The 144,179-nt window shown below is 28.7% G+C and overlaps 4 protein-coding genes across 6 annotated transcripts; 2 read left to right on the forward strand and 2 right to left on the reverse strand.

Moving 5' to 3' along the window:
* Positions 1 to 1,632: 1,632 nt before the first annotated feature.
* On the reverse strand, positions 1,633 to 10,481 carry LOC107451804 (calcium release-activated calcium channel protein 1). The gene is made up of 2 exons (XM_016068027.4): positions 10,002 to 10,481; positions 1,633 to 3,918 (listed from the first exon to the last, which is right to left on the reverse strand). The coding sequence occupies exons 1-2, from the start codon at positions 10,206 to 10,208 to the stop codon at positions 3,412 to 3,414; spliced, it is 714 nt and encodes a 237-aa protein (XP_015923513.1). The 5' UTR covers positions 10,209 to 10,481; the 3' UTR covers positions 1,633 to 3,411.
* A 299-nt stretch (positions 10,482 to 10,780) lies between these two features.
* LOC107451805 (lysine-specific demethylase 2B) lies at positions 10,781 to 54,087 on the forward strand. Of its 3 annotated transcripts, none has more exons than XM_087161016.1 (17): positions 10,781 to 10,881; positions 23,961 to 24,099; positions 25,397 to 25,475; positions 25,733 to 25,779; positions 25,865 to 26,037; positions 27,839 to 27,945; positions 29,919 to 30,012; positions 31,796 to 31,949; positions 32,805 to 32,920; positions 34,297 to 34,725; positions 34,803 to 34,895; positions 35,393 to 35,473; positions 37,627 to 37,863; positions 40,135 to 40,380; positions 44,812 to 45,048; positions 48,689 to 48,835; positions 52,198 to 54,087. In XM_087161016.1, the coding sequence occupies exons 2-17, from the start codon at positions 24,027 to 24,029 to the stop codon at positions 53,635 to 53,637; spliced, it is 3,753 nt and encodes a 1,250-aa protein (XP_087017142.1). In that variant the 5' UTR covers positions 10,781 to 10,881; positions 23,961 to 24,026; the 3' UTR covers positions 53,638 to 54,087. The 3 variants fall into 3 exon arrangements, with proteins under 3 accessions (XP_087017142.1, XP_087017141.1, XP_021003614.3); XM_087161015.1 differs by having other exon boundaries at positions 10,809 to 10,994; XM_021147955.3 differs by lacking the exon at positions 10,781 to 10,881 and adding an exon at positions 21,011 to 21,171.
* A 2,314-nt stretch (positions 54,088 to 56,401) lies between these two features.
* On the forward strand, positions 56,402 to 70,245 carry LOC147810932 (uncharacterized). Its single transcript, XM_087161017.1, has 4 exons — positions 56,402 to 56,675; positions 60,969 to 61,205; positions 64,847 to 64,993; positions 68,356 to 70,245. Exons 1-4 carry the CDS (start codon positions 56,514 to 56,516, stop codon positions 69,793 to 69,795), a joined length of 1,986 nt encoding a protein of 661 aa, XP_087017143.1. The 5' UTR covers positions 56,402 to 56,513; the 3' UTR covers positions 69,796 to 70,245.
* A 58,266-nt stretch (positions 70,246 to 128,511) lies between these two features.
* sad (Cytochrome P450 family protein sad) lies at positions 128,512 to 141,910 on the reverse strand. Its single transcript, XM_016054492.3, has 8 exons — positions 141,284 to 141,910; positions 139,557 to 139,753; positions 135,101 to 135,307; positions 134,478 to 134,638; positions 133,408 to 133,574; positions 132,732 to 132,810; positions 132,202 to 132,405; positions 128,512 to 131,099 (listed from the first exon to the last, which is right to left on the reverse strand). The coding sequence occupies exons 1-8, from the start codon at positions 141,712 to 141,714 to the stop codon at positions 130,989 to 130,991; spliced, it is 1,557 nt and encodes a 518-aa protein (XP_015909978.1). The 5' UTR covers positions 141,715 to 141,910; the 3' UTR covers positions 128,512 to 130,988.
* Positions 141,911 to 144,179: the final 2,269 nt, after the last annotated feature.

Genomic DNA, 144,179 nt, shown 5'->3' on the forward strand with positions numbered 1-144,179 from the left:
AAACTGATGATGCAAGAACAAAAAAAGAAACATTAGAGTGTTTTGGATTTTTTTTTTTTAAATACTTGAAAATAGTGAAAATTCTTTCAATTCAGCTTCAATAGAATTTTCTGAATATTTAAAACGGTAGTAGCATATGCAATTCTGGAAAAGCTACTTCAGAATTAGAAAAGTTTTATATTTAATGTACAATTTATAACAGTACAAATGAGTAAAGGAATAAATTATTTCAATGTTTTTAAACTGAATGAATTTTGATGCTCTATTGAACACACTAATAACACATAAAGTTCTATGATTTATATATAGTGTTTTACAGAAAACTTAGCATTTTTAAATGTTTGTTTTCTACCCATTAAAATAATACAAGAGGTTATGCAACAGGTTCAAAATCACAAATTTGGAGAGCAAAAGCATTTGTTATCCATAACACTTTTCTGAAAACCCATCAATATCTTTAAGTATGCTGTCAAATTAACATTATTATGCTATTTTTTTAAAAATACCTGAAAAACACAGAGCTTAATGAGTTTGAACAATAGTTTCATTAAAAGTGACTAGCAACTTAGACAAGTTGTAAAAGTTATTAATATTTAGAGCATTGTAACTTTAATTGATCCATATATTTTAAGTTTAATGAAAAATGTACACATGCAAGCTTATTTTTGATATGTTATGTACTGATGAATACAAACTAAAATAAATAAAACTGATGTTTAGAATACAAATAAAAAAGAGTTATCACAAGTCAAGGTGAAAATTGCTTTTAAGCTATTAATAATATAAATAAATCTAAAACACAACAAAAACACAGATAAAAAAAAATTAAAGGCAGCAGTTTGTTTTGGTTCTATAAATCGATAACCATATCAGTTCCAAGACATGAAATATTGAGAAATGCAGACAAATTAAAGTACTTTTCCTTCTGTATTGTGGCACAAATGATGACACTTGTTTATAGCACATACTAAAACATTATGATCTTCTTATGATCCTCAGCAAAAAGATTTCTTTAAAAAAAAGAAGAGATTTCTTTAAAAATTTAAAAAAAAAAATTCCCTTTATCATTTGAACACGCAGATTTTAGCAGTGTTGTTAAAACTAAAATCCTGTATGTGACTAAAACTATCTTTTTTCCTTTAAAAAAACCCAGATATTCTAAACATTAAATAAAAGAAGAAAAAGAAACATGCTGATTAAATCGAGATAACAAATTTTCTAATTAACATATACATTATTAATGATTGAACATAAAGTATCTTTGGACATACATTGTCAACTGTTCTATGAGAAGTAATTAGTCTTTTATCATAAAAACTTATAAATCGGCTGCAAATACTAATACACAATATAAATATATTTAAACAAGTTTTTTAATAGAATAACACAACACCATTTGTAGATACTATTTTAAGAATCACTTGATGCCCAACAAATATTAACTTAATGCTCACATAATATTTCTTTTACATTAAAAATCTTCTGATTATAAAACTGAAATTGACTTTATTTGGAAGTGAAGATATATTTTGAGTTGAAAGTTCCCATAGTTAATAAAGTATGAAACAACATTAGCCATTGCATCAAGTAGTGTAAGCTAACAGTACATATTGCTTAACTGTTGTTTCCTGATTTTTTTTTTCAGTTGTGATTGAAAATAATTACAGCAAATTGAAACTATAGATAAGATTTTAATAGAGTTTTTCTTATAAGTTTGAAATTTTTATTGAGTTTAAATTATTATTATATTACAATTCAAATATTAAACGAATTTAATTTTCCTTAAAACAAGTCGAGGAATAACATTAAAATTTAAAAAAAAAAAATTTAAAAAAAGAACATATATTGACATAAAAATACTTTGATTTCAACTAAGTAGCTGATATATTATCAAACTTATTGAAATATTATTTTAACATTACCCCTATTATTTATGAAATATTAATATCATAACCCCATTCAACATCAAAGGGTTTTTCCTTGTTAAGAGTGTAAAATTAAGAAGGAGATTTTTAATAAAATAAAGAAAAAGCATAAGATCTCTGAAAAAAAATGTAAGAAAAAACTTTACAATAAAAGTAATGATTAAGTATAGGATATAAATGCACCACATTTTAAGTAAATATAGCACAATTAATATAAAAGTAGAATTTAAATTTATGCTTCTTGGATTTTTTAGAAATTTTCCGTTAGAAGACTAGCATAAGTCAAAGAAAATAGATTTAATAATACTTTACCCCCATTTACACGAAGCCTGACATTAGGCATGTGACAACGAAATGAATGAAAACCTGATTTTTCACTTCCAATTTTTTTAACCAGCTTTCAGGCATGTGTTGCCGGGATAAGACTATTCCAATTCAAGCCAGAAATCTAATACATAATCAGGGGTCTGTTTAGAAGAAATTTGGGTCCGTTAACGGACCCTTCACAAAATATATTTTCATAAAAACGGACCCTTCACAAAATATTTTAATTTAAAAACAGACCATTCACAAAATAATTTATCTTTTAATCGGACTCTTCACAAATTTTTTTATCTTCATTGTTGTTTTGTTAATCGAATAAACCCTTCCCAGGAAGGGGGGGGGGAGAGAAAGACAGATGTAAACGAATTTTGTCTTCGACAGACGCTTCTTCCTTTATTCATCCGAAATTAATATTCTGCGTTCAGCAGTATAGGCTAAATACCAAATATTTATACGTTGCATCGCTAATTTAGTAGCTGCAATTGCTGTTTATTTTTTAAAATTAAATTTTTTTAATTATAATTTTACAGTGTTGAGCATAATCTTGTATGTCGTTCAATTTAAAAACTCCTCGAAAAAGTTTTTTTGCAATAGCCGACCCTATTTGTACAAATTCACAAAAGCGGACCCTGGTTGAAAGAATGTGACCTAAGGTTTATTTTATATTCACAAATTACGAGTAAATTTTTCAAAATTTTACAAAAACAGACCTTTCACAAAATTTCTGGACAGACCCCTGATAATGATTGGCTTCTCATCCCACCTCCTAATTCTTTGCTTATTCTTGCAAGATGGAGTTCTTAACTTCAAGAAAATAGTGTAAATCTGACAAGCCTTTTTTCAGGCATGTAACTTCAGAAGAATTCTTTTAGATGCCCGTTTTAAGTCTTCCTATAAGTAGGATGACACACACTAACTCGTCATAACAAAAATGTCGCATTAAAAGCTTCCCATAGTTAAAAAAGGAATTTGCCCAAAGCAACCACACATTTAGACAAAAAACCACGCGCAACCTAACATCTAAACAATAAAGGTTTCAATACACTGACATACAACATAAGGAAGTACTATGTTTAACAGCCATTATTTCTTCCTTATGTTGTTTTCACAGATATGGCCACAATAGAATAAATAAGAATATTTAATAATGACGTATAAAGAATCATACAGTCATAACATAAGGTCCATTGACAGCTAACTCTGTTCCATTGTTCTGTAGTTGGGTGACCATTGTCTCCAACTCTCTCAATCCTTGAGTGGACCTTTCATATTTATGGGCAACTAATTTACGATAAAAATGAACAGCAAAGAAAAGAAAGATAATAACTACTGGAATCAATATTATAGTTGCTGCAGCAGCTGCTGGCACACTGTAATCATAAAACTTTACCCAACAAAGTATAGCAATTTCTGCAAGAAACAGTAAAATCCCAAAGACGGTCGAACAAGCCCAAGCTGCTTCTATGTACCGATGCATTTTCTCGTGTGGAGATTCTGACACTGCAGCCAGACCATGAATACTAGCCACTGCTTCAACATTGGGTAAAATACATGTAGATATCATCAAAGCCAGAAGGTGAACAGCAACTAGAAGCGTTGTGCAGATACTGAATGCTATCAGTAAGCCAGTAGGTACTTTATTAGATAATTGCACCTCAACCATTGCAACCTAAAATAAAATAAAATTGGACTTAATATAAAATCACATGTTTAAAATTATTCTTTATGTTTACAAAACTGCTGAAATACTTAAATAAAAAATTTAAATCTCAAACAGATTTGACCATATATCAGAATCTCAGGTGCGGATAACTACAGCTTCATCTCCATCTATCGAATAAAGCAACCTCGTTTCTATTAGAATGTACCCATATTAGGCAGATAAAACAAATGGCTGAGAAAAAAAACTCCTTAACTCTCTTTTTTTGGGTTCATTTAAAATAAAAAGATTAAATAACATTTTAATCATCAAATTAAAAATAACTACAGTAGAGCGCAGATTATCCGAACGTCCAATTATCCGAACTATGTCCGAATTCGTTTTATTATTTTTTAAAGGTTTAGAATACTTCTTAACTTATATGCAGTTTTTCTAAATTTAGAAGAATAAATAATATCGACTGCACCTGAAAACCATATTTAATTTACAACCTTTTTTAGCAGTCTTCTTATAGTAGCCATACATACATGAATTGTTATGCAGTTAAGCCTGCATACCCCTTTAGACCTCTTCAACTGAAAATTATCGTCCAAGAATGCGAGCTTCATTTTGACTCTCTACAATTCTTGGAATGTGGAAAGATTTTATGAATAGATAAGTGCTAATGTTCTATAATTGGAGGATGGGTAGTTGTCACTTATGGTTAATGATTTGTGATTATAGTGCTTGGAATCTTAAATCTTGGAATAAAATTTTTAACAGAAAAGCAAATGAAACTGAAGTTTTTGAACCAGTATATTTTCCAGATGAAAAGATGCCAGGTTATACAGCAGAAAAAATAGAAGACTGGTGTCGAGACACTGAAAACGACCCAGGATTTCAAATTTTAAATGATGATGAAATTGTTGCTGAAATTTTGAATGAAATTCGGAACTCCACAGACGAAGAGGAAGAAGTAGGTGATCAAGTTCAAGATAGTGGAACTTCTCATACAGAAGCATGCAACTCATTAGATATTGTAATGAATTGGCTAGAACGTCAAAATGATGTTGATCCAGTATAGTTGTATTATTTAGAAAGAATAGGGCAGAGTTGGCCGTTGATTACAGTAATCGATTACAACTGTAATTGATTACAGATAATTACAGCTATGTAATCAATTACTTGTAATCACGATTACAAGTAATCAATTACTTGTAATCGTGATTACAACTTTCAAAAAATTTTGATTACAGCTGTAATCATGATTACAATTTTGATTACTGTAATCAATTACTTGTAATCACGATTACAAGTAATCAATTACTTGTAATCGTGATTACAACTTTCAAAACATTTTGATTACAGCTGTAATCATGATTACAATTTTGATTACAGTAATCAATTACTTGTAATCATGATTACAAGTAATTGCGATTACAAGTAATCACAACAAAAACGATTACAAGTAATTATGATTACAAGTAATCAAAATATATGATTACATGTAATCATGATTACATGTAATTTGATTACATGTAATTGTGATTACTTGTAATCAAACTATACGATTACAAGTTATTACGATTGTATACTATAGTCAAATTTTTTATGTAAGTATTCATGTGTTTACATATTTTTATGTACATAGAATGTACGCATGCATGAACGTACAATTTGCGATTCCTATACATACAATGTATGCACAAACGTTGTTTGTACGTGCAATATTCATAATTATATTGTAATATACTTAATGCAATGCGCATATGCTTAGTACATATAATTATGCATTTATGATACATGTACGCATGTATGTTAGTTTGTACAAAAAGGCAATGTTTTGTATCTTTGTATACATAGACAATGTATGTATGGACGTATATGAAAATAATGTTTATGCGTTTGCATGCTTTTATGTACTTAAGTGCATATATTGTATAAATTTACGATAATAGCACGTATATACAATGTACGTTTGTATGTAAAATTGTACGTATTTGCGTACAATATGTAAAAATGTTATTTAAAGGTACAATATATGCACATAGTTGCGTAAATAAAATGCGTACATGTATACATGCATATTTATATGTACATCGATATATGTGCACGCAAAGTATGTACTTATGTACAACTTACGTATGTACTTGTATAACTACATACTTTGTTAATACTTATGCGCATGTAATGCATGGATGTACAAAAAAATAGTTATATGCACAATGTATGCACGTACATACAACGTATACATGTACATAATTACAAGTAATGTACAAATACGTGCGTACATTTAAATATATGTAATTACAATATACATATACATTGTGCATACATTAAAAAAATTTATATGAGTAAAGTTATTAAAATTTGTTTTAAAATTATTCTAAGGTATATGAAACTCGACCTCATATTTTTTAGAAAGCAAACGATAATTTTATTTGGAATTTCTAAATATTAATTCCACACATAAAATTTACCGTTTTTCTTACCATTTAAAAAATTTCTATGAATCATGCATTATGTTATAAAAAAAAAACAAATCTGTATTGTCAAACATTTCATGAAAATACTTAAAAATAATTTTTTATTCAGAGAATTTCAAAATGATATAGAACAATTAAAGCTGAAAACTAAATTTAAATATCGTTTGATTTTGTCATTTAACTTGCTTGAGTCATTAAAAGTTAACTTACATGCATTTTATTTATTGCATTGTACACATATTTAGACATAAATGTACTGTACATATGTATACGTGTAATGTATGTACGCATGTACAATGTATGTACATACATTCATGTATTGTACGTGCATATATAGTACATATGGATTGGCATACATGGAACATACGTGTATTGTACATGTGTGGATACATTCATTGTACATATATACATTGCACCATATGCATAGATAGGGATAGCATGCATGTACACATGTAAAATTTGTACGAAAGAATTATGCCCAATATATTTATGCACATACGTACTGTATATGTACACACATATGTACATTATATGAACATTTCATCATATGTACATTATATGAATATACATCTGTACGCTATATGTATATACATCTGTACGCTATATGTATATACATCTGTACAATATATGCATCTCAAATGTGTGTACGTACGTTATGCATGTCGAATGCATGTATGAATATATGTGAAATATAAATACGCCCAATGTACGTACAATAGTTCACAAATGTATTATGCATATTTGGATACTTACATTGAGCATGAACATATTATGTACATGTACATAAATACACTGGACATGCATATCATGTACATGTATACATACATATATTGTACATCCTACAGATATACCTATATTGTACATGCATACATATATTGTACTGTTCATAAATAAATTGCACATACATGCATGGGACATACATTGTACAGACAATGTATGTATGTTCGCACAAACACAAGTACTTGTATATACATGCGTACATGAACATAGATATACATTTTACATACACAAATATTTGCATAAAATGCATATATTCATTGTGTATAAATGTACATGCCTACATTGTTTGCACATACATACGTAATTATTATCTATATACATACGTACATATATTTTATACCTACAATATAAGGGTATGTACATGTGTGTGATACTAAAATGTCTGAACATATGCACTAGATAAAATCATATGTACATACATTTCAGTTACATTCATTTGTACGTATACAAATACGTACAAAATGCAGTACATGTTAATACGTGCAAAATGTATCATTATAAAATACATTCTACTATCTACTGTAAAATATAATCATTTATAAGAATACGATAGTCTTGTAATCGTGTAATTAGATTACATGTAATCATGATTACATGTAATCAAATTACATGTAATCAAATTACATGTAATCATATATTTTGATTACTTGTAATCATAATTACTTGTAATCGTTTTTGTTGTGATTACTTGTAATCGCAATTACTTGGAATCATGATTACAAGTAATTGATTACTGTAATCAAAATTGTAATCATGATTACAGCTGTAATCAAAATTTTTTGAAAATTGTAATCATGATTACAAGTAATTGATTACTGTAATCGACTATGTAATCATGATTACAGCTGTAATCAAACTTTGTAATCACGATTACAAGTAATTGATTACTGTAATCAATATTGTAATCATGATTACAGCTGTAATCAAAATTTTTGAAAATTGTAATCATGATTACAAGTAATTGATTACTGTAATCAAAAAATGTAATCGATTACATTTTTGGCCAACTCTGGAATAGGGGACATGGCTGCTCAAAAAAGACCACTTTCTTTGAAACAAAAGTCTTTGCTGGATTTCTTTTGCAATGGAAAATAAAGAAAAATGTGGTAAAATCAGTAATTGACAGAAACATTATAAAAAGCTGAAATATGATAAAAATAATTCAAAATGAAAAAAAGTAACATAAATAAATAAAAAATATTTAAAAATTGTAAAAAAAAACTTTTTAACATGCCAGAGCTATTTCAGATAGTACTGCCAGTACTGAGCTTGGAAAAAGTGTGAGGGAAAATGAGTGCACAAATAATAATCATTTAAACTAGATTTTAAAGAACTTTCCAATTATCCGAACCACGTTCGGTCCCGAGCAGTTCGGATAATCGGCGCTCTACTGTACATCATCAAAAAGTATTTCATATTTTTTTCTTCTTAATTATGAAGAAAAAATTCAACTAATAATTAAAAAAATATCTTGTTGTGTTCTATAAATATGCTTGTACCTACATTTCTTTTGAACTCAACATAGAAATAAACTTTTAATTTATAACTATAATTTAAGTAATGCATGTAAATGAAGGATTTTTACTGAAGGACATTTTCAGTAGGAAAATAACTTATATTTAAGTTTGTTGAATAAAATGACCATCATTGCACCATAAAAAAAGCCCAAAAAATGTGCCTTGCACCATTCTAGAGAATCGCGTATGTTCATGTTGGAACACCATAATAGATATCACCAAGGAGAAGATTTACTGTGATCTAAGCCAAAAAGTCTATCCCAGTGGCCCCTAAGAAAGTAAAGAAAAAATTACAGAAGGGGATCAACTACAAAATTTTGTAACCAAACCTCAACATGTTCTTGTTTAAAAAAAATTTAAAGTTTAAAATCCATTTGGCCTCTTGAAAATTATAATCGGCGAAACAGATTACAATGTAGAAACCTCTAACAACCATCATACACATATTTGAATCAATATTTAACAAACAAAAGAAATCAGAAATTTGGAAAATTCTAAATAACTTTGTAAAACTTTTGGTTTTTAACTTTGCAAAAAATATTTCATGTTATCCAGTAACGAAACACAACTTAAATTCTGTCAGACTGCCCAACAAATTATTTAATTTAAAATTTTTATTAAAGTAAAAAAATTATGATAGGAATGGGAAATTTCCAGGTGCAATCTAAAAACTAGGGCGCAGGCATGATGATGAATTTTAAACTGGTCTTAGTTCATTTAAGCATATTTTCAATAAAAATATTAATGTATAGTTATTACATATATATGTACAGAGAAAGTGAAAGTTCTTAATTTTTTTTACTAATAAAATAAATGCAAGTTTGAATCTTATGATATATAGATAATAGAGAAACTATTGTTTTAATTATTGTTTTTGTACCCAAATTTTGTCTTTTCTTGAAAACTAATACCTGACACAGTTAATTCAATTTTCTTTACTAAACAAAAAGTAGTAGTAGCATAGAATTGGGTCCCCCTTTATATTAGAGACAAATTTTTTTTTAAGTAAATCATTGTAAAGATTCATTTTTTTGGATGTAAATATGGCGCTTTAAGAAACATTTTTAAAGAAACTATTTATTGCCGTTTGGCGCAGATCTTGGAGTACAAAAAAAAATTGTTAAAAATAAAAGCACCCAATCGTAAATTTTTATCAAACAAAATTTCACGATTCAATACTGTAAGCACAAAATTTTCAATGTGTGAATTAAGACCATTTCCCCTATTAAATATCCAAGCTATCGGCGTCTCTAAACTCGTTGAGTACCTACTAGTTCACACGGACTTTCAATTTAAAGAGATACTGCTTGCAAACAATTTAGAAACTCACCATTGCAAATCCAGATAATAGAGCGGAAGTTCGACTAGAGGCTTTTAATTTGGCTCTAGCTAAATGAAGACGTCGCCAAGACAAAGCATTTACATTATTTTCTGGCTTTGACATCTCTCTCATTAAAGATTGCAGCATCCAGTCGGAGACAACATTAGTGCGAGTAGCGTCCGGTCCAAAAAAATCAACATTGGAATAAAAATGCATGAATATGACAGTTTCACAGGACCATAAACTCTTTACTCATTACAAAATGTTTTCTTTTGTCCAAACGTAATATCTGACATTCACGAAAACCATTTGAAATCACATCATTTACGATCAAATGAATAGATAAATACTGAAATTTAATAAGACAACAAGGCAATAAAATCAGATTTCTTTAGTGATATTTAAATTCGTAATGAATCACGATGATCACATCTGAAAAAGAAAAACAAAGCCTGTATCTGTTATTTTTATTTTTGTTTTATATCGATTGGTGATTTGAAAAATATCGATTCAGAAATCAAATTCTCGGATTATGAATGGTGACGAATATGCGTTACCGCAGAAATGATTAAAAAGTCAATAAAATCAAATTTCTTTAGTGATATTTAAATTCCTAATGAATCACGATGATCACATCTGAAAAGGAAAAACAAAGCCTTTATCTTTTATTTTTGTTTCATATTGATTGGTGATTTGAAATATATCGATTCAGAAATCAAATTCTACGATTATGAATGGTGACGTGTATGCGTTGCCTCAGAAGTGATTTTGCACACGTAATATTAGACAACAAAAATACAACTTTATTTGTTCTTTGTGTTCTCTAAACTTGTTTGAGATTTCCTACTTTCATTGATCGAGCTCAGCTCTATGTTTATGAAAGAACAAGGTTATGAATTTTATTAATTTTAAATGTATTAATTTTGATTAATTCTTAATAAAATACAAGCTTTTTCGTTAAAAATGGGGTTAGAAAGTGACGAAGAAAACTCTCGCAATTTGGTTAGTCTCTTTTAATAATTTGCACTTCCTCACGTACACCTGTTTTGTTGTTTCTAATCGTTCACAAAAGGTTTTGACAGAACAACATTGTTATTGATACGCTTATTAACTAAATAAACTGCTTACCATCTTTGTTATTTGCTATTAAGTTATTAATTATGTGTTTAAAATTTTGTTTTAATTATTCTAGTTTCAAGCAATTGAGAAATCTAATACGTTAAATTATTTATTGAGCTTCATGATAAATATTAAGTAACAATTGAAAGACTCAATTTCTATAAACATTTTCAATTGTAGGTGATATAGTTGAAAAAAAAAATCAAGCTACAATTCAAAATTATTCTATGTCTCCTGACTCAAATACATAATAATTTTTTTTTAATTTTGTTCTTTGTATTACTTATATTTTCTGCTTTTTGGAAATAGATGTTTTGAAGTTGCTGTTCAATAAAATTTGAATGGTTATCCTCGCTACTTTATGAATATGATTGTGTGAAATTTGTATATCGCAAAGCAATATGAAATTTTATTTGCTTGTTTTTTTTAAAAATTATTTTTAGAATGGATGCAAATTTACTATCAGGTGCCCATTAATACATGGCCAATTTTTTGATATTATTACAAAAAGCTGGGGAAATGACTTTAAAATGTTATTTTATAATAATGTAAAATTATAATAATATTTTATAATAAAGTAGGAAAATGTAAGATTTTATTTACACCATAAAATTCAAAATACTCTGCTCAATCCAAGGAACACTCAATTCTGCTCTTTAATCTTTAGAAAGTATAAGTAATAAAATTGGATAATTTTAAATGAAAGGTAATAAAATCCAACATGTGTAGTTTTCTTAGGCTTACTGTATTAATTTAAATGGGATAAAAAAAATTTTGTAGTTTTTGTTTTACATTTATGAGGAAACTTTATATTTCTTAATAGGAAAATTTTAAAAATAAATTTCTTATTTTTGTTTTTTATTTTACAAATAAAGTCACTACAGGATAATACTTGCACTACATAATAATACTTTTTCTTTTTACACATAGTTTTAAAATTTTGAGAACTTTTCAACTTAATAGTTAATATATCTCCAAAGGAATTGATAGGTATTTTGCTGTTGTTAAACTTCTTGATACTAAAGGAAAAATGTGTAGCATGGATGTGCAGAATAATTATAAATTGAGCATGTTATATAACATGTGCACTGCTCTCTTTGATAGGAAAAGGAAGCAGAAAGCAATTTTTGCTCTTAGGATTATTCATTGGGTAAATGTGTATTCTAAAATTTATTAAATTGTGTGGTTTTTTTAATTGACTATTAATTTTCTATGTGACTTACCATGAACTGTGCACATATCACTCATTTATTATACTTTAGTCCTAAGAATACCAATGTTAGAGAAAGGTTTTTAACTTTCTTGTATAATTATCATTGAGGCTTGTCATTAAAAGTAACATATCATCAAATTGAAAGTAATGCATTTATAATTTTTTTCTTAGATGTGAAAATTTAATTCTGTGTTTTTTTTTATTATTGTTTACCAAACTCCCATGTCGGTAACAATAAATTGTACTCATATCACTATATCATCAAAATTATGAAATATCATCAAATTTAAATTCGACAATCTCTTCTCTCTCTTATTTCATATTTTTCATAAGGACTATACAATCTGTGACCCTAGAATTATTAATGTATGGCCACTGACCTTTTGCCTTGTGTTAAATAGGCTGATAAATTATTATCCCCTTTTACTTTTGAAGAATGTATCTTTGTCGTAAGTGCCATATAAAATCTTGTACATTTATACGATTGCCTTGTTTCGGTTATTGAATGAGCAAACTAGGGGGTACCTAATTTACCAGGATATATTTTAATTTGATATGGATAGGGACACAAAAATTTTAAATTACTTAATTTTTTTAAGAATCTTTTTATAAATAGGAACATGACATTAATATGATTTAATTTTTAATCTTGATTTAATTAATGATTTTTTTTAAAGTAAAATGAAAGTAAATTTTTTAAGTTCTTTAAAATTTTACTTAGATTTTTTAATTGTAGAATTTTAGTGCATTTTTGCTCAAATTTTAAAAGAATATAACCAAGATTGATTATAATAATTTGAGTTGAAATTATAGTTTTTTTATTGTTATTTATTTGATGAAAATATAAAATATTCTCTTTTTTCTTATAATGTTTTGTGTGCGCCTGCCAGTTGTTTTACTATGATGCATGGAAATTTTTACTGGAAAAGAGGGTGTCTATGTTATCAATAAATCAGTTAAATATGCATCCCAGACGGATCAAATTAATTTGAAAAACTGAAAATGAATTCTTAAATTTAGAATATGAAGAACTCTTTTTTTTTTAAAATCTTATTCATTACTTTATTTTGGATGATGATGGCCTTCAAAATATTTAAAATTGTAGTCAGTGGTATTTCTTTCATTATTTTTTGTTTAAGTGTTTCAAACTGTCTCTCCACAACCTCTATCACAACCATAAAATTTAAAAATTTCTCATCTATGTTCAAGGCCATTTATGCGAAAGATAACTATACTATTTTTTACTCCTCAAAATTTGAATTATTATTATTTTCCTGAAATAAAACTGAATTTAGTGTGTTTATTTATTTTTTTAATACAAGATAATTACTGCACCATAGTTTTTTGACTTATGCGCTCGGTTCGCTCTCATTCAGTCGTGAATTTCCTCAGTATTTTGATCGCTTTTTTTTTTTAGCAGTTACACCCATGGATTTCAGTGTAGTAATTTTAAAATTGTGTTGCTTTTGAAGGCTTGTTATAGAGTCTCTAATCTTGCATTCAAGCAATCTCCTTTCGATTTCTAAACACATTTGCTCAATTATGCGCCAATTTTATAGTTAATCCATGTGTTTTTTCAATCGCTATTTCCCAGTTATTGCTGCAAAGGATTTCAATATTAGTTTATAATTGTGGTTACTAGTTATTTAGGTTATTTTACGGTACACACATTATAATTTTTTTTAATTGCAGTTATTTTCTATTAACATTGTGCAATGATTTTTGAGGACTCTTTCTGTAACTGATGAAAGTTTGAAGTATAATTTTAACTTATGTTTGTTTTATAGCATTAGAAAACATCTAGTTTGTTTTTGAACTCTAAATTTATATTCGAATTTGTTAAAAGTATAAATTTCTAGGTTTAATTTCATAGAATAAGAAATGTAAACCATTCCCTTAACAACCCATAGTAGGCTAAAGGAGATGGTTGAAAAGAAGGCTTCACAACTTCGTGACGAGCGACGCGATTGTGCCAATATGTGGTCAACATTGGACACATGCCGCCTTTATTTCCTAGATAAGCTGGTATTCATCGCTCTGAAGCCAGGTGGGCTTCAAGCCACCACTGGGGACAATTTGCTAGGATACTTATGTTTAATATTCTTATAATTATTAACCATTAAGTTCCATTTCGTAGTAAATATCCTTCTTCCATTACTGATTAATTTTAAAAGTAGCGCATGAATTTTCGGCATGTTCCAATAGAATCTGTACTAAACTATTTTATCTGATTATCATATAACTTTTAAAAACTTAGCACATGGTTATGAAGACTGAATTACACTAAATACATATAAATATTAAAAAGGGGCACATTATTGAACATAGAAAGCAATCCATTTCTTTTAGATTTTAAGGGAATTTTATATTAAAGAAATACACTGTTAAATAATAAATAAAATTTATTATGATGGATCTGATTTCTCATAATCTTCCAGGTAATAATTAAAAACAAATTAAATCGGTAAAAACTTTTTTACGTTTTGGGCTCTATTGGAAAAGCGATCACATCACTAGTTACAAACTTAGATTAAGTTTTTTTGTACCACTATTTTATTAAAAATATACTTTAGGACAATTAGGATTGCATTAGATTTTGTAATATTTTTTAAACCCGAACTGCATGTTTGAAAATTAAAATGAAACACAATTCCTATAAGAATAATTTCCCACAACGAGAAAAAATTTCTGGTAAAATTACTGTACTGTATGGTATACATTTTTGGAAAAAAATAAAAAAGATATTCTGGTTAATAAAACCATAATATAAGGTATTTAAACAATTCATTTGGTTACTTTTCCTTTCATGCGTAACAGTTTACTGGAAATTCTGTTTTTTAAAATTATATTATCACACATTTAGTAAAAACAAAATTAAATAGTAAATTTATCTTTAGCTGTTATGCTCTATGCTATTATAAGGTATCATGATGAAGTAACCAAATTTTATCACTCTTTCCAAATTTTATCACATATTATAAAACCCTATTTTATTGTTATTTTTACCTATAATAATAATTAAAAAAAAAAGCGGATCGGTAAAAATCTCTCAGCTTCCATCGATATAGAAACAGTAAATTTTACCATATTCTAGCAGTTTTGATCGTACTTTTTTCAGGTAATAATTACTTAAAGAAGCATATCTTGGTAAATATGTAAAAAACCTAGGAATAAAACGTTTAAAAAATCAAAATAATTTTTTAAAAATATTTATTGTTCTAAAAATACGCTTAGAAATCGAGATAAATGGAATTTTTATAATATCATTCCTTGATGTAGGATTGTGCAATGCACTAAAAGAATAGAAAAAAGAAAGAAGAAAAACGGACCACCTTGAATAACTTTTTGGTCTAATGATCGGACCTTCACGTTCTAGGACTCTATCTTAATAATTTCGTGAGATTGACCTCAAATGTATTAATTAATTAGGGCAAATGATATTTTAACACTTTGAATGCCACGCTAATTTTACATGGCTTGCCTGTCTGGCCAAAATGATTTTTGTGTGTTCCATATTGCATTAATTTCTTCAAACCATTTTAGTAACGATAATAATATAAAAAAAATTAAAAGCATTAAAAATTTATTCGAATTATATGTTTCTAATAATCTTGGCTTCGCCGGTCACCGGTAACCCCCGTGGCGCTGCGAACAAACTCAGTGCCGGTCACCGGTGATCCCCGTGGCATCCAACGTGTTAAGTTGCGAAATCAGACGCAAAAACAAATTTGAATTATTATTATTGTTTTCCTGAGATAAAATTGAATCGAGTGCGATTATTCATTTTTTTTATACGAGATAATTACTAGAAGTCTTTTTGACACATAGCTCGATTCAGTCGTGAATTTCCGTAGTATTTTGACCACTTTTTCATCAGTTAAACCTGTGGATTTCAACGTAATTTAAAAAATTTCTTTATTCTTTAAGGGGTTATCCTTTTCGTTATTCTCTTGTTATTGAACTTTTAATCTCGCATTTAACTAATCTACTTTCGATTATTAAAACAACATTGGCTCGATTATGCACCGATTTCATAGTTAATCCGTGTTTTTCTTCGATCTCTATTCCTCCGTTATTGCTACAGATTCCGGCATGATTTTTAAAATGTCTTTTCTTTCTTTTAACTGTAAATTGCGTAATTAGAATTTTGAGGATTTCTCTGCAGTGCAAAGATAGGAAAAAAATAGAACTACGTATTTCTCGGATAATTGCTAAAAACACGGGAGAGCACAATTTTTTTTCTTCTTGAACATTGTTTGAGTTCAATTCTCAGACTAATTTTTTCCCTCATTCAAATAATAAAATATGTTTAAAAAAATATCAAGTGTAATTGAGGAGCTCAAAATTTAGTCTCGAGTCAAAATTTTTTGATTGTTTTAGTTACAATCGTATTTCACGAGCCTTGTCTATGTGTATAAGTGTTAAAACGAGAGCTGTAAGTTACTTACTGTTATTGAAATCAAATGATTCACTAGTGTAGATGTTGTCTAAACTAGGGCTCTGCAGAAAGTATTAAAAAACTGAAAATGAAGAAGCTTCAAATTTCTTTTTATGAGCTGTTTTATTTCTTTTTCGGTTTCTCCTGCAATCAAACATGCTTTGATATTTTTAATCCAGCATTTCATAATAGCGCTTTGTCAGATTTTGAATTTTTTCTCCCCTCACCTAAATATTCCTGTGACCCTCATGGTGCCTATTTTTTTTTTTTTTTGCTTCGTTCATGATAAAGATTCTAAAAAATATATGTTAAGAACGCCCTGTATAGTTATGTATTTCAAAACCTCATAGATAGATACATGATATGCTAACCGCACCTGTAGACAAGCTGGACTGTCTTTTTAAATACCTAGAATAGAATTTCAAGTGTCTCGAGATTTAAAATCGTTTAGCTAGAAATCTGATTTATAACAATTAATCTATGTATTGAATTCCTAGTCCATCCAACATTTTAGAACCAACTCCTATTGACGGTGATTTTTAACTAAACTCTTGCAAGCAAACTCTTGCAATTTCAGCTATTGCATGTTGTAAATAAAAAAAAAGACATTAAAAATTTTTTTTTTTTTGAATTAGCTAAATGGTGTTTTTAAGGAATACTAAAACAAATAAGAACTTATAAAATTAAACTACACTTATTTGAAACTAACATTGCATTACCTTAAAATGACCTTTTGTAAATCAGAACCTCATTATTTGAAATTTTTTTTTAAAAAACTTTTACTTTTATTTGGTGAGACGTAGTTTAACTATTTTAAAATGTTTTAATACATACTTTATCTAGGGAACTATACGATTCTAAACAATTTGCAATATTTTTTAAAGCACTAAATTTAAAATAAATTAGCTTAATGGAGCTCTTGCAGAACGGCTAGTCAGCTAGCAACCGGTCACTTCTTCAGCATTTGAATGTGGGAATAATTCGGGAAAAGCTGACAATACTTTTAAAAATTGTGGTTTAAGCCCAATATTAAAAAAATAAAATTTTTATATGTTTACTTTAAATGTTCCAAGTGAACGATTTGACGCTGAGGGATTAAAGTAACTGCAATATTTTCTGAAATGAATAATAGCATTTGTAGGGAAAACGCCTTAGGTGAGACCCTTCAAAAAATCTAACTTTCTGCACAGATGAGAGGCGATTGATTATACTATCACCCCCTCCCTGTTAAGGCCTGTTTAGACGATCCAATTTCTTGGACAGAGATTGATTGATATTGATGGAAACTTGTTTTGCTTTAAGCTTTGATCGTGTAAACAAACATCCAAGAACTTGGTCCAACTTCTTGGACGATAGTAGAGCATGTTCTACTTTCCATCCAAGTTTTTTCTCCCTTAACCAATCAGCGTCTTAGGTTTTGTGACGTCAACAATCAGGCAGCAAATTATGTCATCTTCCTGTCTGTTTTCATATATTTTAGTCCAAATAAATTGATCTGTTGCGGTTCATTTGTGTTATTATGATTTTATTTGAATTTATTTAGTTATTTTAAACTTATGTAAGTATTATTTTATAATGTTGAATATGAACAATGCGCATGCGCGAGTTTTTCTTTTAACGAATCAGCGACATTCAAGAACTTGGATAGTGTCAACGAATCATCCAATTTCTTGGACAGAGAAATCCGTCCAATTTCTCGGATTCAAGAAATTGGACCGTGTAAACAGGCCTTAAGAATAATTGCAAACCACAGAAGATCAATGCTTTCGAAGAAGTTATTTAGGAAAATCCGTGAATTGAATCTGTGTTCGATTTATTACACGATTTTATTGTGCAATCAGTGGCGTAGTTTCGGTGACGAAACCCCCTCTGAAATTAAACATAACTTGATTAATGAAATATTAATTAAGTAAGTGGGATGTACATATGAAAAGTTTTTATTATTCATTTTTTTGTAATTTAAGCATTCCGAATGAATCTATATGTATATACTAAAACTAGATTTTTCAATATTGCATGTAAAGTTACCTTTTGAAAGTATAGTAATATTCAAAAGCCCCTATGAATATTTGCAAACCGCAGAATAAACTTAATGCTATTCTGCGAACTATGCAATAAAGAGAAGTTTATATTAAAGGGTCATAACTTTTGATCGCTCTCCTGATTAAATTATTGAGGCCATTTTTCAAAATTGCAGCTACTCCCTATGTTTCGAGGGTCAATAATCCGAATCAATCGGAAAATGGTAGGCTTATTCTGAGAAAGTATACAAGATATGTTTTGTAACTCAATAGGAATGGAGTGGTTTGCTTATTCTAGTTCTATCTTGGGGACGTTCAAATATTACAAAAGCAGCTAACGGAGGGGGAGGGGTATCCGAAGAGGAGAGGAGCTAACGGAGGGGGAGGAAAAGTCCGAAATTGCATAAAACAAGCTTACTTAATATTTGAACGGCGCCTTTCGATGCATAGAAATTGGCACTTAGTGCCTGAAAATCTGATCATAAATCAAAAATGATTTAAGGTGATGTATTTTTTTTTTTTATCTTTGCCTCGCTGTACAATAACTGAAAAACTGCAACAGTGTATATCAAGGCCGGGATAGCCTGGTTGGTAGGGCACTGGGCCCATATCCAAGAGTTCGTGAGCTCGTTCCCCGCCGACCGAAGACTCCCAGTGTAGTAAATGAAATGGTGACTGATGCACTTTAAATCTGTCGAGTTGCTAAGTCCTCCATGTTCCCATTACAAATCAATACCTCTGGGTGTACTGATCCAGGAGTTTCCTGTCTTCTGGATTGGTACAAAATTACAAGGCTACGAAGTTGAACAGCAGTAGTCGTACACCCAAAAATTGGGTCGACTATTCAACGACGGATAAAAAAATAAATAAAAAAAAAGCTGTAAATCACATTTTATTCAAAAATAAAATTTTACAAATGAAAATTATAATATTAGACCCTTATTTGTAAAAGAGGAGGAAATGTTGAATTTTCTTGCACGTTAAACTTTGGAAAATCCCGAATTTTTATGTAGATTACTGTATTGATTGTCCCATAGTTTTATTATCCTGCTAACTAACTGAAATCTTTTAGTTTTCCTTTTATCGTGAAGAATTTTTAATGCATATATCATGTATGTTCATAAGTTTTTATTTGCTAAAAAATGAAAAAAAGAAAAGAAACAAAACAAAATTATGCACTGTTTTTTTTTTTATACCTAAACGCTTCCTATAAATATTAAATCTATATCTTTATATAATGCTTTTGTTTTTTTAAATTGTTGGTTAGAAATATAATATCGCTCGCATTCATACATAAAGCCTTTTTTCTATCCTTAGAAGATTATTGTTATCGATAACCATTAAGTATACTTAAACTTTTTCGCATTTTTAATCTTTTTTTTATCTATCAAAATGTCCCAGTTTTTGTGTAGAAATTGATTGTTTTTTTGTTTTTCTTTAGTTTCTTTAGTTATTATGCAAAGTTTTTGTGAAATTTGAGTAATATGTGCTTGGCATCAAAAGATTCTAATTATTTTTTATTTATTTACTTTACTCAAGGTTAACTGCTATTAATTTTTCCATCGTATATTTGGAAGTATAAAAATAATCACATTTTGTTACAGTTTTTCCATGAAAACTTTCGGCAGCTGTAATCGTTATTTGCTCATCACGACATTTCTTTTCTCTTGGCAGACAAATATCTAAAATGTTATATCTTTTTTTCGATATAATACTGAATAATTATCAAATAAATGTGCTAGTACTAATAATGTTCCTTTCTTTTATCTATTAAAATGTGCAAGACTGCTACAACCGTCATCTGCCTACATATTATCAAAAACCGGACAATCGTCATTATTTGTCTATTGCGAAAATTGCCATTTTCGGCAACGTGTTAAATAATATATGATTTTTATCATTTTTGCATTTTAAAATGCAAATTTTCGTCAAAAATTATTGGTTTAGTGGCGTTAATTAAATTATTAAGATTGTTAATGAAAATTTTTGATGCCCACATGTATCAAAAATTTTAGAATAAAAAAAAAGCGAGAGAATATATGATATTGAAATATTATCCTGAATATTTTCTTTGGTTGCACCGCGCCTAAGAAAATTTCAAAGCAAAAAAAAAAAAAGAAATAATTTTATTAAACCCATTCTTTTAAATTTGCGTCTATGACCAATTTTTACCTACTCAAATACGCGGACCTTTTTAAATTTTGTACTTAGTACATTGGCAAAAGTGAATCTAACCTAAACGCAACATGCGCAATTTTACCATCACCCCTTATTGCGTGTTTACTCATCAGCTGAGGGACTCGCCGGCTCGTAGCGTGGGTCTGGGTAGTTTATGGGAAAGATATGGCGTCCGCTCAAGATGCTGAAATGAAACTGCCGTCATCAAAGGTAGAATTCAAACTAAGTGTTTGTTTACAATTTAAAAGCTAGATGCTGGTTCTATTAATCATTAATTTATCAATTAAATTTGATTTCAAGTGTTTTCTAAATGCTATTTTAGATTACAAGCAGTTAGAAGTTTCTTTATTGTTGTTCTCTTGCGTTTTCTGTTGTTTTGAATGAATTATGTGCTAACAAAAACCGCGTGCTTATAAATTTAATTTTTCTCTTTTTACTTTTCGTGATTAAATTTTTTTAGAGATTTTGCACAGGGAATAAATTTCTTTTTATTGAATTCTTGATAGCTATATGTTAGCGTTCTTGCATCTTATCTTATTTACATTAATTAATGCTTTGTCGAACTTATTTACTTTCGCCTTTATTTCCTGCCCTTTTAGATTTTCGATATGGTAAAATAAAAAACAAAATTTCAAAACGTGTTTTTAAAATAAAGCCTATGTATAGTTTTAATGCTGAATTTAATAATTAGCTTTTTAATATAATTTAAAAAAACTAAACATAAATGTTATAAAATAATTTGAAACAACTAGTTGAATTTATGTTTACAATTATATTTCAGTATTAAAAGGCTAATAAAACTCAACTAATATTGTTAATTATAAATTAAGTGCTTATTTTTATATTTTTTATGTAGAAAAAAGATTGGTATTCTTGATAATTAATTGACATACTTTAAAATTTTAGATTTAATCAATGCTTTTAAGTAGGTTGGAATTATTAGATAAATTCTAATATTTTGTGCTTTTATTTTTTCAATATGTTAATTATTGCATCATCTTACTATCTAGAGTCCATTTTTATTGATATATTTCTGTTTAAATAAATATTTCTTAAATGTAATATGAGTAAGTTTTAATAATGCTACATAATTATATCATAAATTTGTCATTAATTAATGTTATGAGGTGATGACAATTAAAAATTGAAAGAATTTTTTTTTCCTGTATAGAACTTTATTTAAATTTATTGGCTTTTACAGAATAAATAAAAAATTTATTTTGGGAGAAAAATAAATAATTCTTGAATCATTTCATTCATTTAAAAAAACTTGTACTTAGACTGTTTTCTAATTTTAATTAGATAACCTAAATTTAAACTGATATTGTTTATTGTGTTTATTAAATGTATCTGATTTTATATTTTCATATATCGATAATATATTGGCAAATATTTTTACTGACATTTAAAGTAACTTTATGTATAAACTCAGAATTCAAATGACCAAATTTTAAAGAAAAATTTTGATCAGTACAATTTTAATTGAATTCTAATATTTCTTTTTAAGTTAAATATTATTTCTAAATTTTTAAAAATAGTGATATACTTGCCTTTTTTATTTGTTAGATAGTTGTCATTTTTATCTTTTTTAGATTTGAGTTCAGGAATCTGTTTAGGTTTTTCTGAGAGGTACCTATTTTGTGAAAATTTAGACAAAAAAAAATCAACACAAAAATATGATAAAAATATGGATTTATCATTTCTTAAGAGATGCAAAAATAAAATTTTGAGAAAAAGTATTTTGTGAAACAACCGTTTTTCCTAGAGTTGAATTTGTGAAGGTACCGCTAAACGGTAGTAAATTCGGCCTGGACAGGCCCCTGGAGTTAAATATCTACTGATTTAGAATAGCATGTGAAAATCTGACAATAATTACTACTAATCGATAAAATATCACTCTTACCTGTAAAATTAAAATTATTGAACCATAAAAACGTTTTTTCCAAAACTGAGTTTTATATATGTGTTCAATTATTTTTCAGCTCTTTATAAACCTTGTTCACTATTTGAATCATTAAATAGGTGTTTTAATAATGCAGTAAAATCTCTCATGAGTGACCACTCTCTGTTCTACAATAAAATGGTGTTACCTCAATGGACTTCAAAATGTTATCAAAGGTCCATGATTTTTCGCAAGTGATTTTAATTTTCCTCAGTGTCATTTTTTTGGTAAGGAAGTGCTACACGTGTTGGATCATGAAAACTGGATCAATGAATAAAACTTAGTGTCAATAAAAATGGTCCCTAATTATGTGTACAAACAAATTTACCAATTAAAAATGATAGAACTATTTTAAATAAATAAAAATTTATGTTTTTTGTTTTAAGTTAGTATTTAATTTCATATCATAAAAATTAGCTGACTATAAAAAAGAACAGGTTTGTTTGCTTGAAATGCTTAGTTTATTCTAAAATAACTATTTTTCTTATTTAACTTTCAACTCTAAAAATAAATTAGGTATAGATAGCATCATCTTTAGTGCACTCTAACTGCAACATAAGGTTGTCTAGAGATCGTAAAAAAGAGTTCTCTTCATAAGGGCCACCCACGAATATTTTGAATACATTTGAATCTACTTATTTGTTTTGTTAATATCTTCGTTTTGAAATTTTTTTGTTTCCTTATTTGACCTTTTCCACATTTGATGTGGAGGTTTGAATCAGTCTCTGGGAGAGGTTTTGATGGTCTCTCCTAAAGGTTTTTGTCCACACAAAGTCTATGGGAAGAATTCTGTGCGTCCCAAAATTGGTTATAAATAAAGGAGGTCACTACACAAAGGTGGTTTCTTCTGGAGGTTTCGCTGTCTATCCTTTAGTTTAAGAAAAAAAAAACAACTAGATTTTAAGTTTAAAAAAATCACTGAAAAGATAACTAAAATAAAAGATTCTATTTTTAATTTACATTTATTTTTTTTAAGAATTCTAATTGTATTTGTAGTAAATTAATTTATGTATAAAATTTAAGTTGAATAATTCTTAAACTTTTTATTGATTTTCAGAGAGTCAAGGAACGGAAACATTATACTGAAGATTGTTTGCAAGATGAAGAAATTGAAGGACGTCGTATGTTTTCCGTTGAAGAAAAACTCACCTGTGATCGCTTTGAAAGTGGTTTTGTTGATGAAATGAAAGGAGAAGGTATATTTTTAAAAATAGTTACTTTGTGCTTTTGAGTGCTAAAGATGAAAAAGAAATAAGTTTTGAAACTTTGCTAAATCTCTGATTATTCATCTTTAGAGATTAAACAATTAATGTTTTATAAATAGTAATTCAGAGTGGAATTGACTTGAATAACCTTAGTTTTAAAACTTTAAATTTTAAGTTGCATTAATTTGCCTCTTGGCAATTACAATTTTTATGTATTATGATTTAAGACTAAAATAAAGAAAATATAAGTATTTGTTCATAAAGTGCTCTTAAAGAATTGCATGTGCTAACTCTTAATAACAGCAATTTGAGTTTGCAAGAATTTTATTAAAAAAAAAAAAGAATTAAAAATTACTTATCAGATAACTTTGCAATGTTTACAATTAAATTTCTTCAAGATGGGAGGGAGAAATAAAAAATGTAAACAGTTTTATGAAATGACAGGGGAAGTTTCAAATCTTCTCAGCATATTACAATATAAAACATGTCAAGCTTTAAAAACAATGTTTTAAAAAGTTGACCTCCAATATTATGGAGCTCAGATGATTGTAAAGTCTTTGTAAACAATTAAATATTTTAATTATTACTTATAAATATTATATTACAACTAAATATTTTAATTAAAAGTTTTTTTATTTTAATGCTAATAATGTAAAATCTTTATTTATATATTTTAATTTAATTTTAAACAAACCATCGTTTTTTTATTTAGTTATATCTTAAATATATGTTAGTTATAATAAGTATATCATAAGTTGTATTGATTTTTTTTATTTGCAGCAAATCATTAAAAGAAATTTCTTTTAACAAATTTTTGATTAATTAATATTGCATGCTGAAAGGAGACATTTTTAAGAAAAACATTAACATGTAAAGAAATGTACAGTAAAAAACAAAATAACTTTAGCTCAAATTCAAAAAATAATAGAGAATGAATGAAGAATAAGAAGAAAGAGTTTAATCTAGCTGTTGAAATTCTATTTCAACACATATAATTACTAGTTTCATATGTAATCGTCCCCTTCTCTTGTGGACCACTACTAGGAGGCCAGGAGTCTCTTGGATTTACAGACCATCGCCTCTCTTGTTCTCTATGTTTTTTCTTTCTCTATTTTTTTATTGTCTATTTTAATCTTGCCATTAGAAATAAAAAAATAACCAAGAAAACATTTTTATTCATATTACTTTAACTATGTATTTTTATAATAAATATATTGTAAAAACAATTATAAGTTTTGAGTTTTAAACTTCTGATTAAAGCATATTTAATTATTTAATTTAATTATAGATTTCAATTTGAAATATTTACAAGAACATGGATTTGTGAAACCTGTACTTTTTAAGGACAAGGCCGGATTGGGCATGAGGTAGAATAAAATGCTTTTATTTTTCATTGAAATATAAAAATGAAATTATAAGCTCACTTGCCAATGCTTTAAAAGACTAATTTTTGTATATAAGAATGAAATTTTCAATCTTGATCATGATTTGTTTCATGCTAAATTAAATAATTTCTATTTAGTGACATTTATAAATTGCTAATTATTTTCTTAGACTCATTGTTTATTATTGTATGCAAATTAATTGTGTGTTTCAATTCAGAAAGAAAATTATTATTTTTTAGAATGCCAAGTGCTAATTTCACAGTAAACGATGTTCGCCAATGTGTTGGTTAGTCTTTGATTTCTTTATTAGTTTAATTGAAATATTGTTCTAAGTTTTAAAATTGTTTTTGTAAAAAACAATTTGTTCTTAGGGAGCAGAAGAATGCTAGATGTGATGGACGTAACTACACAGAAAGACATTGAAATGACTATGAAAGATTGGTGTAAATATTTCGAGAATCCAAATAGAGACCAGTTGCTCAATGTGATCAGTTTAGAATTTAGTCATACTAGGCTTGAAAACTATGTAGAATCACCTACACTTGTAAGTAATGGTTATAAATTGTGAATGTGTTTTGGAACTTATGGTAATTAGTCAGATAGTATTATTTCTTTTACCATTAAGCATTTTTTAATTGTATATTTCTTTGGCAAAAATTATCTTTAGATATAGATTATTTCATGAATAATGAATTCTTATTTTTATATATTTTTGTTGACTCTAATCCTTTTTTTTTTCTTTTTGCTATGGTTGTTTTTACTACTTTTTTTTTCCACTTCCAGAAATAATTTTTAAACCATTATGATAACTGTAGTAAATGTATCAGTTTCTGTCAATTCGTTGCATTGAATTGAATTGTTTCAGATAGTATAAATAAACCTAATGCTATTTTACAGTTAGTGTAAAAGAGTTAAATTTATGTGTATGATAGTAACAGATACTTCCTAGTGGTTCACTGCTTGTTCTCCGCCTATGCATTGTTTGGTAAAAACTGCTTCTTTAAATGTTTACTATCACCCCTTAAATTTTTGCCCATGAGTTTTGTAACACCCTGTATGTACAGTGCACAAAAAAGGGGCTACTCTGAATAACTTTTGATTTAATGATCGGATTTTCACGTTCTATGACTCAATCTTAATGGTTAGGTGACCTATAATATGCTAATTAATTAGTGTGGATGATATTTAAGTTACAAAAGTACTTTCTCTGATTAGACAAATAGTATTATTTCTTTTACCATTAAGCATTTTTTAATTGAATGTTTCTTTGGCAAAAATTATCTCTAGATATAGATTATTTCATGAATAATGAATTTTTATTTTTATATATTTTTGTTGACTCTAAACCTTTAATCCAAATAGTTCAGGAGAGCGACCCAAAGTTTGGCCCCCCTAATATTAATATTGGTTTTTGCATATTTCACCATATCCCGAGCTAAGTGAATTGAAAATTTTTTGCACACAATTATAAAATTTGTTTTTCCAGATATTATTCCAGGCAAAAAATATTTCACTAAGTATTTACTATTTTTTATTATTTTATTTAATGACAGTCGAAAAACTTTTGAAGAGTAAGGTATGTTAATTTTTTTATAATTTTAAAGTATCTAATTTTAGATGGCGAAATACAAAATTTGAGCAAAATCGGTTGAATAGTTCTTGAAAAATCAATTTTCAAATATTTGGCTTTTTAAAACTCAATTTCTCAAAACCCATTCAATCAATTTTGCTCAAATTTTGTATTTTGCCATGTAAAATTAGACACTTTAAGATGATGTAAAAAATTGTATTCCTTACTGTTCAAATTTTTTTTAACTATAGCTAAATAAAATAATAAATATTTACTAAAATGTGTTTTTTTCTTGGATTTATTTTTGGATAAATGAATTTTATAATTGTGCTCAAAGATTTTTCAATTCGCTTAAAAAGTTCTCCAGTTACAGCGAAATATGCAAAAAATAAAATTAACATTAAGAAGTATGTATGTAGGAGGAGTATTTGTATGACTCTCCTTAACAAACGAGTAGGATCATATTTCCTAGATTGCACCTGCCCCCTTTATCTTGGCGGTCAAAAATCTGGATCTGTCAACAAAAAAAGGGTATGTTTATTTAGAGAAAGTGCGCTTTTGTGTCTGATTTCGTAATTTAAAATATTGTCTGCACTTATAAATCAGCGCATTTAGATCAAAAATTCTTCAGGGTGGTCTGTTTTTTTATTTTTTGTTTATTATTATTATTTTTTTTTTTTGGTGCACTGTAATTTAAATATTCTAACTATTCTTCTATATTAACTCTATTTAAATATTCTAATAAATATTCATAATAGGATTATTTAATTTTTAGGTACGACAAGTTGATTGGGTAGACTGGGTGTGGCCAAGACATTTAAAAGAGCAGCAGACTGAAGGAACTAATTCTTTAGATGAAATGAAGTATCCTAAAGTTCAAAAGTAATTATCCGCTTGAATAAATGCTCAAGAATGTATCAAGTTTTTTTGTAAATTTAATTATTATTTAATAATATTTACTAAAAGAAATAGAAGTTTTAGATAATAAGCCATAATCATTAATTGTTAATCATTAATTCTACCTCAATATGAATAGGGTAGTAGAGTTATTTCGATATGAAAAATTTAAATATCAATAATTGCACAATATTTTGAAAGCAAAAACAAGGAATTTTAATAACAGTCAAATTAATCCAATTTAAATAATCATTTTATGTGCATGCATAATTTTTTTCATCAATTTTTGAACGGACAAAATGTTATCTAAGATATTGATGATAGGTGAAATAAAATCAAAGTTTAAACGTACGTGTGGTGAAACATAAGCAAGTTAATGCAAAAAAAATCTTCAGACATTTATATTTTCACAGTAAATTTTGGGTGATTACAGATAAACTGATTTAATTTATGCACTGTAAAACTCTTAAAAATCATTTTCTTGATACAATTCGATTCTAACTCTACAATAAGGTACTAACAGGGTGGCCACCCACCTGGAAAACCTTGAAAACCTGGAATTATCAGGGAATTTTTTTTATACTTGAAAAATCAGGGAAATTTGGATAAAAACCTGGAAAAATCAGGGAATTTTAAAGAAAAGCTAGAAATTTTTTTAATTTCACTAATGTAAATTATTTACTAATTTTCTTAATTTAAATTATTTCATCTATTATACCCATTTTTTTAGACGGAAATGTATCTCCAAGCAGTTTAAATATCATCAACTTAGCAATATTTTGCTTGCATCAAAATTTGCTCCATTACAGCTCTGTTAAACTAGAATGCCACATAAAATTCACCCACTGTTGCTAAACGAATGTGGAAATCTTTGACCGCTATGGACTGTGCAATTTAGGAAAGATTGTGGTAGAGGTGGAAGAAGGGATATTAGCTTCTGTTTTTAAATTCTGTCCTTGGGCTGAATCCATTTATGGCTTAAGTTTGTTCCTATGATTTCGTGGTAATTTTTTTCCATTTTGACAAAATGTTTTTGTATTTTTAACTTTATAAAATTCTCCAAAAATTAGTTGGTTATAATTTAATAATAATAATAGATTTTATATTGCACTCTTTTTCTGAAAGCTTTTGTATTCCCATTAAAAGAAATCTGTGAATTATTTTTTCTCAGCAAACCAACCAATCACACATTTTTTTTTATAATCGCTACCAGCAATGTTTATCGACAAATTGTTACAATTGTTGCATTAATGCTAATTTTTTCTATTTCATTTTAACCTTTTATAACATATTTTAATTTTAAAAAAAGGTTTTTTTTAGGAACTAACTATATACTAATATTTACTTTTACTCTTTTGTTGGTCAATATATGATTTTTGATTCAAAATTTTGTACCGAAACATTAAAAAATGAATAAAAAATCTTGCCAAATTGTCAAAATAAATTATTTTTTTCAAGATATGTTAAAAAAATATCATTTTGAATAAAATATTTTATAATATAGACACTTTTCTCGCCTACACTTTATTAGAATAAAGAAACTAAAACCTGGAAATTTTAAGATTTTTATCCGGAAAACCTGGAAAAATCAGGGAAATTTGAAATCTGATTTGAGTGGCCACCCTGACTAACTATAAGGGAAAAGATTTAATGTGTTGAATTCATATAGACAAACAAAAATTTTAATACTTTAAACATATGTGATGATTAAAAATATTGAAATTCATTATAAACTTGCTAAATATGATTAATAGATGTTAATTTTTTCTTCATGATATTAAAGAAGACTATTTTAACAGGGATTTTGTTATTTGATAGAATATTTTGAGTGTAGAATTTTATTTTAAAATTTTGGCTGAATTTAGATGTTATTTGAAGAAGTTTCTCAAAAAGCATGATTTATTTGTAAATTTGCTTTGTTTTATAACAATTTCATGATTAATTGTAATATTTTTCAGGTACTGCCTTATGAGTGTTAAGGGATGTTATACAGACTTTCATATTGATTTTGGTGGAACGTCTGTTTGGTACCATATTCTTCGAGGAAAAAAGGTTTTCAGTCATTTTTATCTCTTACTATTTGATATTATGTGTGTGGACAATTGTTCTACTGAAACTTCTTATTAATGTTCACGAAGTGAATTTTTTTTTTAGTTCATATATTACATGGTGCATAGCATTTTTAAAAAGTGCTTGAAGGTGCTTATTTTCGATTTTCGTTATTTAACAATCCTTAAAGGTGCTTTTTTTCATTGGGTGTTTTTAAAAAGTTCTTAATTTTCTCTTTTCAAAAATGAGATTTTTTTTCTTTACATGAATGAGAAATGAGATTTTTTTCCTTATGTTTGTTGAAATACTTGCAAATCCGTATGTGTGTCTACTGAGTTCGGTGAGATCATTGCACTACCATGTGCAACTATGTTGCATTTTGCAAGATATTTTCGATTTTAGACTTCATTTTCCACCCTCTGATACGGAACCAAAAAATTTCCTGATCTTTTATAAGGGCTAATATAATCAAGAAAAGAGTACTTTGTCAGGAACTAGTTAGTTTATCGTGATTATGTAAAGCCTTTGAAAATTATTTTGCATTTTGTTAATGTATATAGTGCTTAAAATAATTTTTGAGTTCTTAAAAAGTACTTAAAAGGTGCTTATTTTTTGTTGAAAGATTTGGCTTGTATTAATTGACTTTCATGCAATTTGACCCCCAATTCCAATAATGAAGTTGTGAAAATTTTTATGTTGTAATTTCTAATTTACAAATGCACAATCTAGTACATTTTTACTTATTAACTGATTAAATAACCTACAGTAATTTTTAAAAGGAAATACAAGATATTATTATTATGTCTATATATATGTACTAATATTTAAAAAAATGAAGAATATATAAATTCAATAAATTTAATGTTTTTTTTCTATCAATTTTTAAACTTCTAACTCATGTAAAAAGTGCTTTTAGATCTTTTTTTTAAATTCATTTTATTACATTACGCATTTGTTATTTAAATAATACTTAGTTAAAATAACATAGTACTAGAGCTGCAGTGTGTTAGCAGACATTGTGTCCTCTGATGAAGTGCTGTTTTTGCTGACATGCATATTTTTAAAATTTTGTTTTGCTTATTTTTAGTTTCTATCTTTTTATTTAAATTATTTACATAAGACAAATTTAAATTTTAGAACTTTTCCATTTTGATTTATTATTTTAAATTTTTATCTTGAAATTTATTTAATCAATTTCATACTATAGTTGGATTACACATTTACTATTCACACAGAATATGTTATTTTGATGCCATAAGTAAGCCATTTATTTAGTAGCCTTGTTGAATTAAATCATTGAGCTTTGTTTTTGTTGTTAATTGCAAACATATCGTCAGGAAATAGCTGAATGGTTTGAGTTAAAGTAGGATCACCAGTGATTTAATTAAGGATGGAAAACAGAAAAGTCAATAAAAATGTATTCAATTGGTAAATAGAAAAGTCATTAAAAAAGGAATATTCATATATTAAGCTGCATTTAAAATAGATTTCAATCTCTTCAACAAAAAAAAAACTAGTCTTGTTCTGTTTTAAAAATAAAATTCAGACTTTTCGATTTCGGCATTGTATGTTTCATTATTTCATTGATTTTCTTGCATTTGTCAGTCATGCTAAATTTTATTTTTTAAATTCCTGACAAATATTCCTGAAATATTTTTGTTTACTTTACGTGCGAATAGCAGAAGGCTGGAATTCTACGAAGTGATGATGATGTGACCTTTAAGTTGATTGTCTACTTTATTTAATAAGTCATTGAAATTTTACTGTATTTTCATTTTCCTTTTAGGTATTTTGGTTGATACCACCTACAGAAAAAAATCTAGCTCTTTATGAAACATGGGTGTTATCTGGGAAGCAGGGTGATGTTTTCTTTGGTGATACTGTCGAGAAATGTGCTCGTGTTCATCTAGAATCTGGTGACACATTTTTCATTCCAACTGGTAATAATTGTGTTTTGATTACTTTTTAAAAGAAAAAAAAAATTATGTAAATAGTTGTTGCCTATAAATATTTTTTTCCATTGAAGACTTTATGTATTATTTTTATAATTTATATTTCATCATATATATATACAAATCTTCCAACTGTTACGATTTAAACATACGAACTACAGTTTTCTTAATTTTGCTATGCCCCATGTTTCCGGTATTGGATCCCACGCTTTTCCTACAGTCTGCCATGCTCAATTCGAGTAAGCAAGGAATGCACATTTGGGAGTATACTTTCTTATAGTGATCCCAAGGAAAGAGAATCGATTTGCAAAAAACGATCACAGTCTCCTGTCGATTTGGTAACAGTTATCAAATGTAATCATCTTGCTGAAATTAGTAATCAAGCAATTCTATTCATTATGATACATTTATGCCATTTATAGCTAGAAACATTTATAGTTGATTGAATTATTGATGTCAAATCATTTTATTTGATGGTCAGTTGTCTTAGTTAGGAAAAAGCAATTAGTTGTAGTCTTATAACATGCATTTTACACTATACAAAAATATTTAAATCTTCATACTTTTAAGTTATTTATATTTTATAAGATTTAGGGGATTGATCATATTAGAGCTATACAATTTACAAATGAAATCTTGTTGATTATTTGCGATTTTTCTTGTTGCTAAGTTGTCATCATGTTTCCTTACACTTTCTTCTTTAATTAAGTTTTTCATTATGGATTGCAATTTATTCAATAATTACTTAAGTTATTTTATTACCATTTTCTTTAAGAATTGTTATAAGCATTGAGCATTTGAAAGTTATGTCTGTTAAAACATTGATTAAAATATTTTTTTCAGGCTGGATTCATGCTGTGTACACTCCTGAAGACACTTTAGTGTTTGGTGGCAATTTTTTACACAATTTTGGAATTGAAAAGCAGCTACGTATAGCTGAAGTAGAAGATTTAACTCATGTATGTAATAATTGCTTTTTACTTTTCATTTTCTGATGAAGAATGTTTTGATTATATTGTATTGTCAGAAACCAATATGACATTTTTGATTTTTAATAAGCTGTGTGATATATGTTTGAAAACAAAAATTGAGTAGCTTTTGTATAAACAACAATTAAACCTTTCTCTTAATAAAAATTTCATGTTTGCATGCTTGTAAAAATTTATCTCTATTAATTAGTATTTTGATGTTGTTTTGTGGAAGACAGATAACAAATGCAAAGTAATTTTACAATCTAAAATTGTTAAATTTGATTCATTGTGGACCCTGAGTAATCACGATTTTGAAATAATTTTTGGGCTGTAATGATGTTCCTTGCAATAAGGAAAATTGAAGTAACAACATAAATTAGGAAAGTTAACTATCAATGTATATATCCTAATAAATAAATGCAAAAAGAAGGAAATAATAATAAAAATGCTTTGGCTATATTGATACAATATTAGAAAGCACACTTTTTTGCAGATATAATCGTGTGGGCTGATGAAAAGATTATATCTTTATTTTACGGAATTTTTTTTTTAAATTTTTTTTTTTTTTACTTTTTTTGGATAATTTCCCCCCTTTTTTTTCATTGTTCTGTTTGTTCTGATTCTTTTTTTCATTGTGTTTTTCATGTTTTGTGTGTGTGTGTGTGAAAGAGAGTGAAAAATGCCAAACTCCGTACCAAAAAAATAAACAAACTTGACTATAACCTTGGCAGATCACTAAGATTAAAGGGTAGTGTCTTCTGTCTAAAAAATTCTCATATTTCAATTTCATACAAAATTCTAAAATCTTTTTATTTCTGGGATTCTTTGGATTTTTCTTAATTCCAAGAAAATTTTAGACTAACAAAGATCTCATTTTTAATATCTTTATTATCCTTTTCATGAATTTTATAATTATGACAAAATTTGTTGATAAATTACTTGTATTATCATTTTAATCTTTGCATAGCAAAAAAATTTTTGCTTATTTTTCTTATATGTTTAAGAAATTGTCCAAAACTTGCTCAACTTAAGCCTTGTCAAACCTGATTCATTATATTTATATAACCAGATTATCAAACATATACGTGTATATGTATGTTTTAGTGCTCAGTCAAAATGTTTATTTAAAAAATTTCTGATTTATATCACTTTTAGGGGCATAACTTATTATTCACATAGGCAAAATATACTTTAGTTTTTTATTAGTTTGTTTTAATTTATTTTGTAATTTTTGCTTTATTAAACGTTTCAAATATTTAATTAAAAATATTTTATGTAAACACTATGTTTTGTAACATGCAGCATTCTTATTTTTTGTTTCATAACTCAATTAATAAAATAAAAAATTATTCTTTCCATTTCAGGTTCCTGTAAAGTTTAGATACCCATTTTACACTGAAATTCTGTGGTACGTTGTTCAACGTTTTGTTCATTGTTTACTGGGCAAAAACTATTTAATTTGCAATGAAAGTGGTGAAGTGATACACAGAACAGATCCTCATACGGATGCTTTAAATTTAACAGCTAATTCAGAAAAAGATCAAAAACCACTTTCCTTAACCCATAATACTGTGCCAATGAATGGTGAGAACTTCTCTTTCCCTTTTAAAGGAATCGGTGATACTTCTCAACAGGAATCTGTAAATGGTGTCAAGCCAGAATCTAATCACGGTGATGAGATCAATCCAGTAACTCAACCAGTGGAATCAAATCATACACCTGTTGAAAATATTCGCAAAATCAGTTTGAAAGAGCATGTACATATCACAAGATTAGAATTCAATGGTCTTAAGGTAACTTCTTAAGGAAATATATTAGTAAAATTTATTACAGTGTAGTGTGAAAATTCTAATTGTTTTGTTGCTTATAGGCAATTCTTAAATGGCTCAGAGGGTTGCCAGTTTCTAAAAAAGGAATACCACTTTATATAAGCAATCCTGATGGTTTATTGAATGATTTGGAAGTGAGTTATTTTTCTGTATAAGGCTTTTAATTAGGGTGTTTTAGTACTCATTGCCTTTAATGTATATTAGTAGATACCTTGGTAAAAAGTATTCGTATTAGAGATTATAAATCTATTATTTATGTAATGAAAAAAAAATTAAAAAATCTGGAGAATCATTATTGAGGAAGGCAAGTTAATAGCATCAAAATCTTTTTAATTGCCTGGTAACATTCTTCAATTTCTATTTTTTAATTTACTTTTTAATATGTACCCTGTCAGGGAGATTTGAAGACTATAAATCTTACTTCTTTGGTAATTTTACTTTTGATTGGGTTTAATTCCTATTAATTTTAATATTTTCTTTAAAATTTTCAGAATACTTAGATTTTTGTTTTGTAAAGACATAAATTTTTAAAATTTTTCTTTCTGTAATTTTTATGTTTTATGCTCAGATCTTTTTTATATATAATTTTGAATGTCTCTTTATTTAATCATATGTTATGTTTTAATTGCAGATTCTATTGTCTGAGCATGAAAATGATGATCAACGATTAGCTATTACTGGAAAACCATCTTTGTTTTGGTTTGATGTTAAGGTATTATGTTAATTATGTATTTTGTTAATTCACTTATGTGTTCAACAGCTACTTCATTGCGATAACTGCATAATTTTATGCAAATAAGCTGTTGACTTTCAGTTTTTCCACTGAAGGGCCAGTTTAGTGCTGCCATGCCTTAGGATCTTTATTTTATATATAGGAATGAGACATCTAACATAGATATCATTTTTTACCAAGTTCATCCTGTGATGCTTATGATTTGTGTTTGTGAATACTTTATATAGAATTTTTCATACTGACGCATTGTAGAAGATTAATATGAAGAACATGATAGAAATGTGACTTTACTCTGTTGGCCTTCCATTTTCTCAGATCTTAACTCTATTGAGTATTTGTAGAGTAATGTTTACTTTTATATCTAGGTACACAACTATCTAGTCCCACACTATTGAAAATGTTCTTCTTCAAAACAAAATGAATATTGAATGTGTACAAAAAATTTTTTGAGAGGGAGGTTGCATTAAATTAGCGATTCAGTGTATATTTGGGGGGGGGGGGAATTACTTTAAATAAATATTTTGAAAACAGTTTTTAGAATATGGTGTTAATTTAAAAAAATGTTTTTTAGTGCAGAGATGATTGTGTTCCGGAAAAAAATCCGGATTTCCAGATTTTTTGCTAACTACGATCCGGAAGTTTCTGGATATCCAAGGTCCAAAAGTTTCAAGAAATCATCTATCACATTTATGTATAAAAATTCTTGTATATTTTATTTAAAAATATTAGAACTAGAATTTATGCTGGGTATCTCTTTCATTTGTAAATATTTTTTCTGGTAGAATGATAAATGTGATTAGAGATAAAAGTAAACTTATAAATAATCATACATTTAAATTACACTGCATATAATTTATTGAAAATTTCATGTTTTGAAAATATCAATGATTTAAATTTATAAAGACATAAATTTTTTGAAATTCGTCAGGATTTTTCTCAAGAAATTTTCAGGATTTTTGAGTTGGGCTCACAATCACCCCTGTTAGTGTTATATTACTATCAGTTTAAGTTCATGGCTTAAGTAAATATTTAGTTAGTAATTGTACACTTTAGTATATAAGTATATATATAAGTTGTTAACATTCAGAAACTCTAAGCTTTAAAATTAAAATGAATATTTGTATAAGCATCAGATATTTTTAGCTTAATTCATGTTTCCCTAAATTCTTAAGGTTTCGAATCATACTGAAAATACATTAGTCTAATTGATATTAGAAAGTATTATTGTACTTACCATTGACTTTTAATGATTTAATATTGTAGAACTTATAATTTTTTGAAATTATCTTTTTTTATTGCATTTTTTATGCATCTAGATGAGTTTACATATTACATTAAATGAGAATATTCCCATTATTTTTTAAAATCACATTAGTCTTTTCAAACTATAATTTTCCAATGATTTAAGCATTAACCTTTTGCGTACAGCGCTGCCATTCTTGTACAGTTGTTGTATCAGACATAAGCAAAAGGTTAAGTGTATCTTCTCAAAATTGTATTTTACTAGTTTTGTTAGCTCAGTATAATAGCGTTATTCTTACAAAGATAAAGTTCTAGTAAAATATTTCCTTCTTGATTTAATAAATTAGATTTAAAATGCTTTTAACCTCTATTATATATAAACTTTCAAAACATATATTTTAATGGCTTGGAAATTATTTTATACTACAGTACAGAACCCATTATCCGGAAATCAGAAAACTGGAAAACCAAAAAACGGGAACGAAATTCGATAAATTTTCCCGCCAACTTTAAAAAATAATTTTTTTTTTTTTCCTCATAAGATTTTAGGATTTTTCTTTCTTTTTTGAAAGATGTTTACCTTACCATCATTTTGGAAATAATCATTAGTGTATTACTTCATCGTTTTTTTTTCTTCTTTAAGATTATTTCCAAATATTATTATTTTTTTTTTTTTAGTTGGGCTTAATAATAAAAAGCACGGTTTTTTGTAGCGATTCAGAAAACCGGAAAAATCAGTTATACTTTGTTTTGAATGATATAAAAAAAAATTTGCTCACCATCAATAATGTAACGGTTATTTTGTTACATTTAGGCGTGATCTGTTTTTAATAAATATAAAATTTGTTAGTTATTCATAATTAAATGTTTGCTTTTTTTATTTGTGCCAGAAACCAAAGCCCAAACCTCGAGCCGCTCCATCATCAGGTTCCTCATCCAAAGGCTCTAAATCTGGTGGCTCTAAAGGTAGTAATAATAGCAATGCTAGAAGGAGAAGAACAAGGTGTAAAAAGTGTGAAGCTTGCTTAAGAGCTGATTGCGGGGAATGCCATTTTTGCAAGGATATGAAGAAATTCGGTGGGCCAGGTAGAATGAAGCAATCTTGCATAAGTCGGCAGTGTATGGCAGTAAGTGATTTTTCTATTATTTGTATCAATGAATGTAATATTAGATCAAAGCAAAATTGTGAATAGTAGAGATTTTATATGATTGATTCTGTGAAAGATATGTTGATTGCTAGAGTCTGTGTTTGAAGAAGAAAAAAATATCTATACAGTCCGACCTCTATTTAACGAAGTCGCTAAATCCCGATACTAAGTTCGTTATGTGTAAAATTCGTTAAATGGAAAATCACCTTTTGAAATACTTAAACGACACAAAAATGGTTTTAAATTCATAAACACTAGACATAATTAAAATAGCAATCGATACACCTTTATCTTGTAAACTAGTATCTACTATTTATTTATTTTACCACACTGTTTGGCACAGCCTGTCCTAATTTGGATCTTGTGCCACTAAACCCTACATTCAATCAATCAGTCTATTTATTTTATAAATCTTAGCCTTAAAAAGAAATCTGCTTGGAAAGCAAGAATAGAGCAAAACATTATCCAGTGTTACACAACCATGTTATAAAATTTTCAACTAAAAAAAGCTGAATTTATGTATAAAATTATAGCTGCATTTATTTGCTGTATAAAATTATAATTGCAAAGTAATTTGAAACATACATTACCATGCATTCTTAAGTTTAATGGCTACTACTGATCAGACCCGTTAATTTTGTCTCGAGTTTTTTGCTTGAAATGCAAACAAAAAGGGGAAGGGATTTTACTGCTTTCTCTAAAAGTGAAGTGGCTTCGAAAATCAATTCGAGATCATTTCCCCCATAAAATGCGTTAAAAAGTTTGAAATGTTCTGAAACATTTTGGAAAATAGGAAAAGTGGATCTCGAAAAAAAGTTCATTGAATAGAAAATTCACTTTGCTATTTGGAAGTTATTTCACTATGAAATTTCCAAAATGTTCGTGGTTCCTTGAAAAAATTCTCAAAATAGAGAAATTTGCAAAATGGAAGTTCGTTAAATAGAGGTCCAACTGTATATATATTTAGTTCCTTGTGTGGAATTTTTATTCCTGTCCTCTTAAATTCTGAAACTGCTAGCGTAATTCTTTTCAGTGATGATATATGAAAGTTGAATGCTATGAAGTAACTTATTTCAAACAGTATTTTATTCTGTATTTACTTGGAAAATCTCCTCATTTATAAAATGGAAACTAAATGTCACCTGATGCTTTTTATGAAACCCTATTAATTAGGTTTTTCTTTATACAACAATTTGGTGGTTAGATTCTCTTTGTTTGCATATGCATAATCATGTATTCTTCAGTTAAATCTAAAATATTGAGTAAAAAAGAGCATGATTTTTCTCTATAATATAAATAAAATGAATATAGGCCTTGCTTTGAACCAAGGATAAAATTTTTTTGATAGAGTTCCAACTTTTTAAAAAAATTTAAGACTGAGTGAAATGGCATGAGATAAAATTTTAAAAAATCCATTACTTCAAATTCAACTGAGTCATTCTACGTGATATTCGGCACTAAGACAAGAAAATAGTCTCCTTTATTTATTGTTTTCTACTGAACTAAGTGTACAACTTCATAAATCACATGTTCAAAATATTAATTATTAAATTCAAAATAGTAATTATAGTATAAATAATATTTTTATTTTAAAAAAATGAATAACTGAAAAATTCTTAAATTCGAAAGAAACTCCGATTAAGTTACCTTTTAATTAGCATTACATATTTACATTACAAAGCAAACTACCATTTATTATCTAATGAATGAAAATTAGTTTCATAAATTAAGTGAGAGAATTTTATATCTTAAGTTATAACTATTAGTCTTAATTATGCAAGTTAGTATTGCTCACATGTGGCAACATTAATGACCAATTTTGGTAGAAAAATTGGTTTTTATTTTTACAATTTAGAGATCTAATTTTAATTTACTTTAAAGACTTCAAATTTACTTCTTTTCATTTAATAATTTTCAGCCCTAAGAATTTTTGAAACTTTCACTCCTCTATTAAATTTATCACTCTGCCAAAAAATTTTGACATTCACGAATAAAAAACTACAAAAATCTCACCTTTTTAAATTTTTTATTTAGTAATATTTTTAAAAGTAATTTTTAAGTAAGTAAATTTTAGGATTCACTATGGAGAATCCCCAGTGTATTTGTATACAATAAATTATCGATATACATTGAAATAAAAGGATAACAAAATGCGACTAAACTGCTAATTGTTTAAAACTGATTTAATTATTCTTTTGATTGTAATTGTGAGTAATAATATTACATCTGTGCACATTCACTTTTTTTCAGCCTGTTTTACCACATACAGCCTGCTGTATGATTTGTGGCAGAGATGGCTGGGACAAGTTGACTAATCCGCCAGAAAACGAAAATTCTAGTCTTATGGAATGTTCACAGTGTTGGGAAATATTGCATCCAAAATGTTTACAAGAGAAGAATCCTGACCTTCCCATGGAAAGTTGCATAAATGATGACCTACCCAATAGTTGGGAGTGTCCTAAATGTTGTAGAAATGGCAAACCAGATCAGATAAAGGTAATTTTTTAGTATTTACTGTGTTTTTTTTAATGTTTACTAAGATACGGGTGCTAACTTGTTAAACTATGTATCAGTAATATGTTACATGCGTGGCGTGATTGAAAAATTCTTTTGTGATGTGTTTAAGCTTGTTACCAAACTGTTGTCAATGTTAAAATGATATTTTTATGATAGTTGCCAAGAATTTGTTTTTAAAAAAAAATAGAAGATCGTTACCTATAACTATAAAATAAATGCAAAAGATTACTGAAATGTATAAGGTTGCATTTAACCTTAAAAAAACACCAGTGTAGTGTATACCTAAAAGATATATGCCAAGCAGTGGCATAAAAAGAGCGAAACTGAAAAAACTAAACTTATAGCAATTTATAGACACAAAATTATTATTTGATGATACTTTAGAGGCATATAAAAGAGATACATTTTGAAGTTACTTACCTTTAAAATTTCCTTTTCTTCAAAATACATTGATACTAAACTGAAATTTATCTATAGTCATTCTTTTATCAAATGCACAACAATAAAAAATTGAGTCCACAATCATATTAACTCTTATTGCTCACAACATATCTTTTTCTTAACAGACATTCAACTTTCTATTCAAAATAATGCCTACTATAACATTTATTCCGCAGAAACTAAAGTGTCTCGCGAAATTCAAACCTTAAACTGAAATTTAATACTTAGATTTCAGCAGAAAATGTTGCATAGAAAAACAAAAGACCAATAAAACATTCATTGCATCAATGCACTTCTCCTATCTCTGCTAACAAAAATCATCATCGCAACATCAAGTATCCACCTCCAATACAATCTTGCCTAGATCATTCAATTCGTTTGATTCTCTCATACTTCCATTTACATCTCCGTGATACGATTTTAAAAAATGTCAAGCCAAATCTACTACTACTGATTGCTAACTTTATCGCCCTCCCGAATATCGGCAATGTTGCCGATATCACCATGTGACGTATCCTAAAACACAATAACACAGAAATATATACAGTTAGCGTTTACAAAAGAATTAGAAATTCATGGTAGTGCAATTTTAAGGTGTATATACTGCTTAATTTTATATAGGTTTGTGGTATTGGTAAAATTGCTCATGAATTTACTATTAAAAAAAACAAGGAACACTAAGATAAGATATATAGATATGTAGTATTAATAAAATTGTTTATGAATTTACTATTAAAAAACACAAGGAACTCTGTGATAAACCCTAAGATAGATATATAGGTATGTAGTATTAGTAAAATTGTTCATGAATTTACCATTTAAAAACACACAGAACACTTAGATAAACCCATCTACCTCCAAAATAATGCCATTTATTTGAAGGTGGAAAACAATCTTTGCACATCTGAGAGCAGTTAACCTAACAATCAATCTTAACTCCAATCAGTGGCGTACGCAGAATTTTTTCAAGGGGGGTGTTCATAATTTTCTGAAGCTACTAAAAGAAATTCGATTATGTAATAAAGCACTATTAGTTCCCTAATTTAGACAGCTAGACAATTTTGACTTTTTATTTAGACAACATTGTTTAGTTAAATTTTGATTTAATTTTTTAAGTTTAAGAACATAATGTAATATCTTCTTGCATGTAATATCTTCTGAAAAAAGTCCAATGTCATATGGGTGGAAAGTACAGTAGAGAACCATTTATCCGGTATCCAGATAACCGGGAAACCAGAAAACCGGGAAAAATTTTGATCGGTTTTCCCGCCATTTTAAACTAGAACAATTATGAAAAAAAGCGGAAATGAACTCATCCTTGAAGTTGAGTAGAGGAAAATGTAAGGAAGGGGAGAATTTTTTCCCCCCGTTTACCCAGAGAAACGTCATTTCCTCCGTGACCTTGAAGGCAGGGAAGGGAGGAATGTTTTATTTTCTCCTTTAGGCCGTCAATCAAGCTCAAGGGTGTGGCATGCTGATTTTGTTTTTTGTTTAATTTACGAGGGGGGTGGGGAAAATGCATTGCATGCATATCAGTGAACAGAAGATGAAAGAGAAAAATATATTTATCTATTTGACATCGATTAATAAAAATAAAATCTTTTTCTTCTGAATAAATTCAAGTGCGGTATCATTTGCAAGTTTTTATTGACGTAGAATCACATCTGCTGTAATTAAATATCGTGTTTTTATCAACAACAAAAAAAATAAATAAAAGGAGAATTGTTTATTAATTTAAACATAGGATTATTTTCTGAAGCAGATTGCAGCTTTGTTTTTCTGATTCCACTAAGTTTGATTTTTTTTTCTTTTCGCGATAAATTTCGCACTCAATAAATTAATTCTTTTTATTCATAAATTTTATCATTAGGTTTATTTTAAAATTCCGTTGATCTTGCCTTGTTCCGGGTTTCAATATTTATGCTGTGCTTTTTTTAACTATCGTTTCGATAATTTTCAAGTGTTTTTATTTAGATTAATAAGCTTTCCTTTTATTTTATCGATTCCCCCGTATAATTAGGTATGAAATATATTGCGTTATTTAACCATTGGTTTTGTTTATATTAGTTAATTTAGGAATTGTAATTATTTTTAAAAAATAAATACGAGAATTTTGTATTTTTTAATCTTGTTCTTCTTGTCTAAACTTACAAATTTTTTTATTCTTTTAAATGTTATTTTTCTACCATTTTTTTCTTCTTTTTAAAGTTAGGAGTACCTTTCTTTTTTCTCTTACTTTATGCATTACACTTTTTCCTTGTAATTCGGGTTCGATAAAACATCGATTAACGACACTTTTTGGTCGATCCAGAAAACCGGGAAATTCAGACATCCGGGATAGCGATGGTCCCAGGCATCCCGGATAATTGGTTCTCTACTGTAACACTTTGAGGGCCACTCTCTCACACTTTGAGGGCCACATTCATCAGATTTTGTTATGCTAGAAACGTTTTCTTCAACAGAAGTATCACATTTCTGTACAGCAGAAAAACTTACATTGAACTCCGTTCCCCCTTTTATATAATTTTTCACCGCATTCCAAAATTCTCGAATTGTCTCAAAGACGACAGAACGTCTAAGATTCCAGAATCATCGCGTAAAGACCTCGCGAATGACAGCCAGTCTCGAAAACTATCGCGACTGGCAGAACAGAAAGAAACCAGTCCATAACAGTGAATTTGGTTTCAAAAGTACAACCCTATTATAGTAAATGTTTTTTTCAGTATTCTGAGAAATGCCGTGAGAAAAAAAGGTAGGCATAAGGCAAATAAAAATATATAGTCTTAAAAAATAATACCCGCATAATTTCTACTAAAATTTTTATTTTTGCCATTTTGTCTGATCTCAAAGGGGGTGTTCAAACCCCTAAACCCCTCCCTTGCGTACGCCACTGACTCCAATGTTATTGTCTAACGATTCCCTTAAGTTTCATAAATTTGACAATAAATGACTGATTTCACTAATCAGTGAGTTTACAAACCAGCAAGCATTGCTCTTATTTTTTGTTTACCTCTTTGTTGTGATGTTTTCCTCTTTATTTTCTTCAAATTTCAAAAGCCACTATCCTGATGTATCTGATTTATTTCCTTTTAATTAATATTTTCTTTTATACTTAAATTAAGCAATTTCTCTGTTCAATTTGAATTTGATTTTTCCCAGGATGAAGACTAATTGACTTTTAGAGTGAAAAACTGGTCAATAGGGTTTGCAAGGTCACCATTATTTTATTGTTTTATTAATATAACAAGTACTAGTTTCTATTATTATCATTTATAAAATTCTCTTTGAATTATTGATTTTGAATAGTTTTCTTGACCCTAGAAGTTGCAACCAAATATTACAATTTCAAATATCCTTTGTCTAATTATAAGGTCGACAACTTTTTCATTAAAAAAATTTTTATTAAATTTTTTATTTGTTTATTATTATTTAGAAATTTTTTTTTCCAATGCAGGTAGGTCCTCTGACATAAATATTTTTCTTCATCCCACCTATAGTAATGAATTTAAAGCTTTTCTACAACTTTTTCATTAAAAAAATTTTTATTAAATTTTTTATTTGTTTATTATTATTTAGAAATTTTTTTTTCCAATGCAGGTAGGTCCTCTGACATAAATATTTTTCTTCATCCCACCTATAGTAATGAATTTAAAGTTTAGGCCTTCATTCTTCTATGAAGCTGCATCTTCATATTCAATTTTTTAGTTTTCCATTTAAAAGACTTGTTTGAACATATTTAAAAGACTTTGAACAATTAATTGCCCTCACAGTTTTATGGTTTGATATTACTCTCTGTGAGATTTATTAAAACTTCTGATTTTAACCTAATTAAGTATAAATGTTTCTTCTAATTTTTCTTTTATCTACAATTAAAATGTATCTACTGTTAATAATTTAATTATTCACAGTGGCAGTTCCTAATGACTTATTTTGTAAAATGTACTAAAATGTAAATATTTTATTATATAGCCGAGACAAATGAAAGGAAAGAATACCAAAGGTGGTGATATATCTAGATTGTCCATCTCAAGTAATGAGAATGGTATTATGGACTGCTCTGCTATCAGTGATGCTCAAGAAGTTATGGACTTGCATCATATGAAAATTGAAGTTAATCAAAGTCATTTACATTCTGACATGACTGATGCAGTTAATAAAAGGATATTCGATGGTGAACCTTTAGATTTGGTGCCTCAAAAGAAAAAAGTATGTATTGTATCATTTTTTGGCAGTTATATTTTTATTTTCTGTGTAGAAAATTTTTATAAAATGTGACTATTTATAATTATTTTTCAATTTTTGATTTAAGCTTCATTCATTTTTTTCGTAAGCATCATTCATTTTTTTTAACCCCTTAACGATCGGTTAATTTTTAAGAAAACGGTCATAAAAGTGCCTCTTTTTTTATACAGGTGTTTGATTAGTGCTGACATCTAGTTTAAAATAAACTAACTATCTACAGTCACCTTAAAAATATCTTGGTACTGCCATCTGCTGTGTAAAATGAGAAATAAAATGTTCTATGGGCAATAGAAATGAATTAGTTTCATTCTTATTGGCGCATTACTCCAGCCCGGGAATATCACGGGAGCGAGAAATAGAGGGCGAAACCTCACTCCATTTTCATTGGAGTGAGAAGGAAAGGGTTAAAGTTAACACCCCCCATATAAATTGAAGTTTACAATAAAAGCAAGGTTTGTGGTAGTCTTTATTTGAAATTCATTTTGAATTTTTTCATGGCATATTATTTTATTAAAGTTCCACTATGATATAAATTTAAATCAAGAGTATTTTTTTGCATATTTTTTATTCTTTATGCAGCCCATTCATCATTTGTATTCCTTTTCTTCCATAAATTTTATCTACTACTAAACAATGATAATAATGTAAATGATGCTGAAGTATGCCATTCATTATCATATTACAGGCAAGCAAAGGGGGGAATCTATTTTTTAGATGAATTACTAAATAACATTTGGATGTTAAGTGTTTATTTGCATATTAAATAGAGTTGTAAAATATTTTATTAAATGTTTAAAATAGGTAGCTATTTTTTTTAATTATGTTTGCATATTTATGGAACAAAAGTGATCCGGAGTGATTGTATCCCGGAATTCCAGGATTTTTGTATCATCCTTCTGAATCTAAAAATTGCGAGCAGAGCAAATGATTTTTCTGGGAATATCGCTGAATGCTGCGTTTCTTAAGATCATTAGTTCTTGAGCTTTCGCTAATTAGAAACATAATCCATTTATATTTTCATGAAATTCCTCATTCTAAAATTTAAATTTCGAATTTTTTGCTAAATCCTGTTAACGAGATGTTTACATACATACAATATTGGCGGTTTCACAGATTTTTGATTATTTGGAACTGCTCCGGAATCCGCTATTATCACGTTTCGTATTCACTTGATTTTGAATATCAAACATTGATCTCTGTGTTTACCTAATTAAAAAGTTATTCATTGCTAATCATATTCACATGATTTAGAAAACGTTTTTTTAAAATACAGTATTGTGATTCACAAGAGTTTAAAATCCAATGTCACAATTCAAATTCACACATTTTTAAAATCCAATAATTTGATTTGTATTCCTGCATTTGTAATATCAAACATCGATTTTTGTATCTATGCAGGATTTAAAAGCTCTGCATTGTGATTCATATTCATGCAATCTAAAAATCATGCATCGCGATTCGTATTAAAAAGTTTTTAAAACCCAATATCGGGATTCATATTCATGCAATTTTAAAATCCAATATCAGATTTCAATATTCATGAGATTTTAAAATCCTGTATCGTGACTCATTTTGTCTTGATTTAAAAATCCAATGTTGAGATTCATTTTCATGCAATTTTAAAATGCAATATTGCAATCAAAGTTTTTCTTGAATTAGTGTTGGTTGGTAATTTAATTAGTAAATTTTATTTAAAATTATCTTATGCGTAGCATGTATGGTATATAAATTGATATTTTGCATAGAAAATTTTCAGGGTTTTTCACTTAGTGTATTAATTACCCTTGAGTAATTGTTTATTGAAAGCTTTAATTAATAGTTTAACGAAGGTTTGAATTGTTTAGTTACTTTTAATTTAGTATTTAAAATATTTGACATTTTGTTTTAAATAAATTAAAAGGAAGTATTTTTTTTCCTGTCCTGTTTTTTTTTTTATCTTTCAATTGCATTGCGTGAGTGTTACATAAATATGATATTAGGATAATGTGTTTCATTATGTAACATTGTATTTTAAATTTTAATTTATTTAATTGAGTGCATGTTTCATGCTATATAGGGAGCTAAGAGAATTAAGAAACATGTAAGTTATCTTAAACAATATGTCAAGACGCATCAAAAAGACAAAAAAAAAAAAAAAAAAAAAATTGGAACTTTTTGTATATTTTTGTTTAAATAAATATATTATAAGATACAGAAAAGGCACAGTTTTTGATAAATATATAAAAATAATAAATAAATAAATACCTACTACCTAATAATAAGTACCCTGAATAAATTATGATCTAATGATTGGGTTTTCACATACTAGGACTCAAAGGTTCAAGGGAGTGATCTCAAATATGATAATTAGTGAGTGTGTACTATATTTTTTTTAATTTACAAAACAAGATACAAAAATTTACTTTTTTGAATAAACATATTTTTTGCTATGGATTTTGATTTTTGATCCTAAAATATAGGTGTAGCTGCATTCTGAGAAATATAGTTTCAATAGCTTGGTCAAAAGAGAGTTCAAAATTTTGAACCCTTTAAAGTTAATTTTACTTTTTGTGTATTTCGTCATATCTCAAGAACTTTTAAAGCAAATTGGAAAAATTTCTGCACTCGATTCTGAACTTCGTTTATTCAACGATAATTTAATCTAAAAAATAAACATTTATTGTTTTTTATTATTTTATTTAATGCAAGTTAAAAAAGTCAAATTGTAAGGTATACGAATTTTGCATCTTTTTAAAGAATAGTTTTATGTGGTTAAAATTGAATCATATATTTAAAATACTATCTTCGGAAATATTCTAGCTATTTTGTTCAAATTTTGTATTTTACAACATAAAACTACATTATTAAAAATAATGTTAAAATTTGTACATTTCGCTTAAAAAGTTCTCAAAATATGAAGAAATACGCAGCTCTTCTGACGAAACTGTTGGAACCATATTTCCCAGATTGCCGATACCCCATATATTTTGAGGGTCAGAAATCCGAATCTGTTGGAAAAAAAGAGATATGTTTATTCAGAGAAAGTATGTTTTTATGTCTGGTTTCATTACCGAAAATATTGTCTGCATTATAACTATTAGCATATTTGAGATCACCAACTCGAACCATTAAGATTAAGTCCTACTACGTAAAACTGGAATATTTGTTCAAAAGTTATTCAGAGTGTTCCATTTCTCTACTTATTTGTGCACTGTACGCTAATAACAAAATAACTTGGTTTTCTGTAAACTTAAAAGCTTATGTTTAATTTTCTTTTCTACATAATTAAAATTTTTTTAAAAATCAAACTTATGATCTTAACCTTTTTAATTTTAAAGCTTTTATCGGTGTTGCCTATGTAGTTTAATGTACATAGATTTTCTCTCTTCAGCTTTTCTATACAAATGATATGTGTGTATTTGTGTGAAACCTAATCCTAAAAAATTAATAAATCTGAAGTGAGGAAAAAACTATCTTTATTTGTCTGTAATGTGATGTAAACTATTTTGTTTACAGTTGAATTAACTATGTACCTAGAACTTTATACCATCAATGTAATTATTAAAAATTTTAAGAAAGTTGTCACAATGTTCTGTGAAAGTGTTTCATGTTCTTATTTTAACAGGTAAAAGTTGAACTGTTACCTCCAATTAAGCAAGAAGTGATTGATGAATCAAATTATGATTCAGAAGATAATAAAAACAATTTTCCTTACACTCATGGGAATGTGCAACCTATCAGTAGAAAGTATTCCTTATTATCTGATAAAGAGGTATGAATCGAATCTTTTTTTATTACTAATCACAATTGTATTTTATTTGTGTTTGCTGTTATTTCGTTATCGTTCTTTAATAATTTTGACAACTAAATTCGTATTCTTGCAATCATCAGTTTTTTATTAAAATAAATGAAGATTCAAAAAATCATTCTATGTAGCGAGTTAAAATAACTTATCTTCTGCAGTACATTTTTCTTCAGAAATTGATAAACAATTCTTTATTTGTTAAGTTTTTTTCTTCAATTTGTAAAGAGACCTTTTATCCTCTCGAAATTTTTTTTAATTAGGGAATATGTTGAAAGCAATTGATGGTTTAACTAATTTTCATTATCAACATCTTAAAACAATCTTCATTTGTATAGAAAATTAGTTCTGAAAATTAAAAATGAAAAACGTTTTTAATGCTGGGATATTTTTTGAATTTCTCTAAAATTGAATACACATACCGAGATATTGTCTCTAACCCAACCAGATTGCAACACTACATTGACCTTACTTCACAATAATTGGTTTGAAGTTAGTCTTTCTTTTATGATTCAATAATGTCTCTGGCTTCATACTAAAACAATTAATAATAAAATTCTTAGCTTAAATACTAAGTTATTTATCTGTCTGCGTGTGTGTTCTAAGTAATTTTTTAAAAAAAACTTTTATTTCTTTTAGTCAATAAAAGATAGACAAGCTTAATACTACTATTATAGAGTTAATTAACTCTTATATTATCATTTACATAAAATGTTTCTAATGAAATATCAATAAAAAAATTTTATTTGCGTTTTAATATTAAAACTTCATTACAATTTAATATTAGCTCTACATATATATTTGCTGATTGTTTTTTAATTTTTTTATTTCATCATTAATTGAATAGGCTTGAAATCATTATGCCAAAAATTAAATACAATCATACTTGATATGAATAATTGGTTTAAAGTTAGTAATTTTTTATTCACGTATCTATGATATTTCTATGACTTCATGCAAAAATGACCAACGGGAAAATTTTATGTTAAAAATTAAATTAATTCTTGCGTATTAGGTCTTCATGACTATTGGTTTAATAAAAGTGATTTGCTGTCTTGTTCGTCTAATGTTTAGTTTTGGTTGTACTAAATAAATTAAGAATATTTTTAGCCCAAAATATTTATTTTGATATTTTGTCTTCTTGAATTAAATTAAAGATTCATCGTTTCTCCCAAGTCTTTGGAATAAAATAAGTAGTTTAAATCTACATTTCAGTATCCTACGTATTTATTCAAAATTTTGACTTGTTTCTTCCTATTTTATTATTATTGCTAAAAACTTAATCTTTTTGGAATTTTATTTTCATTTTGGCACTTGTCTTTTAATTTGTATGATTTGCAAAAAAAAATTCTGATTTAATATTTTGTTATTATTTTTTTTTATTTAGAATTTGAGAGAAATTAATGAGAAATTCTGAAGTTGATAGCTAAAGATTTAGTTCAGTTTTTCTTTTCAGAAAAATACAAAACGTACTAAAGACTGGTGGGATTCACTTAAAGTTATTTTCTGTTGAAATTAACTGGTATAGTATGTTTTCCGATATGAGAAGACAATTTGGCAGTTTCATATGTTAATGCTGCTGAAAATTATTGTGATACTTGGATATTTGTGATATAATATATATTATCCTAGATTTGTTCCTGTTCTTCAGAGTTTTGTAAATATTATAGTTAAACAGAGTGAGCATTTTAGTAAATCATGTTGATGCTCACTATTATTCTTTTTTTTCTCTCCCTTTTGTGTATTTATATGTTTTAATTTGTTTATCCGTTAAATTGTTGGCATAATCTTAATAAAAACATTGTTTTTATTTATTTTACTTTTCTGGTATAAGCTACTATTTGCTCTGTAATTATAATCAAAAGGCATATTTTCTGTAAATTGTTAGTTTTGCGTTCTTGTAATTTAGAATAGTTTCCTACCTCACCTTTCGTGGAAATTTCATTATGTAAATTTCAAACCATCCAATATATACATTCTAAATCTTACTACCGTTTCATCACGTCAGAGTTTTTTTTTTCTTTGTTAATGTTATACATGCTAGTATTAAGTTATTCCCTATTTTCCACTACCATGGCTGATACAAAATAGGGACAATATTCTAGCTTTATTTCCATGTTGTACTGAAATTGTATTGTTTGAAACTTTCAAACTTATTGCATTTCAGAAATATCTAGCCTCAAACTTCATTTGTATTTTATTATTAAGTATTCTATTTTCCTCCTTATCTGAAAGTTTATTCATTTATGTCATTCATCAACTTTATTATAGTTGATGTGGTTATAGCTTTATACTTCCAAGAATTCATTGAATTTTATTCATGAAAAATTTTTTGGAAAATTTCAATTATTTCTAGTTGCAATAAATAACATATCGGGTATAATAAAGCACCTTTTCAAAATTTAAAATATTGCATTTCAGAAATATCTGACCTTAAACTTTATTTTAGATTTTATTATTAAATATTCTATTTTCGTAATCTAAAAATTTATTCATTTTTGTCATTAAATGTGTAATTAAAATTTTGCTTTCAGATGAAAACCTTTTAAATAAAGGGACAAACATTTATGCTTTATATTATACAAGTATTTCTAGTCTCCCCCCCCCCCCCACCATATGCATTAAGTGTAGTAAAATTTGATAAACTGATGAGTTCTTTGCACGAGTTTAAGAGTGTTGAATTTCCATGTTCTAAACGCTGTTATAATTTGTTCTAAATGTGTAAAATTTCAGTCTCATTAATCTCTTGTAAATAAATGCCTTACCATTTTTATCTTCAATCATTACAAATGTATAAAATAGCATATTTTAAAACTTTTATGATTTCTTTTTGGCAACATTTGTATTTTCCATTCATAATCTTGTCTTTTCTTTTTATTATTATTATTTTAATATGTTGATGTTTATTTTGCATTTATTTTGTCGAAATATTGTTACTAATTGTGATTTACTTTTCAATGAATCATGATCATTGAATCTTCCTTTTTTTTTCTTTTTGTTTAACTCACTCATTGTTCATTTTGCACTTGTTTTCTTTTGTTGCTGCTTATTGGAATTTTTAATTGAATAATAAAAGCATAATAAATTTGGTTGTTTTCATTTAGCATTTGTCTTATGTTTTCTGCTTTGATAGTGCATGTTGGGAAATAGTATCCTCCTTGGTTGCATGGCCATCGTTTAAAAATTTAAAAGCTTGCTAAATCTTTTTTACTTTCTGCATCAATCCTTTCAAAATGACTTGTTTGTGCTTGCTTGGTGTCACACTCTTAACTATTATCAATGCAACATGAACAGCATTTTCATTTTTTAACAAAAAACTTTTAAATTTTTAGGAAGAAATCAATAATGGTTGCGTATCTACCCAAATCAAAGAAGGCTTTGATCGTATTAAGAAACAAACTGTTTCTCCATCTCATGTTCGATCTTGTGCACGATACCCTTTACATTTGAAAAAATCCATAAAGAATGAACAAGGCAAGGTACTGCGTGTCAAAAATATAAATGAAAAACTTGAAATAAGAGCAAAGTCTAAGCTACCCATCGGGATGCCGATCAGACGCCATGGCGAAACGGCCCGTGAAAGACTCTTCCGGAATTTGAAAGGGCTGAAGAAAAATTTACTAATAAAGAAGAATTTTGGAAAATCAGAAGAGGCTAATAATAGCAAACCATTACTTAAAGAAATGAAATTTGTTCAATCTCTGGGTGATATCAAAATAAAGCATGAAGTTGCTCACAGCTTCGCTGATGATGAAAAAACAGAAATTGCAAGAATTTCTGCAGAGAAACTTATAAAGTCAGACAAGAATCCAGATAAATTACCAAACACCCAAAGTAATAAGATCTGCTCTATGCTGCAGGATAGCCCTCACCTGAAGAAACCGAAGTATGTCGTTCGTCCAGCTCCCATAGTAGAAGATAACAACGAAGAAAAAATGAGGAATTCTTATCCTGGTTCTGAGAACTTAGCAGTTGAAAAGGAAGTCATGCTACCAGTTTTTCAGTTCCTGTCTGTAAAAGACTTGTACACCTGTCAATTGGTTTGCAAAACTTGGAATCGCTGGTCTGTTGACCCTAGACTGTGGAGGATGATGGACCTTACACGTAAGAAAATAACAGCTAGCACGCTGATTGGAATAGTGCGACGACAACCCGTTACCCTCAACCTTAGTTGGACTAATTTATCTCGAAGGCAGTTGGCGTGGCTCATCGCCAGACTTCCCCAGATGAAGGAACTAGTCGTGAGCGGTTGTTCCTCTGCTTCTATTTTAGCTCTGTGTACGTGTAACTGCCCTCTTTTGCGTTCCCTTGACCTTAGCTGGGTTGAAGGATTGAATGATTCTGTCATAAGGGATCTCCTAGCTGCCCCACCCGATTCCAGGCCAGGTTTTATTGAGAATAAAACAAGGTTACGTCATTTAACTGAAGTTAAACTTGCGGGAGCCGATATCTCTGATGTATCTGTAAGATTGTTAGCTCACCACTTGCCTCTACTATCAAAACTGGATCTAAGCCATTGTCATAAAGTTACAGACATGGGTATTGCTGTTTTAGGAGCAGCAAAATCAGCACGATTACAATCGTTAGACGTCTCGTCTTGTTCCAACATTACGGACACCAGTCTCGATGCCCTGAAACGCTGTACGCACCTCAATTATCTCGATCTCAGGGACTGTGGCCAAGTTACTGAAGCTGCGTGTTCAAAGTTCGTAGGTCAAAATCGGCTGACACTTATTCAAAAAGAAGCTAAGTTTATAAAAAGGCATATTTAATCTATATTTTCACTGTAGGTATTAGACAATGCAGAGCTCATTAACTAAAATTATTTTAATAGTGTTGACACGAACATCGTTTCAGATTAATTGCTTTGAGACTCTTATTTTAATAAGCTTCTTTTTGTGTGAGATATTATAAATATAAAAAAAATCATAAGAAGCTATCATAATCATCATCTTAAGAAGCACTTGTATATTTTCAATTGTAACCATTGTGTTTTATGTTTAACATTTGAAATACTCATTAAAATGTTTCATATTGTATATTCATGATATTTTAATGTACATACAAATAAGCGGATATATTATTTCTTTTTCTGAAAGAATGTCATTGTGAACCAGAAATGTTTTTGTTCATGTTTCTATGTTTATTTTAAATTGATTTTACATATGTAATGTTCCTGTATTGTGATCAGAAACCCATAAAAAAGTTTTGTCTTATTTTAATTTGTGGTTTCTTTTTGCTTCCATAACCAGAACAATATAGCGATGTCGCTTAGAGCTATAATTCAAGATTACCGTAAATTGGCATATAAAACCACTAAATTTGGTATGGATTGTACGTTAAGGCATGCTAATTACACTCTGTAATTTCTAAATTGGTGAGTATGAGAAACTTATATGAAATGTTATTTTCTATGTTCTAGTCTGAATAGAATAAAAGTCACTAGCACTAATTATTTGGAAGTTAAACTAAACTAAAACTCTGGCGCGACAGCCCATAGAGGGCCAAGGCCTACTGTGCCCATCTCAGTTTTCTTGACCTTGGGCTCTGGGGTACAGAAGCAGATGCTCCGGTTAGGTGGTCAGCCGAACGCAATACCCCCAGTGTTTAGTTCCCAAGCATGCTTGGTATTCATTTATCGACCCACTGAAGGGATGAAAGGCTGAGTCAACCCTGCCCGAGGATCAAACCCAGGACCTGTGGCACGGGAGCGCGAAGCGCTACCACTCAGCCACTGGGCGTCTATTTGGAATTTAAAAAAGTTTACATTTTGTCATATTTATGGAACTGCCATTCTTATGCAAAAAAGCGAGGTATTCTTGTATGCAGATTAAAATGAAATGAATTCCAGTGACTGATAGTTTAAAGGTTGTAAGGTTATCGTGTGTGTAATAAGTACAATATTTTGCTCATATTTATTTTTGATATCGAGGAAAAAAAACTAACTTTTTTCTTACCTCATAAGCTGGTAAAAAACAAATAATTAAGTGTAGCACTATTTTTTATGGCTATAATTTAAGGATGTGTAATTATTTTTTCGTGTTGCTTTATTGCCTCTACGAATTTGATCCCTTATCAGCATTGAAGGATTTCAAGTTTAATTCCCTCCAAGTACAGTCCGCAAAAAAAAAAAGATATCACCCTGAATAACTTTTGTTCTAATGATCGGATTTTCACGATCTAAGTGTCAATCTTAATGGTTCCCGGGGGTGACCTCAAATATGCTAATTAATTAGTGCTAACTATTAATTAAGTTACGAAATCAGACACAAAAACGTACTTTCTCTGAATAAACATGTATTTTTTTTTACATATTTGGAATCCTGACCTTTAAAATAGGGGGGGTAGACAAAATTTCGAAAAAAATGGGTTGTAAATTAGGTCGCAATAGGGATTTATATATCTGGCGATGGTTTAAAAATATGCCAAATTACCTCGCCATAGAAGGGGAAATAATTTATAACAACCATAAAGAAACTGAATGAATGACAAGATGGGAAAAGATAGTGCTTCTCGTTGCTAAGCAACCAAAAGAATTTTTCACGTTGCTTTCTGGGCTTTTTTTTTTTTTTTTTTAAATCTCCTTTAAAAAGGAAATTTAAATAAATTAATAAATTATTTTTGATTCTCCAAGATTATAGAATCTTTGAATTTTTATCTGACATTATTTATTTTTGTAAAGCTGTTTTAATGTAATTTGTATGACAGTTTTGAATTAAAACCAAATTTTCATAACTTATCATAAATTTATGAAGAGTTGTAAGGTTAAATGCTTTTGCCCCGCACTTCGAGTTTCTTAGGAAAGGAAAAAAAAGTGATCAAGCAAAGGTGGACCTGAAAAAAGATAGCTATTCTGATGCATAATCGCAAAATTTTATAGAAATCACGGTATTTATTTTCGATAAAATTGTAAAACTTAATAAATGTTATAAGGCATTTTAGAAGCATTTTGATATATATATATATATATATCATAATAAATAAAAACAAAAAAAACACGAAGAAAATTACGAAAAATAATAAGTTTTATTTATTGCGCATAAGCTGCAAGTAAATAGAACTCATAAAATAAGTAAATAAGTTCAAAATGTAGAAAAAACTTGGGAAAAATTACGGAACAATAAAAAAGGGGGGAAGAAAAATAATAATAAAAAATAAAACAGCAAGAAACCGGAAAAAAAATTCTAAAAATATCCGGAAAATAAAAGATATAATCTTTTTATCAGCTTACACGATTATATCAGCAAAAAAATAGTACTTTCTATTATTGTATCAATATAGCCAAAGTAAAATATATCAATGCAATAGTTTGAGAAGCACTCAAAAAAATTTTACAAAAAAATTACAAACATAATGGAACACAATAAGTAAAAATACCAAGCGAAATCAGAAAATTAAGTATAAAGAAGAAACAGAATAAAACATGAAACGAAATCTATAAAGCGAGCTGCGAATTCAAATGAACTTATTACATGTACGTGAAATTTTTAAAGAATTATTTAAAATATTTTCGAAAAAGATTGCCACATTACAAAATATGAAACCAAAAGCGGAAATTGAGCTAAAAGCTTAAATAGAGGGGTTTTGTATTAAAGTGCGTTCTTACTGCAGTGTTTTGGTTATACCTATTTTATATAATGTGATTATAATGCTTTTTGAATTTATTATTCTGTTTTTATCGGAGAAAATAGTAACTTCGTTAAATCATGAAAATTCTGACCTTCCCATGGAAAGTTGCATAAATGATGACCTACCCAATAGTTGGGAGTGTCCTAAATGTTGTAGAAATGGCAAACCAGATCAGATAAAGGTAATTTTTTAGTATTTACTGTGTTTTTTTTAATGTTTACTAAGATACGGGTGCTAACTTGTTAAACTATGTATCAGTAATATGTTACATGCGTGGCGTGATTGAAAAATTCTTTTGTGATGTGTTTAAGCTTGTTACCAAACTGTTGTCAATGTTAAAATGATATTTTTATGATAGTTGCCAAGAATTTGTTTTTAAAAAAAAATAGAAGATCGTTACCTATAACTATAAAATAAATGCAAAAGATTACTGAAATGTATAAGGTTGCATTTAACCTTAAAAAAACACCAGTGTAGTGTATACCTAAAAGATATATGCCAAGCAGTGGCATAAAAAGAGCGAAACTGAAAAAACTAAACTTATAGCAATTTATAGACACAAAATTATTATTTGATGATACTTTAGAGGCATATAAAAGAGATACATTTTGAAGTTACTTACCTTTAAAATTTCCTTTTCTTCAAAATACATTGATACTAAACTGAAATTTATCTATAGTCATTCTTTTATCAAATGCACAACAATAAAAAATTGAGTCCACAATCATATTAACTCTTATTGCTCACAACATATCTTTTTCTTAACAGACATTCAACTTTCTATTCAAAATAATGCCTACTATAACATTTATTCCGCAGAAACTAAAGTGTCTCGCGAAATTCAAACCTTAAACTGAAATTTAATACTTAGATTTCAGCAGAAAATGTTGCATAGAAAAACAAAAGACCAATAAAACATTCATTGCATCAATGCACTTCTCCTATCTCTGCTAACAAAAATCATCATCGCAACATCAAGTATCCACCTCCAATACAATCTTGCCTAGATCATTCAATTCGTTTGATTCTCTCATACTTCCATTTACATCTCCGTGATACGATTTTAAAAAATGTCAAGCCAAATCTACTACTACTGATTGCTAACTTTATCGCCCTCCCGAATATCGGCAATGTTGCCGATATCACCATGTGACGTATCCTAAAACACAATAACACAGAAATATATACAGTTAGCGTTTACAAAAGAATTAGAAATTCATGGTAGTGCAATTTTAAGGTGTATATACTGCTTAATTTTATATAGGTTTGTGGTATTGGTAAAATTGCTCATGAATTTACTATTAAAAAAAACAAGGAACACTAAGATAAGATATATAGATATGTAGTATTAATAAAATTGTTTATGAATTTACTATTAAAAAACACAAGGAACTCTGTGATAAACCCTAAGATAGATATATAGGTATGTAGTATTAGTAAAATTGTTCATGAATTTACCATTTAAAAACACACAGAACACTTAGATAAACCCATCTACCTCCAAAATAATGCCATTTATTTGAAGGTGGAAAACAATCTTTGCACATCTGAGAGCAGTTAACCTAACAATCAATCTTAACTCCAATCAGTGGCGTACGCAGAATTTTTTCAAGGGGGGTGTTCATAATTTTCTGAAGCTACTAAAAGAAATTCGATTATGTAATAAAGCACTATTAGTTCCCTAATTTAGACAGCTAGACAATTTTGACTTTTTATTTAGACAACATTGTTTAGTTAAATTTTGATTTAATTTTTTAAGTTTAAGAACATAATGTAATATCTTCTTGCATGTAATATCTTCTGAAAAAAGTCCAATGTCATATGGGTGGAAAGTACAGTAGAGAACCATTTATCCGGTATCCAGATAACCGGGAAACCAGAAAACCGGGAAAAATTTTGATCGGTTTTCCCGCCATTTTAAACTAGAACAATTATGAAAAAAAGCGGAAATGAACTCATCCTTGAAGTTGAGTAGAGGAAAATGTAAGGAAGGGGAGAATTTTTTTCCCCCGTTTACCCAGAGAAACGTCATTTCCTCCGTGACCTTGAAGGCAGGGAAGGGAGGAATGTTTTATTTTCTCCTTTAGGCCGTCAATCAAGCTCAAGGGTGTGGCATGCTGATTTTGTTTTTTGTTTAATTTACGAGGGGGGTGGGGAAAATGCATTGCATGCATATCAGTGAACAGAAGATGAAAGAGAAAAATATATTTATCTATTTGACATCGATTAATAAAAATAAAATCTTTTTCTTCTGAATAAATTCAAGTGCGGTATCATTTGCAAGTTTTTATTGACGTAGAATCACATCTGCTGTAATTAAATATCGTGTTTTTATCAACAACAAAAAAAATAAATAAAAGGAGAATTGTTTATTAATTTAAACATAGGATTATTTTCTGAAGCAGATTGCAGCTTTGTTTTTCTGATTCCACTAAGTTTGATTTTTTTTTTTTTTCTTTTCGCGATAAATTTCGCACTCAATAAATTAATTCTTTTTATTCATAAATTTTATCATTAGGTTTATTTTAAAATTCCGTTGATCTTGCCTTGTTCCGGGTTTCAATATTTATGCTGTGCTTTTTTTAACTATCGTTTCGATAATTTTCAAGTGTTTTTATTTAGATTAATAAGCTTTCCTTTTATTTTATCGATTCCCCCGTATAATTAGGTATGAAATATATTGCGTTATTTAACCATTGGTTTTGTTTATATTAGTTAATTTAGGAATTGTAATTATTTTTAAAAAATAAATACGAGAATTTTGTATTTTTTAATCTTGTTCTTCTTGTCTAAACTTACAAATTTTTTTATTCTTTTAAATGTTATTTTTCTACCATTTTTTTCTTCTTTTTAAAGTTAGGAGTACCTTTCTTTTTTCTCTTACTTTATGCATTACACTTTTTCCTTGTAATTCGGGTTCGATAAAACATCGATTAACGACACTTTTTGGTCGATCCAGAAAACCGGGAAATTCAGACATCCGGGATAGCGATGGTCCCAGGCATCCCGGATAATTGGTTCTCTACTGTAACACTTTGAGGGCCACTCTCTCACACTTTGAGGGCCACATTCATCAGATTTTGTTATGCTAGAAACGTTTTCTTCAACAGAAGTATCACATTTCTGTACAGCAGAAAAACTTACATTGAACTCCGTTCCCCCTTTTATATAATTTTTCACCGCATTCCAAAATTCTCGAATTGTCTCAAAGACGACAGAACGTCTAAGATTCCAGAATCATCGCGTAAAGACCTCGCGAATGACAGCCAGTCTCGAAAACTATCGCGACTGGCAGAACAGAAAGAAACCAGTCCATAACAGTGAATTTGGTTTCAAAAGTACAACCCTATTATAGTAAATGTTTTTTTCAGTATTCTGAGAAATGCCGTGAGAAAAAAAGGTAGGCATAAGGCAAATAAAAATATATAGTCTTAAAAAATAATACCCGCATAATTTCTACTAAAATTTTTATTTTTGCCATTTTGTCTGATCTCAAAGGGGGTGTTCAAACCCCTAAACCCCTCCCTTGCGTACGCCACTGACTCCAATGTTATTGTCTAACGATTCCCTTAAGTTTCATAAATTTGACAATAAATGACTGATTTCACTAATCAGTGAGTTTACAAACCAGCAAGCATTGCTCTTATTTTTTGTTTACCTCTTTGTTGTGATGTTTTCCTCTTTATTTTCTTCAAATTTCAAAAGCCACTATCCTGATGTATCTGATTTATTTCCTTTTAATTAATATTTTCTTTTATACTTAAATTAAGCAATTTCTCTGTTCAATTTGAATTTGATTTTTCCCAGGATGAAGACTAATTGACTTTTAGAGTGAAAAACTGGTCAATAGGGTTTGCAAGGTCACCATTATTTTATTGTTTTATTAATATAACAAGTACTAGTTTCTATTATTATCATTTATAAAATTCTCTTTGAATTATTGATTTTGAATAGTTTTCTTGACCCTAGAAGTTGCAACCAAATATTACAATTTCAAATATCCTTTGTCTAATTATAAGGTCGACAACTTTTTCATTAAAAAAATTTTTATTAAATTTTTTATTTGTTTATTATTATTTAGAAATTTTTTTTTCCAATGCAGGTAGGTTCTCTGACATAAATATTTTTCTTCATCCCACCTATAGTAATGAATTTAAAGTTTAGGCCTTCATTCTTCTATGAAGCTGCATCTTCATATTCAATTTTTTAGTTTTCCATTTAAAAGACTTGTTTGAACATATTTAAAAGACTTTGAACAATTAATTGCCCTCACAGTTTTATGGTTTGATATTACTCTCTGTGAGATTTATTAAAACTTCTGATTTTAACCTAATTAAGTATAAATGTTTCTTCTAATTTTTCTTTTATCTACAATTAAAATGTATCTACTGTTAATAATTTAATTATTCACAGTGGCAGTTCCTAATGACTTATTTTGTAAAATGTACTAAAATGTAAATATTTTATTATATAGCCGAGACAAATGAAAGGAAAGAATACCAAAGGTGGTGATATATCTAGATTGTCCATCTCAAGTAATGAGAATGGTATTATGGACTGCTCTGCTATCAGTGATGCTCAAGAAGTTATGGACTTGCATCATATGAAAATTGAAGTTAATCAAAGTCATTTACATTCTGACATGACTGATGCAGTTAATAAAAGGATATTCGATGGTGAACCTTTAGATTTGGTGCCTCAAAAGAAAAAAGTATGTATTGTATCATTTTTTGGCAGTTATATTTTTATTTTCTGTGTAGAAAATTTTTATAAAATGTGACTATTTATAATTATTTTTCAATTTTTGATTTAAGCTTCATTCATTTTTTTCGTAAGCATCATTCATTTTTTTTAACCCCTTAACGATCGGTTAATTTTTAAGAAAACGGTCATAAAAGTGCCTCTTTTTTTATACAGGTGTTTGATTAGTGCTGACATCTAGTTTAAAATAAACTAACTATCTACAGTCACCTTAAAAATATCTTGGTACTGCCATCTGCTGTGTAAAATGAGAAATAAAATGTTCTATGGGCAATAGAAATGAATTAGTTTCATTCTTATTGGCGCATTACTCCAGCCCGGGAATATCACGGGAGCGAGAAATAGAGGGCGAAACCTCACTCCATTTTCATTGGAGTGAGAAGGAAAGGGTTAAAGTTAACACCCCCCATATAAATTGAAGTTTACAATAAAAGCAAGGTTTGTGGTAGTCTTTATTTGAAATTCATTTTGAATTTTTTCATGGCATATTATTTTATTAAAGTTCCACTATGATATAAATTTAAATCAAGAGTATTTTTTTGCATATTTTTTATTCTTTATGCAGCCCATTCATCATTTGTATTCCTTTTCTTCCATAAATTTTATCTACTACTAAACAATGATAATAATGTAAATGATGCTGAAGTATGCCATTCATTATCATATTACAGGCAAGCAAAGGGGGGAATCTATTTTTTAGATGAATTACTAAATAACATTTGGATGTTAAGTGTTTATTTGCATATTAAATAGAGTTGTAAAATATTTTATTAAATGTTTAAAATAGGTAGCTATTTTTTTTAATTATGTTTGCATATTTATGGAACAAAAGTGATCCGGAGTGATTGTATCCCGGAATTCCAGGATTTTTGTATCATCCTTCTGAATCTAAAAATTGCGAGCAGAGCAAATGATTTTTCTGGGAATATCGCTGAATGCTGCGTTTCTTAAGATCATTAGTTCTTGAGCTTTCGCTAATTAGAAACATAATCCATTTATATTTTCATGAAATTCCTCATTCTAAAATTTAAATTTCGAATTTTTTGCTAAATCCTGTTAACGAGATGTTTACATACATACAATATTGGCGGTTTCACAGATTTTTGATTATTTGGAACTGCTCCGGAATCCGCTATTATCACGTTTCGTATTCACTTGATTTTGAATATCAAACATTGATCTCTGTGTTTACCTAATTAAAAAGTTATTCATTGCTAATCATATTCACATGATTTAGAAAACGTTTTTTTAAAATACAGTATTGTGATTCACAAGAGTTTAAAATCCAATGTCACAATTCAAATTCACACATTTTTAAAATCCAATAATTTGATTTGTATTCCTGCATTTGTAATATCAAACATCGATTTTTGTATCTATGCAGGATTTAAAAGCTCTGCATTGTGATTCATATTCATGCAATCTAAAAATCATGCATCGCGATTCGTATTAAAAAGTTTTTAAAACCCAATATCGGGATTCATATTCATGCAATTTTAAAATCCAATATCAGATTTCAATATTCATGAGATTTTAAAATCCTGTATCGTGACTCATTTTGTCTTGATTTAAAAATCCAATGTTGAGATTCATTTTCATGCAATTTTAAAATGCAATATTGCAATCAAAGTTTTTCTTGAATTAGTGTTGGTTGGTAATTTAATTAGTAAATTTTATTTAAAATTATCTTATGCGTAGCATGTATGGTATATAAATTGATATTTTGCATAGAAAATTTTCAGGGTTTTTCACTTAGTGTATTAATTACCCTTGAGTAATTGTTTATTGAAAGCTTTAATTAATAGTTTAACGAAGGTTTGAATTGTTTAGTTACTTTTAATTTAGTATTTAAAATATTTGACATTTTGTTTTAAATAAATTAAAAGGAAGTATTTTTTTTCCTGTCCTGTTTTTTTTTTTATCTTTCAATTGCATTGCGTGAGTGTTACATAAATATGATATTAGGATAATGTGTTTCATTATGTAACATTGTATTTTAAATTTTAATTTATTTAATTGAGTGCATGTTTCATGCTATATAGGGAGCTAAGAGAATTAAGAAACATGTAAGTTATCTTAAACAATATGTCAAGACGCATCAAAAAGACAAAAAAAAAAAAAAAAAAAAAAATTGGAACTTTTTGTATATTTTTGTTTAAATAAATATATTATAAGATACAGAAAAGGCACAGTTTTTGATAAATATATAAAAATAATAAATAAATAAATACCTACTACCTAATAATAAGTACCCTGAATAAATTATGATCTAATGATTGGGTTTTCACATACTAGGACTCAAAGGTTCAAGGGAGTGATCTCAAATATGATAATTAGTGAGTGTGTACTATATTTTTTTTAATTTACAAAACAAGATACAAAAATTTACTTTTTTGAATAAACATATTTTTTGCTATGGATTTTGATTTTTGATCCTAAAATATAGGTGTAGCTGCATTCTGAGAAATATAGTTTCAATAGCTTGGTCAAAAGAGAGTTCAAAATTTTGAACCCTTTAAAGTTAATTTTACTTTTTGTGTATTTCGTCATATCTCAAGAACTTTTAAAGCAAATTGGAAAAATTTCTGCACTCGATTCTGAACTTCGTTTATTCAACGATAATTTAATCTAAAAAATAAACATTTATTGTTTTTTATTATTTTATTTAATGCAAGTTAAAAAAGTCAAATTGTAAGGTATACGAATTTTGCATCTTTTTAAAGAATAGTTTTATGTGGTTAAAATTGAATCATATATTTAAAATACTATCTTCGGAAATATTCTAGCTATTTTGTTCAAATTTTGTATTTTACAACATAAAACTACATTATTAAAAATAATGTTAAAATTTGTACATTTCGCTTAAAAAGTTCTCAAAATATGAAGAAATACGCAGCTCTTCTGACGAAACTGTTGGAACCATATTTCCCAGATTGCCGATACCCCATATATTTTGAGGGTCAGAAATCCGAATCTGTTGGAAAAAAAGAGATATGTTTATTCAGAGAAAGTATGTTTTTATGTCTGGTTTCATTACCGAAAATATTGTCTGCATTATAACTATTAGCATATTTGAGATCACCAACTCGAACCATTAAGATTAAGTCCTACTACGTAAAACTGGAATATTTGTTCAAAAGTTATTCAGAGTGTTCCATTTCTCTACTTATTTGTGCACTGTACGCTAATAACAAAATAACTTGGTTTTCTGTAAACTTAAAAGCTTATGTTTAATTTTCTTTTCTACATAATTAAAATTTTTTTAAAAATCAAACTTATGATCTTAACCTTTTTAATTTTAAAGCTTTTATCGGTGTTGCCTATGTAGTTTAATGTACATAGATTTTCTCTCTTCAGCTTTTCTATACAAATGATATGTGTGTATTTGTGTGAAACCTAATCCTAAAAAATTAATAAATCTGAAGTGAGGAAAAAACTATCTTTATTTGTCTGTAATGTGATGTAAACTATTTTGTTTACAGTTGAATTAACTATGTACCTAGAACTTTATACCATCAATGTAATTATTAAAAATTTTAAGAAAGTTGTCACAATGTTCTGTGAAAGTGTTTCATGTTCTTATTTTAACAGGTAAAAGTTGAACTGTTACCTCCAATTAAGCAAGAAGTGATTGATGAATCAAATTATGATTCAGAAGATAATAAAAACAATTTTCCTTACACTCATGGGAATGTGCAACCTATCAGTAGAAAGTATTCCTTATTATCTGATAAAGAGGTATGAATCGAATCTTTTTTTATTACTAATCACAATTGTATTTTATTTGTGTTTGCTGTTATTTCGTTATCGTTCTTTAATAATTTTGACAACTAAATTCGTATTCTTGCAATCATCAGTTTTTTATTAAAATAAATGAAGATTCAAAAAATCATTCTATGTAGCGAGTTAAAATAACTTATCTTCTGCAGTACATTTTTCTTCAGAAATTGATAAACAATTCTTTATTTGTTAAGTTTTTTTCTTCAATTTGTAAAGAGACCTTTTATCCTCTCGAAATTTTTTTTAATTAGGGAATATGTTGAAAGCAATTGATGGTTTAACTAATTTTCATTATCAACATCTTAAAACAATCTTCATTTGTATAGAAAATTAGTTCTGAAAATTAAAAATGAAAAACGTTTTTAATGCTGGGATATTTTTTGAATTTCTCTAAAATTGAATACACATACCGAGATATTGTCTCTAACCCAACCAGATTGCAACACTACATTGACCTTACTTCACAATAATTGGTTTGAAGTTAGTCTTTCTTTTATGATTCAATAATGTCTCTGGCTTCATACTAAAACAATTAATAATAAAATTCTTAGCTTAAATACTAAGTTATTTATCTGTCTGCGTGTGTGTTCTAAGTAATTTTTTAAAAAAAACTTTTATTTCTTTTAGTCAATAAAAGATAGACAAGCTTAATACTACTATTATAGAGTTAATTAACTCTTATATTATCATTTACATAAAATGTTTCTAATGAAATATCAATAAAAAAATTTTATTTGCGTTTTAATATTAAAACTTCATTACAATTTAATATTAGCTCTACATATATATTTGCTGATTGTTTTTTAATTTTTTTATTTCATCATTAATTGAATAGGCTTGAAATCATTATGCCAAAAATTAAATACAATCATACTTGATATGAATAATTGGTTTAAAGTTAGTAATTTTTTATTCACGTATCTATGATATTTCTATGACTTCATGCAAAAATGACCAACGGGAAAATTTTATGTTAAAAATTAAATTAATTCTTGCGTATTAGGTCTTCATGACTATTGGTTTAATAAAAGTGATTTGCTGTCTTGTTCGTCTAATGTTTAGTTTTGGTTGTACTAAATAAATTAAGAATATTTTTAGCCCAAAATATTTATTTTGATATTTTGTCTTCTTGAATTAAATTAAAGATTCATCGTTTCTCCCAAGTCTTTGGAATAAAATAAGTAGTTTAAATCTACATTTCAGTATCCTACGTATTTATTCAAAATTTTGACTTGTTTCTTCCTATTTTATTATTATTGCTAAAAACTTAATCTTTTTGGAATTTTATTTTCATTTTGGCACTTGTCTTTTAATTTGTATGATTTGCAAAAAAAAATTCTGATTTAATATTTTGTTATTATTTTTTTTTATTTAGAATTTGAGAGAAATTAATGAGAAATTCTGAAGTTGATAGCTAAAGATTTAGTTCAGTTTTTCTTTTCAGAAAAATACAAAACGTACTAAAGACTGGTGGGATTCACTTAAAGTTATTTTCTGTTGAAATTAACTGGTATAGTATGTTTTCCGATATGAGAAGACAATTTGGCAGTTTCATATGTTAATGCTGCTGAAAATTATTGTGATACTTGGATATTTGTGATATAATATATATTATCCTAGATTTGTTCCTGTTCTTCAGAGTTTTGTAAATATTATAGTTAAACAGAGTGAGCATTTTAGTAAATCATGTTGATGCTCACTATTATTCTTTTTTTTCTCTCCCTTTTGTGTATTTATATGTTTTAATTTGTTTATCCGTTAAATTGTTGGCATAATCTTAATAAAAACATTGTTTTTATTTATTTTACTTTTCTGGTATAAGCTACTATTTGCTCTGTAATTATAATCAAAAGGCATATTTTCTGTAAATTGTTAGTTTTGCGTTCTTGTAATTTAGAATAGTTTCCTACCTCACCTTTCGTGGAAATTTCATTATGTAAATTTCAAACCATCCAATATATACATTCTAAATCTTACTACCGTTTCATCACGTCAGAGTTTTTTTTTTCTTTGTTAATGTTATACATGCTAGTATTAAGTTATTCCCTATTTTCCACTACCATGGCTGATACAAAATAGGGACAATATTCTAGCTTTATTTCCATGTTGTACTGAAATTGTATTGTTTGAAACTTTCAAACTTATTGCATTTCAGAAATATCTAGCCTCAAACTTCATTTGTATTTTATTATTAAGTATTCTATTTTCCTCCTTATCTGAAAGTTTATTCATTTATGTCATTCATCAACTTTATTATAGTTGATGTGGTTATAGCTTTATACTTCCAAGAATTCATTGAATTTTATTCATGAAAAATTTTTTGGAAAATTTCAATTATTTCTAGTTGCAATAAATAACATATCGGGTATAATAAAGCACCTTTTCAAAATTTAAAATATTGCATTTCAGAAATATCTGACCTTAAACTTTATTTTAGATTTTATTATTAAATATTCTATTTTCGTAATCTAAAAATTTATTCATTTTTGTCATTAAATGTGTAATTAAAATTTTGCTTTCAGATGAAAACCTTTTAAATAAAGGGACAAACATTTATGCTTTATATTATACAAGTATTTCTAGTCTCCCCCCCCCCCCCACCATATGCATTAAGTGTAGTAAAATTTGATAAACTGATGAGTTCTTTGCACGAGTTTAAGAGTGTTGAATTTCCATGTTCTAAACGCTGTTATAATTTGTTCTAAATGTGTAAAATTTCAGTCTCATTAATCTCTTGTAAATAAATGCCTTACCATTTTTATCTTCAATCATTACAAATGTATAAAATAGCATATTTTAAAACTTTTATGATTTCTTTTTGGCAACATTTGTATTTTCCATTCATAATCTTGTCTTTTCTTTTTATTATTATTATTTTAATATGTTGATGTTTATTTTGCATTTATTTTGTCGAAATATTGTTACTAATTGTGATTTACTTTTCAATGAATCATGATCATTGAATCTTCCTTTTTTTTTCTTTTTGTTTAACTCACTCATTGTTCATTTTGCACTTGTTTTCTTTTGTTGCTGCTTATTGGAATTTTTAATTGAATAATAAAAGCATAATAAATTTGGTTGTTTTCATTTAGCATTTGTCTTATGTTTTCTGCTTTGATAGTGCATGTTGGGAAATAGTATCCTCCTTGGTTGCATGGCCATCGTTTAAAAATTTAAAAGCTTGCTAAATCTTTTTTACTTTCTGCATCAATCCTTTCAAAATGACTTGTTTGTGCTTGCTTGGTGTCACACTCTTAACTATTATCAATGCAACATGAACAGCATTTTCATTTTTTAACAAAAAACTTTTAAATTTTTAGGAAGAAATCAATAATGGTTGCGTATCTACCCAAATCAAAGAAGGCTTTGATCGTATTAAGAAACAAACTGTTTCTCCATCTCATGTTCGATCTTGTGCACGATACCCTTTACATTTGAAAAAATCCATAAAGAATGAACAAGGCAAGGTACTGCGTGTCAAAAATATAAATGAAAAACTTGAAATAAGAGCAAAGTCTAAGCTACCCATCGGGATGCCGATCAGACGCCATGGCGAAACGGCCCGTGAAAGACTCTTCCGGAATTTGAAAGGGCTGAAGAAAAATTTACTAATAAAGAAGAATTTTGGAAAATCAGAAGAGGCTAATAATAGCAAACCATTACTTAAAGAAATGAAATTTGTTCAATCTCTGGGTGATATCAAAATAAAGCATGAAGTTGCTCACAGCTTCGCTGATGATGAAAAAACAGAAATTGCAAGAATTTCTGCAGAGAAACTTATAAAGTCAGACAAGAATCCAGATAAATTACCAAACACCCAAAGTAATAAGATCTGCTCTATGCTGCAGGATAGCCCTCACCTGAAGAAACCGAAGTATGTCGTTCGTCCAGCTCCCATAGTAGAAGATAACAACGAAGAAAAAATGAGGAATTCTTATCCTGGTTCTGAGAACTTAGCAGTTGAAAAGGAAGTCATGCTACCAGTTTTTCAGTTCCTGTCTGTAAAAGACTTGTACACCTGTCAATTGGTTTGCAAAACTTGGAATCGCTGGTCTGTTGACCCTAGACTGTGGAGGATGATGGACCTTACACGTAAGAAAATAACAGCTAGCACGCTGATTGGAATAGTGCGACGACAACCCGTTACCCTCAACCTTAGTTGGACTAATTTATCTCGAAGGCAGTTGGCGTGGCTCATCGCCAGACTTCCCCAGATGAAGGAACTAGTCGTGAGCGGTTGTTCCTCTGCTTCTATTTTAGCTCTGTGTACGTGTAACTGCCCTCTTTTGCGTTCCCTTGACCTTAGCTGGGTTGAAGGATTGAATGATTCTGTCATAAGGGATCTCCTAGCTGCCCCACCCGATTCCAGGCCAGGTTTTATTGAGAATAAAACAAGGTTACGTCATTTAACTGAAGTTAAACTTGCGGGAGCCGATATCTCTGATGTATCTGTAAGATTGTTAGCTCACCACTTGCCTCTACTATCAAAACTGGATCTAAGCCATTGTCATAAAGTTACAGACATGGGTATTGCTGTTTTAGGAGCAGCAAAATCAGCACGATTACAATCGTTAGACGTCTCGTCTTGTTCCAACATTACGGACACCAGTCTCGATGCCCTGAAACGCTGTACGCACCTCAATTATCTCGATCTCAGGGACTGTGGCCAAGTTACTGAAGCTGCGTGTTCAAAGTTCGTAGGTCAAAATCGGCTGACACTTATTCAAAAAGAAGCTAAGTTTATAAAAAGGCATATTTAATCTATATTTTCACTGTAGGTATTAGACAATGCAGAGCTCATTAACTAAAATTATTTTAATAGTGTTGACACGAACATCGTTTCAGATTAATTGCTTTGAGACTCTTATTTTAATAAGCTTCTTTTTGTGTGAGATATTATAAATATAAAAAAAATCATAAGAAGCTATCATAATCATCATCTTAAGAAGCACTTGTATATTTTCAATTGTAACCATTGTGTTTTATGTTTAACATTTGAAATACTCATTAAAATGTTTCATATTGTATATTCATGATATTTTAATGTACATACAAATAAGCGGATATATTATTTCTTTTTCTGAAAGAATGTCATTGTGAACCAGAAATGTTTTTGTTCATGTTTCTATGTTTATTTTAAATTGATTTTACATATGTAATGTTCCTGTATTGTGATCAGAAACCCATAAAAAAGTTTTGTCTTATTTTAATTTGTGGTTTCTTTTTGCTTCCATAACCAGAACAATATAGCGATGTCGCTTAGAGCTATAATTCAAGATTACCGTAAATTGGCATATAAAACCACTAAATTTGGTATGGATTGTACGTTAAGGCATGCTAATTACACTCTGTAATTTCTAAATTGGTGAGTATGAGAAACTTATATGAAATGTTATTTTCTATGTTCTAGTCTGAATAGAATAAAAGTCACTAGCACTAATTATTTGGAAGTTAAACTAAACTAAAACTCTGGCGCGACAGCCCATAGAGGGCCAAGGCCTACTGTGCCCATCTCAGTTTTCTTGACCTTGGGCTCTGGGGTACAGAAGCAGATGCTCCGGTTAGGTGGTCAGCCGAACGCAATACCCCCAGTGTTTAGTTCCCAAGCATGCTTGGTATTCATTTATCGACCCACTGAAGGGATGAAAGGCTGAGTCAACCCTGCCCGAGGATCAAACCCAGGACCTGTGGCACGGGAGCGCGAAGCGCTACCACTCAGCCACTGGGCGTCTATTTGGAATTTAAAAAAGTTTACATTTTGTCATATTTATGGAACTGCCATTCTTATGCAAAAAAGCGAGGTATTCTTGTATGCAGATTAAAATGAAATGAATTCCAGTGACTGATAGTTTAAAGGTTGTAAGGTTATCGTGTGTGTAATAAGTACAATATTTTGCTCATATTTATTTTTGATATCGAGGAAAAAAAACTAACTTTTTTCTTACCTCATAAGCTGGTAAAAAACAAATAATTAAGTGTAGCACTATTTTTTATGGCTATAATTTAAGGATGTGTAATTATTTTTTCGTGTTGCTTTATTGCCTCTACGAATTTGATCCCTTATCAGCATTGAAGGATTTCAAGTTTAATTCCCTCCAAGTACAGTCCGCAAAAAAAAAAGATATCACCCTGAATAACTTTTGTTCTAATGATCGGATTTTCACGATCTAAGTGTCAATCTTAATGGTTCCCGGGGGTGACCTCAAATATGCTAATTAATTAGTGCTAACTATTAATTAAGTTACGAAATCAGACACAAAAACGTACTTTCTCTGAATAAACATGTATTTTTTTTTACATATTTGGAATCCTGACCTTTAAAATAGGGGGGGTAGACAAAATTTCGAAAAAAATGGGTTGTAAATTAGGTCGCAATAGGGATTTATATATCTGGCGATGGTTTAAAAATATGCCAAATTACCTCGCCATAGAAGGGGAAATAATTTATAACAACCATAAAGAAACTGAATGAATGACAAGATGGGAAAAGATAGTGCTTCTCGTTGCTAAGCAACCAAAAGAATTTTTCACGTTGCTTTCTGGGCTTTTTTTTTTTTTTTTTTAAATCTCCTTTAAAAAGGAAATTTAAATAAATTAATAAATTATTTTTGATTCTCCAAGATTATAGAATCTTTGAATTTTTATCTGACATTATTTATTTTTGTAAAGCTGTTTTAATGTAATTTGTATGACAGTTTTGAATTAAAACCAAATTTTCATAACTTATCATAAATTTATGAAGAGTTGTAAGGTTAAATGCTTTTGCCCCGCACTTCGAGTTTCTTAGGAAAGGAAAAAAAAGTGATCAAGCAAAGGTGGACCTGAAAAAAGATAGCTATTCTGATGCATAATCGCAAAATTTTATAGAAATCACGGTATTTATTTTCGATAAAATTGTAAAACTTAATAAATGTTATAAGGCATTTTAGAAGCATTTTGATATATATATATATATATATCATAATAAATAAAAACAAAAAAAACACGAAGAAAATTACGAAAAATAATAAGTTTTATTTATTGCGCATAAGCTGCAAGTAAATAGAACTCATAAAATAAGTAAATAAGTTCAAAATGTAGAAAAAACTTGGGAAAAATTACGGAACAATAAAAAAGGGGGGAAGAAAAATAATAATAAAAAATAAAACAGCAAGAAACCGGAAAAAAAATTCTAAAAATATCCGGAAAATAAAAGATATAATCTTTTTATCAGCTTACACGATTATATCAGCAAAAAAATAGTACTTTCTATTATTGTATCAATATAGCCAAAGTAAAATATATCAATGCAATAGTTTGAGAAGCACTCAAAAAAATTTTACAAAAAAATTACAAACATAATGGAACACAATAAGTAAAAATACCAAGCGAAATCAGAAAATTAAGTATAAAGAAGAAACAGAATAAAACATGAAACGAAATCTATAAAGCGAGCTGCGAATTCAAATGAACTTATTACATGTACGTGAAATTTTTAAAGAATTATTTAAAATATTTTCGAAAAAGATTGCCACATTACAAAATATGAAACCAAAAGCGGAAATTGAGCTAAAAGCTTAAATAGAGGGGTTTTGTATTAAAGTGCGTTCTTACTGCAGTGTTTTGGTTATACCTATTTTATATAATGTGATTATAATGCTTTTTGAATTTATTATTCTGTTTTTATCGGAGAAAATAGTAACTTCGTTAAATCATGAAAATTCTTGGAATTAGACATGAAAAGTTATGAATTTGAAAATCTAAAATGTAACAGATACCCTGTATTAAGGAAAATAAAATATTTCATTTGAAATCTATTTTTTTATTCAACATTATTTCATTTTATGCTTTACAGAATATTAAAACGGTGCAGAGATCAAGGAGGTATGTAAATAGGAAAATATATTAAAATCCATATCTTAAGTTCAGAACCTTTTTTCATGGCACTTGTTAACCAAAATGCTGTAATGATATTGTCAGCATTTCAATTAAAAGAACTAATTCGTTCTGTTTAAAACTATCTCTATCACACGACTTTTTTTTTCCGAATGTCGCATACCTCCCTTAACTATATCCGTACTTCTTCAACTACGATTAAAATAAAACTTTATTTTAAGGAGCAAGTCAAGAATTTGTACTTCTTAATATTTGCAAATGATATTAAGTAAACTTAGTTTGCAGTAAAAAGAGTTGATGTTATTTACACACTCCTTTCGTTAGTTCTTTAAAAAACATGATTAAACGAAAATTAGGTTTATAATACCCTTAATTAAACAAGAGTAACAATTGTTACAGTTTTTACAATAATTTTTCAACTCTGACACTCTTTTCATGAGATATGAGATAACTTCTTTTGCCAACGATTTTGTCCCTTTTTTTTTGTTAGTTGAAACCAGCTTACGCATTCTTGTAATTTTTACATTTTATCTTTGAAATTTCAATCTCGAAAGACATGCATGAAGTGACGCCTAGTCCAAAGAATCTAAGTTAAATAGTTGTAAGGCCGATTATTACGAAAACAATTAACTACTCTGGTTCAATGAAACAATTACAGTAAAACTTGGGTAAGTTGACCACTTCATGTGCATTGTTTTAGTGGCCAACGTAGACAAGTGGTCAACTTATAGAAGGGGTGGGACATTGTTTACTTTTTCGTTTCCTACATGTTGCTATACATTAAAATTTTTTTTTTTACTTGACTTAAAAATTTGATTTAGCAAATGGCCAAATGAATATTTCAAGAAATGTGTTTAAACCTAAACGAACTTCAATTTGTTACACAGAAATAATTTTAATATTTAACTAACTTTTAAAAAAAAATTATTTTGTTAGTTATGCATGTGAAGTGTTTAATAAAAATAATTTCTTAAAATATCAGAACACGAAAACATTGAAAACTTTAACAAAACAAAATTATTTTAACACTTTAAAATTTATTCTGTTATTACTACGCATACAAGCCTATTTGCTCACTATTGCAACTGGAAGAGCAACTTTTCAACTAACACACCTGTTTTCAATGAATGAATGAAAGAAATGGTCAAAAGCTGACTCCCTACAGTTTCCCCAGATGGTCAACTCACAAAAAGGTTTAGATTAGCTTTTTACACTATTTCACCAAACAAGTGAAATATTAACATACATTGCGAAATGACAGAAAATTTTCTGAATTTTTTTTTTCTGGTCAATTTATGAGGGTTTTAGAATAGAATTTCATAATACTCCTAGACAAAATTAACTTATTTCAGTGGTCAACATACAAGATAGACAGGTGGTCAAGTTACAAAGGTTTTGCTTCTTTATTATGTAGGAAAATTTCCGTTCTTGATAATTGAGGTCAACTTATTCAGGTGTAAAACTTACAAGTGTGGTCAACTTGGCAGGTTTCACTGTATAAATAAATCATTAATATTCTTGTTTTTTTATTACGAAATATTAGGAGAAATTTGTATACATAATTTCTTCAAAACGTGTGTTAAAACTATGATTATAAGTTATTTAAGAAGAAAAAAGTCAAATGGAGTAAAAGAACAATTTTTGAGATGATGATTCTAAAAATAGCACATTTTTCAAATCTTTTTGCAATTTTTTATTTTAGTAGTTGTTTAACAAAACAAGGCATATCGAACATTTTCCTGATATAGCAATATTTTTTTGAACTGTGCAAAAGTTGAGAAATTATACAAACAACTTTTAAAGAAAATATTTTCAACTTTTTAAGACAAAAGGGTAACTTAAAAGGGTTAGCGCACAAGATTAACTTTGAATGTTGAATTAAAATTGCATGCCCATAGTTTTTTGTTCATTTAAAAAACAAAACAATCTGTTAAATTTTTCCCCTGTGCGCACATACGCATTTACTTTTCATTACTCGAATAAATAAGAAGTAATAAAAAAAATAAAATTAATAATTTATCTTCATTTTTCGTAAACAATAGTATTTTTAGTAAATAGTCAGCTGTTCTGCTTCGAATGATATTGAGTGTGATCAGTAGAATATTTTTAATTTCTTAACAAGATTTAATTCTCAGATAGCTGGCAATAATTTTAAGTTTTCTTTCAATAAGAACTTAGCAATAATTTAAAAAGTAATTTTATTTTAAAGAAAAACATAAATTAAAGTACTTAAACAATTGATTAGTATATTATTGGAAAAAAATATACATAATAGAATTTAAAAAAAAATTGCATTAAAATTCAATAAAAAGTTAGAAAAATAATTCTGCGAAACACGCATAGACAGGTAATTTACAAATTTATTTTAAGATTAAGGCGATATATAAGATGTAAAGAAGTTTTAAAAAACTCTACTCTAAACTCAGCTGCAAGACAGCCCATGGAGGGCCAAGGCCTACTATGCCCATCTCAGTTTTCTGGACCTAGGGCTCTGGGGTGCAGGAGCAGATGTTCCGGTCAGGTGGTCAGCCGAACGCGGAACCCCCAGTGTTTAGTTCCCAATCATGCTTGGTACTTATTTATCGACCCACTGAAAGGCTGAGTCAGCTTTGCCCGGCCCGAGGAACGACAGGGCGAAGCGCTACCGCTCAGCCACCGGGGGAAGTTTTAAGATGATTAAAAATGTTGACTACGCATTCGTATTAATAATTATAAAATATATATTCAAGAAATTGATAAATATATTATTCCAAATCTATGCATACGTGTGTATATTATTGAAATTGTATCAGTTATTGAAAAATAAAATCAAAAATTAAAAAATAATCACATTAAGTAAGCACAATCTGGTGCATAATCATATTCTATCAGAAGCACGCCTTTATAAAACTAGACATTCGTTGAATAAAGTGTTTTTTATTCAAAATGTTTTATTCATAATTTCTTTACTAAATTACAAATACATTATTCGCGATCGCAACGAACTATAGGGGGCGTTGTTGTATGAGACGCTTACCTGCGATTTCCATATGAACCGTCATTCAGTTACTCTGGAGACGTCGTTAATGTAGCGTGTAGCATTGCAACGTTCCTTCTTTAATGTGGCTTATTAAATTTAAAAAAGAAAAATGCTTGATCTTCTTTCTTGTACAACCGAAAACAAAATGGTATCTCTTTTTATTAGAGAAGGAATATCCAAAACACATCGGAAAAATATTTGGACATTAACAGAAAAAAATATGTATATTCTTATAAGAGTTAAAACCTAATGCCCGAGAAATAGTATTACTAAATTTAATGATATAACATAAAAGGCCCATTTAAACTTTACATTATATAGTTTTAAGAATCATATTAGTTCAAAAATTAAAATGAACAAAAAGTATACATAAGCCTCATAATTTTATGAAATTTAATTTTGTAAACAACGTTTTTTGACAACAATTTTTATCAAAAAATTTCAAGTTTCAATAAAAATCATTATTTAGAAACTAAGAAACGTAAAATAAAGAATGCTGACGAAACAAAAACAAAAAGACAATTCTTTTTTGTCGCCATTTTTAGTGCTACGAATATTCGTCTTTGGGATTTGCCAAAAACAAAACAAGATGCAATTTTATTTTTTCAGGAGGGAAATATTTTACCGAAAAAACGAAAATGTACCAATTCCCACAACATAAAACTTTATCTTGGCAAACGTACGTTTTGGAAATGTTATTTCATTTGGAATCTTATTCATCAGAGTTCATATGGCGATATGATTGTTTTGAATCTATGCTAAACTCTATATCGGCTCATTTTCCACCGAAATCCAATTAACTATTTTGATTTTAAATAAAGTGTTTTATTTTATGAACTGTCGCAAAAATTTTAAGTGTAGATTGGCGGCACTTAAAAACCGCCAAATCTGTAGCGGCGGTGGCGTTAATACGTCGTAAGTACCGAATTTTTATTCCATACTTTTCTGAATCATATTATTTCAAACATTGGAATATACAAGAAGTATATATAAACACTTAATGTTATACCATTTAATTTTTCAAAAGTATTTTGAGAACAATTTTTATCAAAAAATTATAAACTAAAAAACGGAAAATAAAGAATTCTTAGGATTAAAAAAACGATTTTAAGAATTATTAACATTGAAATAAAAACTTTCATATTGTTTCTTTTTTTTATTATTCTTATAGTTCTTAATCAGACGTAAAAAACCATTCTGTAGAGAACCATCATCAAATGAAAAAAAAATATTTACAAGCAAATTTTTTATTGTAAAAATCATTGCACTTACCTGATTTATGATTCCCGGAGAATTCCAAAATGATGAGTTCCTTGTTTGAAAACTTTATTCTCAAATAATAGATACATAGTTTATACCTTCATTACTTTTAGATAACATACTACACAGCAAAATTTTATAACTGATATGAATTTGAATATGTAGCTAAAAACAGAATAGCTGAATTCTAGTTGAACTTATTCTTTCAAAATTAAAAAAAACTTACCAAGAAAACGATTTAAATTAATTAAGAATCAGCACAAATGGCACTATTTCAAGTAACTTGGATAATTTTTTATTGTTGTTTTCCGAATTATATGGATACAGAAATATATACTATTCTATAACGAAGAAGAATATGCTATAACTATTACAATTCTGTATGTTCTGAATTCATATTTATTCACTGGAATGACGAAAGCAATGTTGACTTCACTTTAATTCGTAATGAATTGAAGACAGAAGAAATGCATTTTACCTTAATACACACATCTGTAACAGTATCCGAAATCGGAAGTCATCAGTTGCAAGTTTGTTGATAATAGAAATTAAAAATTATTGAGGAATTTTTCTTCAAATGTTTGGCGTGTTCTGTTCCTGAAAGATTTACTAATATTTTGGAGATTTTTTTCAAGTTCTTCGGCCTTTTCCTTAGGGAAATTTTGTTTCTTATTTGCTGCTAAAAAATGGCGTCTGATTCAGTCAATGACTTTGATGGAACTAAATGAAAACGTGATAAATTAATGTCCGATATTTACAGGCTTCCGCTAGACGGCGTACTCGAGCGTTGCGATCGCGAATTAAATGACTAAAAAGAAACATCGTATTTTATAGTTTGAAAGAAATAAAAATAAAAAGATTAGCAAACGATTATTAGCGAAAAAAATATGAATGAAATTTTACACTACGCGCGCGAAGTCAAGTTCCTCGCAAGTTTATCACATTTTAATATTAATCGCCCCATTTAATCATTTTTTTATTGTCGCCAAATTATTTTTTTAAAAATAATTTTTTTCAGCTTCTAATAAATAAAAACAGTTGAAACTTTAGATTTTTCTATTGAAAAATATGTAGATTATTATGGTATAAAAAAATTCATACCTTATAATTCAAAATTTTTTCATCCTCAATTTAATTAAATAATAAAAAATAATTAATAATTATTAAAAATTATTTTTTTCATGAAATTATCTTTGGGTAAATGAGTTTTATGAGTGGGTGCAATTTTTTTTGAATTGCTTCATTAGTTTTGAAAATATGACTGAAAACGCAAAAAGCGAAATTAACATTAAGGGGTACGAACTTTGGATCGCTCTCCTGACCAAACTATGGGGACCACATTTCCCAGATTGCGGCTACCCCCTATATTTTGAAGGTTAGGAATCCAAATATGTAAAAAAAAATACATGTTTATTCAGAGAAAGTACGTTTTTGTGTCAGATTTCGTAACTTAATTAATAGTTAGCACTAATTAATTAGCATATTTGAGGTCACCCCCGGGAACCATTAAGATTGACACTTAGATCGTGAAAATCCGATCATTATAACAAAAATTATTCAGGGTGATATCTTTTTTTTTTTGCTGACTGTACATTTATAATAAAATAATTATAGATTTAATTATCTATATAAATAAAGCAGAATTTTTATATGTTGTATATGTTCCATATACCAATCCTCAACTCTTAACCGATTCACATCGAATTCGGCGTACATATGTTCGAAGACACGGCGGACCTGACTGTCTACTGAAACCAGTTCACACGCAGAAATCCTTTTCAGTAGGGCTTGCTAATTATTTTATAATATGAATAGTTTTCAAGCTTACTACTCTAATCAATAAAAAATTAGTTACACGTTTTTATGCATGATTTATCTTAGGTTTTTCAGTTGGGTTATCATACTGAATAGAGCCCCTGAATTAGACTATAGGAGTCTTAATACTGAAAATCATCGTTAGTAATTTTATGACGTATGGCGATAACGTCACCGATTTCGAAATGTCATATGAAACAGGAGCCCCTGAATTGGAGTATAGTATAGGATCCTTATATGAAACCACGCGTTTCTTTTATTGATACTTAGCTTTAAAAGTGTGTCTCTATAAACTTAAATAATCAAAACTCAACAAATAAAATAAAATTGAAGTTGTCCATTAAATCATAGGAGAATTGTGATAAATTCTGAATATCGGAGGTGTATTAATCTTTCACTTATTGAACTTCTACCCTAAACCTGATTAATTTTCGTAATAGATATAAATTGCAGTAAAAAAAGTTTTGTTTTAAAAAGCTAAATTAATAAGACCCATGATGCTTAACTTATTTTGGCAATAAGTACTGATCTTATTTTAATTGGAGTTTTTTAATAGGTACTAAATATAATATTGATACCATAAGTGTTGTAGCTTATATTTTGATAAATCTTATAGTATCAGTGGCCCCCATCCCCCCCAAGCTCTTCGGCGCATTGAACCCCCCCCCCCCCCCAATTTTTTTTTTTTGTCAAGTTATGTATGCCTGAAAATGGCCAGTTGCTTCTTTTACTTATGTACTTAAAAAAAAATTCTCTCGTCTAAATCCCCCCAAACTATTCGTTTTATTAAGTGTAAAAATCCCCCTTGCTGGGGGCCTCTGAAAAGTATAATGTCCCACCGGAATATACAACAAATATCAATCATTAAATAAAGGTTTTGTATCAGGTGCCAAGACTGAGTGGTCTAGTAATAGTGTCCTCTTCCCCCCTAGTAGGTGGAGGGAAAAGGACACTATCAGAAGGTGGTTTAAAATTTGTTACCACTGTATCTATGTTAGGCACTTACAATAGGTTCTCTTTACCTCAGCACTTTTTAATGGCAATACCAGTAGTCAGACGCTAATGTCACATTAGCGTCAATAATAGTTGAGCGATTTTTTACTCTCTTCGAAATATGTACTGATATTTGTTCGCTAATAAAAAACAATGATAAAAATGTTAGTGTTACTAATTATTTAAAAAAATTACTATCAATTTTGGTAATAGGTAAAAATTTTCATCAAAAAGTTTTGTCTTAAAAAGCTGCAGTTTTCGTATATGTGAGTGTAAAATTACCATATTTGTGTTGATGCTTAATTAATTTTCGCAATTGGTATAAATTGCAATGAAACAAAGTTTTGTACTAAAAGGATAAATTAATGGAGAATAGGTACTTATTCGTCTATAAGAATATTTCAAAAATATCTTTTTAATGAGGCAAGGTATACTCAACTAATTTTGGAAATAAGTACACCTGATTTTATGGTGACTGTAGTTTTTTAAAATAGGAGTTCAATATATTAGTATTGGTACCAAGATAACTTTTATAGGTTTTGTGAAAATAGCTTTTTTTGCGGCCCATCGATAGGGTTAAGTCTTCGATCCCCTTTCGATGGGCCCTGAAAAAACCCTATTTTCTAGAAATTTGTTGATTATGGTAATTTTTGACCATCGGGTGTTTACCTCGATTAAAGCGTTTGCTTTCCAATCAAGTGACCCGGGTTCAAGTTCCAACGATGGTTGTCTGATACGTTTTATGGTTTTCCTTCTTATGCAATGCAAATTTAGCTTCATAAAAAAGTTCTTTACGAAGACAGGTTTCTCTGTATACTTACTTGATCCAGAAGTTTCAATGTCTTCTGAATTGGGTTCATAATAACTAGGCTGCGGATTTTATCATGGGTTGTCGTACACTCAGAATTGGGTCGACTGATCAACAACGGTTATATATATATGAGTGTGTGTGTACAAAAAATGCTACACCAAATGAACCCCTGTGGTTCAGGTGATAGAGCATTCGCCTCCCATTGCGGAGATCCAGGTTCGAATCCCAATGATGGTCGATCCGACTTAGGCTCCCAACCACAGCTCTGACATAAAATGTCCTCGGTGGTGGACGGATCATGAATTTGAATCGTCTTGCCGTCGGGCTAACCGTGGGAAGTTTTCGACACTTATTATTGATACGAATATTCACTTACGGTCTTTTTCTTTATGTTGATTCTATGTACATCACTTCAGTATTTCCGATCGTATATTGCTGTACCCCTTCGAGTGATTAAGATGCGCTTTACCTCGATTAGAAGTTCTGAAACGTTTAACTGAGACACCCTGTAATTAAATAAAAGTTACTGCTACCTTAACCACTGTTTCAGAAAATTTTCTCTCTGCAATAACTAAAAACTATTCGGTGAAATAATATGTAATTTTGCACTTTTCTAGAGAAATGTTTCTAGAGAACATTCTAATGGTACATGAAGAATAGAATGTTTTGAAGAACATGAAAATGTCATTAATGCAGTCATTTGTTTTTTAGTTGTTTTTAGTTAGCTCCTCGTGATTCAGTTTGGTGAGAACTATGATTGTTTTGCACCCACATACTGAAATAAGTAATTTGTCTCCCTGTGTTAAAATTTCGAATTAGTTTTATAGTAATTCTACATTGATGGTTTTTTCGATGTTAAGAAAAAACTAATTGCATTAAAATTAAATTTTTTTTTCAATTACTTACTCTTATTCAACAAAATCATTAAATCAAAATCATTAAGTTATGAATATGAATGAAAAAAATTTTTTTTTTCAAACTACTTTTTATCGGATTTTTAATTTAAAAAATAATCCCGATAATATAGCAGTTTATTTTGCGACTATTAGTCTGTTTTTTATAGTTATAAAAAACTAAAATATTTCCTTACTTGTAATAAGAGGGTCAGAAAAAAATTTATAAAAGGGACACCGGTATCCCATCTGCGTCAAAAGATTATGAACTCTAATATGGTTGTTTCGAATTTGTTACCCGGCACTGGCTACTCGATACTATGTAGTGAAACTCTTTTGCCCAATCCGGGTACCAGGGAGTACCCAGTACATCCCTTACAAATATCAATTAATTCCAATATCATAATTTTTTTTCCTACACTTTATCGGCAGTTGCCTTATAAGACTAATGCGGGACTCAAATCGCGAAACTTTTTTAAATGAACTGCGTGAACAGTTTCAGTGGTTGGCGGGCGACGGTGATACAGAGAAGACGCGGAGCACCCTGGTTTATAAAAGGAAGTATTTTAAACTCATTTTAATAAAAACAATATTTATTTTAAATTATTAAAAATCATTTTATTATTCTTTTTATGAAGATCATATTAACGATATAATGAAGTATATGTCATATTATTACATTTTTATTTGTTAATACAAATTTTAAAATCATCTTTTTTATGCCATTTTTTAAAAAAAAAAATTGTACTTTTGCTGTTATATAAAGTCTTTAGAGGTGGAAGCATAACGACTTTAGATTGTGAAGTGATCGGAATTCGCTGAGCCAGATCGCTTGAATTGAATGCTAAACTCATTTTTTCTTTTCTTCCCAGATCCTTGATAGTTTTAGCTTACTTTGCTCGTTTATTTCATCTCTCCTAAAATTAACGTATACAAAATGATGAAAAATAGAATTAAAATTTTTCGAAACAAAATTATTCGAGGGTCTAAGCGAGTAGTGGTGGACCCCAGGGCTCGAAAAATCACCCGTCCGCCCGTCCTCGGCGGTCAAAAATTCCCCTCGGACAACGAATTTCTCGAATCCGACGTCCGCGCGGACGGCCATTTTCCCGTTAAAGTTGGTGATACATTTTTAATTTTTGTTATCTTACAAGAGTCTAGCGCCTAACTTCTAAAATGACCCTCTAATCTAGAAATACAGCGCATGGTGGAATTGATGTTTTCTCTGTCCTCTGTCTCCCGTACTGCAGCGGTTGAAAGGGACTTTTCAGCAATGAACTTACAAAAAAAAAAAAACCTTTGCGTACTGGTCTTGAACATGAAGCGTTAAACGCAAGTCTGAACATCTACCTAAATGGAAAACCCCTTTTAGATTTTTGTGCAGAAACCTCTGTAAATCATTGGCTTGATTGTGGAACCGGCAAACGTCATATTTGATTCATTTAAAAAACGCAGTACCCTCGGATAAATTGACTTTCCAGATAACTTGACATTTGTCATTTAAATTATTTCATAAAAGAAATTAATTATTTCATAAAAGAAAGAAATTATTTTATAAAAGAAATTCTAGGTTCCTATTAGTAACGTAATATTCCTTTTATTACTGTATAATGCAATCCTAGTATTTGTAATCCTAGTAACTACTAATTCATTGTGCAATTTATATAAATGCTTGTAATAAATAAGAAAAAATTATATTTTTATTTATTTAGAAGCGACTGGTTAGCTTCAAAGGAGGACGGGTATATTGTTGAACTAGCCGTCCTCGGGGACGGTTAAAATTTTTGAGTTTTTTCGAGCCCTGGTGGACCCCCTTAGTATAAAAATGATTATTATTTAATAATTTTACACATAGTATGTTTACTCTGCTACACATTTCCTTAATTGTTTATTATTTTAGTTTCAATCGATTCGTTACAAACAACATATTCCATCACTTTGTGCTTACCAAGCGGTGTGGTGGGTATAGTCTTCGCCTACCGCTGCTTGGTCTGGGTTTAGATCCGCTTGCTAAAGGTTGGGTGTCCGATCGGATTGTATTGAATGTAGTCCACTCATACGCAAGCAATGTCTCCGGATCATTATTATGGATGAATCCCAAACCTTTCCAATTATGTACCCATTGATGTAAGGTAAGCCTCAATAAAATATAGCCACCTCCTTTTTCGGAAGTAACTGGGCTCGAAAAAAACCAATGAGAATCTAGCTTGTATGTTGAGTAAGTGTATGTGCAAATACATATTTTCACGAAGTAACAATTTGTTTGTCCAGGAAAAAAATTGAATATCTGAAAAAGAAGGGTGCTTTCTGCTGAAAAAAAAAAGCCACTTTTGCTAATAGCCAGTATATCCGCCAAGATTGTAAATCTATGATTTTGCGTGCTATTTACTAAACCTTTAGAGCCAGTAGTATCAACGATATACCGGATTTCAACGATGGTGGACTTTAATTCTGCTACAGACAAACTGTTTCTTTTTGGTATATGTACAGTACAGCCCTACTGAAGATAGGTCTCCACGTTTTAGGGCTTGAGATCGGGGAGAAAATTTTTCCATGATATACACCATATTATCCAATAACTAACATAGTAAAGATTTTGCAAAGTAAATTTCGGCTCTGCACGTTGGGAAATAGACTTGTTTTTATCAATTCCCTCTTGCAAGTAAAAAATTAGGTTTATAGCATTTTTTGATAATCGACAGCTTCCATGTGGCGTTATGTACAGGCTAAGTAACTTTACCACCATTGCTGAAGCCTTCCCATACTATTAATTGACCTGGCTTTATAATGTAGAAGAAATCTACTTTTCTCATGCTGCATTACAAAACTGCCAGGCCAATCTAAATTCTTTTTTTTTTTAACTCTCCTGAACTTTAGGATAGCTTTTAACATTGGCTATTGTTTGATTCTTTTTTTTCTTCAAATTATAAAAATCAAGTATGATATCAAAATTGAAATGGTAGATGAGGAAAACAAAGAGGAAATCTCCAATAGACTGCAAGGTGAAGGCTCATTCGTTGTGTGGGATAGATTTGCTTTGGTAGTAAACATATCGTGGTTTTTTTACCAAGGCCTATAAAGACTATCGCTTATTAAAAAAATCCATTAAACGAAATTAATGTTATTCCCCGAGAGACTTGGGGGACCAAGTTGGGTTTTTTCAGTTGGACAACGCCAGTGTTGTTTTAATCTCTTATTTTGCTTTATGCACTTATATTCATAAAGCATATGTTTAGTCTATTTAGCACCTTCTCTAAAATTCTACATAAAAGCAATTTATCCTAGTGGTTGACCATAGATCTCCTATAACTTCAAGGATTTCATATAAAAAACATTCAAAATGTTATGGTGTTACACTTTTAAATATGGTAAATATTTAAATCAAACTTCACTTTGTTTCAAATATTCACTACGAAAGTTGTAGAGATTGTATTCGTCCTTGGTCTTGAGAATCTGAAAAAGTAAAATGGGAGACGGGAGATAAGTTAAATATTTTGTTGCAAACTGGTCACTTTATTTCTTGAAAACATATTAATTTTTTACGTCTTCACCTTGATCAGATGTCCTTTTTGAGCTATTGATAAAAGGGTCACCTCTACACGCTAATTATCGATAAGGCAGGTACCTTTTAGAAAGAAATTTGTTCATTTTATCGCTAAATTATAGTCTAAAAAATTTTCTATTCCAAGAAAGAAAAAAATCTTCGAATTGCTTAACTAAGTGCATAAGAAGATTCCAGAAAAATGTAGCTCATTCAGTAGAAGGTTTCAATGGAGACTTTAATGGCACACTAAAAAATAAGCGCAACTTAATTTCTAATGTATTCTGTCCATTAGAAAATTTATGAACCTTTAGTTCCATTTCCTTGATGCCACTAATAAATAGATTTTAAGATTTCAAAAAAGGCTCGAGACATCTTTAGAGTAAAATTTTGCTTGCTGAACCACTAATTTTTTTTCAATCGAAACGTTTCTTTGTAATTTTTCGTTTATAATAAATTACGATCTCGTTTATCTTAAAGGCATTTTGCTTTTATCTTCATATTACCATACTCGTTGAAATAGCTGTTAGATTCTTTTAAACGTATTGCGCCATATTTTAATTGCCGTTAATTTCAGAAGTATGGAGTGCAATTAAGATAGCGGTTTTATGAAATTTTATTTTTCCCTGCAATAATTTCGTTTAGATTTAAAAGCTTTTGGCACAGAAATGTTATCATTTGTTTTACTTCGTTATTTTAAAAAAACAGATAGAATAAGAAAAATATTTATGTATGACCAGCTTTAAAACATAAGGACTGTAATAAATTAATTTAGCAATGTGTTTCACCGATCTCAAAAAGTAATACGCTGGTCAGAGAGAAATACACTGCTGGCCACCGTAAATGTAACACCCTGAAGGAAGCATGCAAATGAAATAAAATTTACGACATGCATTAGCGGAGGTGAGATATGCAAATGATTAGAATTTCAGCGCAGGCGCACATTACGCGCGTTTGTGGCGTACTTCAAAGTGCTATTTAAGGCTTGGAGATTGCGACGATTTCAAGTTCGGCAATTATGTTTTTCTTGTGGTTTTTTCAAAAAACGATCAATTATGCCTCGTAGAAAACAGCGATCATCTTTTGATCAAGTATCCGAGCTCGACAGAGGAAGGATAGTGGCCTACCGAGATTGTGGATTATCTTTCAGGGAAATCAGCAGTCGTGTTGGACGAAGCCAAACAACTGTAGTGCGGATATGTGATCGTTGGATGCAGGAGGGTACGACAGACCGACGTGATCGATTGCATCCACCTCAGTGCACCACTTCACGTGATGACAGGCGAATTGTGCTCATGACAGTGACTGATCGCTCAGTCACATCACAAACCATAGCACAGCACATTTAGTCTGCAACGCATCATCCAGTGTCTGCGCGTACCATTCGACGCCGTTTACAGCAGAGTGGTCTGTCCGCAAGACGTCCATTGCTTCGTCTACCCTTGACGCAGAACCATAGACGTCTCCGCCGTCAACGGTGCAATGAAAGAAGGATGTGGACGACAGAATGGAATGAAATTGTCTTTACTGACGAGTTACGCTTCTGTCTACAACACCACGATGATCGTATTTGCGTCTGGAGACACTGTGGAGAGAGGATGGTGAACAGCTGCGTTATAACCGCCAAACTGGTCCTGCACCGGGTATTATGGTATGGGGCGGTAGTGGATATCACTCTCGTACTCCTCCAGTACGCATTGCTGGTACTTTAAACAGCCAGGGCTACATCTCCGAGTTGCTGCAGCCAGTTGTCCTTCCTTACCTTCAGAGCTTGCCCACAGCCATATTTCAACAGGATAATGCGCGACCACACGTGGCACGCATTGTCCAAAGGTTCTTCGTCAATCGCCAGATTGAATTGCTTCCCTGGCCAACTCGCTCTCCGGATCTTTCGCCGATAGAAAACATGTGGTCCATGATTGCTCAACGATTGACCCAGATTACATCCCCAGGTGCCACACCAGATCAACTTTGGCAACGTGTGGAAGCTGCTTGGTTTGCTGTACCCCTAGAACACTTCCAAAGTCTCTTTGAATCAATGCCGAGGCGTGTGGCAGCGGGGATCTCCAACAATGGCGGCTACTCTGGCTACTGATTGGCTACCGATTTGGCTGGAGCCACACTTCACAGAAGTCTATAAATTTAATAATTTGATATTTGGTCAACATGTTATCTACAAAATAAATTTTGTTGTGATATCTCTTGTCTTTCTTGGTGTTGCAATTTGGGTGGCCAGCAGTGTACTTTGTCTGTTTATTAAAAAAGACGCTTTTTCTATTCCAGGGCAAATATAGTTTTCCTATCTTTATAGTACAGAACCATGATTTGAAGTAACTGTGAAAGCGTGGACACGCGTCGTTTTGAGTTAACTTTATCACGGGCATGCGCAGTTAATTTACAACATGCTTTCGTGTAATCAAGAGCATATTTGTTCAATAACAGTCCTTTCCTGAGACATGAAAGAAGCATTCCTCATGTAATAAATAAATAAATTGAGAATGTAAATTGCTAACTCAAAATTAATTGATATATTTTTCAAATAATTTCTTTTTTGTTATTGTTTTAAACGTTAAAGGAATATGACAAATATACATTTTTGGTAATGCATAAAAATATCCAATCGTAAGAAAGATGTAAATGAAAATGAAATGAAGCAGGTGAAAGATTTAAAAGAAAAAAAATCTAATTCCAATAAATTTGTTTACTCGCAGAAAGCAATTATTCGCGAAAACACTGGCCTGTAGGGGCATGGTTATTTGAGACGAATGACTGCTAGGAGAACTAAACGATCAACAGTTGCACTGGAGATTTTTTGAGTTCCATGGTAACGTTCCTTCTTTATTGTGGCTTATTAAATTTGAAAAAGAAAAATGTTTGATATTCTTTCATATGCAAGCGAATACAAAATGGAATCGCTTTTTTTAGAGAAGGAACATCCAAAACACATAAGAGTTAAAACCTGATGACTGCGAAATTAAATTTAATGATCTAATATGAAAGGAAAGGTCTATTTAGACTTTACATTCCATACTTTTCTGAATCATATTACTTTAAACATTCAAATATTCAAAAAATATACAGAAACACATAATTTCATATCATTTAAATTTGCAAAAAAGTTTCTTGACAACAATTTTTATCAAAAAATTTTAAGTTACAATAAAATATCATTATTTATAATCTGGAAAACGTAAAATAAGGAATGCTTACAAAAAATTTTTTTTCCAGTTTTTAAAGCTCTTAATTAGACGTAGAAATTCACCAAATCACCAAATTAGAAAAAAAAAAATATTTACAAGTAAATACTTTATTATAAAAATCATTCACTTACCAGACTTATAAATCTGGAGAGTTCATAAATGAAATATTCTTCGTTTGGAAAGTTTATTCTCAAATTATTATCTAGATTATCCTTTCATTACTTTAAAATGACATACCACACAATAAAATTTTATAATTGTAAGATCTCGATATGAATTTAATATGTAACTAAAAAACTGAATAGCTGAATTCTAGTTGAAATTAATCATTCGAAATTAAAAAATACTTAACAAGAAAACGATAAAAATTGCTTAATAATCAACACAAAATGATACTATTACTAGTAATTCGGATAATTCTTTATAGTTGTTTTCCGAATTACATAGATACAAAAATATATGCTATTCTAAAAAAAAAGAAGAATATTCTATGACTATTACAGTTCTGCACTTTCTGAAATCACATTTATTCATTAGAATGAAGTAACCAATTTAGACTTTAAAAAAAATGCATTTTGCTGTAATACATACATCTGCAACAGCATGCGATCACGAAATCGGAAGTTATCGGTTGCAAGGTTGTTGATAACGGAAAGTAAAATAATTATTGAGAAATTATTCCTTAAATGTTGGGAGCGTCCTGCTTCAGAATGCTTTACCAATGTTCTGGGTAGTTTTTTCAAATTCTTCTGCCTATTTGTTTGAGAAAATTTGCTTCTTATTTGCTGCTGGAAAAAGAAAAAAAAAAACTTCCTACTCTACCAACGATTTTGATACAACTGAATGAAAACTTAATAAATAGTAGCCTGAAAATACCCACCCCGCTAGAGGGCGCACTCAAGCGCTGCGATCTTGTTGCAAATTTATTTGATGCAAACAATGTTTCTTGAATACAAAATAGCAAACGATTTTTTTTATTTATGAAGTAACTCAACTTTGAATTCGCGATCGCAACGAACCATAGGGGGCGTTTTTGTATGAGACGCATACCTGCGATTTCTATATGAACCGTCATTCAGTTACTCTGGAGACGTCGTTAATGTAGCGTGTAGCATTGCAATGTTCCTTCTTAAATGTGGCTCATTAAATTTAAAAAAGAAAAATGTTTGATATTCTTTCTTGTACAACCGAAAACAAAATGGTATCTCTTTTTATTAGAGAAGGAATATCCAAAACACATCGGAAAAATATTTGTACATTAACAGAAAAAAATATGTATATTCTTATAAGAGTTAAAACCTAATGCCCGAGAAATAGTATTACTAAATTTAATGATATAACATGAAAGGCCCATTTAAACTTTACATTCTATAGTTTTAAGAATCATATTACTTCAAAAATTAAAATGAACAAAAAGTATACATAAGCCTCATAATTTTATGAAATTTAATTTTGTAAACAAAGTTTTTTGACAACAATTTTTATCAAAAAATATTCAAGGTTCAATAAAAATCATTATTTAGAAACTAAGAAACGTAAAGTAAAGAATGCTGACGAAACAAAAACAAATGAACAATTCTTTTTTGTCGCCATTTTTAGTGCTACAAAAATTCGTCTTTGGGCTTTTGCCAAAAACAAAACAAGATGCAATTGTATTTTTTTAGGAGGGAAATATTTTACCGAAAAAACGAAAATGTACCAATTCCCACAACATAAAACTTTATCTTGGTAAACGTACGTTTTGGAAATGTTATTTCATTTGGAATCTTATTTATCAGAGTTCATATGGCGATATGATTGTTTTGAATCTTTGCTAAACTCTATATCGGCTCATTTTCCACCGAAATCCGATTGACTATTTTGATTTTAAATAAAGTGTTTTATTTTATGAACTGTCGCAAAAATTTTAAGTGTAGATTAGCGGCACTTAAAAACCGCCAAATCTGTAGCGGCGGTGGCGTTAATAAGTAAGTACCGAGTTTTTATTCCATACTTTTCTGAATCATATTACTTCAAACATTGGAATATACAAGAAGTATACATAAACACATAATGTTATACCATTTAATTTTTCAAAAAAAGTATTTTGAGATCAATTTTTATCAAAAAATTATAAACTAAAAAACGGAAAATAAAGAATTCTTAGGATAAAAAAACGATTTCAAGAATTCTTTACATTGAAATAAAAACTTTCATATTGTTTCTTTTTTTACTATTCTTATAGTTCTTAATCAGACGTAAAAAACCATTCTGTAGAGAACCATCATCAAATGAAAAAAAAATATTTACAGTCAAATTTTTTATTGTTAAAATCATTGCACTTACCTGATTTATAATTCCCGGAGAATTCCAAAATGATAAGTTCCTTGTTTGAAAACTTTATTCTCAAATAATAGATACATAGTTTATCCCTTCATTACTTTTAGATAACATACTACACAGCAAAATTTTATAATAGATATGAAATTGAATATGTAGCTAAAAACAAAATAGCTGAATTCTAGTTGAACTTATTCTTTCAAAACTAAAAAATACTTTCCAAGAAAGCGATTAAAATTAATTAAGAATCAGCACAAATGGCACTATTTCAAGTAACTTGGATAATTTTTTATTGTTGTTTTCCGAATTATATGGATACAGAAATATATGCTATTCTATAACGAAGAAGAATATGTTATAACTATTACAATTCTGTATGTTCTGAATTCATATTTATTCACTGGAATGACGAAAGCAATGTTGACTTCACTTTAATTCGTAATGAATTGAAGACAGAAGAAATGCATTTTACCTTAATACACACATCTGTAACAGTATCCGAAATCGGAAGTCATCAGTTGCAAGTTTGTTGATAATAGAAATTAACAATTATTGCGGAATTTTTCTTCAAATGTTTGGCGTGTTCTGTTCCTGAAAGATTTACTAATATTCTGGAGATTTTTTTCAAGTTCTTCGGCCTTTTCCTTAGGGAAATTTTGTTTCTTATTTGCTGCTAAAAAATGGCGTCTGATTCAGTCAATGATTTCGATGGAACTAAATGAAAACGTGATAAATTAATGTCCGATATTTACAGGCTCCCGCTAGACGGCGTACTCGAGCGTTGCGATCGCGAATTTGTAATCAAGCACATATTCTCTTTTGATTATGGAATGTTAGTTCTGACATTGTGTTTGAGCAGTATCAGTGTACTTCATTTATTTTGAAGTAAAAGAATGAGAAAAAGCTAGAAATATTGGAGAAAAAGTATTAAATATCATATTTAATATTACGTCATTTTTTAAAAAAGAATTAAATTATAGCGAGCTGAAGAATTAACAAAGAATTGATTCGAAGGTAATTTCAACTATCAATTACATTGTTCTATTCCTTCATGTAAAAAATATTTTGAATATTTTATTAATGTAATATGAATGTGTAAAACTACTCAAATAATTTTTAAATGTTGTTTGGTAATGTATACATTATTACAATCGTATGAACGATGCAGATAAAAATAAAATGGTGCAATTAATTTTTAAAAAAATTATAATGCCAATAAATTTATTTACTCACAGAAAAAGATGGTAGAGATAAATTTATTTTGCAGCTATTATGTTCCTCAAATTATAAAATAGCAAATGGTATTTTTTGTAATGGATAACGCAACTTTGAATCTGTGGTTCAGTACATATTCGTTGTTGATTGTGGAATACTAGTTTGGAGCGTTGTTTTTGAGCGATATTAGTGTAATTCATTTAATTATTTATTTTATGAAGTAAAAGAATAAGAAAAAGCTAGAAATAAATGGAGAAAAAGCGTAAAATGCCATCTTTATTAATTACATCAATTAAGAAAAAACAATATAGTTCTCATTTCTTTTGAATAAGAAATTTTGGTGACTTATAAAATTTTATTTATCAATTTACTTCATTGAATTTAAAGATTGAAGACCTTTTTTTACAAAAATTAGGCCATTTCAAACATTAATTGTCAAAAATAAAATGTTCCATGTATTGTGGAATTTTAATTATTATTACATTTAATAATAGAGATTATGTTCCTATCATTTTCCTTAACTTTTGCATAAGAAATTTTGGTGATTTATAAATTTTATTCATTAATTTAGTTCATTGACTTTAAAAATTGAAGACATTTTTACGAAGATTTAGTCATTTTAAATATTAAGTGAACTTTATAATTTAACTATATCAAAAAACATTTTTTGCAAATTGTGGTATTTCTGTTTAAATTGCGACATCAAAATTATAAAAGGCCGATAATCTTCTTTTCGTTGTGTTATTATTCGTCAAATTCATCTTTGCTTTTTTTGTTGATTTTGTTTTGTGAAAAATTTTTTTGAAGAATTTTAGATTAAAATTCAAGCAAGTTTTTATTTGTTTCTGTGTTAATCAAGATATTAATTTGTATGTTCTATCTTAATTTCTTTTAATGCTTTTGAGTTAAAAATTAACGAAACTTTTTTCAGTTCCTAGTAAATAATGAAAACAAGTTCGTATTTATAATATTTATAAAAACTGTTTAAAACTAATATTAAAGTTAAAAAAAAATTATTCTGAGCTAAATGTCTGATTTTGAGAACTTAAAAATTTTCAGTATTTTAGTGAATTATGTTCATTTGCATTATACGTTTTAGTAAGCGAATGTCACTTCTTTGAACGCTTTTGTAGTTTAAATTTTGTTTGAATATTGTTTGAAATTTATTTTTAAATTTTGTAGTTGAGTAATAAATTCCGAACAAAGTTCATGCAAACTTTGCATTTCATAATCATTTTTTAAAATTCTAAATAGAAATCGTTTGAAATTTATTTATTTTTTCAAGTATAATAAAATTGATTCTTCCAACTGTTTTCGTTATCACGCATTTGGCAAACTTTCTGTAATTGTTTAACTTTTTTTTAGCACAATAATAGAACATAGATTTTCAATAATTTATATGCCAAAGTGAAAAAGATAAAAAATTTTTATGCATATTTATTCGTAAATAAATAAAGAAATAATAAAAAAACTAAATGTATAAAAACAATGAGCTTAATTTGCGAGTAACACTTCTGATTCCTTCATTATTAGTTTTTCTGTAGAGCCTTGGAATTTATTGATCTTATTCAATGATGTACTTCTCTATTTAATTTTATCATAGACATTTTTGACTTTATATTTTAAGTGCTTTTATCTTTTCTTATCCATGTGTGTTCTAATTCACGACAAGTTTTTTTTTTGAAGTATCAGTTAAAGTAAAAAAAAAAATTTCTAATTTGCTGTGCTTGTGCTTTTTACTTTCTTTTTCCTGTTCCTTCCACATCTTCTCCCTCCCCTCTAAGTTGAGAACGATCATTTATAGTTAGCTAATGAAATCTGAAAAAGATACGCTTCTGTCACAGAATGAATAGATTTGTCTTTTTAGCAGAATTATTAACTTTATCTGCAGGTTCTTTTTTCGTTCTTTCTATTTCAATTTTAAAGAATGAATCGCATTTTTAAAATTTTTTTTATTACGTTTAGTTTTGAAATTACTTATATATTATTATTAAATTATTCTAATTGGAATTTAATCCCATCTTAATGTGTCATAATCGTCCCCAAAAGATAAATTTAATTTATTTCATGCGTCATTTTAACAATTATAAATTTTAAAAGCAAAAACTAATTACCCTATCCCAAAATTTAAATATGGACCAAATATTTTGAGGAATTTTAAGAAAATAAGTGTTCAAAAATATTTTTGGGGTCAGCTTTTTGAAATAAAAAAAATGACTGACTAAAAATTTTAGACAAAATTACTTGCGAAAGTATTAATGTGTAGTAAAAATGATTAAATTCCTATTTATGTGTAGTTAAACTACTTAAAAATAGAGTATCAATTACTACTATTGACCTATTTATACAATGTTCCGACCAAACTCACTAGAACTCCGACCAAACTCTCCTTTTAATCTACTAGAAAAACTTAGTTTTTAAAATTTTCATTATAGTATTTATTTATTTATTTACGCCTCGAGCAGTTTATTTACATTGAAAAATGGTCGAAGTTTCAATTAGCAATAAAATGGCAGTACATTTCGTTCGCACCATTTAGAAAAAAAATTATGACTTGTATAACCGTCAGAGGCAGAAATCCGGTTGAAGTTTAATCTCCTTAGATTGTGGAAATTTTGATTAGAGATAAGTTCTATTTGGCGGTAAAATGATAATAAATTCTGCTTGTTGTGGTCAAAAAACAACCTGAACTTTATTTGTCATCCAGTAAAAGAGCTCCAGTTAAAATTTAAGCATTTTAGCTAGTCGAAAAGCGGTAAAAATACATAACTGCATAAAACCTATCTCCATTTTCTTTAACTTTATTTAGCCCTCATCAAGAATTTGTCAATCTGTATTCATCTTTTACTTGCACTAATCCCTTAATTGCTTATAGCGACATTATTTTAAGAGATTCACGTGTCATGTCTAATTACCATTCAAATTTTATCTTCATATCCAAATTTAGAAATGTTCTGGTATTTTGATACATAAAACCCAGGGACCCAGAAAATATTTCTAAAACAATGCCCAATTTTATTATATAATTTTATCTTCTTGAAACGAAAAATTTTGCTTAAGGAATTTTTATTACAATCATTTTGAAATATACTCACGTTCTCTTAAAGATAGCATTTGGAGACTGTATGACAGTTTAAACACATTTATTTAACGCACAAAATTGTTAACAATGTTAAAATAATATTTTAATGTATTTGAATCCCTTTATTTAGCACTTCAAAACTTGGTTCGGCTGTAGAACGCATAACACAACCCGACTTTATAAATAGAATTTATAGGAAATTAAGAACATATTAACCAAAGAAAGAACATATTATAATTATTTATTTTTAAACATTAAATGTACAGAAAATGTAATTTTTCTTCGTGTTAAGGAATAGAGTAATACTTTTGAAAATTAGATTTTACGTTAGTCAGTCTAATTTTTAGAATTGGATTGGCATCTTGTCTAGTTTTGAATTATTTTTTTGTGTATATAACAGCTTGAAATGAAGCTGAATTATATTTGTTGGAATGAAAAAGTAAAAGAACTGTTACAAACGTTGAGAATGATTACGAGGAAAATTGTAGTCAAAAAGTTCTATGAAAGAAAAATTTAAAAAGGGAATTTTTTATTTTATAATTGCATATTTTTCTCATAGTTTAGTCAGTATTTTAATTAAAATAAATAAAAATGTATTTTTTTCAATTTTAGTATTTTTCTATAAGCATTTTTTATTAGCATTTTATTTAAATAATCCCCTAAAAATAACTGAAATATTAAATATATTGATTGATTATTGTATAGATATAAATATAATTATAGGTTTTAAAAATTATAGCTGGTTAATAAAAAAATCCTAACCCCTTCTGAATGCCTTTAAAGCTTCCACTCAATCAAGAGTTCCGCGAAAAACCTTTTGGGAACCACTGGCATCATCTGTTACTTTGGGATATGTTTTACGTTTTCATCATTTAAGATTTGTATTGCCAATTTTCATCGCAGTAATTACAAAACATAAACTTTTATTTATAAAGTAATACATTACTTTCAATTAATAGTATTATTTGCAAATCGTTGTTAGACTTCTTAAAATTTGTTAGTTTAATTGCAATAATTTTAAGTTAATATTTTAATGATTCTGTTTCTTAAAATTAAAATTTGATAGAAAGGAAGTAAAGTTCTATTTTCATGCAGAAACTTTACTAATTATCAAACCTACAAGTGTCACGTCATTTTAATAAATGTTGTTAAATCCCTTAAACCCACCACTGGCGGCGATCCAACAATCGTGCTAAGGTGGAAAAAAACCCAATTTAAAATTTTTTTTTTTTTAAAGTTTAATTGGACTTCCAAATAGCTATTTTGTTCTGTTTTTCCAAATCAAGTATCTGATTTTTCTTCGCTCATCCTCGTAACCTTCTATAGAATGCTAGTAGTATAAAATATTTTAAAATTAAACAATTTCTCATACATACTTTACTAACAGCGTGTAGTGCACTAATAAGTCTTTCCGGATGCTGTCTCTACTACAACAATGAGAGCTTGCACGTTTGCTACTTAGAAGAAATGGTGTATCGTTCTTATATTGGAAGAGAATACGTAGTGTTCAGAACAGTTAAAAAAGAGGCTGACAAAGTACGGCAAAGGTTTTTTTTGACACTCTAATTACGTACAAAAATGTATTTTTGTATTTTTCTATTATAAAAAATACTCTAATAGTTATTAAGAAAATCTGTAAGATTATTGGACTTATAATTGAACGAAAATATGAAATTCAAATTGAGAAGTTTGAAAATTTTCTTTTCAAAAATGTACTAATAATTGATTTTGGAAATTAAGGAAATTTCAATGATGATTAACTGTTTCTCTTAGATCAAATAAGTTTGAAGAATTATTGTTTAGAAGTGAGCTGTGTTTAAAAGATTTTTATCTATAATGCAGAAAAAGACACCAGTATAATTCATAGTAAATAGTTAGTACCAAACATAATGCATAGTTATAAATGTTTTAGTTATAAGGCAGTTGCGTTTTACGCATCTTTTTTTCTTCCCTCTTGAACTTAGATCACTGCAGTTGGGAGCTGTCAGTCTTTCGAAAGAGAAAGTGCAATAATTCAAAGTTGTTATAGCTATCCTGCATTTTCTGATTACCTTTTTATAATGTTGTGATGATGTTTTGCGATTTTTATATAAGTATATATGACCAGAATTATCAGTTACCTAGCACTTAGTGAAATGGCAAAAACTTTGTTGTAATAAGTTGTTACTGTTTATTTATTCATTTATTTTTGCAATAAGATCTTGAGGATGCTCATAGATATACAACAGAGAATTATAAATTGAAGTACTGAAAGGGCCATTTTAATTTGTAAACGTAACGTAAGGTCTTTTTTTAAAAATTTTTTTATTGTATCAAAAGTTATCACAATTTTTAGCGTTTTCTTCTCAAATTTTTTGCATTACATAATTTTACGCAACATTTTATTTTGCTGCGCAAAAATTATAAGATTTAGAGACTAAAATTACGGAACTTATAAAAGAATATACAGTACAACGGAATAAAGCAATTTAAAATTCGATAATTAGTTCAAAAATTAGTAACTGTTGAACCTGTGGTAAGAAATAAAGCGTAGGCCAATTTAAAGCCCACAGAATTGCAACTACTGAGTTGAAATTTCGCGTGATAAAAACGTCATTTTCATTTGCAATCTTACCCAAATTCCTTTCGAAATTCTATTTTCTTTGCAATTTTAGTGTATTTTACTCGAAGTTTTCCCCACTTATTGAGCTTCAGATAATAACTATTTATCGATTGTTGCAGCAAAATTTATTTATTACTCTTGAGATTTTATTTTAGGAACTCGTTCTTGAATTGCTAGCGAAAGTATCACCCCTTCCTAAAAATAGAAAGTGAAAGAGATTAGATTTTATCAGATATAAACTTTAACATTTATATTTAAATTTTTAAAAACATAAAAAAAGTTATTAAAATGAGATTAAGGACCGTTTCCTATTTAAACTGTTATAATGATAAGTCTCGTAAATGTGAAAGTTACTTCGAATTTATTTTTTCTTTTTGAGTGATTCAATCTGTATTATTAAGATTAATTTTTTTCAAGTACAGTTGATTATTTTTTAGAGCCAAGTAATAGCTCATTTCTTTACGGTCAACGCTTTAACAAAATGCTCTTACATAAATTTATGATAATTATAAATTTTATTAACAAAAAATTCTTTGTCCTTCCAGAAAATATCGAATTTTAAGGATAAAAACAATGATGAATGAGATGCCATAGTTGGTGAGTTCTGAATTTTTAATTATAAATAAAACTGATTTTTTTAAATGTTAAGCTCTTAACCTTAAATTTTTACTTCAAAATTATACACTCTCAGCCCAAAGGCAGAATTTTAACCCGATTTCAGTATATATTTAAAGAAGTATTAAAGAAAAAGAAAAATTCTCAAAAATGGTTTAAGTAGTCACGGAGTAAAGTAATCATATTTACAAACTCAGAAAGAAAAAATGCCTGAAAAAAAGTTCTTCTGATATAAATTCAAAACTTTTATAATGTTTTTTTTTTTTTTTTTTTTTTTTTTTTGAAAAATAAAGGGTGCAGCCTTGATTTATCCATCAAAACTTTCCATTGCGTACAAGGAGTAGTAACTTTAGGGTATTTTGGTTTTTCGCCAATAGCCAACATTATACAAAAAGATCGCCAACAATATACATTTTTGTTTTGTTGTTAAATATACAGTTTCGCCTTATTTTATTTTACCAGTAATCACTGACAAGTAAAATAATGTAAGAGGGAACAATTTGGAATGGGCTTCCAATATTTTTCGAGGAAAATTATAGCTCCTCTGAAAAAAATTATTTAAATATTAATTTTGCATGTTTATTTTTAAAAAATATTTTTTCCGAAAATATTTTACCTCGTATTAAAAGTATTTTAATTGATACGAACAATAATATCTAAAAATTGAAAACTATATTCTCGAAAACACGAATATTCTCTTCAGTGCAAGTAACATTATTTTCTCTTCAAGACCTTTCTATTTTTAAAGAAATGCTACTAAATAACGATTCTGAAATTAAGTTCTCTTTTAGAGCCCGCTAGAGTAATACTGAGTATATACCTAATTTAGTAGAGCATTCCCATTAGGGCATTTTTAATGAAGAGTATTCTTTTGATTATTGAAAGCATGTATGTTAGTTTTATCACTGATGTTTTTCTTCTTCTTTTGATTTGAAAAAGTCTTAATTATTATAATTTTTCAGAAATTATTCCTTTTTTCTAAGTATCGAGAACTTAGATTTGTATAAGTTTTTTAAAATTCATGTGTATAATAGTGATAACTCATTATATTTCATGTGAAATATCCATTATTAGTAAAGTATATTTTTATTAATGATAATTTTCATAAGTCTTAATAGTTCAACCAAACATCTTTTTTACTGTGAATTCATTCAACACATTATTTAATCAAATTATTTCGTAGGGATAGGAAAAAAATAACACTGTTTTGACGCGACTGGGACCAAAAACATTCATAAAAAACCAACTAGAAAATTGAATTTCTCACGATTCCCTTAGCTAAAACGTTACAAGAATAATAAGTACATGGGTAAAAATCAAACAACCAAAAGAAATAAAAGAAAAGGCCCGCCACTTTGAAATTACTTATATCAGACTATAGATACATAGTGACCTGTTTACTGATATTTTTATTCTGAAGTAGAGCGGTGGAAACCTGCCCTCCTTGGCGGAACCTTGCCAGTCCCTCATTCACGTGACGCATCAAAACACGTGTCGCAATTCACGTGAGGTTTCCACACGTGAGTTCTATGTCGGCTGACAAGATAGATTTAATCATTTAGCAGAGGAATCCCTCCCAACGGTTGTAATATAGGGACTGTTATACACATTCCTAGAAAAAATATGGTCATAATTTATGTTCTATTAGATGGTCTGTAAAAATTATCGTTTCGAAAGTTATCAGAAAAAAAATTGACTGCTGACTTGCTCTATTTCATTGTTTATTTAAATTTAACGATCTGGAAAGACAAATTAGGAAGAAAAACAACAACAACTTTCGCATTACTAGTTTTCACATAAAATTGTATTTTGTTATAAATCGATGAGAAAGAGATTTTAAAATCCATTTCTATTCCAAAGAGAGAAAATATCTCAATTCATAAACACGAATTTTTCAAAACAATAAATAAAACTTCATATTTATGTAATAGAATCCACATAATATACATTATAAATTCATTGGGAGTTGCAGATTATTGCTCGCTGCCTCTCATTAATTCTAAGATTAGCTATTCCGCAATTATGTTTTTTTCTATGGTGTGTAAACGAATTCGAAATACAAGTTTTCAAGAAATCAATGATATAAAGTAACATTACTGAAAACATTAAACAAAAATATTTATAACCTTTCCTTTCATCGTAGCATAATCTTCCAGGTTTCCATTCCTTCCACTAATAAACAAAATTTAAATAGCTTAAGATAATCACGAAGGAAAAATTCTGAGGAAAAATGTTTATGGAAAATCAGTTTTAGAAAATCTAAATAAGGTCAATAAATTGTTAGCAAAGCATTTTTTTTCCATGTTTTAAAACATTTGAAAAGAAAATTTCAGTATTTTCAAAAAGTAACTTAAAATGTACTTTCCAGTAAGCTCTTCAGTCATTTGAATGTTTCAAATTATATTACGGTAAGACATCTTCGTTGGACTTTATATGTAGGCACACAATGTATCATGCTTTCATGCGTCTGTATGTTTAGTCATGATTATTAATCTCGTAATGACGAAAGAGTGACATTTGTTAAATTTTCGTTATTTATTGAGGAGAGTTGTATGATCGACTTAGTTCAATAAAAATATCAGAAATTGCGTTATATTTCAGATTTTTTTATGCTTATACAAAATTTGCATGTACGTGAGATATTATCAAAGTTTAAAATGATGCATGAATTTTTTCTCTTATGACTGAAGTTGAAACTGGAAAAGTACTAAGCATCGAATTCACCGTCTTCAAATAAGCATCAGAACGATTATTGATACCGGTTTTAAGCAAAGCATGAGAAAGAAAAAAAAGTTACTTTTTAGAAAGTCATTCAAGTTTGCCGACTATGATAAAAAATAAGTGTTAATTAATCATCCAATTTTTTTTCTCTTTTCCACATTTGCATCTCTACGATTATTTATAACACGTGAAGAGAAAAATAATAGTTTCTATTACCCTCTCAGTAGCAGATAGACATCTTAAATCACTTGGTTATGTCAGCTACGAGGAATAGGTAATAGATTCGAGCTAAATATACCACCTAGTTAAATTCTAGGCAACGTTTTAAGAAGCGCGATTATTTTCATTAAATACAAATCAATAGTCAGGTCGCGTAACGTCTGTTTAGAAAAAGGCCTTTGCCGATTATTAAATAATCCTTCTTGATACACTCAAGCAAAAACTTTCAATACTTTATGTCACGCAGCGTAAACAGCAATATTTATCTAACTGCTAAATTCAACCCATTTGCAGTTATTAGAATCACTAATGAAAAAAAAAAATTATAAATCAAACCTGTTTTTTTTCTTTTTCAAAATTCATTCTGAAGAGACACCATCATTTCTCACTTTTTACTTAACCGAATCTTGTTGTGTACTAATTCAGCCTTATTTATTCTGTGTGTATGCTAGAGAGTATTTCCTGTAACTTCCAGAAATGTTTCACGAGTATGTTTCTCCCAGATAAGTTAAGAATAATTAAACGATACAAGTTCTAAGATTAAGCTACTTTTAGTGAACAGTAGACAAGCCTACTGATGACTTGAATAACATTATTTCTAGAATTACCAAATATTTTGGCAGAGAAGTAATTTAATGTAATAAATGTATCGTCTTGATAGTGGTTTTAGGGACAAAAGTAATTGCACCATCGTAATAGTTGTCTGTATGTATGTTTATATCCTTTTCTTATTTAACGACAGTAGATAAAATGTTATGAATTGGACAAACAAAAGGTTCAATAAACTTAAAAAAAGGGAGAAAATCGTAACATAAAGGAGTTAAAGTTGAAATACAATATTCAACTGGTTCATGGTTTACGTCTTATATAGTGTTCAAGTTATAGGTTGGATTGGCAAATTATAATTTGGGTTGGATTTTCGACATTAGAAGAATAAAATAAGAAAAATGAAGTTCATTTTGATATAAACAACAATGAAATAAAATAACTAGGCAGTTTTCGTTCATGACTTCATGTCTACAAAGTAAATAAATTATCGCCTTACCAAATCACTTCTGAAACATTTAGTACTTGTTTAATGCCAGCATGATTTGCTAAATTTTGTGTTGACTTGATTAAATATTTCTTTAGAACACTGTTCAAGTTTAAAAATATTTTAAACAAGTTAAAAATATAAGTCATGAAAATATAGTACAATATATAATACTAATATATAGTATTGATATATAATACTAATGTATAATACTAATATATAATACTAATATATGATACAAATATATAATACACATATAATACTAATATATAATACTATATACTCGTATATAGATAGTATTGTATCATTAATACATTTGGAACAGAGTTCTAAAAATATTTCAGCTTAAAGGTCACACTGACTTCTCTAAAAATAATCATTGAAGGCGATATTTAGAAAGGTTCTCTCTCCACTAGTTTTAGAAATTTAAAAAAGCCTTCATATTAGAGTTTTTATCACCTACAAATATTTCGATTGTGTTATCAGGATCAATTCAACAGATTGAAGCAAGAAAATACTTTATTTGCTTCAATCTAATTGAAATTTTCTTTCCACAAATGCAAACAAAATTTTCATACAAAGCAGGAGTATCCAAACTTTTTAATCAAAGGGGTACACTGATTTCTTAGCTAAGCTCTAGAGTCCAAAACTTAGGTAGTTTAATGGCTATATCACACGAGAGAAAATATGTGCAACTGCAAGTGTAAGTGCAACTGCAAGTGAAATTTCTCCAAAAAACGCTCGTGTGATATAGAAATTACGGTTGCACGAAATATCTGCAACCGTTCAGGCAATTTCTTTCATGAACCAATCAGATCGTTTGCTTTTTATGACGTTTCAATTTTATGTGATGACATATACAAATGTAAATAAAAATGGCGGCGACGTTGGTGAAGAGTATGATCGGATGAAATTTTTTTATAGACGAAACGGAACAGTTTTTTAGTTTAATAATAACATTTTCTTTAAAATGAAAGCATTAAAAATACTTTCGCACTATGAGATGACCATCTCAATGCAGTTGATGTACTACCATAACAGGAACCTGCACACGATTTTAGTATCGGTAAGTATAGTACATTATTTTTGCGATAAATTTTCTTTTAAAATATTTATTTATTTTAAGCTAATAAAATTAAAATTTATTATAATTTGTTCCGATCAAAGTTTTAATTACTTTAAATAGAAATAATTTCTATTTTTATATATGTAAAGAATTATACTGGCGAAAAGCTTTACTTTGAAATATTCGCCAAGCAACTCGCCAAACTTTGTTTCAGTATTATAACATAAAATATAATAATGATTATATTTCTTTATTTTTAAATTTTAATCTTTGTTTCTGTTGATTGTAAAAGCATGTGTCCGATTATTTGAAAGTTTTATAATTATTAGTGAAATAATTATTTTATTCTTCCCTAAGAATTCTTTTAATTTTTGAAAATCTCATTTTAAAACAAGTTAGAAAATATGTGTGGTAAATATTTAAATTGTTTCTCACAAAGTTACCCCATTTTCCAGTAATTATTGAAAAGTATTACAAGAAAAGTAGTATATTATATATAAAAAGTAATTATTAAAAATGCAAATTCCCAATCTCCTTGTCTGTTTCTACATTCATCCCTTCTATTTTTTTTTTTTTTTTTTTTTTTTTTGTGTATGATGATTTGCATAATATTTTGTTTATAATTATTCAAAGTTAACTAATGATACTTTACTTTTTATTTATACTTCACATTTATCTCTTGATACTTAGCTTTTCTATAATGACAGTAAGTATGTAAGTGTACCTTACTAATTTTTCAATATACTTACATTTTTAAGAGTCTTCGTTTATAAATACAATTTATTTTTCTTGAAACAAATTTCAATCCAAACATAAGAACTACAAAACTAAACACACCTGCCATCTTTCATTAGTGTATAGAATAATCTTAGAACTATAATCAAAATATCTGTCAAACTTAAAATAAGTTTAAAAGGGATACCTAAGGACTTAAATGATTTCAAATTAATGGCATTTAATCTTCCTTAATCTAATAATGTGTTGGTAAAATTTTATCATGAAAGTGATTTCTTTCTTTTATTTCAGATATTTCGTATAATCCTGTAAGGTTTATCTGGTAAAGAAGGAAAGAGATGTAATACTGTTTTTATGGAAGAAACTAAAAAATAAGAAATAAAAATGAATAATGTTCTAAATGTTTCACTTGACAATAAATGTTTTATTTTTTAAATTGATTCTTGTATTATTTAAAATGCAAAACAAAACACGTAAAGGGCTATAACAAAATAATATGATACATTAAAAGTATGTTCTTAATAAAATATTGTTTTTTTTTATAGTTATAAATAAATTTTAATTTATATACTGTATATTACAATAAATTTGTCCCAAAATAAATCCTATAATTTTTAATTAAATTATCTTATACCAATAATGAATGATATAAATTTTACAATAATAAAATGTAAGTATGACATTGAAAATCCTCTTATATTTAAAAAGCAATTTTACTGAGAAAGTGGAAAAAATAATTTTCATAAAAGTGATATTCCTGATATGCAATGTGTAAATGAATAAAATTGATGATCCCTTCATGTAATGTAAATTAATTTGATGAAAATAAAATTCTGAGACATTGTAGTCAAGACAAGTCTGATTAATATGTATTTTTTAGACTGAATTTAAAAAATAGAATTGATTTGATAGATCTAATAGTTTTGATGTTATAAATATTTTATGAGTGAAAGGTAATTCAAAAATTTATATTTCATACATTAAACCATCATTTCTTCAACAGAATTATTTCAAAGGACTATGTTTTTGAATTAAGCTTAAAAAATAAATTTGAAGAAATCCCTTACTTGATTAGATAGCAATCTCAGTTGCATAAAGTGGTATAAGTCATAAAATTGTCCTTTCTACACATTAAACTTTTTATAAATTTTCGAATTGTTAAACTATTAAATCAGACAGCTTGTTTTTATTCTCATTCGATTTAGTGTTTACATAGATAATGATACCGCACTTGCCTAGCTAGCATGTTACATAGTAAATATATATAAATAAACTATGCTTTTACAGGGTGCGGAGCTAAATCTTTCAACAAAAAATAAGCAACTTTTAAGAACATTTTAGGCACTCAAAAAATATTTTAAAGTTCTAGGTAAATTGACAAAATGCAAAATAATTCTCAGACTTTACATGATCATGATAAAATAACTAGAATTTGACAAAGAACTGTTTTCTTGATTATATTAGCCATTAAAAAAATGATCAAGAGATTTTTCGGTTCGATTTCAGAGGGTGGAAAATAAAGCCTGAAATTGAGAATATCTTGCAAAATACAGCATGAGAGAGCAAGAATCTCACCGAACCCAGCTCACTAGACGCACATGCGGACTCGCAAGTATTTCACCAAACCTGTAAAATGATTGGCGTTTTCATACGCTATGGACTGACGGTACGCTGAAATTGATCGTGGTTGAATGAATTCTGCTGTTGTTGTTAATTTACGTCGCACTAGAGCTGCACAATGGGCTATTGGCGACGGTCTGGGAAACATCCCGGAGGATGATCCGAAGACATGCCATCACAATTTTGATCCTCTGCGGAGGGGATGGCACCCCCGCCTCGGTAGCTCGACGACCTGCGAGCGAAGTTGAGCACTTTGCGGTAGCACAGTTTAACGAGGACCCATACCGCACACCCTCGGTCCCTACGCAGACTGATCCAAGTGGTCACCACCCGCACACTGACCATAGCCAAAGATGCTTGACTTCGGTGATCTGCTGGGAACCGTGTCTTAACGATCAGTCCAGTGCGGGACGAATGAATTCTGAAAACGTGAAATAGAAAAATGTGAAAAGTACGTTTATACATAATATGTGGCGAAAATCGACATTCCTTTTCATAAATCTCTTTTTCGAAAAAGGAAAATAAGGCACTTTTTAAAAACACTTATTAAGAAAAGCACCTTTAAGGGCCTTTAAAAAATGAAAATCAAAAATAAGCACCTTTAAGCACTTTTTAAAAATGCTACGCACCATGTTTTATACATTAGTCACTCAAATCAACGTAAAAAAATCGTCAAAATTCTAGATAGTATTTAAGTCCATCCCCCTTTCACCCCCTTATCTTTTTAGGGACGCAGCATGAAATTCAATGATATCTTAATATTATCTCATACTAGCTGTACCCTGCGTGCGTTGCAACGCTTTCAATTTGAATTTGAATTTTGTATTTAAGTGTGTAAATGACATTTGCGATTATGATTTGAAATGCAAATTTTATTTAATGGTGAAAAAAAGCAGTTAATTCTCTAGGATATCATTAGTGCATTTTCAAACAGACATGTATGGTGATGCACACGGAGCATGAAACATATTTTGGACAATGATCTGAAATAAGACTGGATCTATGGTGACATCAAGAATTTCTGCTGATATCTGATCAGTTTTAGAAGGTGGTTTTTTTTCAATAAGCCAAATTAGAATGTGTGCCTGAGGCAATCCTCGTTTTTGCCATTCAATAGAGTACACCCAACACCGTGTCTCTCTAAAAACATGACGCTTCACAATGAAATCAAGTAAAGATTATCATTTTTGTTTGAACACACGTGCTGTAATATCATGACGATCCGATGATGATTGTCCTGGTAACAAAATATCTCTAATTTCAACCCAAGCAGAATTGCACGTAAATGTAATAAATAAATCTAGGAGCCCATATGCGAGAACATATGTCATTGCATCCTGTGAGTATTCATACATGTGCCTTGGAGTCCAAGGCACATGTATGAATACTCAGACATGTATGAATACTACATTTGCAGGGAGTCCAAGTTTTTCTCCCTGCAAATGTAGTCGGCAATATAATCATTTTCCCCACATCATTAGGATTAACGTTACCATCATTAATTATTGCATCCCGTAAATGAATGCATTCTTCTGAACGTAATTTGGTTTGATTTAATTTAATACAGTAGGCGTTCAGTTTCAATTTTCGCATACATATCGACAATGTATTGATGAACTAATTGTCGACATTTTAAAGTATGATTATCAGCGTTTTGGCAATCATTAATCTATATGCATAAAAACTTATTGCACTTGCTTTCTTATTGGTTTTCTCGCCTGTTTGCGGACTTCTTAATTTTATGTTAAAATAATATCCCTCCTCTCCTCACCAAAATAAAATAGGATATTGCAATGCATCATATGATCGATACGTTTCTGAGAACTCTTTGAACGTCACGATTTCTGCGATGAAGAACTGTATCGCGGGAGGTAAATTCTTCGCCAACTATAACAATAGCCACTTCATCCAATGTTGGCGCATTGTATTTTTCTTTGTGGTGGCCTACAGGTGTTTTTTCAGCTCTAATAACAACTTTGTAAATATCGGATGACATTTAGTCTAGGGCAATTGTGAACAGCCTAATTAACTGATTATGTTGATCGAAAAATTTTTGTAATACGGTAACAATTTTTCGTTTAGTGCCATTGTTTACCTGACAACGTTGATTGACTTGATCATTTGTGTTATCCATGAAATAAATTTGTAGAAATTTATGATCTGCGTTAGGCATTGAAAGAAGTGATTCTTGCACTAAGATAAATTTGGCCTTGCACTTTGAATGTTGGGATGTAATTCTCGTTCAGGATACGTGTAGCACCGAATAAAGTCATTTAGAAACACGAATTGTACCGGCGTATATGCGCCAAAAAATGTTTCGATTGGTTTGTTTGACCTGATACGAAGGTTGATAATGTCTCGGCAGGCGACGTAAAATCTTGTAGTTTCTGTATGCTTCTAGAACAGCAAATTTCAGCTGTTTCATTTTTAAATTTGAGAGCATTACAAAACATACATAATTGATATATTTCTCCGATGATGACACTTGGGGGAAGACTATAGTTTGTTGTCGGATCATAGTGAAATGCACTGAAATTCAAATCAGAGTATTGGCAGCGTCTGAATAGCGAAATGCGTTCTCGGTCGGTTTTCATTATTGCTTCCCGTTGCTCTGATGTTTCCGACGAACGGGCTTGTGTAGTTCGTAGTTGATTTGTTGACAGTCTTCTTTCCTGTTGCTCAGACGTTTCTAAGGAACGGGCAAAAGCATTCTGTTCTCGATTAGTTTCAAGTCTTTTTCCCGTTGCTCCGATGTTTCTGAAACACGGGTAGTTCTCTTTTTGCGCGCTTGAGATGTCGACCGACTAAGAGCGATTTGCTTAGGCGGCATATTTTTGCAAATATTCTTTCTGACAACGAAAAAGAAATGTAAAAGTTGGCAGTGGTCGCAAATTTGCTAAATCGAAATATCACATACATATTTTAAATAATAAAAAGAGCAATAAAAATGAGATGAATAAGAAATATGAAAATTATAAGATTTAAAACAAAAATCAATTTTATAAATGAAAGAAATAAAATGGATGAATTCGAAAACTTTGCATAAATAAACAAACAAACTAATAGTTTTCAAATGACAACTGTCACAGCACTGAAATCTTCGAAAAGTATATTTAATTTTGCTAACCTAAAATTACGTACTAAATATAAATATTTCTGAAAACGTGCAATTTGAATGAAATTTGCTTTTGTCTTTATATTTATTAAACAGTTTTCACAGTACTGAATCCGTGATACGACCAACAATTAAGAAATCTATTCTCGTTGATTTTACTTGCTTGTGCTCACCTGACATAAAGAAAAGCGCGAATTAAAAATTAAAGTATATGCAATTTACTTTAATTTACTTTTCTAAATGAATAGAGTTATAAGATAGAAAATATCACTGTTGTTATCTTCAAGATATTTGAAAATTGAATCGTTTATAGCAAAATTTAAAACAATGGCTAGCTTTTAACCAATCAGAAAATTCCATTTCGACTTTCACTGATATCGCTGGAACGGTTTATCGCACGGGATAAAAAGTATCCTATGTCCTTCTCCTGGCTCTAAACTACCTCCCTGCCAATTTTCAGCTAAATCGGTTCAGCCGTTCTTGAGTTATAAGTGAAGTAACTAACACGACTTTCTTTTATATATATAGATTATGAGGTAGAAACCATAATCCTTTTTATACTATGCTACTTCACTAATGGGGAAACAAAGTTTTCAGAATTTTAATTTCCTGCTGAAGAAAAGACTTAACACAAATACAAATGTAAAAAATTAAATCAAAATCAATCAATATTCTACAGCATCTTTACGAACATCGTTGAGAAACTATGATATAATAGAATCATATGATAAAATTAAATATGAGCCAAAAGAAAAGATAAATAACAAAATATGGTAACCCAATTTCATGCAACCGTTCAGGCAATTAAGCAACCCTTTCGGCAACTCCGAACGGAGGAATTTCACTTACAGTTGCACTTACACTTGCAGTTACACTTGCAGTTGCACATATTTTTCTCTCGTGTGATAGAGGCATAAGAAAAGACTGCTAATTTTCCTCGGTTTTGGGATTATACCAAGTATTTAGAACAAAAATTTCATATCATTAACTACCATTAAAATTTTCGATTAAATTATGTATATCAGTTATTGTGGTTCTTCTAACGATTTTGAAATATTTGAAGTATTGATGAAGACTTGGTCGGTAGGCTTGTTTGGTGATGCAGGCAGCTCTTTTTCGGCAGTAGTTTGGGTGCCCCTGATTTAGACCATCAAGAAATATTAACGATTCAACAAATGCATATAAACACATGGTAGCTAAATAAATAAACCATAGCCTTATATTAATATTTCATAATTTTAATTTTAAAGCAAAAGCTGAAAAAGCAGATTTTTATTCTGGAATTAAAACAGATCTTGTCTTATTCTGCCTGTGAAAAAACTTATGAAAAAGGTTAAATATTTTTCAAACACTGTTCTTAGTGATAGTACAGTGTGAAACCAACAAAACTTTAGTGTATCATTAAAGTAGAGTGGCTAATGTAAACTTAGCTACTGCTTTTAAGTAAGCTACTTAAGATTAAATAAAAAAAGAAACTTTTGGAGATCATCAAGCTCTTGAGACAATTACGACACATGTCTGTGGTATCGCAGTATCAAAACGTGTCAGTTTCATCACGAGAACATAAGTGAAAGAGATTTCTTTTAATCTAACCTTGGCCTTGGCTAACTTGTTGAATATCTAATTTTCTGATTTGAAAGCATGGAAATTGAAGGCATCGTAAAATTAAAAAAAGCTTCATTGTTGAACTCCGCAAAAAAAAAAAAAAAGAAAAAGAAAATTAAATAAATTATCCCTATGTGTAGTATGCTATTTTATTTTTCTAAACTGATATTTTGTTGTTTAATCGTGGATTTTAAGTGGCGGTAAAAAAAGAGCATCAATGATTCTGATCTAAAATTAAAAATAATAATAATAATAATTGGAAAATCACCAAAAGTTTCAAGCCGGAAATCTATAATAAAATAATAGCGTCGTTTGGAATTATATTTCAGACACATTATTTATTTTTTATAATAACGTGTTATAATGTTTTAAAACTAAGATATCTGAGTGTCAAGTGCGTATGGGTAGTGTTGTTAATAATAGAGCCGGAGGTTTTAACCTCGACTCCGTTAAGACCCGAGTACATGTGATATACGTGCTTGTAAAATTTGCGGAATCGAAAGTAGTGTGGTCGGTCGCTGAGCAGTTGCAGGAATACAAAGATCTGGAGAAAATTTCCTTCCTTTTCAAATATATGTATAATTTGAGGAAGTGACTCACAATATAAAAATTGTGATGGTATATCTTGTGCAGCTCTAGTGCGTCGTCAATAAAGTATCTCTACCAACCAAAATTAAAAGATTTCTATATTCATTTGAATTTCCTGCAAACAACTGAGTAAAATGTAAAACTACTACTTCGAAACAAAAAGTTAAATTTAGTGTGTTGAATATGTAAGAGTATGTGAATGGGCCTAGTAGAGGAATAGACGTTCTAATTGCGCAGGCAAAATCTGTATTTCGTTCATTCACACATCTTACCGAATTTTTAGGTCTTTTTTTGCAGCAATCTTAATAGATTCTTTCATTTAATTTCAAATAACAAAAAATTAGAAACCACTTACATTTAGATGATCGAATGAGTTGGTGAATTGTGGGGAGACTTGAAGCAGGCCAGCCTCGAATTCAGATTTGTAGAGGATTCAATTTAACACTCAGCGTCGTGTGTAGTTTATGGATACAGTTTCAAGATTCTGGATCTGTGGAGAGAAAAACTAAAAATCGAGTTTCAAAGGATTACTATTTCCAAAAAACTTCATGAGAAAGAGAGCTATTTGCAAGAAGATTTGTTGTTTGCGTTCTACTGGCTTTTGCCAACAGAAAAGTTTTTTTTAGGATGGTGCAGATTGGATACTGATACATAGAGATTGGAGCACAAATCTGTGTTCGAACATTATCTTCACTGATGAGTCTGACTTCAGCTTGACCACTGACTTTCGACGTACTTTCATACTGAGAGAACCAGAAATCCGCTACCTGCCCTCCAATATCTGAGAAGTCAACCATCATGGTGGCCGAGGTTTGCTGGTCTTCACAGAGGCATAATGCTGGATTCTCGCACACCCCTCCATGTCTTTGAAAGAGGTTCTGCGACTGATGTGAGGTATAGGAATGAGATTTGGGAGTCCTATGTTCGCCTTTTCAGGGATGCAGCGGTTCTTGATATCATTTTAATGGAAGACAATGCGACACTATACAGAGTATTTCTGGTCAACTATTTTCTGGAAAATGAAGATATTCGCCGGATGAATTGGCCAGCCAGATCTTCAGACCTCAACCCTATGGAATATGTTTAGGATGCTTTGGGGAAGATAATGCATCACGTGACCCCCTATGAGAACTATCCATTGTCTGAAAACAGCGTTAATGGATGAGTGGGACAATCTGTCACTGGAATTCACAAACTGTCTTATTTTCATATAAATCATGGTGTGAGGCCATATTCCTACTAAACCATTTTTTTAATTCAATTCTGTAACCAACTTTTGATATCACCCGACTCTGGTGAGTGTTACTCACGATCATGCGTGTATACTTTAACTGCTAAATGAATATTATTTTTGTATTATAACAACCCATGATCAAACTAAATTTTATTGAAACCATCCAGTAGTTCTGGAGATAATTGATCAAGTATAAAAGTTCTCTTAATTCTGAACACCAGTGTATTACATTCCAGCGCTCTTGAAAATTTCGTAGAATGGGAACATCGAGGGTAATACAAAAGCTGAGTGTTTTGCCACTATCTGTGGTAGTACTCTCAGCACTGAACTGCATAAAACTTCCAAATATGGGATGCAATATTACAGTCGGTAAATGCATAGAATGAAACGAAATAACGAAAAGCTAGTAAACGTAATACAGTTAAATGGAATAAAATCTTACCTGTAAGGTGAAGAGGTGTGACGATACAATTAATTAAATTAAAAGTTTTAATCTTTATAGAAATAGGAAGGAATTGTTTTTTCTTTTCTTTCTTTAGGCAACAATTTCTTTACTTTGTAGCACTAATATAAATGGTAAAAGGTTGTTCATGTTGTTGTTTATTAAATGCATGCCTGGAACATTCTTTCAGTCCCAAAAGGGGGGAAATGTTAAATTTAAAATAAATCAGAATTTGTTTTTCTCCAACACTCATTATTCATTTAACACTTGACAAAACAAATATTTTCATTATTGTTGCTGCATTTGTAAGTCTATTTTTATATTAGTGAAAAAGTTTCACTACTGAAACACAGTTAGATTCAATTACTTGCATCGTACAATTAAGAATTAATCACAAAATTACCTGTTAGTTATTTTAAATTTATAGCCTGTAAAATAATAATTTATTTATAATGTAATTTTTGTACTTTGTCGCTTTATGTTTCTGTTAGAACATTTTTCTTTTTTAGTTATTCAGATGGAAAACGTTAGTTTATTCCTTTATAGTTTTCCCCTTCCTTTATCTATTATATATAATTCTCTTACGTGGCTCCTAAATTTTGGCTGTATTTCTTTTCCGCCGGTGGAAACGTTTGCCTTGTTTTGAAAACACCAAAGCATTCTGCCTTTTAATGATGTGTTTCTGATCTAATATATATAATTCTCTTACGTGGCTCCCAAATTTTGGCTGAAGTACTTTGTACAACTAAATAAGATTCTTTTCACAACAGTTAAATATTTACTTTATTTTCTTCATTCATAGAGAAAACAGTCGGCAAAGAATTCTGTTAGGTTAAAAAGCATTTCGCTAAAAAAATAACGAATTCTAAAAGAAATAAAAATAAACAACTTAAAAAATAAAAATGCTGTTGCCAGCCATAGAATTTTTTGAAAGTTAACTTAGCAACATAAATCAAAATGACATAGAAGCGCAATTAGATCAAAATTATGATACCTGAGCGCTTGACGTAACAAATCCTTCAATTCTAAAAGTGTTGTATCGCCAAAAGCCCAAATTAGCAATTGTGTTCTTAAAGAAATTCTATAAAAAGTTTTAAATAAACAACCTACTTCTACAACTGCTTCTTGAAGAACTTGGCTCATTGATTAAAAATATTGTTTTAATTTTACAATACTAACTTTACTTCTACTTTCATTATTGCTATGACCCTCTTTCATTACATTTTACAACTTCATGCTAAATTTGAGGACTTTAAGTTGTTTTGTGGTTGAATACTGACAAAAATGTGTGCATAAAAAAATAATATTTAGAGGTTAGGAGTTGCCTCAGAAAAATTTGAATTGTTGACATTGAACTTAACAATGGAAACAATCGTTTTTGTAAAAAATTGAATTGTATTGTTGACATCAAAACAAAAAATATTGCGTTTCAACTTAACAATACTACCTTAATTTATATTTTAGAATTGCCTCGGAGAAATTTGAATTGTTAGCAATGACTTAAACAAAAAGTTTTATTTTAACTGGCAAATACTATATTATAATTTTAACTTTTTCTATGACCATACTAATTTTCTTACTCTTTTCTTTGTTTTCTATACATTTTATATTTTTGTGATGAAATAAAAAACTTATAGTTGTTCTGCTTCTGAACACTGATGAAAACACAAAATGATGGGTTTCGTCAACAATCAAAAATATATACATTTATTTTACAAATTCCATATTATTAAGGTGGCGCCCCTCAGAGAATTAAAAATACAAAATTATATTCATCAAAGCCGATGCTTTACATCCGTCGTTCAGTGACAGACTACTATTTCATATTGTTTTACAACACATGGCCTTAGCCCTCTGGTGGGAAGGACTTTAAAACAAAACTTACAACAGTTACTTTTCTCAACAACTGAAATTTAAAACAGTGTGATTAAGAAAAATATGTGAACTGTTTGCAATTTCAAATTACTATTGAAATGTACAGGTTTAGAATTTTCTACAGTGAAAAGTTTTCGGAACTTCAGTATTCAAAAAAGTATACAAAAACTAGACGTTAAGAACGTATCCAATGAGCGAGCAAAGCGAGCATTGGATTGCGAAGCAATCCGAAATGAACTGCGAAAGCATTTCCGGGGGTTGGTGAACGCCAGCGAGCGGGGGGCGAAGCCTCCTAGTAATTAATAAAGTTCAAAACTGTATAATTTCGTTAATAACAAACTCGTCTGTTTCCATTTACTTAAATTTACTTCAGAGGGAATCAACTGCATAAACATGTGATGAAAAATATCAAAAACGTTTTGTGAGGACAATTTTAAAATAGCCTTTCCCTTCAGGGGCTAAATGGAGTGCAAAATTGAACAATTTTGTAATTGACACGTCTACGCCATTAATACCATATAACGAAAAATGTCAGAAACTGCTCACAAAGGTCTTAAAATAGCTTTACTTCATTTGTAATCTTTCCTGTTTATAATTTATACAAACTTCCATTAAGTGGTTCATCTATATAAATATTAATCAGAGAATAAAAAATGTCAGAAAACGCTTCTCATAAATTTTCTAAATAGCTCCTCATTTCAGAATTTAAATAGAGTTCAAAATTGTATAATTATATAATTAACAAGCCTGTCTGTTTAGAGTTTCTACAAACTTCTACAAAGTGATTCAGCTACATAAATGTAAACATATCATGGAGCATGGCGTGAATTTTGATTTGTTCTTTCCGACCAGTTCCAGAATTATCCAGAATGGTCAGAGTTCCGATAGAATATTCTTGACTCCATCAGATAAAAGCGGCTCAATTAATTAAAAGAAGACTTGGACACTGTCATTTCTTGGATCTGTGAATAATGAATAGTGATTTCGTTCCACACGTGAGAAAATAATTTAGGGTATAACAAAATCTCCTTTAGACAATCTTAACAGACAAAGATTAACATTATAATTTCAGGTTGTCGACCATTATTATTTGTAGTAGTAATGTCACGTCTTATTAATTCACGTGTCGCAAAACACGTGAATAGCGGCATTCACGTGTATAGGTTAAATCAAGGTTATAAAATAAATTTATTTTAAATCAAAGCAGTGGCGTACGCAAGGGAGGGGTTTAGGGATTTAAACACCCCCCTTGAGCTCAGACAAAATGGCAAAAATAAAAATTTTAGTAGAAATTATGCGAGCTATTATTTTTTAAGACTATGTATTTTTATTAACCTTATGCCTACTTTTTTTTCTCACGGTATTTCTCAGAATACTGAAAAAACATTTACTATAATAGGGTTGTACTTTTGAAACCAAATTCACGTGATACTGTTATGGACTGGTTCCTTTCTGTCCTGCCAGTATAGTTTTCGAGACTGGCTGTCATTCGCGAGGTCTTTACGCGATGATTCTGGAATCCTAGACGTTCTGTCGTCTTTGAGACAATTCGAGAATTTTGGAGACGCGGTGAAAAATTACATAAAAAAGAGAGGAACGGAGTACAGTGAAGTTAGTTAGTCAGACTAAGAGTTATCTCTGCCGCTTGTCTTTCGGAGCTTGTCTCTAAATCGGTTTTGTTTTGTCTTAACAAAAAGTTCATTCAATCGCCGAACCCGTCGTCGCCAGTATTTCGACTACTGAAGAAATCAGTAGCAATACCAGAGATACTGTGCTCGTTGAAGTTATTCATTCCAGCTCGAAACTTTGAGATCGTAGCATAGTGGATATTTCTGTGCCAATATATACATATATTTGCTGTTCTTGGATCTTTAGGATTTAACAATTTTTAACACAAATATTTAGCAATTTTTAATTATTTTGAGAAAAAATCACGATCTGAAATTAGTGAGGTGACAGCATCTAATACCAATTTAAGTTTTTCTGTTGTACAGAAATGTGATACTTCAGTTGAAGAAAATGTTTCTAGCATAACAAAATCTGATGAATGTGAAAGTGGCCCTCAAAGTGTTACTTTCCACCCATATGACATTAAACTTTTCTCAGAAAATATCACATTATGTTCTTAAACTTAAAAAATCAAATCAAAATTTAACTAAACAATGTTGTCTAAATAAAAAGTCAAAATTGTCTAGCTGTCGAAATTAGGGAAATAATAGTGCTTTATAACAGATTCGAATTTCTTTTAGTAGTTTCAGAAGATTATGAACACCCCCCTTGAAAAAATTCTGCGTACGCCACTGAATCAAAGTCATACCAAAAGAAGATTTGAAACTTTTTACCACGAAGTTTGACGCGAGGTATTGGTGCCTATAGGGTCGAAATTTTATTCTAAATCTGCGATGGATAGGTATATATCTTTTGGTGTGTCACGTATGGAAGAAATAGGTACACAAATGGTTTCAATGTCTCTGTATTTGATAGCTTTTATTTTTATAGCTTTCAGTTTAGATTTGTGAAGGCGGTTGCTTTAAATTGTGAGTCAACGATTTGTTTATGTAGAGATAAGTAATTCCTTGCTGCTGCAGGGCTTTTTACATTCTCCAAGTTGCTAATGGAATGAAATGCACTTATTTTTAAACTCTTTTTTTTTGTACTCTTTGAATAATTGTTTTATTGAAAGAATATCTTTTTGTTAATAAATTCCCATAAAAAAATAAAGTTTGTTGAACAACAAAATTTTTTTGGCACATGCAGATTAAAAGGATTCTAATTTGTCTTCTTTTCTACTGCCTGTGAAGAAAAGCCTGAGTTTATGGAATGTTTTAATTCCGTTTCTTGTAGACATATATAATTTCGTTACATTAGCTATGTACAATTATTATTTTAATGTTTGCTTTTGATTTATTTTGATAGCATGATCTAGATAATTTTTTAAATCTATATCTTGAACTAAAGGCACAACAAGGAAAATGATTAAAAATCACATATTTAAAAATGATGTATAAAATTGTATACTCAAAATTGTTTTGATCATTATTAAATAAAGTAGTAAAATTATGAATAATAATAATAATAATCAATGTTTCTCATGGGATTGTATGCGTATAAATTAGTGACAAAAATGGATCGGAATACGCAAAAATATATATTATTAATGAGACCAGATTTTCGACCCTCCTTCTCACCTTTTGATTGTCAAAAATTCTAACTTGTAGAAAAAATTTGCCAGTGAAATTACGGTTTTGTGATTGATTTCGTGGCCAAAAATATTGTTTGCTTAGATAAATTAGCATGTTTAAGATTAGTCTCTGAAGCCATTATAATTGCACCATAGTATTTGAAAATCTGATCAGTAAATAAAAAGTTTCTAAGGGTATTCTTTTTTTCTGTTTTACGTGCACTGTACGCATTAAAAATTTTTTTCATTTAAAATAAAATAAATGAATAATAAATAAAAAAATGAAAATAAATAAAATAAATGAAATAATGCTTAAAATAAATGAATAATTGAAATCAGAAAAATAGTTTCAATAATTATTTGGCAAATATATATTTACATTAAAAAAACTATCTTATTTTATTTAAATTTCTTAAATTTCTGTTTATTAAGTGACTCTTGCATGTTTAAAAAAAATTAAAAAAGGAACTGTGTATATTTTGATCCTTAGGTGTTCGTATGTTAAAGATTAATCGTTTGTCCTTGCCAAAACTATTGCGGGAATTATACCATCCCTTTTTCACTGTAACCCTGATTGATAAAGTCAGTTCCATCATATATTAGCTTCAACTGTATCGCAATATGTTATTTATTCCTAACATTTAGGATTTGAAGGCTAACCTTAAAATAACTTTACTGCCCATACTAGTTCTAAGGTCGAACCTTACGAAACACCAAGGATTCATTCATAGTTTCCTAACTTTCTTCTCAATGTAATTAATAATGGAAAAAATCATGTCTTGTCTATGAGATGATACTACCCACTATATTCTATTTGTTGCGACACGCGGATAAAAAAAAAGCTACCAAGATGTTGGAATTAAAACAGAGGATATATATTAACTGCTACGATAACCTGTATAAATTGGTGTTGTTGCAATATTGAATGTATTTTGTTTGAAGGTTATCCACAATGGAAATTTCCCGTTATCTTAGTTATTGCAAAAATATAGTTCTACAAGTTTTTTTTTGATAATAACAATAAATAAATATATAAATTAAAAAAGACGCATGAGGAAAATAGAATAATGCGGATCAGGCTATTTTCTAACGGAAATGGACTATTTCTCGAACGTCAAAGGTCATTCTTCATGTTCCTTGAAATAAATTGTACTAAATTTATATACGAAAAGTTTAAACTTTTATTTAAAGTCCTGTAAAAATATGTACTAATTATCAAAAATCAAACTTTACATTCACATTCTAAAAAATATACGAATTAAATTAAATTTTCAAATTTTTCCGTCAAAGTTTATTAAAAAAATATGCTCAAATTAGCGCAATCTTCACTTAAAAAAATATTCCTACTGGCAAAAATTAAATGCTTATTTAAAGTAAATAAAATCATTATATTTTTATTAGCATTATTCTGATTTTACATACATAATCGAAAAATAAATAACAACCATACGATTCAAAACTACACTGTGATCAAACATCCCATATTAACCCTATAACAATTTATTGAAAATGCACATTAACATTTCAATAAATGCTCTAAAACAAAACAAATAAATTTATATATTTTCATCCACATTTAGCTGCTAAAAATATTTTTTTTATGAGATAAAAATATAACATATTGCAAAGTCATTTAAAGCTAAATTTGATAACTTAAAATACAAATACTGTATAAATATCATTAAAAAGTATAATTACTAGAGTTAAAGTTTTTATAAAAACCAATAAAATGATAAAAACAAATCTTAGAAACGAAATTGTCTATCATTTCTAATTTTCTAATAACAGCGACTGAAGCTTTTTCATCATAGGTCCAAAGCTTAAATTTTTTTTAAAGTAAATTTCCAAACGAATCTCTAATTAATTTTAAACATTAAAAGTAAATGAAAATTGAAAAATCAAAGTTTTATTTTCTGAAGATTCATTGACGAAAGAGTAATTTAAAATTAATTACTTGTGGCATGCTATATTTAGAAATTAAAGAGGCGAATGAACTCTTATTGTTTATGCAAGAGAGCATTTTTGCAATTCAATTACAGTAGATAATTTCAATAATGTTTTGTATTGAAATGATGTAAATTATTGAGCTAATAATGATGAAGTAAAAAAAAATTGAATCAAAACATTATGCTATTTAGAATAAAACGTAATATTATCTAAATTGTTGTAAACAAAAAGAAAAATAAATTTTCAAAAAGTTTAAAAGTTATCAAACATCTTGACAAAATGCAATCGTTGTTATAATAATAATGGAGCATTTTTATATTCTGAGTAAACTAAATTTGTAAAAATTTTGTTAATTTACGAATTAAATTTTTGTTTTGAAATTTCAAACTTTCCAAAAAACAAAATTAACCAATTTAATCTATTTTTATTCCAGTCCTTTATTAACTAACTTTTATTAACTAACGTCTTTAAAGTTTAATTTGATTTACTTATATTTATTTATTTCTGCTGTATTCCATTTTAGAACATCGGGCTTTAAGCCATAGAATCAAATCGACCCAAGAGAGGAGACAAAATAAATGAATAAAAACATATCTCAATCAAACAAAGAATTTTGGGTGTATAGGTTTAATCCTAATTACTTTAATAAAATACCTAAAATATTAAATTATATTTACATGCATGAAAGGAATATTTAAGTTCAAGTTTGTTTTGGTTAGAGAAACTATTAGTTTTTGCCTTTGTTGCTTTTATTAATAAAAAAACTAATTTTTTTGTGCTTCAATGGCACTTCTTCGCGGAATACTAATTATCTAATTTTTTTTATTACAGAGCAAATTAGGTTTGTTTTTATGAGTTGGGAATTGAATGGCTGGAAGTAATATAATGCAGAATAAAGCGCTGCGTAAGAGAAAAATTATAGGCCTAGTAAGGATTAAGAAAAAAAAAAATTATTTTTCTTTTATTTTTACTTAGAGAAACTGCATTTGATACTAAACTCTACACACGACAAAATGGCGGAAGAGTGATATAAATTTTCGGCCAGGCTATCTGAGATTGCAAAATTCTTCACAAAGAATTCTTATCATGTGTAATTAAAAATATAACTTTAAGTAAATGCTAAATTTATTCATGGCACTAGATATATCTATTGATACTATATGAGGAAAGTTTCTGACATATCTAGAACGACAAATCTTTGCAGGAAATATATTAATTTTCCTTATAGTCCCGTGTCTTAGGGGTATTCCCAACCACCTGCGGAACAACGGTATAAAATTGATATAGGTTTATCCTAAGTGTAGCATTTCAACTTATAACTAGACTTAAAGATAAAGTGTATTGGGTTTTGATGACCACCCTTAAAAACGCCAAGGACACTTTGGATCACGTGATAGACTCGGTTGACAAATGTTCTTCTAGTGGAACACAAAATTAACGAAATAAAAAAAGGTATCGTTGCACCATACTCTTGATTTTTTTTCCCTTCATGATTGATATTTCATACAAGTTTTGATTGTGAATACTACTTGGATAAGTAAAGCGGGTTAATAGATATTTTAAAGCCTGGCGTTAGAGAAAATGTGATGAAGCCGTTGCTTACTAGCCTCCTGGTGAAGATGCCCATTAAAATTCTGTTTACAAGAATAAATGATAAATGATTAGTTGTTTTTCATAGAATCTCATTTCTTTTTAGTTCCGTTAATATTTGAAGGATATCGAAGGTCAATTCAATACCCTTCATTAATAAGGTGACCACACGTCCCGATTTTGGCGGGACTGTCCCGCTTTTTGGTGGATTGTCCCGCGTCCCGCCGATTTTTAAAAATGTCCCGCTTTTTAGAAAATATCTGCATTTCTTATTTTAAATGTACTGTAAAAATATATTCCTATTATTTATTAAGTATTATGGTGAATATAAAGAAATAAAAAATACATAAAATGCGTGCTGAGTAAACTAAATTAGGCAATGTACCAAGTTAGATTTACTCGGTGGTGTGCGATCATTGTCTTTACGTCTCGGCTTAATCCAGATAAGTGCGGACTGCCGTTAGACAGTGCGGTTTGTTGTTTTCAATTTGACGTTCGGTTTGACTCATTATTTGATTGACAAAGGTTGAGCAATACTCGCCACAAAGTAACGGTCAATAAGGTAAAAGCCTTTGTAATAATTTTTTTTATTTATTTCTAGTATTTACCCACAAAATAAAAGATGAGTAAAAAAAGAGGATGCAAATTTAATGAAGAGCTAAGCAAAGAATTTCCATTTATTAAAAGTACCAAAATAGACTATATGGTACAGTGTGATAAACGCAATGCTGAATTTTGTGTCTCACATGGTGGAAAAAACAATATTACTAAACATCTAGCGACAAAGAGGCACAAAAGATTTTGTAATAATGCCGCTTCCTCATCTAAAATGGAATAGTTTTTTCGCAGTGAACACGGAAAAACAGCTAGCATTAGCGGAAGGGCTATTTGCTTTTCGCACCATAAACCACAATCAAAGTTTCAGATCAATGGATTGTACGTCGCAAGTGATCAAAACATTATACGACAAAAAATATGCATGTGCAAGGACAAAAACTGAAGCAATTATTTGTAATGTTTTTTCACCATATTCGTTTTCACAATTGCAAAAAGAATTAGAAAAATGCGCATTTATATCCATATATTTTGATGCTTCCAACCGCAAAGATTTAAAATTAATCCCACAGGTGTTAGATTTTTCGATCCAGAAACAGGAATTAAAATTAGAATATTAGATTTTGTTTCATTGCCTGATGAAACTTCACAAATAATTTTTGATTTAATAAGTACTATTTTAAAAAATAATAATTTAAACAATAAAATTATTGCCCATTGTGCTGATAACACTAACGTAAATTTTGGTGGAAAAGCTAGAAGAGGCATCAATAACGTTTTCACGAAACTTAACGAACATTTGAAGCAAAAAAATATTTTAGTAGGTTGTGCAGAGCACATTCTATACCTATACTATTCAAACAGCATCTGACTTACTTCCAGTTGATGTTGAAAATATTTTTGCAAACATTTATTCGTATTTTTATATATATATATTGTGCGTGTTGAAAGTTTGACTAAATTGTAATTCTCATTTCATCCCATTTGTCCCGCTTTGTCTCAATAAAAATGTGGTCACTTTATTCATTAATGAAGATGACTTTAGAAAAAAAAATGCAGTCAAATCCACTTTAGTCTGATGTCGGATTTTTCAAGTGTACTGTCTTCTAGAGCAGTAGTCTCTAATCCTCGGGCTACGGAACGGTACCGGTCAGAGGATAAAATTGTACTGGATCACTCGAAGAACATTAAATTATTTCCATTTTATTTTTTCACTCTCTGTGTTCTATCTCTTAAAGCAGTGTCTTTCGGTGTATTTCTCTCGGGTTTGTACGACTTTCCATTGGCGAGATTTTAATTGGGAGCTGAGAGACATCATTTAAAGTCGTACTAATACCACGCATGACATTTTAGTTTAAAGGGTTTGTACGACTTTCCATTGGCGAGATTTTAATTGGGAGCTGAGAGACATCATTTAAAGTCGTACTAATACCACGCATGACATTTTAGTTTAAAGGGTTTGTACGACTTTCCATTGGCGAGATTTTAATTGGGAGCTGAGAGACATCATTTAAAGTCGTACTAATACCACGCATGACATTTTAGTTTAAAGGGTTCGTACGACTTTCCATTGGCGAGATTTTAATTGGGAGCTGAGAGACATCATTTAAAGTCGTACTAATACCACGCATGACATTTTAGTTTAAAGACAATTAAATTAAAAGTATTAAATTAAAATTATTAAATTAAAGCAATCTAAAATATAATCAATCAATATCCGCTCTTTCTGGTCAGTGGGCTGCAGTAAAATCATCAAATGTTGACCGGTCCGTGACGATAAAAAAGTTGGGGAACACTTAAAGTATTTATAAAAATTCTTCAACTGCATTCATAATTTCTAAAAGTTAGCCTTAAAAGTCTGCTCAACTTGCTAAATATAGCAGTAAAGTAGTTTGTAGAAGTGCCTTATTTAATTCCGAAATAAAAATGTTTAAGATTTGTATTATTTAGGACACTTAAACTAAGGCACATCCACCACAGCTTGTTGTATCCCTAGTGGCTTGGCTATGGAGTTCAATATTCTTCAATTTTGAGGCCAACTACTTGATAGCGAGCATTACGCATAGGACGTCTTTATTTTCTTGACTTGCCGGTATCCATCGATCTCTTAGTAGGCTTTATCTAGCCTCCGGGAACTGAACTTGATTATACATAATGATAGTTCATTACCTTATCCATTGTGCCATAAGGGCTCTTGTTGCTGACAAATATTGTAGCTTCATTTTTTATTTTTGATATGTATTTGCACTTTCTGTAAACTTTCAACATTGTTATAACACATATTATCATAAATTTAAAAATTAGTTATCTCTGATTCAGGATAACTAGACCCTGTTACGATATCGAAATAATAATTCCTATTTAAAATTATAAAACGAGTATAATAATCTGCGAAATGTTTTTTCGGATAGTTTTTTTCAACTGAAATTCTGTTAGGTGTAAACTTATGATGGGCTGTAAATACTATCTATAATACTATTTTAGAATCAAAATTTGTTTGTAATGTATATATATATATATATATATATTGCTTTTTTGAAATTAAATTAACATATTCCCTAGAATTGACCTTAAAATGTAGTAAATATCTTTAAATCCCTGCTCTAATTTGTATGTTTGTTACCGCTAATTGCTGAGTTTTTTTTTTCAGTTTGATTTATAGTCCAGTTCTTTTTTATTGTATTTGTTTGAATTGTCTTATTAAAACGTGAGCAAAGCATTACTCAGATAAAACAATATTGTTTTTAAGAGAGAAAGTTATACTCGTTTAGATCTTCTTAATGTTTCTGCTATCATGTAAGTCATGGAAAGTGTTTGGTAGAAGTCATGGAAAATCATTCAAAGTCATGGATTTAAAAACTCTAGATTTAGTAGATACCCTAGTAACTCCTCTGCCCTGGTTTTAGGTCAATAATTCTCCTTTTAAGACCGCATTTTCGTTGTGTATTATTATATCTGGATTTCTTGATTATAACGATAATAAAAACGGTTTTATTTTATGCAACTTTCAAATTAAAAAACCTGTGTGTTTTTTAAACTTCTTCAATAAAAGATTGAAATAAAAAATGTAAAAATTCTTCTTATTATTCATTACATATTTTTTGTTTCTGAGAAAATGCTTTTGAATTTTGTTTCGAAACATGGTCACTAGGAAAGTACACAGAAAAAAAAATTTAATACTGGTAAAATTACCATACTGCATTGTAATATCATTTCTGGTAAAATAAATCTTAGTTATAAAATATTCTGTTTTAGAAAGCCAGAATATTTGGTATTTAAATCATTCATTTGGTAATTTTTTCTGTTCGCATGGTAACTATTTACAGGAAATTCTGGTTTTTAAAATTTTAGTTTTTATTACCACACTTTCAGTAAAAAAGGCAAAACTAGAAAATAAATTTAGCCGAATAAATGGATTTTATGCCATGCTTTAAAGTATCATGACAAAATTACCAAATTTTATAGCATATTATAAAACCACATACAATTGTTAAATTTATCAAAATCCTTTGTTAAAAATTACCGAGCTTTTTTATGTTCCCATAGAGCAGTGTTTCCCAAACTTATGACATTTGTGTACCCTTTCTAAATTTTTTGTAACGCTGTGTACCACTAATAAAGAAATTAATGTATTTTTTAAAATATGTTTATTTAGAATGGATAATACAATTAAAAATCACAACTGGCTGTTGACACCACTAATTATTAACTGTTAACTCTGCGAAAAATAGCCAATAGAAAAATACGTAATCGTAAATTTTCATGACTAGCTTTGTTTTTAAATAAACATTTTTGAAATTTTCGTTGGTTACGAGATATTTCGCATAAGAACGCGTACCCCTGCTAAACTATTCCCGTACCCCTGGGGGTACGCGTACCACACTTTGGGAAACACTGCCATAGAGCCAGAAACACAGTAAATTTTACCATATTCTGATAGTCGGTACCTTACTTTTTCTTCCTCAGTGAAGAATTACCTCCTATATTGATCTCTGTACAAATATTAAATTTGTCTGAAAATTTCTTCCCTTAATGAATAATTTTAAAATTTTGTTGCTGATGGTGAGTCGAACAGGTTTTTGAGAATTCTTTTTTACAACAGTAGATTATTAGCTGATTTACAACCCATCGTATTTTGCGTGCAATATAAAACTTACTTTATCAAAACATTTGTCTAGTTGTATTTTTTGAAAGCCGTAGATTGTGGAGTTGCTGAAAAAGACAAGATAGTGTGACAGCTTTATATCTGGGATACGTATTTATCGTATCTTCTCAGCTAACATGCGATATCGTAGGAAATTTTCCATTTTGTATATACCATATCTTTAAATCACTTAACAGCCTTCCTATTCATAATTTGATTACTTTACCTCAGTGATGAGCGTTTTTCAATATACAAATGATAATATTGTTTTTTTAATCACAGATTAACTGTCTCTTTTATTAGTGATAAGTTACAGTATTATTGCAAGACCGAATGCATTACTTTTTATATGGTGATGATTGCAATGCGTTTTGTAGTGCTTTAGATTGTGAACTTTTAATCACAAGACTAAATACACTGTAAAAATTCCTGCTCAAATTACGGTATAAAGTACCGGCACTTTGATGCATCATTCGTAAAATCCATTTTTAAAATAAAATACTATACCTTCATTTTTGCAGTAACATTTATTTAATTAGAGTGATTCATTGATTTTAAGATAAGTATTATAGTAATAATTGTGGTGTATCATATTTTGTGCACAGTCGCATGTTCCGATAAAATGAATTTTATGGTCAGAAGTACCGGCACCCTTCTGCCTCTCTAGATTTAAAATGTAGCTTTATTTTATCAATATAAGAAGGGAAAAAAATAAACTTAAATAAACTATAAAAGAGAAAACATAATTAAGAATAAGGAACATCATGTAAAAAAGTACAAAATTTTATTTTTCATAATAATTTAAAACATTTACAAAATATGAATAAATAATGATTTTTCATTGTTGATTTTCATGTTTTGGAAAAAGGGAAAGAGATAACAGTTTTTGTATTGTTCAAAGAAATTTTTATGATTTATATGAACACAATCAAGTGAAGAAATCTAAAAGACTTTTACCATAACATAATACCCAATATCTATTAAAATAAATATTAGTAGAAATGACATAATATGCATGGTAGAAACGAAAAATGCTGGGAATTGTTAAGTGTTTCTTAATTTATATAATATCACAAAACATTTTTTCTCTGTTACTAAAACTTTATTCAAACTAAAAAAAAAATCATGTGTCTACTGAGTCTGATTTTTTAAAATTTCTATACATTAAACTTCCGAACTGTTTTTCAATGCAAGTTATACATTCTAGATTTTGTGCATATTTAAATATTAAAAATTTAAACATGGTAGTTCTTTTAACAATGGAGAATTGTTTCAAAACCTTTAAACATTACTTATTTATTTATTTTGCAAGCAAGCAACATTTACCCGTGATAATTTTCTCTTAGAAATAATTAATATAATTCATTTCATAAAAAGTTAACTTAAAAATATCATTTCCCTGTATGCATTCAATTTTATGACGTAACAGCTGAATTTTTATTCTGCCTCTGTTTTTTTTTATAATTTCTCCTTCAATTTAAGCAAAAAAAAATTTTTTTTTTTAAAGATACTTTAGTCATTTGGTATTCAAAAAAATATGTGTTTAATATTTGATATCTTCATTAGCCTTTTTGCAAAAACTTCATGATTATATTTTCTTTTTTAAAATTTTCTACCCAGAAATTTTTTTTATCATGAAATCGGAGCTTGCGTTAAATACATAAAATCTGTTATCAAATATAAATCTGAATCTATATATCTTAACGATGTCTGTTATTTTTTTAAGATCAATGTTATTGAGAAATTACTTTTTAAAAAATCTATATTTTACAATATTAAACTTTTTTTGTAACATTTCGTAAAACAAACTGCTGTTGCATAGTATTTTTTGAATCAAATGAAATTGGAATTCATTTTTAGCGGCAAAATCTGGATTTAAAACAAATTATGCGAGTCGTTAAAAAAAATTCTTTAGTTTTTCCGAAGTATACCTGATTTGACATTTTAAAGCCCAGCTTCAAATCTCACTATATAAATAAGTATAATTTATAATTTCATACAATTGAATACAAACTATGTACAATATAATACAATCGTGGCTCTCAAACATTTTTCAGCTAAATTTTCACGCGTTTTTCATTTTTTTTGTAAAACATAGCTGATATACTTTGATTGCATTTTGTAAATGGTTAACAATTCTAAAAAGACGTAAACAAACAAAAATTAAAATACAAAAATAATAACTACAAAAATACAACAGCAATAATATAACAATATCCGCACCAAACTAATTTAAAATGTACTTTAATCTGCCTTGTAAAAATGCAAACTATACAAAAAAATCATAAAAATTTGACTTTTCAAAAATAAACATGTATTAAACTTAATACATTTCAAAAATGCGAAATGAAGACTTAAAATATAGTCATGTTAAAATAAATTTGTGAATAATAATGTTAAAATAAATTTGTTAATAATAATGTTAAAATAAATTCGTGAATAATTGTGTAGTTTTCACTTGTTATTTAAAATACACACTTGTTATTTAAAAGATATAAAACTGGTGCAGCTAATTTTTTTACAATAAAATTCCATTCTTTTTAAAATTATTTGTTAATTTCTGTTCTTGTAGTTGGAGATAAAAAATAGTTTATCCTTTCATTTTTGTGCTTGGATTGAAAATAAACTTTCGTTTATGTCTTGTTCAATTAATTATTTTTCCATTTAAATGTCAATAATTATTTATGACAAAAACATGTGTCAAATATTTGATTGGCAATTTGCAACTGTTAAATTTAGTCTGAAAAAACAAACTCTCCAATGGTTGTTTGTTTGTAAAATAGCTCAAAATGCATGAATTACTGACCAGAAAGTTTTAATAAATTGATTTTTCACAATCTTTTTATCATAAATATTGAATTAATTTATGACTTTTCATTTAAAAAGTTCGAAATTTTGAGAACTTTTTTTGGAGTAAAATAATGATTATTATCAAAATTATCGAAAATTTGCCAAGTTGATTTCTTAGTTATGATACGGATTTCACTTGGTCTAACAATTGACTTAAGTTAAAGGAAAATAGTAGCCTCTGAAAATTAATTCTTTAAATATAATATGAATTTAAATTTAATTAAGTCGGATGATAAATTGTGGCCCATACACACAATTAAAAATATTAAGGTGGAATAAAAGGATAAAAGAATTTTTAAAATTTTCTTTCCTTTTATTTGAGAGTGTAGCAGACGGGAGTGGCCTATAAAGGAAGCAATGAATTCACAATCATAAGTTTTAAGTTCTGTATAATGCAATGAAATTATTAATAATCATGGAATTTTATCAATATTAAATATTATAGTGATTTAACACTCTTATAATCAGTTTGAGAACCACTTGTTTACATAATAACTAAAGTAAACACTCTAATTCTTTCACCATGACAAGTAAATAAATTTCAACGTTTTCCCAATATTCTTACAATTTACGTTAAATCAATTTATAAATTTTCTTACATAATTTAACATGCATTAACAAGATAATATATAAGAATTGCTCTACTTTATCGTAGTTCCTGAGAATTTCTATTTGTAGCAACTTGGAAAAGTTTTCTAAACTACATATTTACCCACATCATTATTGCATGGTTGAAACCCGTGACAAAACCCGTTTTTTTCAAACACTGTAAAACTTGTATTTTATTCCACCCCATAATCTTTAATCAATATACTGAAAAATAAATCTAGCTTACAAAAGATTTCCGTAAATTTTGCCCAAATTTTAGAAAAGAGAGACTGAAAAACTAAATAAAAGATTTCGCATATTTAATTCAATAAATTTATAATAGGATATTTTAAATTATTTATTCAGCAAAAAGCAGACATAATTACTAAAACCATAGTCAACACCTAATTATTTATAGAATACAAGCATTAATATAAACAGTACTTTCAATAATGAACTAAGCTTCTATATAGGGTTAATTTTCATAAATAAAGATTACTAATCTACCATCTAAGCACCCGTTATATATTTAACAGATTTGTACATGATCAAAAGTGATCAGTATTTTAAAATACATATGCATCAGTGGCGTACTCATTTCTTGGACTTTCCATAAGAATAAAAAAATAATTGATGCAAAAATGTAAGTATTTTTTTAAAGAAAATATATTAATGATTAAAATTGTATAGTGATTTTATTATCTCAATTAATCAAAGAATTGTAAAGTAAGGAAGAAAAAAGGTTTTTTGTTTATGATAATAATTTTAATAAAATACCCAATTACTTATTTATTTAGCACAAAAAAGTTAGTATTAAGGATAATAAAATGAAAATCAGATCTTTAAAGGGTTGTTAATGGTTCTAAATGAATTATTTGGGAAAATATTTGAATAATTTAATTGGTAAATATGTAAATAATAAAAAAAAAATTTATTTTCAAAAACTTTTAGAATTACATATTTTTTACCTGGCTCTTTGATTTAAGCATATATATTCTTATTTTTATTTATAACTTTGAATAAAGTATGAAGTCTTTTACCACATTTTTTCAATCATAACTAAAATTACAGGTGGGTCATGTTTTTATTAAAACAATGAAACTGCAGTGGTAAACCTTGCGTACGCCTCTGATGTACATGCGCACAAAAGCATGTATACACTTATATAAATATAATTTCGCTTTCAAACTATTAAAATAAAACACAAATTATTGCAACATTTCTCACAAATAAATGTCCTGAGTAACAATATTTTTTTTTCTCACAACAACAGCATTTGTTTCAGAATTTTTTGTATATCACCGAAATACCTTTTCACTTGCCTCCTCCGAGGTTTTTTCAATACACTTTCAGTCCATAGCTATATACGGCGTAGAATAATAGTTATATCGTTTTTCATATGAGAGTTGGTACAGGAAGAAAGAGCTCAAATGCAAAGAGAGTTAAGAGAGAATACCGCTGGACAGAATATCATCAAGACTAGATGAAGTTGATAGAGATCTATAAGCACGGCAGTAGATTTTTTCTTGATCCTAACCAAACTTTCACTCCTGGAAGGCGATATTGATTAGATTTCGTCAATTGGAACCATTGACTGACACCCCATCACCGCTTATGCAGATTGAGCTTTATTGGTACTTCTGGAGTTGTGATTAATCTCAGTGCTATTCCAACGTCCTGTTCATTCGCAGATTCCAGATGAAATCGTTGTACCACCTAAATAAGGAAGAAAAACGAAACATAAGCTAACTTAAAGAAGTTGAGAAAGAAGTAAGAGGAAGCGTTAAAGTGACGGGAAAACTGTTTTTAAAAATGTGGTATGACGTTTTTGTTTAAACAAAGATATTTTTTAATATCAGCTACTAATTTAGTTTTGAAAAAAAGTGCAATTGAATGATTTAAGTTTGATATAAAGACATTTATAATAATAACACATTTTGGTGCACATGTACGTCTTAATTTTGTAAAATAAAAGCTAAAAATTAAATGAATTGAATATAATTAAACTTAATATGAATATATATATGAAATACGTATGAAATATAATTAAACTTTTTCTATATTTTCTAAAGCTATTGTTCCAAAAAAAACATTAAACTGTCCCAGAACATTATTCCTTTGAATTCTTAATTATTTGTGAATATAATGTGGATTTTATTGTTTAACTGGTTCATTTTAAAAAATTTTTAAAAATCTATTTAACTTTTAACCTGTCATTCTTTAATTTATTTAAAAATATGTTTTTCAGTTACGATTTCTGAAATATTTTTTTTCGTTAATACAAAAAAAAAATTCCTTTCAAAATATTAATTAGCTATATCAAACAGAAAAAAACCTCTAATATGCCTGATTTTAAGCAAAAACTGCAATTAATTTGATGTTATTAAGAGTAAGTAAAGAATACAATTTTCTGGTAAACTGTTTAAGAAACTACCCATTTTCGAAAACGATTATTTCTTATAGTAGATATGGTATAAAAAGTTGACGACTTCTATGGCAAAACATTTTATATTCTAAATATAGAAATGATAATATTAAAAAGCTCAAAATCATGTGTTATTTATTTGTTTATTATTTTTTTTGCATAAAAGATTTCAGTACACCTGTATTTATAGAATAAAGTCAGCAAAAAAAAAAGCAACAAATAACAAGAAACTTTAAGTTCAACTCCTTTTTTCCAACGTTCTTTTTAAGAAAATAAAGTGATTTTTTTTAGTCCGGTGTTTTGAAATGTTCTTCATGAAAAGTCGAAATTAGATGCAGAAATGCAAAGTTATTTTTAAAACATTACGCAAATATAGTTTCAAAATGCTCCTACCCTTGTTAACAGTAGACGCATCTTCAATTCAGCCACACGTCGACCGATGCACGCACGTGCACCGATGCCAAATGGCATACAACAATGTGCTGTTTGTTCGCTACGTGGGCCTGTACGAGTCCATCGATCTGGCTTGAACTCATGTGGTTCAGGAAATCTAATAGGATCTCTTCCAACAGTGTACTGGGACATCACGAATAGTTTCTGAAAACAAAAAACATTTTTAACTAAACAGAAATATACATTTTTAGCAAAACTGAATCAACCAAATTATAGATCATAAAAATAACAAAATAAAATTGTAAAACGCATGTAAAAATTATAAAGAATATTAGTAATGCTTAATGTAAATATAATATATACATAAGCATTTCAAAGAATTATGTAACGAAAGGAAATTGTCTTTTTGTGACTTTTACAGTGAATTCTCGTCTTTGTTAGTAATCTTATCTTTTCGATTAATTTTAGGAAATTCAATTAAGGAATTTCATTATAATTCGTATGTAAGATAATTAAACCATTAATCTTACCCCAGCAGGAATTTCGTAGTTGTCCAATATTATTTTCTTAGGTAATCTTCTTGTTAGGAAGGAGGCTATTGGGTACATTCTAAAGAGAAATAAGAAATAAATATTATAGACACATTTTGTAAAATTAATTCTAAAAACTCTTCAAAACTTGCTTTCTTTAGAAGCAACATACAGATTCTTGTCTCGAAAACGAAGAATCAAAAGACGCATTTTTTAGATATTTTAAAAAATAAATATGCTCGCTACATTAATGCTTTAGCTATTGTTTGTTATGCATAAAACTTTAAATGACCAGTATGAAAATCGTTTCCTTTTTTAAAATTTTTTAGACTATATTTACTTTGAACAGATAAAGATAATATTTTTAAACTCTAAACAAAAATAATTTTCTAATATCTAAAAAAATAGATCGCAAACGCTTATTATTTTCACTAAACTTTGAGTTCTCGAAGAATTTATAGTTTATTCAATTTTTATGATAAGCATAGAGGATGTTGGCTTAAAACAGACAAAACTTAACCTGAAACTGTTATTGTTTTATAATACAACAGTTTTTAAAATTGCATATGTTTTACGAAATTTGTTTTATTTCATATGAGAACAGAGTTTTCAAGGAACAGTCTTAATATTAGAACTATAAATTATATGTTCATTTTATTCAGATGTTAGTACTTACCGTAATGTTTCCTTGATGACATTCATTGAATAAGGTATTTTAGACAAATGTTCTTCAGTAATCATTTCACCATCTGGTACAGCAGCCTTGATTTCAGAGAGTAGTTTATCTTGGCATTCAGGATGTTTTGCCAAGGAATATAACGCCCATTGTGTTGCATGGGAAGTCTATAAGTAGATAAAAATTGGTATAGTAAAAGACACCTTTTTTTCGTGCGCATGGTTATTAAATTCATGAGCAATTCATTGTAATTAATGATTATTTTTTAAGTCATTTAGATGAAATACCTGTTACCTGCAATTTCATAAAAAGGAAAAAAAAATGTGGGAAATTTATTATTGTATAATTTTTTTTTCTTCGCTACCATACAGACATACATATACTTCAATTCTCATTTGTTTAACACTGAAAGCTTTTTTTAAAGGAAATTTGACAAAACACGTTTTGTTATGCGGTTTGTAATCGCATTTTTAAAAAAAAAAACACATACACGCGCACGTACACACAATTATGAAATTTTGCGCCAGGCTACTCATTTAAAATGCATTACGATAAGATGAGAAAATAGAAAAATGGCGATTTTCGGACAAAATTGTATATTTTCTTTAAAATTTTGCTATGTTTTACCAGCGGGAACGACTAATCGGGTTCCCTATATTTTATTAGACTTATTTACATCATAATTAGTGCAAAATAATAATAAAAATCAGCACATTAGATGGCATAAATTAGGAAATTGAGCATATTAATTGTAATTAATGATATGAAATTTGTCCTGAAAGTTTTTTCAATAGATATCTCATTTGCTTGCTAGTTCTGAAAGAGAAAAAAAATTGCATGTGTTTTGAAACTTCTTTAATATGATGAGCAAATTAATTTTCAAGCTATTTAAAACATTAATTGTATCAAAATACAAAATTTCTTTCAAAATTAAAAATTTTTTCATCAATATTTCAACTGTAATCACGTGGATTTTTTTTTATTTATTACCAATTAGTATTTTCGTTAAAAATATTTGTAGCTAAATTATATGCTCAAATCAAAAAATTAAGTACTTAAAAATATCTTACCGTATCAGCTGCAGCTAAAATCAAATCTGCGACAATATTGACTATTTCATTTTTATCCATAGTTGAGTCTTCAAGCATTTTACTGAGCACGCCTCGCACTTCCTGTCCTCCTTCTCTCAACTGCTCAATCTCCGAAATTCTTTCTTCCACGTAAAAACGAGCTGTAAAAAAAAGATACAAATTAATTAAATCTGACACACAAAAATTGAATTCGCTAACAATTTAAAAAAAAGAATAAAACTGTTAATAACTTTAAAAATTATATAAAAAGTAGTTTTTTTCTCTTAATTAGAATGCAAATATTTGGTGGTTAAAATGCTAACAATAATTTTAAGTATGAATTTTTTTATTAAAAGAAATTGAAATTTAAAGAATTGAAAATTGTTAATGTAAAGGCATAATATTTTTAGTTGTATAAAAATTAAGAAAAAATACTGTTTTATTCGAACATTTTAAATTTTAAAATTTTAATAAATGCCTAAAGAAAGTTATGAGAAAAATTTTCTTAATTTATCGGATGATTCAAAAATACAAGCATTTCAAAGAAATAGATGTAATTCCTTACAAAGTATCAAAATTTTATTAAGTTGAAGCAGCGTAAATAGTATCGTCTAATTACTTACACATTGCTATTGCTTGATCAGCAGCATTAACAAATCTCCGCCAAACAGGTAAATTCCACTTAGAAGCTAATTTTGGTGAAATCAAGGACATATTAGCAGATTCTGTGAATATTTGCTGTACATGATGAACGAATTCGTGCATATTACTGGTCTCCGCTGCTGGTGTTACACAGCCTAATCTTCTTCCAAAAAGCATTGACCCTAGACCTAAAATAATGATGTACAAAATGTAACTATTTTATTAAATAAATTGCAAACAAATGATGTTTCTCAGTATAATTCGTATTAATAAAAAGTAAGACTCAATAAAACTTTAAAACTTATGATGTAAATGTGATTTTGTAATTACGAATTTGGTATATTCTTCTTGAAAATTTTTGTTTCCAATTCATTTGATTAAATCACGTATTAGAGAACTCACATTTGCAGACAAAATGAAGTGAATTATGTCTATGAACTCATTAGTGAAGAGCGACTATTTTATTTTTAGCTTTTTACATAACAGTTTTCGTTTAAAATTCATTTAATAAAAACTTTTTTAAGCACAAAGTGAAATTAATATAAGATAAAAATATAAACTTTGCATTTTCTTTTGTAATTTTGTTAATTATATTAGGTGATTTGCAATTATAAACTACATGAAGTAAAAATAAGCATATGCTTAAGTTTTAAAATAAACCGTGATTGTCCAACTTTTTATGTTTTTTTTAATATGTCATTTATTTTTTTGTTTTTTACTCAATTATTCAAATAAAATTAAGTGAAATAAATACATGAACTCATCAATTGAATATAAATGTCGTCGTAATAAAGTGATTGGCTGCCAACTTTTCCCTGTTACGTAAAAAATCTGAATAACCTAACATAAAAAATATAATTAAAATCATACACAATTTTTTACGGATAAAATGAAGCAAATATCTATGCTCAACTACTTAAAATAAGATTTTGAACATGTACCTTTACTATTATTTTTATACCAATTACTGTTTAAAGCAATGTCCTTTTGAATCTTAATATTATTATTCAATAATATTTCATTGAATTTAAAAAAGAATAAATAAAATAAAATATGTAATTTTAAGTTAAATCAAGATGTAGCATAAAAATAAATAAAATTTCAATGAAGCAAAATTATTATTTTTGGTTTTGATTTCTTATTGTTTTTAATGTTATGTTATTATTGATTGGAAAGGTAACGCAAGAATGGTAAAAGAATTAAGTCATAAAAAATTAATTTCCTCCCAAGTTCTGACAAAAAACAGTCAAAGTGTCATAATATTATTAGAGACAATAAGTCATATTCATTACCAGGAATATTTAATTAAAATTATAAGGAAAGTAATTGAGTAATTACAACTAAAATGTATAGAAATTATTTTATTCTAATGAATAATTTTAACATTAATTCAAATGAAAATCTCTGTTTCTTAATACTTTCTCTTTTACTATTTCATGAGTCTATTTCATGGTCTTGGAAACAAATTAATTCAAATAAACACACATAGCTGTTATAATCTGTAGTAAAATTCTTAGTATGAAAGCAATTAGTTAGCGATTAGGGAAACTTTTGTTGCCGCCTTAATAAATCTAATTGACATTACATACGTTAAGAAATTTAAGAATATGTATACAAGAATTCATTGTTTTATTTTTATCTTCTTTCTAAATTAAGTAAGTAGAGCAGAAGGTTATGAACTAACAAATAGTTAATACGCGAGAGGTTATGGTGAATCTTTTCATATCACCAAGGCCACGGCCTTCCAACGCCCCTGCTGACATTGACATAGTTAAAACTTTCATCAACACCAAATCTGTGTCACGGGTAAGGCTCTTTTAATCGGTAATCACTCTATCTAAATCAGTCTAATTACTCTGTTTAAAGCATTTTTTCACGTGACGTTTGTAAAGATGAGTAAAAACGTGACAGAATACTTTTTTTTGTTACATAATATCAGATTAATACAATGACGTTCGTGATTTTTCGTTTTAAAAACTGTTTTGTTAAAAGCTACATTTGCACGTAGTATTTTTAAAAGCAATGAAATCTAAAATTGTGTTTTGAATATTTTGAAAAAAATGTGAAAGAAAGGAAACAAACTGAATTTTTAAAAAAAATGGTGATTTTGAAATACTTTTCTAATTTTTTAATTTTTGACTTTTGTTGTTGGTTTATTGTTCTATGTATTAATACTTTTTAGGGAACAAAACGGCGAAGTGTTCAAATTATGTAACAATAAAAACAAAGAGATTATGCTAATGACATTGTATTTTCTTTTTAATAGATATGTAAACAAAGCTTAAAAGTAAAGCGTAGCCACTATTTAAGCAAAATAAAAGCAATGAGACAAAAAGGACAATAATTTTTTATAGTTTATTTAATTACCTTACTGATTGCGAAAATGTAACTTGATACTAAAAATGTCTTTTTTTAAAAACTTTTAATGTCTATTTATTAAAATTTTTATGTTTTGACAAGTGAAAATGATATATATAATGTAATAATACTAAAATTATAACAAAAACATTTGTGGATATTTGTTTCGAACATGGAAAGAAAATGTTTGAATTATATTCACGTAAAATAAATTAACCATTCACTTTTCACTCACTTTTCATTATTAAAATTACTTTACATAAAATCGACGAAAAATGTCACATGAACTTTAAGAAAATATTTAAATCGAGTTTTTAGGCCCTTTCTAATCTTTTGTTGCTGAGATCGATGATTTAAAATACAAGTTCAGTAATCAATTTAATAATCAGTACTTTTACATCTTTTTCTCAATTTATAGGAAACAAAATCATTTTTTAGTAAAAAATATAAGTTCAATTATTATTTTATAAAATTTATTTATGTTTTTTCTTATATTTTTTTAATTCAATAAACATTAATTTAGTTTACGCTTTATGAAAATTTTCAAATGCAATGAAATTACCACGTTTAAAAATTAGCAATAATGATAAATTGTTTGATAGTGAAATAATATGTTCGCGGAATTATTATTCCTTAATTACGATACTTATGATGCTGCCAAAAAGCGTGTATTTAAAGTTATAATGTAGCCTATACCGTATCCAGAATTGCGGAAGCAAATGAGTTTCACGGAACGTGCTGTTTTCGTATACATTATTTTTGTTGTACCTGCCTCATACCCATTAATAACGGGTTAAACTCCTTTGATAAGAAGAAGAAAATGTTATTTCTTCTACACCCGAGGCAATTGGCATTATACGAGGACAGAAACTTAAGTATTACGGAAGCAAAAAGTATGCTGACCTTCTTGAATAAGTTTCGGTTTTATTAGGGCGACACCTGGTGGATTTTAGAAAGCTAGTGGTAATTTGAATGCTAACTGGAGAGGTTATTTATTTATGCGCATCGAAATTCGTCATTGTGTCATTTTATTTAAGAGGAATAAAAGGTCATGATATTTTTTTTCATAAAAAGTTTTTCTTCTATTTATTAATAATTATGTTTTTGTTTGAGATAAATAAAAGGACACCTAGATAATATTTGATTTACATTGATTGATAAGTATATAGATTTAAGAGGCAGCAAAGCTAATAGTATTATTAATTTAACTAGACGATTCTGAACAATTGTTTTTTGTACGCTTGTAAAAAAAGTGACATAATGAAACAAAAATCTGATTTTGGAGAGTAAGTAAAAGTCAACTTTAAAAAGCAATTTTTTGTTAATAAATAACAAATTAAAAACATGCAATGAAGTAATATTTCTTTAACTAATGAGTTGAAAATAAATCTGTACAAGAAATAAAAATTCTTTTGCACAATATCCTGCTAGAAAAAGCAATTACAAGAAAACAATTCCTTAAAATTACTCACACAAATAGTAAACTAGTAGTTTCCTAGTATACATCTTAATAAGCGTAAATCTTAATAGTCAATGTTGTTAACTTATAAAAATATTTAAATTTTTTTTTATCAAAGAAAAAAGTGTTCTTTTTATAAAAAAATCATCGTAAAAACTACCGTTCATATTTGTCCTTTTTGCTTCTTCAATCAAATCCGAATGCATTAGAAAACGTAAACTTTTAAGATGAATTATTTAAAAATAATGCGGAGTACATAAAAGTAAAAACTTAACAAAAATAAAATAAACTATCAGTCGAATAATGTAATGCTATGTAATCATTTTTACTAAATTTAATTAAAATATGATATTATGCTGTTTATTGTCAGAGAGGCAAAATATTTTTTCACTGTAATATATATATATTTTTCGCAGTTCTTAAAGTAATGATTTGTTAAAATAATTATTTTTAGTTTAGCAAGTATTTCACAAAATAAAAAATTTAAATGAAGTATCAACTATAATTTTATATGAGAAGACAATAGAAACTCTTAATTGTTACACGAAATACCAATGCCAAAAAAATTCAAACCCTAAGTGTATAAATTTAATACAATCCGAAATATCAAAGTGTCTTACTTTCCATTGACCAACTGTAAAGCTCGTTCTCCATATTCGGAATAAACCCTCCACTATTTTGTTCCATTAATCCTTCCCAACGAGAAATAAGATCAGTTATAACACCGTTGAAATCTGGACCATGCTTCGCAACTTCTTGTGGTGCCATCAGAGTGTGATTTAACAGATTTCTCCTACTTTTCCAGTGTTCGCCATCCCTAAAATATTTTCAGATCAATTAAATAATATTATTTATAAAATTTAAAATATGAACATGATGAAAAAATTTAAAATATGAACATAATGAAAAAATTTAAAATGAACAATACATTAAATTAATGTTTTACAAATTAATACCAAATATTTAATTAATATTAAAATACGAAAAACTTAATTTTTTAAAATTAAATTTTAAAGCAATTAATAGTTTTCAACTTTACTTATTTTATATTACTTATTACCGAAGTTAAATTATAATTTTAATTATATTTTTAACAAAATTAAAAATTTTCCACAAAACAAAATTATTTCTGTAATGTTTTCTGTTCTTTGCATCTTCAAAATTTTTTTAATAAAAATACACAATAGTCATCATCAAATATATTTTAATAAACAAGTTTAAAATAATAAAATATAATTATTGATTTAATTATTAATAATTAGTTATCTTAATTAAACCATCATATACTAATAAATAACTGTAGCTTACATTTAAGTTACATAATATCATACTTTAACACGTTTTTTTTTTTTTTTTTTTTTTTTTTTAACTTTTTATAACTGAAATGAACAAATAGATATTACAATTTAAAAATGCAAGTTGGAAATTCTAAAACATCAATTCAGGAATTATTTCATTTTCACGTTAAGAAAAATTGTTTTTTGATTTTCAAACTTAACGTAGGTCGGAAATGTATGTTTATGGCAATACTATTAAATTCTTTATTTCTTTAATTTTTCTTTAATTTTTTTGCATTGCAAAGCTATTAATTACTTTTATTATTACCTAAACAATACTTTTTCCATTCGTATGTGATACTTGCCTCTTGAATAGACACTTTTTGTAAAGTTGTGATAAATATTTTCGAAAAAATAAATAAGTGACTAATGAAATATTTTTTTAATTATAACATACTTGTAAACAAAGGATCCGTGAAGTTAACTGAATTTCTTTTTCATTGACTCAAACTTTAGATTACAATTTTTACGAAAAAGAATAAATGACTGATGAAATTTTTTCATTGATTTAAACTTTTGATATCATTTTTCAAAAATAAATAAATATCTAGTGAAAATGTATTAAATTAATGCAAGAAAACATGTTTCCTATTACTATTAAATATTGCATTGACATTTAGAAACAAGCAATATGCGAACGCTCATAATTGTGTGTCACTATTAAAACTATATCTCTTTTTATTTATAAATTTTTTGCCAATTAATAAAAAGAGATGACCTATCCCGAGTCTAATAACGCCAGGGAAGAATTTTGTCTAGCATTATTTTACATTATTTTATTGACCAGACATCATTTTTGAACTTATGGAGAATTTCCTTAATGTGCGCCGCATTCAGTACGACCATTTTGCAGACAAACTTTTGTAGAAAAAATGGGAAAAGAAATGAAAACTTTTTTTTAAACAATGTCTTCGTAATTTTGTTACTTACAGAATGCCGATTTTTAAGAGTTTCTTAACAGTAAAAGAAAAGATAAAACGTTATCTTCTGAAATATATTGAAGTACTTACATAAAGAATAATCCTCGTGTGATTCCTCGGAGTACATTATAAATCTGCCAGGGTTCAGGCACAAGATGTTCAGGAAAACGTCCTTCTGCGAGATAGACTTTCTGGATTAGATCTTTACCCGAAATAATGACACATTCTACGGGACCCAGTTTCTCTCTAAAAATGGGTCCCAACTCCTTATGGCGCATATCACAATATTCATGAATTTTGGCTGCTCCTCCAGTCCTAATGATATCAAAAATAGTGCCTATTAATGGGAGTCCTTTTGGAGTAGGAATAGCCTCAAAGGGCTTAATTCCTGTCCGCACATCGGCTGTCTCCTGCCGTTGATGAAACGGGCAACCCGCCGCCGCCGCCGAAGCGGTCGCCGCTGAAGAGCTTCTACTTCTAGTCACGGCCCGTAAGCCTTGGAAAATGAGCCTGTGAGGCATCTTTTGGGATGCAAGCGGATGCTGCTCTGACTGTAGAAAGATAGGGCCTCGGCCGAATCGTCGTTATATTAGAAAGCGTCGAGAGAAAAAGAGGGGTAGGAGAGGGGCGGGTGGTGGTGGAGCTTTTTAAATAAAAAAAAAAGCTTCAGAGAGTTAAGAAACGTGAAATTAAGAATAGTAAAGGCATGTGGGTCTTGAAATCGCGAGTACTCCACTCTTATATATATATTGTAACATTGCCTCGGGACATTAATGATGCATTTATTTTTAAGCGCTTTCGCTTTCTCATTGGTCGAATATAATGTCCACTAAAAATTCTTTAAGATATAACCAGAAACTCAGATTTGCTGGTTTGACTAAATGTTTAATTTTTATTTATTTTTTTATTTTATTTTCTTCTATTGGTACTCGCCAGACCATTTTATTGTTTCAAGGCACGTAGCGTGAGAAAAAAAATCTTCAAAATATTTATAAGTGATGAAGTTGGGTATGAAGGGTAAAACAGGTATAATGATCAGGGAGAAAAACAATTTTGTCCCCCCTTCTATTGCCATGAGTGCTGAAAAGTTGTATACGTTAGGGAAAAGAAATATCGGCCGAATCAGACCGAATGGTTTTGAAATATGTTTTCTTTACATTCACGTATATATTTTGAAAATTAGAAGAAAAAAAAACTTTAAAAAAAATGACTTCTGAGTGTCTATATGTTTGTTTTAAGTAATATCAGTTTAAATATAAATTGCTGTTATTTAAAGTCACAGTTATTTAAAGCGATTCATTGATTGGAAGGTTATAAATATTACGATGCGACGAGCAAATTAAAAAGTAATAAAAACACAACTTGCCTGAGTTATAGAACGAAGGAAAATGAATTTTAATGAAATTAATTGAGAAAAACGACTATGCAATATTTCTATGCATTACCGAAATAATTGTTTCTGCAATCGAGGCATTCAAATAAAAAAGTTGATTTTTGGAATATTTATTCCTGTAAAATTTAAATAAATTTTGCTGACTCCAGGTAAAATATCAAAAAAAAATTTAAATCCACATGAAGCAGAAATAAAATAACTATAACAAAGGAAATTTTTTTCATGATAATTGTAAAAATACCCAAAGAATTACTGTCAAATGCAATATTCAAATTTTTAATGAACTTTGAGTCATGATTGTCCCTTATCATTATCAAATAAATTCTCAATAAAATTGCGAAAATATTTAAAGAATTAGTGTCAAAATTTGTTAATAAATTTTTAATCAGTACAATCTTTTATCAATAAATAGCTTATTTTTGATAAACCTTTCGCAAATTTGTTTAACTTATTGATTAAGATTCTCAAGAGGCAGAAAGCAACTGATTAAATGCAAAAAAAAATTCTTTTTATCCTTAAACAGTTTTAAATAGAGTATTCTTTCCAGCACATTGAGGAAAAAAGTATGGTCAAAATTGCAAGAATATAGTAAAAATTACTGTGCTTCAGTTTTTACAGGAACACCAAAAAGCTCGGTGTTTCTTACCGGAGAGCTTTGATAATGATTTTGATAAAATTAACAATAAAATATGGTTTTATAATCTGTGACAAAATTTGATAAATGTGGTAAAATTTTTATTGTGATACCTTGGAACATGGTATAAAAGCCTTTTATTCGATTAAACTTATTTTTCAGTCTTGTATTTTTTACTAAAGGTATGGTAATAATAACTATAATTTTGAAAGCCAAATTTCTGGCAAACCGTTACTGTATGAACTGAAAAATTATGAAATGAATCATTTCAATACTATACATTTTGGATGTTATTAACAGAATTATGTTTTTTTTACTTATTTATTTTTTTAAATTTGAAATGTCAATACCCTTCAGTACGTTAATTTAACCAGAATTTGTTTTATCAGTACAAACAATATACTTTATAATCAATACACTTTATAATCAATAAAAACTATTTTAAAAAAAAATTACAAAAAATTCGAGGGTATTCATTGAATTTCGAAACAGAATTTTGATGTCAGTTATCTATATAAAATTTTTCTGCACTATAGGGAAAAGGAGAAGGAAGTATTTTTTCGCTTAATTTCAGCTTATAAATGATGCGTCTTTGGAAATAGCAATTATACGAGTTTTAATTAATTTTGATGAATTATTTGCAAATTTAAAAAAAAATTAACATTTTAATCCAATTACATTCATTCTTTTTTCTTCGTGGGCTGCACTTGAATATGTTCTAAATTAGACATCACTTGAATAGAGTCTGGGTGCTGTGTTCACTCTGCAGTGCCAGTATGAATAAATGACTGGATTTTAAATATTTATAATTTCAGAACTGTTGTATACATTACGATAAATAGCACACTAATTAAAGTCATATGTGTTTAAAGTGTAATTTGTAATATAATTAGCTTCACTCATTTTGTGGCTTCACGCTATCAATTGTTTCTCATCTTGCACAAATGCGTTAACTTCTT

This window comes from Parasteatoda tepidariorum, chromosome 4 (assembly GCF_982258835.1).
Source record: "Parasteatoda tepidariorum strain Cologne lab strain chromosome 4, Ptep-v5.0, whole genome shotgun sequence".
NCBI classification, from domain to species: domain Eukaryota; kingdom Metazoa; phylum Arthropoda; class Arachnida; order Araneae; family Theridiidae; genus Parasteatoda; species Parasteatoda tepidariorum.

Coding starts and splice junctions, on each gene's coding strand:
- LOC107451804 (XM_016068027.4), bottom strand. CDS start 10,208: ATGCATTTTTATTCCAATGTTGATTTTTTTGGACCGGACGCTACTCGC. Junction 3,919..10,001: donor TATTATCTGGATTTGCAATG/GTGAGTTTCTAA, acceptor ATTTTATTTTAG/GTTGCAATGGTTGAGGTGCA.
- LOC107451805 (XM_021147955.3), top strand. CDS start 21,127: ATGGCGTCCGCTCAAGATGCTGAAATGAAACTGCCGTCATCAAAG. Junction 21,172..23,960: donor TGAAACTGCCGTCATCAAAG/GTAGAATTCAAA, acceptor ATTGATTTTCAG/AGAGTCAAGGAACGGAAACA. Junction 40,381..44,811: donor GCAAACCAGATCAGATAAAG/GTAATTTTTTAG, acceptor TTTATTATATAG/CCGAGACAAATGAAAGGAAA.
- LOC147810932 (XM_087161017.1), top strand. CDS start 56,514: ATGCTTTTTGAATTTATTATTCTGTTTTTATCGGAGAAAATAGTAACT. Junction 56,676..60,968: donor GCAAACCAGATCAGATAAAG/GTAATTTTTTAG, acceptor TTTATTATATAG/CCGAGACAAATGAAAGGAAA. Junction 61,206..64,846: donor TGGTGCCTCAAAAGAAAAAA/GTATGTATTGTA, acceptor TTATTTTAACAG/GTAAAAGTTGAACTGTTACC.
- sad (XM_016054492.3), bottom strand. CDS start 141,714: ATGCCTCACAGGCTCATTTTCCAAGGCTTACGGGCCGTGACTAGAAGT. Junction 134,639..135,100: donor TGATCAAGCAATAGCAATGT/GTAAGTAATTAG, acceptor TTTTTTTTACAG/CTCGTTTTTACGTGGAAGAA. Junction 131,100..132,201: donor TGCGTCTACTGTTAACAAGG/GTAGGAGCATTT, acceptor TTCCTTATTTAG/GTGGTACAACGATTTCATCT.